The 144,179-nt window shown below is 43.0% G+C and overlaps 2 protein-coding genes, 1 long non-coding RNA gene and 2 other non-coding genes across 7 annotated transcripts; 3 read left to right on the top strand and 2 right to left on the bottom strand.

Annotated features, from left to right (window-relative positions):
* Positions 1-15,034: 15,034 nt before the first annotated feature.
* Positions 15,035-56,659, bottom strand: NUFIP1 (nuclear FMR1 interacting protein 1). 2 transcript variants are annotated; one of them, XM_078375373.1, is made up of 10 exons: positions 56,209-56,659; positions 49,985-50,064; positions 48,657-48,755; positions 47,808-47,870; positions 47,119-47,195; positions 37,929-38,021; positions 33,798-33,991; positions 24,267-24,383; positions 17,666-17,898; positions 15,035-15,337 (listed from the first exon to the last, which is right to left on the bottom strand). In XM_078375373.1, exons 1-10 carry the CDS (start codon positions 56,621-56,623, stop codon positions 15,194-15,196), a joined length of 1,515 nt encoding a protein of 504 aa, XP_078231499.1. In that variant the 5' UTR covers positions 56,624-56,659; the 3' UTR covers positions 15,035-15,193. The 2 variants fall into 2 exon arrangements, with proteins under 2 accessions (XP_078231499.1, XP_078231500.1); XM_078375374.1 differs by lacking the exon at positions 24,267-24,383.
* A 72-nt stretch (positions 56,660-56,731) lies between these two features.
* On the top strand, positions 56,732-98,504 carry GPALPP1 (GPALPP motifs containing 1). Of its 2 annotated transcripts, none has more exons than XM_008998219.5 (9): positions 56,732-56,930; positions 68,853-68,985; positions 71,045-71,146; positions 73,648-73,732; positions 79,110-79,241; positions 79,598-79,762; positions 84,945-85,043; positions 93,716-93,934; positions 94,848-98,504. In XM_008998219.5, the coding sequence occupies exons 1-8, from the start codon at positions 56,843-56,845 to the stop codon at positions 93,932-93,934; spliced, it is 1,023 nt and encodes a 340-aa protein (XP_008996467.1). In that variant the 5' UTR covers positions 56,732-56,842; the 3' UTR covers positions 94,848-98,504. The 2 variants fall into 2 exon arrangements, with proteins under 2 accessions (XP_008996467.1, XP_008996466.1); XM_008998218.5 differs by having other exon boundaries at positions 95,404-98,504.
* Positions 74,446-90,622, bottom strand: LOC118153957 (uncharacterized). Its single transcript, XR_004743819.3, has 3 exons — positions 90,447-90,622; positions 75,517-75,615; positions 74,446-74,581 (listed from the first exon to the last, which is right to left on the bottom strand). It is a non-coding gene; the product is annotated as an uncharacterized LOC118153957 (long non-coding RNA).
* LOC118154252 (U6 spliceosomal RNA) lies at positions 87,623-87,724 on the top strand. The gene has a single exon (XR_004744138.1). It is a non-coding gene; the product is annotated as a U6 spliceosomal RNA (small nuclear RNA).
* LOC118154282 (U6 spliceosomal RNA) lies at positions 97,397-97,501 on the top strand. Its single transcript, XR_004744161.1, has one exon. It is a non-coding gene; the product is annotated as a U6 spliceosomal RNA (small nuclear RNA).
* Positions 98,505-144,179: the final 45,675 nt, after the last annotated feature.

Consider the following 144,179-nt stretch of genomic DNA (forward strand, 5'->3'; position numbering starts at 1 on the left):
TCAGAGACAGCGGCGCTAACTGGCTGGCATCTCCTCCTAAGCATGAGGCATCGGGGCCAGCCAAGTGGGACCTTCCTAGCCCCGACGGCTGAGTCCCCACCCTGCAGGGCCTGCTCCAAGCCTCTAAGTTTCAAAAAATCTTTGCCTCTGACTTTTGTTCACCCAGCCCCAGAGGTGACTGCTGTTTCCTATGCTTCTTCTTTTTTGTTTTCTTGAGAGAGTCTCACACTGTCACTCTGGCTGGAGTGCTATGGGGTAATCTCAGCTCACTGTAACCTCTATCTCCTGGATTCCAGTGATTCTCCTGCCTCAGCATCCCAAGTAGCTAGGATTACAGGCACGCAGCACCTGGCCCAGCTAATTTTTGTATTTCTAGTAGAGAAGGGATTTCACCTTATTGGCCAGGCTGCTCTTGAACTCCTGGGCTCAAGTGATCTGCCCGCCTCCACCTCCCAGATTGCTGGGATTACAGGTGTGACCCACCTTGCCTGGCCTGTTTCCTAGTATTCTTACCGCTGTGATACCTGAGTTTCCCCTCTTGCGTTTCTCTTCCCTAATACCTGGCTAACAATCCTTTACATTAAGCTACCTGTTGGAATTTCCGTCACGGGCTCTGTCTCCTAACTGGACTCAGACTAACCTGCTGGAATTTCCGTCACGGGCTCTGTCTCCTAACTGGACTCAGACTAAGACAAGTCCCATACAGGAACTCTTCCCTTCTGCTTTCATAGGAACAATTACGAATGCAGCCGCTATTGCAATCTCCCAGGAGGTCTTCATCTTTATTCATTCCTGTTCCAGGGGCTGGGCCTCACTTGTTAGGCTCTGAAATTGGTTGTGTCAGAAAAAAAAACAAAAGAAAATCTGTCCCTCATGTCACTGTCATGAGGAAAGAGACATCTGAGCCAGCATGACCACAATTAGCCTGCCACGATTTCATGGAAGCTGGAAGGCACAAAACCTCTGAGTCAGAGACAGGGCTTTCTATTCATGGCCATAGCGGTCGCCAGAGTGTCAGTATTCTCCAACCCCCAACTGCCACGTGACTCCATGAAGAGGACTAGGTGATACCTGCATATGCAGTGGATTGAGTTACAGAGGGAACCCTGGTCTTAGGAAATGCATATATTTTATGTAAGTTTGCCTGCCCTGTGCTCCACAGAGAGCCACTATGTCTCTTCTCCAAGGCTGTTTGCTACACAAATATCCTTGAAAAGAAAGTCCAGCACAAAAGGAGCATGAGGGACTCTGGAAGAACTATCTCCCAACGCTCGCCTAGAGCTGGATGTAAACTGGACTTCCACTGAGAGTAATTAGTTACATAATTCAGCTGGTTTCCGTAGCAGAGATCTATCAACAGGAACTACAGGAGGTGAGCCTTTGGGCCAGGGTTCCCCCCGTCCTTTCTTGTTCTTTTGTTTTTTTGTTTTTTTAATGGAACAAACCTGTTTCACTCAATAGTTTTTTGTTTTTTGCTTTTTGAGGCAGAGTCTTGCTCTGTTGCCCAGGCTGGAGTACAGTGGCATGATCTCGGTCCACTATAACCTCTGCCTCCCGAGTTCAAGTGATTCTCCTGCCCCAGCCTCCCTAGTAGCTGAGATTACAAGTATGTGCTACCACACATGGCTAACTTTTGTATTTTTAGTAGAGTCAGGGTTTCACCATGTTGGCCAGGCTAGTCTCGAACTCCTGACCTCAGGTGATCCCGACTGCCTTGGCCTCCCAAAACGTTGTGATTACAGGTGTGAGCCACCACGCCCCAAATCCCTTTCTTATTGACATAGATATGGTTTGGATATTTAAGTGTTGTTAGTCAAGCCGTGTTCTGGCCAGTAACTAAGCTACCCTGTCTCTATAAAGTGAGTGCATTTTCTGGGCATTACCAATCATGAGATTTAGAGGGCAGTCCTGTTTGCAAGTGGTTGGAAATTACCTTACTGTCTATCCTTTGGCACCACCTATCCCCAATTCCATAAAAAGCCTTAGTTTAAAAATAAAATGGCTTTCTGCTGCTTTTCCTTAATATAAAACTTTAAAAACCTATTTCTATCTACAGATTATATCTTTACAACACACACTGTGGTTTTTAGAATGTTGGGGAAAAATTCTGCCTTAAACGTTCGTAGACTGAGACTCTTGACCTCCTCCATGTGTCAAATGTGAGATCACAGCAGATGCCTGGCCTGTGTAGTCAGCACTCAATCAATAGTACTTGTCTTGTCAGGACTCGGGCAAATAAGAGAAAGGAATCTGAGCAAAAAATAGGAAATTATAAGAATAGCAATATCTTCCAGAAACCCGCAGGCAGAAATGCAGCCAAGTTTGGAGCACATGCCCTGCCCTTGCCACTCTGTACAGTGTGACCCCATTCGCTGCTGCTCACTCAGCTGCTATGTGCCAGGCACAGTGCCTGGGGCCGGAACACAGTAGGAAACAGAGACGATACGGGTTTCTACACTGTGAAGCGCAGAGGTTACAGTCTAGTGGAGAGAGACAAATCAAATTATCACGCAAAAAAAGAAAAAAACCGCCACTGTGGCAACTGCTGAGACGGGCAAGGACATGGTGCCGAGTGTGTGTGACCCACGGAGGGAGGTCAGCAGGGGCTTTCCCGAGGACGCGATGACCAAGCAGTTTAAGCAATAAGACAACAGGGAGATGGGAAGAGCGTTCCAGGCTTAGAGAAGAGCAGGCACTCCTGGCAGGCGGAGGCACGCTGAGGAAGCTCGGCAGGAGCTCGGGGAGATGAGGGGACCTGCCAGATCACAGGAAAACCAAGGTCACGGACGAGAATTCTGCACACAGCTACACACAGTTTTACTGTGACATTCTGGGACACTCTCCTTACAGCACTAGACATCATTGTCTTTCCTCTCAAAACCGTCCCCTGGGACAGAGGTCCATTAGCCAACGCTCATTCCAGGGTAAAAAAGAGATCACAAAGTAGGACGTAAAAAGGAAGTGCAGAAACTTGAGCCACAGACAGCACGGAAGCGCTCGCTGCGGAAGCTCTCTCTGTGGAGTGTGCTCAGGAGGCTCGGGGACGGTCTGTGTCAGGGGTGTTCAAAGTGTGGTCCCCGGACCAGCCACATCAGCATCTCCTAAACGCTTATCAGAAATGCAAATTCTCAGGCCCCACTCAAAACCTATGAATTAGAAATATGGGAGGTAGGGCTCAGCAATCCGAATTTTAACACACAAAAAGCCCCACAGGGGCTTCTGATCCACAGACAATACTCTAAATCAGGGCTTCCCACACCTGTCTGGTCATCCGAAGCATCTAGGAGATTGCTAAAATATTCCTGGGCCACACCCCAATACCCACAAAAATTGAAATCTCAGGGTAAGGCTTGGGAATCTATATTGAGCAGTTTGAGAACCGCTGCTCTATAGCAAAGTGACACAGTGTCTGACAGAATGAGCAATTAATTTCAAGTGCCATTTGTCCCTGCCAAGTAATTAAAGGTAGTAAGTACCCCGGGCCAGTCAAATGCAGTACATTATTTCATTGACACCTTCCATCTCCTTAGCTCTTCAATTTTAAAACAATGTATCTTAGAGGTTTCCCATTTCGACATTTATTGAGAAACTTCTCCTTGTCTCTCAGTCTCATATCATCACAACCACCGCAAACTGTATGACATTTAATAAGCGCTCACCAAATTCGAGCATTATGCTTTTAGCTCCAGTCTAAACACCTCTTCTGGCAAATGTCAGTTTCAAAATATCAAAAAGAAAATCATCCAACCTTGTAATACAAACAGGCACCCAATTCAGAACGTTTCTTTCTTCTGCCTCTGAGAGGAAATGCATTTTCTATTATTGTGATTCAGCATTGTTTTATTTATTTATTTAGAGATGGAGTCTCACTCTGTTGCTCACGCTGGAGTGCAGGGGCATAATCTCAGCTCACTGCAACCTTCACCTCCCAGGTTCAAGCAATTCTCCTGCCTCAGCCGGACAAGTAGCTGGGATTACAGGCATTTGCCTCCGTGCCCGGCTAATTTTTATATTTTTAGTGAAGATGGGGTTTCACCATGTTGGCCATGGCTGGTTTCAAACTCCTGACCTCAAGGGATCACCTGCCTCGGCCTCCCAAAGTACTGGGATTACAGGCGTGAGCCATCACAACCAGCCTAAGCATTGTTTTAAATAAACACACAAATAAATGTGGGATGAATTTATTGTGTTTACAAACAAAAAACCTTCCAGAGCTGAAAGAAGAGTTATTATTCTAGATTCATTTTCAAGAACTTTTCCATATGCTGACATTTATGCGGCTGATCTACGAATACTATTGACTGGTCTCTCAGAGGTAACTTTGCATTTCTCAGAAGCTCTTAGGCAAGATAATGATATGTGACACACTTCCTTCAAGATTTAAGAAGGCTGCAGCCCCATAAGAAGAGGAAAGAAAATGAGTGGTCACTTTAATATGTAAAAAGTGTCCAATGATTGGTTAGGACAGTTTCCGTGCTTACAGCCAGCAACCTTTGAGGCCATAAAAATCGGAACGTATAAGGTAGCTGCTACGGCGACTCTAATAAAACAAGGAAGAAAATGGAGAAAAGCATCAGGAAGAAAAGGTTGGCTTGAGTAAATCACTCTGCCCCTGAAGATAGTGGAAAGAAATCACTAACTGTGAAACTGCATAATAATAGTGCACTGTCTGCAGGGGCATTACCACGTTCAGAGGAAAAAAGCCCTACAAAGCCCGGAAGGCGTTATCAGGAAGACAGCCCTTGTACCTATGAAAGTAAGGGAATACGGGGTCCAGAGTGGCTCCGGCCGGATGTCGTGGCGCTTGCGAAGGCGAGCTCATGAGTTCAAGGCTAAACTGAGCAAACTTACAAGCTCACATTGATTGGCAAAAAAAGTAAGGGGATTCGAGCAAAAACAAAAAAGTCGCAGGTCCTCTTTTCTACTTCTATAAAATAGAGAATTTAAAAGAAAAACATGACAGATCCCTATCTCACATCATATGGAAAACAGACTAAAGACTGATACGTAATATCACAAAATAGAAAAAAATAGGTATTTGGGGATGACACAAAGCCCCAGAGCCAAAGAAAAAGTAATAGATCCAACCTCTGCAAAAGTTAAAATACCAGGCGGGCGCGGTGGCTCACGCCTGTAATCCCCGCACTTTGGGAGGCCGAGGCGGGTGGATCACGAGGTCAAGAGATCAAGACCATCCTGGTCAACATGGTGAAACCCCATCTCTACTAAAAATACAAAAAAAATTAGCTGGGCACGGTGGCACGTGCCTGTAATCCCAGTTACTCAGGAGGCTGAGGCAGGAGAATTGCCTGAATCCAGGAGGCGGAGGTTGCGGTGAGCCGAGGTCACGCCATTGCACTCCAGCCTGAGCAACAAGAGCGAAACTGTTTCAAAAGAAAGGTAAGCAAAGCAACAGGATTAGAGAAAGGATTAAAGGATTAGAACAGATAATTCACAGAATACAAGGGCCAAAACTACACATATTTGAAAAAAAAAAATGCGTGGCTTCACTAATGTCAGGGGAATGCAAGGGAAAAAAGGCATTCTCACCTGACAGAGTAACGTTACCGTATTTGCTGTCGTGGGATGTTCTTGTCTCTTGTAAGATCATCTAAATGCAACTGTGTTTCGTTTGGAAAGTCCAGCGCTGAGATCCCTGCACTATTGCTTTGGACTGGGGGCTGCGGATGGACTGGATCAGTCCTCAGGGTGGAGCGTGCTCCGAAAGGAAAGGCACAACTCCCCGCCCAAAGTCACGTGGGGTATGAAAAAGGAGGCCGGGACGCTGCCTGGTCCTTCTTCCAGTCTCACATTCTCCCGAAGCACCTGAGTGCTGAAGCCCCACCTGAACTCTGAGGAAATATTTAATTTTTTCTAAATAAGGTACATCTTACACACTGGCACATTTCATGCATTGGCAAAACTAGTAAAAAAAAAGATTTATAATACACTGGTAAGAACATAGGTAAAAGGAAATTCTCACGTACTAGTCAAAGAATAATTTTCTGAGAGTATAAAACATAACAAAGTAAGAACAGGTCAAAAAACTTATTTAACTTATTACCAAAGGACCCCACAAGATGACAAAACAGAATGTCACACAAGAATGCCGGAATAAGATCTCAGTTAAATGCTAATGTAGTTCACGTTCTAGAAGGCTAAAAAACTAACTTCTTTTCCGTCACAGAAAGATCACATGCCACCCTACCAGATAATCGTTTGCAGCTGATCAATATTGTACACGTTAACATCCAGCTCTAGAGTCTGGGTCCTAATCAACAGTAAATCACAGTCACATTATGTCAACTGCCATCAGGTGAGTTTGTTTGACAGTTCTCTCATACACTGTTTCTCAAATGTTTTCATTGTTGTTAATTTTTTTTTTTTTTTTTTTTTTTTTTTGAGACAGTCTCACTCTGTCACCCAGGCCAGAGTAGCAGAGTGGCTTACTCTAATCCCAAAATTTTGGGATGCCAAGGTGGGCAGATCACCTGAGGTGAGGGGTTTAAGACTAGCCTGGCTAACATGGTGAAACCCCATCTCTACTCATGCCTGTAATTCCAGCACTTTAGGAGGCTGAGGCCAGAGGATGGCTTGAGCCCAGGAGTTCAAGACCAGCCTGGGCAATGCAGTGAGATGTCATCTCTAAAAAACAAAATAAAATAAAAATTAGCCAGGTGTGGTGGCACCTGTAGTCCCAGCTACTCAGGGGGCTGAGGTGGAAGGATCCCTTGAGTCCAGGAGGTCAAGGCTGCCATGGTCACACCACTGCACTCCAACCTGGGCGACAGAGAGAGACCCTGTCTCAAAAAAAAAAGAAAAAAAAAAAAAAAACTAAACTAAAAACAAGGTAACAAGACAGAAGGACAAAATGCAATGTGGTATCTCAGACAGAATCATCAAAAAGGACGTTCCAGAAAAACTGATGAACTCCAAATAAAGCCAGTAATTTCGGCCAGGCGCGGTGGTTCACGCCTGTAATCCCAGCACTCTGGGAGGCCAAGGCGGGTGGATCATGAGGTCAAGAGATCGAGACCATCCTGATCAACATGGTGAAACCCCGTCTCTACTAAAAATACAAAAAATTAGCTGGGCACGGTGGGCGTGCCTGTAATCCCATCTACTCGGGAGGCTGAGGCAGGAGAATTGCCTGAACCCAGGAGGCGGAGGTTGTGGTGAGCCGAGATCGTGTCATTGCACTCCAGCCTGGGCAACAAGAGTGAAACTCCGTCTCAAAAAAAAAAAAAAATAAATAAAGCCAGTAATTGCATATTTTTGTAAAGTCTAGAAATACACACCAAACCCTTGACAACAGTATGTAAGAATTAAAAGTTCAGCTTTAAGAATTAAAAGATTAAAATAATCAGAAAAACATCCAGATTTATGCTGCAAATATTTCGTGACCCAGGAAATGGTGGCATTACCCCCTAATGACCCAAGATGAGGACGGTCAGAAGCTGGGATGTGGAAACCTTCACACAAAACTATGAAAAGGAAGTAGAGGCATTTGTACCCCTGAGTGTGTACAAAAGCTGATTTAAGCCAACTGGGCACAGGTCTAGAGAAGACACTTGTCTCTCTTTCTGAGACCCAGAAAGTGTTCCAAACATCAGGCACGACTGGGGTTTCACCGGACACACGGCCTGCAGAGCACGGTCTACAGCAACAGCTTTTCAGCAGAATGTTTTTTCTTTTTTTGAGCTGGAGTCTCACTCCATCACCCAGGCTGGAGTGGAGCGGTGTGACCTCAGCTCACTGCAACCTCTGCCTCCTGGGTTCAAGCCATTCTCCTGCCTCAACCTCCTGAGTAAAAACAAGGCCAGACACAGCTACCTCCCGAGATGCTGGGACGACAGGTGCGCACAACCACACCTGGCTAGTTTTTGTATTTTTAGTAGAGACAGGGTTTCACCATGTTAGTCAGGCTGGTCTCAAACTCCCGACCTCAAGTGATCTGCTTGCCTTGGCCTCCCAAAGTGGCTGGGATTACAGGCGTGAGCCACTGCACCCGGTCAAAAGCAGAATTTCAACTTGGGGTCTTCCTCCAGGGGCTCTCTGTACATTCTCAACACTTGCCTTCTTTATTTCCATTTATTCACATTTACCAAACTTCTCTTCCCATAACTGAAAAAGCAGTGGTCATTTGTTCTCCGTTCTACCCCCACAAGCTATGCTAAAGGAGACTGTGTGGAACGAGTCTGCCCTCAGAAGCACCTGCTTCTCCCAGGTTTCAGTGGCTTCTCCTCTCCCAGAGGGACCATTCAGTCCATTCTGACCTCTTGTTTCAGGCTAATAGTTATTGGACAAAGGAAGTGAATAGAGCGACTTCCAAAGGTCGGTAGAAAGTACAGACTCTGTATGGCTTTTCCTCTCCCCTCCCACAAAGAACCTGCTGACCACCTAGCTGAAGTGGGCAACCCCACAGCACTTGGTACCACCATTCTCATATTTAAATAAAAGCTACTCAGCCCCACACTGTGTTTCAGAAATTAAAAGTCTTTTTTTTTTTTTTTTTTTTTTTGAGACAGAGTTTTGCTCTTGTTACCCAGGCTGGAGTGCAATGGCGCGATCTCGGCTCACCGCAACCTCCGCCTCCTGGGTTCAGGCAATTCTCCTGCCTCAGCCTCCTGAGTAGCTGGGATCACAGGCACACGCCACCGTGCCCAGCTAATTTTTTGTATTTTTAGTAGAGACGGGGTTTCACCATGTTGACCAGGATGGTCTCGATCTGTTGACCTCGTGATCCACCCGCCTCAGCCTCCCAAAGTGCTGGGATTACAGGCATGAGCCACCGCACCTGGCCAAAAGTCTATTTTTTTTTTGACGAAAAAGAGGAAGATGGCCAGGCATGGTGGCTTATGCCTGTAATCCCAGCACTTTGGGAGGCCAAGGCAGGCAGATCACTTGAGGTCAGGAGTTTGAGACCAACCTGGCTAACATGGTGAAACCCCATCTCTACTAAAAATACAAAAATTAGCCGGGTGTGCTGGTGCATGCCTGTAATCCCAGCTACTCTGGGAGGCTGAGGCGGGAGAATTGCTTGAACCTGAAAGGCAGAGATTGCAATGAGCCGAGATTGTGCCATTGCACTCCAACCTCGGAAACAGAGCAAGATTTTATCTAAAAAAAAAAAAAAAAAAAAGGAGGAAGGTTACAATACAGTAACTGGACTCTGGACTGTGCTTTTAAATATGTCCAAAATACAGTTTTCCAATATGGCACTTTTGATACACAAAACAAGGAATAGAATGATCTCAACCACATTATCTCAACAAGTGTTAGGAACTTACTGAATAGTTGATGGTATTAAAGTCCTTAAAATACATCAGGATAAAAATAATCTCAAGCAAGATGGGGTAGGTGGGAGAAATGGGTGAGGTGTAGATGACAAGAGAGGCCACAGATTGCTAAAGTGCGGGAGCTGTATGATGGTTGAGAGGGGTGTCATGACTGGGCATGGTAGTGCACGCCTGTAGTCCCAGCTGCTCAGGAGGCTCAGGCAGGAGGATTCCGTGATCGCAGGAGTTCGAGGTAACAGCGAGCTATGATCCACTGCACTCCAGTCGGGGCAACAGAGCAAGACCCTGTCTCTTGAAAACGAAAAAAAGAAAGAGTAGTGTCATTACATTACTCCATTATTTTTAGACATATTTAAACATTTTCAAAATAAAAGGCTGCTGTAAAAAGTCATGGAAAGGACACAAAAAATTAAAGATGCTTGCTCAAAAAACAGGAATAGGCTGGGAGCAGTGACTCACGCCTGTTATCCCAGCTCATTGGGAGGCCAAGGTAGGCGGCTCACCTGTCAGGCGTTCGAGACCAGCCTGACCAAGATGGCAAAACCCTGTCTCTACTAAAAATACAAAAATTAGCTGGGTGTGGTGGTGCGTGCCCGTAATCCCAGCTACTCAGGAGGCTGAGGCAGGAGAATTGCTTGAATCCAGGAGGCGGAGCCTCAAAGAAAAACCGAAACAACAACAACAAAAACAAACAAACAAACAAAAAACCTGAGGAATATTTAAAGAGATTCTGTTAAAAGTCTGGGTTAAGGGCCGGGCGCGGTGGCTCACGCCTGTAATCCCAGCACTTTGGGAGGTCGAGGCGGGTGGATCACCAGGTCAAGAGATCAAGACCATCCTGGCCAACATGGTGAAACCCCATCTCTACTAAAAATACCAAAAATTAGCTGGGCATGGTGGCGCGTGCCTGTAATCCCAGCTACTCGGGAGGCTGAGGCAGGAGAATTGCCTGAACCCAGGAGGTGGAGGTTGCGGTGAGCCGGGATAGCGCCATTGCACTCCAGCCTGGTGCCTGGTGACAAAGCAAGACTCTGTCTCAAAAAAAGTCTGTTAAAACAGTTGACCACTCTTTTCTTATGCTCCAAATCCCTTGAAATGACGTATTTTAAAAGAACTAGAGTCACAACAATGAAGGAACACAAGAAAGAACAGCATCAGAGTATCAGTGATTTTGAAAAATTTCTCATCAGTTACTCAGAGTGGTTCTCACAGTGTGGTCCCCAACACTAACCACATCAGGCTCACCTAGAAACCGGTTAGAAAGGCGGATTCCTGAGCCCCGTGCCGACCCTTCTGAACCACCGACTCTGGGAGTGGGACTCTGCAATCCAGGTTTTGGCAATCCCTCCAGGTGATTCTGATGCACACCAAAGTTTGTGAACCACCGTCAAGCTGATCCGACCAACAAGAGAGGAAAACCTCAGCCCAAACTAGCCCTGGAGCCAAGAATCAGAAAGGTCAGAACCAGCCCAGGGTGCTGTAAGTTCCGTCAGGAGTGACAGGAGGGCGAGGTCTGCAGCTGAGAGCCAAGCCTTTCCTTCCTCACCTCCAAACTGAGTGGCGGGTGGGACTGGGAGACTGTCTGCCAAGGAGAGAAGAGCTCCATCCTCAGAATAAAGCGCTCTGTGTTCTGGCAAAGACATGGGAATGAAGAAGGGACCACTTCCCATCCGGGTCCTCTAAACCAGGGGTCCCCAGGCCCAAGTCGGCAGACCAGGAACCAGGACACAGAGCTGGAGGTGAGCGACTGGCAAGCGTTACCTCCTGAGCTCCACCTCCTGCCAAATCAGCAGCAGCATTAGACTCTCCTAAGAGTACAAACCCTGTTGTGAACTGTGCATGCAAGGGTTCCAGGTTGTGCACTCCTTATGACAATCTAATGCCTGATGATCTGAGGTGAAAGGTTCATCCAGAAACTATCCCCCTACCCTGTCGGTGGAAAAACTGTCTTCCATGGAACTAGTCCACGCTGCCAAAGAGGTTGGGGACCACGGCTCTAAATCTTGCCAGTTACCAAGCTCCCTTCTCAGTCAAGATGAATGCCCAAAGACGGCTTATACAAATGCAGGGAAAACGTACACCAACCACCAATACATGAATCAAGGACTCCCTCTTTCCTAAGAGGGAGCATTTAAGGACAACAGACGGCACACACGACCACTGACAATCACAGGGAAAAACAACTCAAGGAAAAGAAAATGTGAGAATTCTGGTTGATCTCTTCTGAGATTAAGGGTACTATAGGTATGAAAAGAGAATTAGAGGCTGGGCGTGGTGGGCATTACTTGAGGTTGGGAGTTTGAGACCAGCCTGGCCAACACGGTGAAACCCCATCTCTACTAAAAATACAAAAATTAGCCAGTGTGGTGGCGGGTGCCTGTAATCCCGGCTACTCCAGAAGCTGAGGAAGAAGAATCTCTTGAACTCGGGAGGTGAAGTTGCAGTGAGCTGAGATAGTGTCACTGCACTCTAGCCTAGGTGACAGAGCAAGACCCTGTCTCAAAAAAGAAACAAGAAGAATTAGAGGTAGCAATCTTGAATATTTAAATACAAATTAGTAGCCAGGCAAGGTGGCTCACACCTGTAATCCCAGCACTTTGGGAGGCCAAGGCAGAACTGCTTGAGCCTGGGAGTTTGAGACTAGCCTGAGTAACATAGCGAGACTTCATCGCTACAAAAAATTATAATTACAATTAAAAAAATAGCCAGGCTAATAGTGGTGTGTGTGCCTGTGGTTCCAGCTCATCAGGAGGTTGACAGGTGAGAGGATCACTTGAGCACCAGAGTTTGAGGTTACAGTGGCTATGATTATGCCACTACACTCCAGCCTGAGCAACAGAGGGAGACCCTGTCTCTAAAAAATAAAGAATTACTAAACTTAAAATGGAACAGAGAAGCTGAATAAGGTAATGGATATGTCCAGAGTGAATCAGTGGTCTGGAAGGTGATATTTGAAGAACTCTTTCAGAATAAATAGATCAAGACAAAAATACAAAAGTACAGTCAAGAGGGTAAGTTAATAGGTCTGACATCCACCTAAGAAAAATAATTTTAAAAATCATATTTAAAATTGCCTTTAGTACAAGAATGGTACAATGACCCTGATGAGAGGACTGCGGCATATGCACCACGGATGACAAATGTTCCACAGATCTAGACACAAACTGGTGAAACTGTAGGACTCCAAACCCTAAAAGTTTTTCATGAGGAAAAAACAGGCTACTTACCAATAAACAGAGGTAATCACATTGGTGTCTTGACCTTCATCAGCAATCCTGGATAATAGCAAATGACTGATAGCTTCAAAACTCTGAAGGAAAATGATTTTGAGTCTAAAACCATAACTCAATCTTGAAAGTGTTAAATTGAAGATTCAACATTTAATTACTTGCAGGTACCCAGCAGCCAGCACACCAGGAAACTGATCCTGGGATGCCGGAGAAAGCAACAGAAGAAAACAGTGAAACTCACGGCTGCCTGATAACTATTTACACAGAGATGAAAACTGAAGTCTCACCTGATGACATCACAAGAGGCTGCTGTGAGAAGTGAAACAACGCTGAGGGTGCTGACTTCACTGGGAGATGGGTGCATGGGATGGCTACTATCAACTTTAAACATAAAGCAAAAGGTAAGCACTAAAGAAATCGCAGTGGTGTTAGTTGTTTCCAAAGCACTGGAGGAAAAACAAGGAGAAGAGTGACAAGCCATCGAGCCAACAAGATGACAAACTAACAAGAAGAACGCATGACATGTAGAAAGCACAAAGAAGACAGCCAGGGACAGTCCAAACGTTTTAATAATCTCAATGAATATGGAGGGATTCAATTTCCCAGAGCTGTTCTGACTATATTAAGGAAAACACACTCTATTAAGTCAATTACATATGAGAAAAAGTGAAGTATTTCATAGTTATAAAGGCACGACTCACCAACAGTCATGTAATGCTCTGACATGTCAGAAGCTGGTTAGATGAACAAGAAGATGGGAATGTAGAGGCAGTAAGTCAGAACAATTAACAAGCTGAATCCAAAACAACCCGTACCCAAAATAGGCAGAGCACCCCTCTATCCCCCAACCCTCACAGAAGATTTACAGATATTGACCATATAATTCCATAAAGGAGAAACCATACAGGCTGTCTTACATCTGCTTAGAAATTTTAACTACATTTTTAAGTACTTTCTGGGTTAAATATAAAGGCAATTGACTCTGAAATAACCATTACAAATAAGCAACAGTCACCACAGCTAAAGACTGTCAGACATCACCAAGGGAGTACTCAGAGGAGTACTTTCAGTCCTAAATACATTTATTATCAGGAACAAGAAAAACAGAGAAGAAAATGATTTATACAAACACCTTAAGGCAGTGTGGGGATCCACGTCTGGAGACACGGTCATCAGTGAAAGGCCAGGAGTCTAAATTCATCCACTAACCTCAAGCCTATGACATTTGTTTGCTAACCAGTAGTAAAAGTGCAGACTGTTACATTTGAGAATGTCAACTCCGTTGTAACAGTAGTTACATCATCCTGATAAGATGAGTTGGCTGGGAATCACATCTTTGAATATATCAAAAAAAAATTTTTTTTTAAGACAGGGTTTCACCATGTTGGTCAGGCTGTTCTTGAACTCCTGACCTCAGGTGATCTGCCCACCTTGGCCTCCAAAGTACTTGGATTACAGGCGTGAGCCGCCACACCCGGCCTGAATATATCAAAACTACACCGAGTTCCTTAAAGTCAGACACGGCCTTATTTATTTGTATACCTTGAATATAGGCACAACAGAGGCACACAGAGTAAGCACGCGACAGTGTTACAGGAACTGAATTAACTAATGTGAGGCAGATAATTTCCCAAAACATGGGGCTCACTGAAGGAGTGGGGTGAAATCGGATGAACAGATCTGTGTGGCGAGGACAAGCCTGGAAAACAGCGGCTCAACATGAATCTTCATCTCCGGTCTGGTATCACCAGGGTCACAAGCCAGGTGTTCCAGGATTCTGGAGAGGATTTTACCAACACAGAGGAGCTGCTATCAGCTTTCTTACCTTTCTTTCTTCACAGCAAAGATGCATGAACTTCCGTAATCACAAAGTTAGGTAAAATTAATCTTCAACTATAGCAGACTAATTTTTTGAAACAAATTGGTCCCTTTTAGCTGTATGTCAAAAGGGCAGACCAATAGCTACAGCTAGTAAAATTACTAGAAAGCAAAATCAAATTCCTTGGTATTATAGGAGACAAAAAGATCTCAGTAGCTTTCATTTACTTTGTAATTTTTAAAAATTAAGCACTTCAGTTAAGCACTTCAGTTGTATCTAAACATACAAAGAGGCCCCATCTGTATGAATATTTTAAACATTCAATATTTGAGCTATGTAAGTCGTGCTAGTAGGGGAATTTAAACATATCCTAAACAGGGAATATTTACATTTCAAAACCTTCTGATCGTACTAATTCGATCTGGTTTATTTTTAAAATATTCCCCCTTGCTACAGAACATCTTCCTTTTCTGCATTAAAAGCAAAATGGCCGTATTTCTCTGCCCATCTTTGCTTAGCTGAATCAATCCTTTTAAAAGCTTTTGTCTTTACTGCTAACCCACCATCTTCCATTCTTAACTGACACATCAGTCTTTCTTACATGAGAACAATACATTAAAATAAACACAAAGAAAAAAATTCTCCCAGCAAATATTAGATTCAATCCCAATAATACAGACACAGTCTTAAAAATCAGTTATGTATTTATTTGCATAGAACCAAAGGAAAGACTTAAAATTCCAACATAATCCTATGAGGCTTACATTTAATTACAAATCCAGTTTTAAGGGAAAAAAGGGTTTTGGTTTTCCTCTACTAACGAGGATGATACTATTTCACACGCTTCAGACACATGTGCTGACGTCAGACACCTGTACATCTTTACTTTTCGCAGAACTCATATCCAGGCCAAAAAAGTCCTTTTGGATGATGTACCGAACACACTGCAGAATCACGTTTCTTTCATGTCGGATATCTGGAGCTAGAAGCTACAAGAAAATTTTTAAAAAGTTAACTGGTAAATAAATTATATCTGGGAAATACAATCTGAAGTATTGCATGTACCCTCTCCATATAAAGGAGACAGAACAATAAGAAATATGTATTATATTTACTATTTGCTAAAAAATGATCCAAGAGCATGTCCTTTAAATTGACATCAAGACTATTAGCTTTTTACTTTATTTATTTTTTTTTTTGAGACGGAGTTTCGCTCGTTACCCAGGCTGGAGTGCAATGGTGCAATCTCGGCTCACCGCAACCTCCGCCTCCTGGGTTCAGGCAATTCTTCTGCCTCAGCCTCCTGAGTAGCTGGGATTACAGGCACGCGCCACCATGCCCAGCTAATTTTTTGTGTTTTTAGTAGAGACGGGGATTCACCATGTTGACCATGGCGCCCGGCCAACTATTAGCTTTTTAAACAGCACTAATGCTCATATTTGGAGTCCTCTCTGGGAGTACCTAGCATAAGACAGGAAAATAGGTTTAAAAGTCTGCAATCTTGGCCGGGCGTGGTGGCTCACGCCTGTAATCCCAGCACCTTGGGAGGCAGAGGCGGGTGGATCACCTGAGGTCAGGAGTTCAAGACCATCCTGGCCAACATGGTGAAACCCTGTCTTAAAAAAAAAAAAAAAGTTTGCAATCTTTTAATCTAAAAATTATGTGAAAGAGGATTGCCCAAACCCAAATTCATAAGCAGTCTAGAAATTGATAAGTACATCTACTTACATATAACAATGAAAACAGCAGTAAAAAGTTCCAATATTCTTGGACTTTTATAACTTTCCATTTTTGTGCTTATTGTAATTAAAAGAAAGCTAAAAATCCCTGGCATTTATAATAAGCACATAATCAAGGAATTATGTGTAATTTGCCAAAAAGGAATTTATTTTATTTTCTGATGTGATTAATATAGTTCAGAAACATCATACAGAAACTTTCAGTGGAAATATTAATTTACCAGTTATAAGGTAACATTTCAAAAAAAAGTAATAGTATATTTTGGATCCATTTTAATCGGAAGCAACTGTGTCTACATACAGCACCTCAGGAGGGCAGCCACTGAACACTGTAGCCACAAAACAAGCACTAACCTTTTAAGTCAAGACCAAACAAACGTTTCACAGAACGCCAGCAGTTTTACAACTCCACCTAAAAATGTGGACTACTTCCGCTGCTTAGACATGAAAATCTTTGATCTTTGAACAGCTGCATGTCCACTACTGAGCACTCAAAGACGCACTGCTTCTTCTTTACAATTAGAAGAAAGCTATCAGATTTTTGAGCACTAACACTGAGAATAAAGCCAAGAATGCACAAAATAAACACAAATAAATAAAGGTTTACAAAGAAAACAATGAGCATGGCAGTGCATGCCCATAGTCCCGGCTACTTGGGAGGCTGGGGCAGGAGGGTCACTTGAACCCAGGAATTCGAGGTGGCAGTGAGCTATGATCACGCCACTGCACTCCAGCCTGTGTGACAAAGCAAGACCCCCAACTCTTTAAAAAAAAAAAGGTGGGACAGGGAGGGAGGGAAGACGATCCCAGAAGAAAACAAATGAGAACGGTCAGAAAATCTTAGGCCTTTGCTTTCTGTTACTTTATGGTACTCTATAGACATTTGCATTAAAAATCTTGTTTTCCCTTCAGCTTGCCATTGTAGTTTTCGCTGTGCTTTCACTGGAAACTTAAAAGTCAATAAACCTCAATACATACTTCCTTACCAACTAGTCAAACCTAGATTCTTTTAAGTGGCTCCAAAAATGTTATTGTTCTACATTCACTGAACATACCAACTATATGCAAATGTAGCTGCAGAATTAAGATGCAAAGTCTCCAAGGAGAATGTGACTCTGGTAACCCTAAAACACACACACACACGCACACACACACACCACACACACACACACATAGACACACACACGCGCACACACACAACACAAACACACGCACACACAGACACACGCACACGGACACACAACACACACACCACACACAAACACACACGCACAGGCAGACACACACGCACACACACACACAGACACACGCAGACAACACACACAAACACACACACAGACACATACACACACGCACACACAACACACAAACACACGCAGACACACGCACACACAAACACACGCGCACACACGCACACAAGCACACACAAAATGCACACACACACAAAACACACACAATGCACACACGTACAACACACACACACAACACACACGCACACACAACACACACACGCACACACTGGCTCTATCTTTCTGACATGAGAATACAAAGATTAGAACCTAAAGAAAAATAATTTACCATTTCCAGGAGATATGGATGGTGTGTTCTTGGTTCGAATAGTGTTCGATAGTTTTGATAATCTTTTTTCCTCTTAGGCTTTGTCTTTTTACAACGTTTCTTTTGGTTCTCACTCTTGGCTTCTGAAAAATTTCTAACAGTTGCTTTAACATCTTGACTTGGACTCTTAGGACTGCTGCTATCAAGAACCTGCTTTTCTGCCAGAACGTCTGCTTCAGTCTTGATGGGAGTTTCTAAGTATGATAAAAAACAAACACAAAAAGAAAAAACAGGTAGACCTTTCAAAAGTAACCCAAAAAAATCCACAATAATCCTCCTAGCCATAATACTGGTCACTTAATAACTTTAAACTGTGAAAGATTTTTGCAAGGTATTTATAATGTATTCTGGTATTTTTCAAATTGGGAGCCCTAACTACCAAAAATTGAGGAGACTACCACGAAGAGCTAGAGAAAGTGACCTCTATGAAGGAAATAATGCCAGATGGAAATTTGGATCTAGACAAAGGAATGATAAGTGCTGGAAAAAATAAATATGTGAATAAATATAAAAGACTATTTTGGCCCGGCTCAGTGGCTCACGCCTGTAATCCCAGCACTTTGGAAGGCTAAGGTGGGCGGATGACCTGAGGTCAGAAGTTCGAGACCAGCCTGGCCAACATGGTGAAACCTGGTCTCTACAGAAAATACGAAAATTAGCTGGGCGTGGTGGTGGGCGCCTACAATCCCAGCTACTTGGGAGGCTGAGGCAGGAGAATCGCTTGAACCCAAAAGATGGAGGTTGCAGTGAGCAGAGATTGTACCACTGCACTCCAGCCTGGGCGACAAGAGTGAAACTCCATCTCAAACGATAGTAATAATAATAATAATAGACTTTTTTCCTCATCGAAAGAAAATTTTTTAAAACTGACTATTTAAAGCAAAAATATTAAGCATATGTGGAATTTATAACATCTAAAGAAATAAAATCTATGACAATAGTAAAAAGGAAGGGAGAAGGAATGTGTAAGCAGCACATTGCTGTAAAATTCCACATGTGAAGTAGAGTATCATTTTCAAAGTACACTATAAAAAGTTAAGTTGTATACCATACAAACTGTAGACACACTCATTAAAAAAAAACAAAGAAGTTAAAAGGATAAAAGAAATCAAGCATATACCAATGACAGGAAAGCTAGAAAGGCTGTATTAATATCAGACAAAAAAGACTGCAGAATAGTGAACATCACCAGGATAAAGAGAAACAGTTCATAATGCTAAAGGGGTCAATTCATCAACAAGACAAAACAATGAACACCTAAGAACAGACTTTCAATATACGTGCAGCCAAACTGGTGGAAGTGAGAAGAGAAACAGACAAATCCATCATTATGACTGGATACTCGAACACTCCAATCTCAGTAAAGAAAACTGGACAGAAAATGAGCAGGGATGCAGAATACCACTAACAATGAACTCAGATCGACAAAGCACCCGCCTAACATATATTCTTGTCAAGTTCATACCAACATTCACCATGTGTTGGGCCATAAAACAAGTATTCATAAACAGAAGAAACTGAAAGTATACGGGCATATTCTCTGTTTGTAACAGAATTACACTAAAATCATTAACAGAAAACCCCCAAATATTTAGAAGCTAAACAACGCACTTCTAAATAAACCATGAGTGAAAGAACAAATCGTAAGAGAGAGTAGGAAATATTTTGAAATAAATAAAAATGAAAACATAATGTATCACACTTGTGGACTAGAGCTAAAGCAGTTCATAAAGGTACATTTACGGCTTTCAATGCTTAAATCAGAAATGAGAAGAGTCTAAAATCAATTATCTGGGCTTCTACTGTGATGAGGTAGAGTCTGAGGAAAGAGAAAACACTGAAAAGGGAAAATCAGTGGATTAGAGTGAAAATCAATGACAACAGAGAAAAACCAACAAAGCCAGAAGTTGTTTATTTTAAAAGATTAACAAAATTAATAAATGCATAAAGACTTTTTGAGAAAAAGAGAAAAAAATCAATTAACAATTTGAGAAATAAAAGAGGAGGACGTCATTATATATCCTACAGATATCGCAGAAAATACTATGAACTATATACCAATACATTAACAAGTTAGGTGAAGCAAATGCTTTTGAAAAACACAAATTACCAAAACCCCCTCAAGAAGAAATAGGAAAATATGAATAGTTCTGTATCTATTAAGGAAATTTAATTCATAATTTAAAACTTTTCCCAAAAACAAAATGCCAGGTTCAGAAGCCTTCACTAATGAATTCTACAAACAAGAAACAAAAAGAAGAACTGGTAGAAATCCTACACAAACCTCTAAAGAGGAAGAAACAGATCCCTTCTCATATCAAATGTTACAGAAAGAAAACCAGAGACCAATATCCCTCATGAACATGTATGCAAAACTCCTTAATAAAATATTAGCGAATCAAATTCATCAATATATTAAAAGCGTAATAGATCATGACCAAGCAGATTTTATCCTAGGAATACAGGCTGGTTTGACAACTGAAAAACAACTGACATTTCACCATTATTTATAAATCAATGTGATATGACATAAAGAATTCTAATCTAGAAGTTGGGAGACAGGGTGCAATTGCCTAGACCAGAGTGGCAAAATCTGTAGTACTCAAACATTACATAGGACTGAATGTAGAAATTACATTTAAAAAGAAGTATAGGGACGCGGTGGCTCACACCTGTAATCCCAGCACTTTGGGAGGCTGAGGCGGGTAGATCACGAGGTCAAGAGATCGAGACCATCCTGGTCAACATGGTGAAACCCCGTCTCCACTAAAAATACAAAAAATTAGCTGGGCACGGTGGTGCGTGCCTGTAATCCCAGCTACTCGGGAGGCTGAGGCAGGAGAATTGCCTGAACCCAGGAGGCGGAGGTTGCGGTGAGCCGAGATCGCGCCCAGCCCGGGTAACAAGAGTGAAACTCCGTCTCAAAAAAAAAAAAAAAGAAGTATTGGGACAAGTGTTAAATGCAGACTCTGGTGCCAGACTGTGAGGTTCAAGTCCTAGTTCCATCACTTACTAGCCGTGTGACCTCTGGGCAAGCTACTTATCTTTCCCTAAACATCTTCATTATAAAATAGAGATGACAAATAAGAAAAATCAGAACACTACTTTCTATTATTTCCCTCCCCTCAAGTACTGATCACTCAATTCAGGAGCACAAAATCAAATGAGTCAGAGCTTATAATCGTCAATTTTCTACTAAGAAAGGAGGACGGGGACTAACGTTTGTATTCTTCTCTTTCTTGAGATTGACTACACTTTCCAGCTGAGTATCACATATTAATGTAATGTTCACCAATTACATTTTAAATATAGCCATTCAGTTCTATCAAACGTTTAACACTCTTTGGTTTGCAGCCTTCTGAAACAGTCTTTAATTTGGAAATCTTCCCATCATAGCCAAATCGATTTGAGGAAACATAATTTTGGGGAGTTGTAAAACTGTGCTTAAATTCTAATACGGTTTTAAAAATGCTAAAATGCTAACATGCAGAACAGATATTAAACCAATCCATTTGGAAGTATTTCTTATTAAATTTATATCTTAGTGATTCTTACAGCCCGAGATGTATTACCTCTTCCTTTGCTTCAGTCTTACTTGAAGGACCCTTTCCTTGTTTAAAAATCTTTCCAGAAAAACGCTATTCATGTTTAAGATTCCAAACACTTTCATGTTAATTCTTAAGACAGATCTTAATTATGAAGACACAATTGTTAAACTCTGGTAGAAAGAAACAGACTGTTCCTATACATTTAGAACCCATGTAAATAAGCAGTGTTCTAGATACTATATCATGGTTCAAAAGCCCACTTTGTTTCCTTGGTTTATTTATTTAAAACTCCCTATGTGTCAATATCCCATCCAACAGCCCAGAATTAATACTGAAATCTAGAAATCTGCTAGTGACCTGGATTGCTTTATAAAGCTGAATTCAAACTACATAAAATAATTCTTAAGACTTAGGAATGTGAAACAAGAGTTTTCTCCTTAAAGTAGGACACTTTAACAATTAGTCTAAATAAATTCATACAAAATCATATGTATCTTTTAACAGATAATATCTTCTGCTGTTATATATAGAAGTCTATGTATCACTGTGCAATATGACAATAAATGCCAAAGACAGAAAGACAATAATGGAAGGCAATGCAAGTTGGCTTCTTTGGACTTTTGAGTCTCCAAACCTGTATTTTATGTCAGGTCTGCTACATACTAACTTGCCAAGCTTATGCCCCCCACCCTTTTTTTTTTTAAAGACAGATTCTCACTCTGTTGCCCAGGCTGGAGTGCAGTGGTGCAATATCAGCTCACTGCAACCTCCACCTCCTGAGTTCAAGAGAATTCTCCTGCCTCAGCCTTCCGAGTAGCTGGGATTATAGGCATGCCCCACCATGCCCAGCTCATTTTTTATTTTTAGTGGAGAAGGGTTTTCGCCATGTTGACCAGGCTGGTCTCAAACTCCTGACCTCAGGAGATCCACCCGGCTTGGCCTCCCAAAGTGCTGGGATTACAGGTGTGAGCCACTGCACCCAGCCAAGCTTATCCTTTCTAAGCTTAAGAGTCTATAAAATAAAAAGGTGACCTCAAAGATCCCTTCTAGTTTTCTTTCTTCCTTCTAATTTAAAAGAACGGCAGTCTCAAAACAAAGACATGACTATAAAAATACTGTTCCATCTTAAGAGACAGAGAAGCAAGCATTAGTCCAGTCTGTTTCCATGGGATTCTAGAATTCTGGTAATAGTTTTGTTATCACCTGTTACGAATATAACTGATAAGTAGGAAATGTAATATGTGTTTAAAGAATCACTCCATCTTCATACCAGTGTATGAGAAACAAGAGTACAAAAATGCCGTTTTTCTTAAAATTAAAAAGAGGCAACCATGTGTTAAGGAATACTCTGATAAAGCCATAGCAGCTTCTATTTCAAAATTTAAGTAGCTATTAAGAAGCTACCACAGCAAGCCATGGCCCACTTAGAAAAGAAAAACCTTCCCATGTTACAGATACATATAAACATTATCTTTCATATTAAAGCCTAATGGCTCCTTATTCAACATCTTCCAAATACATAAACATTGATTATCTCTAGCTTAGTCAACATTAAAAGTGCTGCCATCTCCTATCTCCATCGAACTATATTTCTTTTTTCTTTTTTCTTTTTTGAGCTGGAGTCTCACTCTGTCGCCCAGTCTGGAGTGCAGTGGCACCATATCAGCTCACTGCAACCTCTGCTTCCTGGGTTCAAGCAATTCTCCTGCCTTAGCCTCCTGAGTAGTTGGGACTACAAGCGTGTGCTGCCATGCCCGGCTAACTTTCATATTTTTTGTAGAGATGGAGTTTCACCATGTTGGCCAGGCTGGTCTTGAACTCCTGACCTCAGATGATCCACTCTCTATGGCCTCTCAAAGTGTTGGGATTACAGGCATGAGCCACCGTGCCCAGCCCATCCAATTACATTTGAATCTTCTCTTCATTCTATACAAACACTTTAAGTCCTGTATTCTTTTTTTTTAATTTATTTATTTTACTTTAGGTGCATACTATTTCTCCCCACGTTATCCCTCCCCACCCTCCCCTCCCTCCTCACCCCCGACTGTCTCTCCCCTACCTCCCCAACTGCTCCCAGTGTGTGATGCTCCTCTCCCTGTGTCCACGTGTTCAAAGACCTGTATTCTTATCCTCAGTAAAGCTCCTAGTGGATTACACATCTTGTTCTGAAACATACACGTGAATTCTCTCACGGCTGGTAAAGTCTAAACAAAATTACCACACAGAGCCAGGTTTCCGTAATAGTAGAACACAGATTTATTCATTAAACACATGCTGGATTATTGATGAAAACCCTGGATTAAAACCTGCCACACTGCATCAGATCAAGAGCCTGCTCATGGCTCCTTCAGGTAGCCCTGAAAGAGATGCTGTAGGAAATTAAACTGGTTCATCACAATTAAATTTCACAGTGAAGCCTCACACATTATCATCTGTGACATTATCTTTAAAAGTAGACATCTATCTATCCTGAATATTCTGAATTCTCAGAAAGACTCTTGAAAATACTCCATTTCTTCCAGCCTTTCAAATGCACAAGCTAATGCAACCAAAAGTGTGGGTAAAGTTGTGTTTTCCAAATGAAGTAATGTATGTAAACATGCTCTGGGAAGAACCATGCCCTATATGCATTAAACAAGTGTATCATCCTCTTTGTCATAAAGGACCCCTCTCCATCTACCAATGATGTTACAGACATGTTATAACTAGCGTTCCTGTGAGCACAGAGAAGAAATGAGTTTTCTTTTTGCTGTTTTAGAATTTTCTTCAATTCCATTCCCTTTCCCTTCCTATTCTTTCATTATATTGTATTTTTTGCCTTTCTCTCCCAGAGTAGCAACACATTTCTTTATTACTCCAGAGTTCCTTTAACCCATGTTAACTTTACTTCTGATTCAAATGAAAAAGGAATTTGAAGACCAAATAAGGAATGCACATCCTGAATGTTATTAGTGCGCAGTATGCTCCTAAGGCAAAAAGCAACAAAACCCTGTAACACACACACCATGACTTACCTTCTGGCTCACTCTCTGACCCTGAAACATTGCCATAGCTACTCATTAATGAGCATAAGGCTGGTGTCACTTCCTTGGGTATGACAGAACGTTGTGGTTTCTCCTCCTTATCAGACTCTGAAATGAAAAGAACTAAGATTCAAAAGTGTACCTCAAAACATCTACCACCATAAAAAAGCTGACCATCTTCCACTCCTTCATTTGCTAGTGAAAACTGAGTAATTTCTGATCATTTCCTCAATCTTTCCAAAAACCTAATTCTAGGAGGCCAGAAACATTCTCCCTTGGTTTGCACATTGTCCTGGGCAGAGAAACCATTTGCCCCAGAGGAGACGGTGGGGCAAATGGAAGCTTTATAGAGCTCAGTTACTTAGCACGCTTCACAGGTCATACAATTTGGGTGTGCTCAAAGTTAATTACATAGTCTTTGCTGTTCCTTTACAGATAGTAGGAAGGCCAAGACTTTATTCAGCTTCACCGGATTTGGCATTGCTGACTCTGAAAACTAGGGTTAGAAATAAATAAAATATTAAAATACCTATACTTTTAATTGTTTTCAAGACTGTTTTTCAGGATCCAAACCATTTTGGTTTGAACATTCAAAGCATTCTAGAGGCTTAGTCAAACAGAAATGCTGAAATTAATCCACCCAAAGGTTTTGGAGACAGTCTTGCTCTGTCATACAGGCTGAAGTGCAGTAGTGTAATGTCGGCTCATGACAACCTCTGCGGCCAGGCTCAAGCAATTCTCTTACCTCAGCCTCCTGAGCAGCTGGGATTACAGGTGTGTGCCACTATGCCCACCTACTTTTTCTGTATTTTTAGTAGAGATGGGGTTTCACCATGTTGGCCACTCTGGCCTCAAACTCCTGGCCTCAAGTTGATCCATCCACCTTGGCTTTCCAAAGTGCTGGAATTATAGGTGCGAGCCCCTGCACCCAGCTCACCCAAAGTTTTTATTATTTAAAACTTCTAAGAACTTAAATAAACAAGGCAACCATGAGAATTCACCAAGTATAATAATGAAGTGCCTGCCAAAGGTAAACTGTTTGATCTGGGCTCAGCAAGCCTGCTTGTAGCCCCAGGACACCAACTATTACATTTCTTTTTGGCAGCTCTAACAAAGTATTCACTCTGTTCTAGACAACCAATAAAAACTAAGGCCTCACTGAAGTCAGTAAGTAATTTGTCTATTTAATTAACCAACTCAACCAAAAACCAACATAAAATGTTTCAAGACTGAGCATTTAATGTTCACCAAATCGGTCTAGGGGAAACCAAAGCATGCCAATGGGAAATGGGAATATCCATTTATGTGAATGTTCAACAGCCACCTTCTGCCGGATGAAGCTAAATCCTCTCTCCTCACTACCCACCATCATACCTACAAAAGTACTCCTTGTCAGTTTTAAGCTAAAATACCTTTTCTCCTGATTAATAAAGGGAAAGTTATGCAGTTTATATATGTGAATTACTAGTAGATTAAGCAATCTATCACAGTGTTACTATGGAGACTTTCCATTCATTGGTTAAATGATTAAAAACCAAACTGTAGCATTTATTTCCAAGACTCAAAGACAGGTAACAAAAAGTACAGTAAGAGTTGAATATTACGCTCTTCAAAAGCATGATCTGACCTAATCCTTGGTATGTGATGAGTGATGAAACAAAAATCCAGAGAATCTGAGTAACTTTTCCTTAACACAACTAGAAATTGGTGGATCAAATTTAAAGCCTGGCCATCTGACTCCAAATCCAAATTGCTATCAGTGAGCTAAAATGCTTCCCACAGACATATAAAGTCTTCTCAAAATGAAGCCATCCTATCAAAGTGTTTCTGTGGTCCACGATAATGCTAGTAATGTCTTCCAGCTATAGCTCCATTCCCTTTCGTAGGCAAACTCCGTAGAGTTATTTGATACACAGTCATACCTTGGAGACATCGTGGATTTGGTTCCAGACCACTGCAGTACAGTGAATATGGCAATAAAGCAAGTCACACAAATGTTCTGTTTTCTCCCTGCATATAACAGTTATGTTTACACTACACTGCAGCATATAAAGTGTACGATAGCATCATGTCTTAAAAAACAATGTTTGTACCTTAATTTAAAAATATTTCATTGCTAAAAAATGCTCAAAATCATCTGAGACTTCAGGAAGTTGTGACAGTTTGCTGATGATGCTGGCTGCTGACTGATCAGAGTTGTGGTCTCTAAACGTTGGGGTGACTGTGGCAGTCTCTCTGCCTTGACTGCTACTCCCTTAGGTTATCAGCTCCTCATTTCATTCAGATGCCTTAATGTTACCTTATCAGAGGTGCCTTATTGATCACTCCAAATAAAACAGCATATCCCCTTCTCTGACCACCATTCTCTTTCTTTTACTCAGCTTCATTCATCTTTATAATTTTTTTTTTTTTTTTTTTTTGAGACTGAGTTTCACTCTGCTGCCCTGGGTTCAAGTGATTCTCCCCTTAGCCTCCTGAGTAGCTGGAATTACAGGCACTTGTCACCATGCTGGACTAATTTTTGTATTGGCTAGGCTGGTCTTGAACTCCTTACTTAAGTGATCTGCCCACCTTGGCCTCCCAAAGTGCTGGGATTACAGGTGTGAGTCACTATGCCTGGCTCCCACATTTTCTGTATTACCTTTCTAATCAGAAAATAACAGAAAAAAAAACAAAGGGAAATTGACCCTGAAAAACTGTATTCTTCACAATCTAATTCATGAAGCAGAGGGCAATGGCCTACACAGTCCTTTCCCTCCTCCCTTCTTTTTTAAACTTTGTATTTTGAAACAATTTTGGATTTATACAAGTGTTGCAAAGATGGTACAGAGTTTTCATGTACACTTCATCCAGCCTCCCTAATGTTGCCGTCTTACGCGACCAAAGTACTTTACCACGGCTGAGAAGCTGACACTGCTATCACACCAGTACTGAAACTACTACAGCCCTGCACTGTGATTCCAGCAGCCTTTCCACTAACATCCCTTTCCTGTTCCAGGGTACACTCTGCCGTCCTGCATGGCATTCAGTTGCCATGGCTCCTTCATCTTCTCTAGATCTGTGACAGTTTCTCAGTCTTTCCTTGTTTTTCATAAACTTGACATTTGGAAGATTGTTGTCATGTGTATGTACAATGTCCCTCAGTTTGGGTCTGCCTGACATTTTTGAAGATTAGACTGAGGCTATGGATTTGGGGGAGGAATATCACAGAGATGTGCCCTTCTCATCACATCCCAGGGTCCATGATGTCAGTAGGACTAATTACTGGTAATGTTGACCATTAAGGTAAGAAAACTCTGCTTTCTCTACTACAGAGTCACTATTCTTCTCTTTCATTATTCTACTTCTCAAAATGAGTTACTAAGTTTAGCTGACACTCCAGGGGAGAAGAATCAAGATTCAACTCGAGTAAGGAGTATCAAAGAATTCTGGACATATGTTAAAACCACAGTCATTAATAACTACTGTAACTAACAAATATTTTGGGGGGAGATATTTTGAGGCTATAACAAATACTGTTTCATTTTAACATTTCACCACTAATTTCACCGTTCATCGGTGGATCCTGCCCAAAACAATTATTACTGTGGTGCTCTAATCCTGACTTGCTATTTCTCTCATTTCTTCTACATTTTTAGAATTCTTTTGTAACAAAGATCTGTCCTTCCTCCCTCATATTTGTTTAGGCACTTAGAACAGACCCATGGACATTTATTCAATGGAGGGCTATAATTTATTAATTTTGTGGCTCTAATTGTTCCAACTTTGGCCATTGGGAACTCTTTCTGGTATCTTTCTCACATGCCCACATCTTCACATTTTTTGAGCATTTTCTTACTTTCTGGCGCCTTATATTTTCCCTGTCCCAACCCCAGAGTCAGCCATTTCTCCAAGAGGCTCTGGTTCCTTTACCAAGAGAATAGTATTTGGAAACCACAATGAGAGTGCTGGGTGTACTTATTCCCAGGAGTGTCACAAAGCTCACTATACTTGATTCACCCAAAGGGCAAGTTACAAATTCACACAAATAACTCTTTCCCTATTTTTTCTTCTCCCCTCAGTTAAATGTTTAAGGGACACACCACATGTAGTAACACTTCGAAAAACACTGTCCTTTTGGCATTTTCAGAATATCTTCTACAATGACTTTTCATCTTAAAAAAAAAAACAAAATGTCCCTGGGAACTACCTACCAGTTCTAATGCAGGCATTTTTAGCACCTATCTGTAAGACCATGCTGAAGGCATTGTACTGGCTGACAAATAATACTCAGGAAACCTCATTTTATAAAAGCAGCTAAAACATCTTTCTAAACTGAAAATATCAGTATAAAGATAGCAGCAATTGATCCGATAAAACCGGATTTTAGCATTTTTATAAAATACTAGCTCAAACAATTCCTCTTACCATTAAAACATTAGTGACACGTTTCTTAGGGTAAATCTCACCCCTTTCTCTCATATCATGTTCCCACCATCCAAAAAAATAGTAATAATCTAATGCAATGATCTAAAAATTATCCTTAGACTATAAGTTCTTAGAAGGCAGGAGACTCCTTTGAAATCTGCGGCATGTTAGTGAATTACAGCGATGGGTGAACCAAACGCAGGACCTTTTAAATTCCCACCAAAAGGAAAGCAGCAACGTAACGCTGCCCTTTGAACGTTTTGCCTACTCTACACGGCAGCTGCGGAAGCTTCGTATCTGCTCTACACGGCGGCCGCGGAAGCTTAGTATCCGCGCTACATACACGGCGGCCGCGGAAGCTTCCTGTCTGCTCTACACGGCGGCCGCAGAAGCTTAGTATCCGCGCTACATACACGGCGGCCGCGGAAGCCTCCTGTCTGCTCTACACGGCGGCCGCGGAAGCTTAGTATCCGCGCTACATACACGGCGGCCGCGGAAGCTTAGTATCCGCGCTACATACACGGCGGCCGCGGAAGCTTCCTGTCTGCTCTACACGGCGGCCGCAGAAGCTTAGTATCCGCGCTACATACACGGCGGCCGCGGAAGCCTCCTGTCTGCTCTACACGGCGGCCGCGGAAGCTTAGTATCCGCGCTAAATACACGGCGGCCGCGGAAGCTTAGTATCCGCGCTACATACACGGCGGCCGCGGAAGCTTAGTATCCGCGCTACATACACGGCGGCCGCGGAAGCTTCCTGTCTGCTCTACACGGCGGCCGCAGAAGCTTAGTATCCGCGCTACATACACGGCGGCCGCGGAAGCCTCCTGTCTGCTCTACACGGCGGCCGCGGAAGCTTAGTATCCGCGCTACATACACGGCGGCCGCGGAAGCTTAGTATCCGCGCTACATACACGGCGGCCGCGGAAGCTTCCTGTCTGCGCTATATACACGGCGGCCGCGGAAGCCTCCTGTCTGCTCTACACGGCGGCCGCGGAAGCTTAGTATCCGCGCTACATACACGGCGGCCGCGGAAGCTTCCTGTCTGCTCTACACGGCGGCCGCGGAAGCTTAGTATCCGCGCTACATACACGGCGGCCGCGGAAGCCTCCTGTCTGCTCTACACGGCGGCCGCGGAAGCTTAGTATCCGCGCTAAATACACGGCGGCCGCGGAAGCTTAGTATCCGCGCTACATACACGGCGGCCGCGGAAGCTTCCTGTCTGCGCTATATACACGGCGGCCGCGGAAGCCTCCTGTCTGCTCTACACGGCGGCTGCGGAAGCTTCCTATCTGGCTTCCTTCTGTAACTTATTTCTCTATTGATCTCCCCACCCCCTCATCAACCCCCATCCCTATTGCCTTTATTGAGCAAAGCACAATTATATGTTCGACCCCAAGATTTGTCATTAAGAATTCTTTTAAAAATGTGATACAGTTTAAAAGTCACCTCAAAATAGGGACTTTGCTTTATAGTCTCCAACTCTCAAAGAAGAAAGTTAACAATGGGTATCCGTGACACCCAATGTGCTGGGCCAGCTTCTTTTCTTACTTCAATGTCTACCTTAAAACAACCTAGGTTATGCGAGCATATAGTTAGACTCATGTCCCAGGGTTCCACGACAATAGCTTTATTTTAACAAATGACTAATAAGTTGGGTTGCCTTTGTCTTGTGGATGCTGAGGCACTTCAGCCACAGATGCTCAATGCCACCTTACTGACCAGCTTTCTTTCTAGCTTAGACAACTGACTCAGTATTTAAAACTACAGGCTAGGAAAGTCATAAGCTTGTCGCATATTTATTTAAACAATGGCAACAAAATGAACTGGATGCTAACTAATGAGATACCAAAACAAAGAAAAAACAATCCCTAAGTTAGGCCATCCAGCAGAACACATAAGAAAATAAAAAATATGCTACTAAGGAAATCTATGACAGCCAGTAAGCCACACTCAAAACTGATAATTGGGAGACTCCAAATAAAAGCCTTTCCCATCAAAACAATGTTAATTCCCAATTCAAAGCAGCTGCACAATTACTGAGAGTACACAGACCACCAAATACAAAGAAAAGGTGAGCCCAGGCAGTGATTTTCTAAGCATGATCTGAAGTTTATAAAGATCCTCTAGAACTTCAGTCTTGTCTAAAATCTGGGTGCTCATGTCTGGATTCAGTTCTGAGCCGGAAAAAGGCAAAAAATGGAAGCAATTCGGAGTATTTTATTCTTAAAGTGAGCTTAGTGCTGAAAAATGTCAACTGCCATAATGAGAACAGTGGGTCGTGTTATCACAATGCTGGCCATTGGCCTGCCACTGACAACTTGAATAACCAGATTTTAAGGTTGGCTGACTCTGGCCCAAGGTAAGAGAAGCTGCCTCCACTCAAGTGGAAGACATATATTGGAGAGTGGAGAGTATTTTGGGCAGCGGTGTCTAATCTTTCCGCTTCCCTGGGCCACACTGGAAGAACTGTCTTGGACCACACATAAAATAACACTAATAACAGCTGATGAGCTTAACAAAAAAGAAATCACACAAAATCTCCTATTTTAGGAAAGTTTACAAATTTGTGTTGGGCTGCATTCAAAGCTACCCTCAGCTGCATGTGGCCCATGGGCCATGGGTTGGACAAGTCTGATTTAGGACATATGAAAACAGGGGGATACCTTGTCTGTAGCTACACCTGCAGTGAAAAGCTAAAGAACCGATGGCCTGAAACGGCGGTCCCCAACCTCTTTGGCACCAGGAACCAGTTTTGTGGAAGACAACTTTTTCCAAGGATGGGGGTAGGAGGTGGGGTGGGGATGGTTTCAGGATGATTCAGCACATTACATTTACTGTGTGCTCTATTTGTATTACATTGTAATATATAATGAAAAAATTATACAAGGCACCACAATGTATAGTCAGTGGGAGCCCTGAGCTTGTTTTCTTGCAACTAGATGGTCCCATCTTGGGGTGATGGGAGACAGTGACAGATCATCATGCATTAGAGTCTCATAAGGAGCTTATGAGACTCCCTCGCGTGCACAGTGCACAACAGGGTTCTCGCCCCTATGAGAATCCAATACTGCCGCTGATCTGATAGAAGGCAGGGCTCACTGGTAGTAAGGCAGCCAATGGAAAATGGCTTTAAGTACAGATGAAGCCTTGCTTGCTCACTGCTCCCTGCCTCCCCATCCCTGCTCCCCTTCCCAGGGTTCTTAACAGGTCAAGGACCTGTACCCCCAAAGTGCTGGGGTTACAGGCATCAGCCACCATGCCTGGCCTATGATCTCTCTTTCAACTGCTCCTCAGATCCAACTGAATTATTTCTATCAATGAGGATGAGAGGGACTTACCACTGTTTCTCAAGCTGAGGACTAAGACAAGATTCAATAGAAGCAAAATACAACCATCTTTTAGTTGTTTAACCAGATTAGTACATACTGAAATACTTTTTTTTAAAAAAGGGGGAAAAACAGAATTAACCATCTACCAAAGCTAACAAAATGAAGACAACAAAGACTATCCAATATCAGAGTCTTAGAGTCCTCAAGTGTTCATTTAGAAAACTGCACAGAGTAAAAGAATTACATAATTTTCAAATTAGTAACTTACTGATTATAATGGCAGTCTTCACATTTGTGCTTTAAGTGTTTTAATGACATAAAGTTTATATTTGAGTACAGATGGTCTTTTGTCATCAAGGCCACACATTACAAGTCTGAAGAAGCATGTGAGTGCCCTCTAAAATTTTGTGAAAGAAAACAAACAAAAACAAAAAAAATCAGTGCCCAAGAGTAAACTCAGCACTGGCTCAAAACATCATCTGCCTTTTTCTTGCTCTCTCCCACATCTCAACTATCCTAGACTCAAACAATTTTTTTTTACACAAATTCAGGCTTTATATTTAGAGGATGTGTAGTGTACTGGTGGAATCAAATTCATACGTTCAAATTCTCATTCTGCCACTAATGAGCAGAAAGACTAACATAAACTATTAGGTTGATGCAAAAGTAAGTGCGTTTTTACTATTACTTTCAACGGCATAAACATACTTAGTCTCTATGTTGCTCATTTCTAAAATAGAAACAGTAACGGTATATGTGTAGAAGGTTGTCATGAGAAGACTTCATCTATATGAAGCATATAGAGCTCAGTAAACACCTTATTCAATAAGCGTTGATACTAATTTATAATCATTAATATTCTTAAATTTTCTAATACTTAGCCCAATATTTCCTTATGACATGATCTTTTTCCATCCTAATTCAGTCAACAAATTAGTTATCCTCTCTTTTCTTGCCATCCATAAGTTCAAAAACTTGCCGTGGGATTATCACAGAAGCCAACACCATCCAAACTAAACAGGCTACAATCAAACCCTACAATGTCAGTAATGGTAGTTCACTCACTAATCATCTCTGGGTATTCCTTTGCAGTACAAAGTATTTGCAATTACATAAAGCCTCACAGTGTTACTGGAAGAAAAGGCAGTGTAAGTATTTACATACACATTTTAGTTTTTCAGAAAGAGAAATGGAGTCTCAAAGGCTGAACGATATCTACATGTAATAGCAGCACTTTGATACTTCCGTTTTTCAACTAATAAGCAAGTTAAATTGCCCTATGCATTTCAGAGGAAATTCAAGGACAAAGATGTATAAATAGAATCTATGCGCTGAAGAACAATGCTAATCAAACATAATTAATCAGTATTATTTGCACAGAGATCATGGTATACAGTAGCATAAAGTATACTGACTTCCATTAGAATTGCTGCTTCATAGGTGAAGGGAAAATCCACGTATTTGGGCAAATTTAAATGTACAGCATTAATACACTCAAAACAATCTTAAGAAATTTCTACGATTATATCATACTAATGAAAATTATCCAGCAAATACCGTCTTTCTCCCATAGCCTCCCTGCCCCATGTACCCACCCAAGACTCCGAAAAGATGTTCTGAAATGCGTTTTAAATAAGATACGCCTTTAAAAAACACACACACAAAAGCACTATTTTGCATTGTTACACATTTGACGTTAAACGTTCCACAAACAAGGCTGTGAATAATCAGTTTCAGCATCATTGTCTGTATGCTTACAAACATGTTATTTTCCTGTGTAGCTTACCAGAATCACTGTTTATCAAGACACCAAGGGGATCTGCATTTGCCTCAGGTGGACTGGCCGGCTTCAACTCACTCGAGTGACTGCCTGGTCCAGTGACTGCTCTCTGTCTAGCACTGCCGTTTTTCCATCTGTGATTCTTGCCGGGACTTCTGATCTTTGCCACTTGTGAATGTCTGGACATCCCCTTCATCTTGCTGGAGTAAGAAAATTGCAATTCTTAATATAAAAGGCACTGACCTTCCAAGAAAATTCTGAAAAAGACTACTGGATTCAAAAGAAATCTAGTTGTAAAATTGATCACTTGTAGCCTACCTAGTACATTAAAGACCAAAATAAAAGAATTCCAGTGACTTCCAAAGACAGAGAAGCTTATGGCAGAACTTGAGAAGGACAATACCCCACACAATATCCCACACGTTATTGATTCTAGGCTGCAAATTTCTACCTAAGTTGTTATCCTGAAATTGGGCCGTGTCGTATTAACATTAAAGGCCAATTTCACTGGCAGCATTCTTTCATTCTTCTATTGTAAACAAAAGCGTTTCTTAGAGTTTATAAAGTATGTTCACTCTTGTCTATTCTTTTTTTTTTTTTTTGAGATGGAGTCTTGTGCTGTTGCCTAAGCTGGAGTGCAATGGCTCACTTCAAATTCTGCCTCCTGGGTTCAGGCGATTCTCCTGCCTCAGCCTCCCAAGTAGCTGGGATTGCAAGCACCCACCATCAGCCTGGCTAATCTTTGTATTTTTGTAGAGACAAGGTTTCATGTTGGCAAGGCTGGTCTCGAACTAACCTCAGGTGATCTGCCCGCCCCAGCCTCCCAAAGTGCTGGGATTACAGGCGTGAGCCACTACACGCAGCCTTGCCTACTCATTTGAAGCTTCTGAAGCATTTACAAGTATGTCTTGACTTTCTGAAGCATTTATAAATATGTTGTTTGACCTTCATGAACCCTGTGAAATAGGTAAGACAGGTACTATTTTCTCTACTTTACAGGCCTATCACAATACACGGGCCTATCGCAATACACACAGGTCTATCACAATACACGGGCTGATCGCAATTTCACAGCCAGATCAAATCAAGTGCCCTCTCAACAGCTGCAACTACTTATAAACAAAAAGCAAGTATCGGCCAGGCGCAGTGGCTCACACCTGTAATTTCAGCACTTTAGAAGGCCAAGGTGGGTGGATCACTTGAGCTCAGGAGTTCTAGACCACCCTGGGAACATGGTGAAACCTCGTCTCTACAAAATACAAAAAGTAAGTCAGGCATGGTAGTAACAGGCACCTGTAGTGCCAGCTACTCGGGAGGCTGAGGCACGAGAACTGTTTAAGCTCAGGAGGTGGAGGTTGCAGTGAGCCAAGATTGTGCCATTGCACTCCAGCTTGAGCAACAGCAAGAGACTCCATCTCCAAAAAAATAAAAGGAAAAGAAAGCAAGTACTTTTGTGAGCATCTTTTAACTTAAACTGTGTGGGGCGGGAGGTGCAGGAGACAGTTAAAAAAAGGTTCCCTCGTGGTAGACAACAACACAAGGTATTCTTCATTCTTTGGTGGGACTGTGTTTTCACAAAGACAGGCTTTGCCAGTTTGCCATTTATCAGGCAAATTTTATTTTTCCTTAATAATGGAGGCTGCAGTAAATAGATTAATTAGAAATCCGCATCTAAATCTCAATTTTGTCACTTACAGGCTGTGTCTGTTATAAATATTTGTATGCCTAAACCTGTTTACTCTTTTAAACAGAATGGGAATCACAGGGGCGGGGCATGGAGAGAATTAAGATAATATAAATATAGTACTTCACAGAGCAAGGTAACACATGAAGACCTTAATAAAGTTTATTATCATAAAAGTTTTGAAATAATTTGTTAAACCAACATGATTAATTTATATCTCTGCAATTCCGAGATTTTTAATTCTTTTAGGGTCACAATAACCCTCAGAGAATCGCATTATAAAAATTAATATATATAGTCCAAATTGTGCAGAAAGCCATGGACCAATCTCCAGTATCCACCCACAGATGTCAGGCTAAGAACCCAACAGTGTCACTGCAAAGAAAAGAAGTATAGCTTCTGCCTCTGGCCCACTTGGCCCCATGAGGATAATGAAGAGGTGCCACTTTCCTTGGGCTCCCATTCACAGATGCCCCCCCGGTGTCTTTTCTCTTACAGCATGTGACCACAGCTAGCTTCTGAATGATCATTAAGGTATTCACTAATAAATACTAAGTTAGGAAGATCCCTCAGTAATGACATCTATGAGACTTAATTGAGAAAGTAGTATATCTGGAACTAGCACTCTATTTCACCTTCAAGGGAATAGTCCTGTTATATCATGACTTGACAATCATTTGAAAAGAAAAGTTTATTTAATCAACCACCTAAAAATAGTGTTAAAAGGCATAATGTAAATACAAATGTAGATGTACATAAAATGGAGAGATTAAGGAATAATTTTAGCTAAAAAGCTAATTGAGAGTAAAATAGAATACTAAAAAAAAAAACCATGCAAAAGAAGGCAAGAAAAGAACAAAGAACAAATTAAAAACCCAACCATATTAGGAATTACATTAAATGAAAATGAACTAAGCACTAGTTAAAAGGCATGGATTTCAGTTTAGATACCAAGGAAAAGACAAAATTATACAACATATAGGAGATACACTCTAAATATAAAAAGTTTAAAAGGAATAGGTTGTTGAAAACATGACCCTTTCTCCACCACATTATATTGCCAGGTTTATCGTAAGCCAGGTGACTGCTTCTCAGTGGACCTGTTTGTGGGCTCTATCCTGTTCTATTTGCCTATCTGTCTTTGGCCAACACCACGTTATCGTTATTACTCTAGCTTTCTTAGTGGCTGCTCTAGAGCCTCTGTATTTTCATATGCAATCAACCGCCACATAATGACATTCTGTTCAACAAGGGACACATACATGACATAGTCCTAGAAGATTATAGCGAAGCTAAATAATTCCTAGTAATGTCATAACATCATAAAAAATTACTTTCACAAAATAACTTAGTGTAGCCTATGGGTACAAAGTTTGTAATGTCTACAGAAATGTACAGTAGCATCCTAGGCCTCCACGTTCACTCACCTCACTCACTGCCTCACCCAGGGCAACTTCAGTCCTGCAGGTTCCATTCATGGTAAGTGTCCCACTCAGGTGTACCTTTTTACCTTTTTACCTTTAATGGGATAGTTTTACAGACACTTTTCTATATTTAGATACACAAATACTTAGCATTGTGTTACAACTGGATACAGTAACACATTGCACAGGGATGTAGCCTAAGAGCAATAGGCTTTACTGCACAGCCTAGGTATGTAGTCGGCTGTATTCTCTAAGTTTGTGGAAGTACGCTCTACGATGTTCATAATCACAAAATTGCCCAATACATTTCTCAGAAGGTATCCCTGTCATTACACTTAATGACAACTGTAATTGTAAAGCTTATCAATGTCCCCTATCCCTTCTCCACCAAAAAACAATGAAAAAAAAACCTTACTGGAATTTTGACTGTAACCAATTTGGGGAAGAATTAAGATAATGACACTGTTTTCCAGCCCATGAATATTACATACTGCTCCATTTATTCAGGCCTTGACTTTTTCTGAGCACTGTTTTGTAGTTTTGAGTGTAGAGTCTTGCAAATCTTTTGTTAGGTTTACTCCCAGGCATTTGATGCTATTTTAAATGGTATCTTTTAAATTTTCACTTTTTAATTGTTTGTTGCTACTTTATAGAAATAGAGTTCACTTCTTAAATATTGATCTTACATGTATTTGGCAACCTTGCTAAATTCATTTATAAAAGTGGTAACATTGGACATCCTTATCATGCTTCTAATCTCAGGGGAGCAGGTATCTCTGGAAGGATGCAATGGATCGCCTCTGGGAAGGAAACTAATTAGCTGGGGGACAAAGATTCAAAGGTCTCAATTATTTATTTTTTGAAAACCACGAATATAGGGTAATCCTTATTTTAAGATATAATTATCAGTGCTATCGGGTTGGTGTCAAAAAAGTAATTTTTTTAAAAGTAAGTTACAAAAGCAAAGATTTTAGAATTGAGTACATAAAGATTTTAAGATTCTGATTTGTCATAAGCATAGGAACTTACCCATACTGCGTTGTTGTCAATACTGCTCCTCTCTTTTCCTTTTCAAGTTTTAACTTTTTCTTCCTTTCAATATTGGCCAGAGTTGGATAGTTTCTAGAGAATAATAGAAGTTAATTATAATAGAGCGTTTAGAGTGCAACTTTAAATAAGCAATCAAGAAACTGCCAAATTTAGCAATTTTGTATAACAACCAATACAACAAATCATTATAAACCTTTAAGTGCGTCTACAATTTTTTAAGAGGTGAAAAAAGTACATTATAACAGTGTTACTGAAAGTGTGGACCAGCTGCTGATCCACTAATTTTGCTAGCACTCTGCAACTAGGTAAGGAGCGTGCCCCAGAATTTAAATCAAATATATCATACAATGTACTCAAACTGATCTAATTCATCTATTTGGCATGTACCTATAAATACTTTAAGAAAAAAATGTAAGTCTATTCAATTTCTTATGTAAATACATGCTAGGTCTATCAAAGTTACCAAGATGAGGAAAAGACAGTTCTGAAAATACAGTCTACCAGGACAACAAGAAAAGCACACAAACAGCTAAAACATGAGACAAAAGTACCCAAAAGGGTATAAAGATTTGGACAGTGGAAGGGTAAGATTATATTTAATTGGAAAAATCCATAAAGAAAAGAAATGAAAGAAATCGATCTCAAATGGTAACAGAAATCAGAGTGCGCTAAGTAGAGCAAACAATGCAAACCAAGACTTCAGAAAGTGAAAAAGGCCAGGCGTGGCGGCTCACACCTGTAATCCTAACACTTTGGGAGGCCGAGGTGGGTGGATCACTTGAAGTCAGGCGTTCGAGACCATCCTGGCCAACATGGTGAAACCCCACCCGTACTAAAAATACAAAAAATTAGCCAGGTATGGTGGCAGGTGACTGTAATCCTAGCTACTCAGGAGGCTGAGGCAAGGGAATAGCTTGAACCCAGGAGGTGAAGGTTGCAATGAGGTGAGATCGTGCCACTGTACTCCAGCCGGGGCAACAGAACAAGACTCTGTCTCACACACACACACAAAAGAAAGAGGTATCTGGAGAATGGTAGGTACTTAATATGGTATGAAACACAGTAACAGGCAATCAGACTGGAAAGGGAGACACAGGCCAAAATGTGCCTGGAATACCACACTAGAAAGTTTATATTTAATTCAGCAGGTGATGGAGAGCCATAGAAAGTTATGAACAGGGAGAGATATATACAAGGCAGTGATTAAGATGAAATCTGACGGAAGTATGCAAGATGAATTGCTTTATTTTTCTGCACAACTGTGTGGACACCAAACTGTCAGGGTGAGGGCAATAGATTCTAGTCATATAAAAAAACACAGGAGGGGAACACAGCTCTCTACTACTCAGTCTGGCTGCTGATCAAAGTAAATTTTGAGACACACCAACAAATGTGTTCTGCCATTGCTTCCAGGACACTTTTTCCTTTTCTTAACATTTGCATTACTGACTTGAATAGCACAGACAATATACAAAGCCTATGGGTGGGCCACACTGAAAGACAGCAATGGAAATGTCATTGGGCAAGAGGTTAAGTCATCAGAAAAAAACGCAATGAATTTCAATGAGGACAGTGTGAAGCAATATATATCCAGTCAAGAAAAATAGACTCCATAAATAAAACATGATGAATGTACAAACTATAAATAAACATAAGAGGAAAAGATCAAGGTCATAGGAGATAAAAATCTGACAGCCAGTCAGGAACACATGACTGCATTTTTGGAAAGCAAGTATCAGCTAAGGTTATATGAAGTAGACTCTGGCACTTGCACGAGTGTGAAATCTTCCCAGGATACTCAAAAGTAGTCAGATACTCTCAGGGACCGTGTCCAGTTTCGTGCTTCTAAACTAAAGGAATGTGGAGGGGAAAAAAAAAGACTTGGAAAGGATTCAGAAGAGACTCAAAGATGATTAATAGGATGAAAAATAAAACCTCCAAAGAAAGATGAAAGAAGCCATTTACAGCCTTTAAAAGAAGATGAGAAGCTATAAGAAAAACGGTTTCACAGAGAGGATTGGTCCAGTGGTTCTCAAGCTGAAGAGAATATGCACAAGTAGAAATGAGAATACAGTGACGACTTTGACAGCCCCACAGTGGCAGGACATGTGACTCACAGCTACTGAACATCCTCCACAACTCTCAAAACTTCCTATTGCTTACATTTCTTCAGCATTTTTGCAGACTAATGCAGACTCTTACCATGTTGGGCCATATGCTACATGAGGCGCCAGAGAGCCGATGCTAAGTAACTGCTTTTCAATGGGAAAGAATTTAAACTTGTTATAGCAATTGGACTTTAAATAAGATATAAGAAAGAATTCCCTAAATGAAACATCAAAGATGTGTAGAAACGCCTTCGGCGGAAACCGAAGGAGTTTCTACAGCTAATTTTAAAACAGCTAATTTTCTCTTTCTGGGAGACAGCAGTATCATGTTCCTGAAGGTGAGGAAATTCGTCTTCCTAAAACCAAGCATCATGTTCCTAAAGGTATTAAGATTGGAGTTAAAACAGAGGTAGAAGATTTCATTTTTCTTGGTGCTAAAATAAATAAAATCCTCTCCCAAAATTTATTCCATTCTTATTTACACAGAATCCATAGATTTAAAACTAGGGGGAAAGAAAAGTTGATAGAAAGCAAATTATCCCAAAAAAGAGAAATCAGAAACACAAGACCTAGTTACACACATAAACAACAGGAGGAAGCCCGACTCCACCAACGCAAGGCTGAGATAAATGAATACGGAAAAGGAAGGAGCTCTGATGAAGGAGTTCAGGTTTCTAAAGCACGAGAAGTAACAAATCCAAAAACTACTGAAAAAACACAAATTAGGTCTTGTATTGCAGTTACACGTATGTAAAACTTGGCCCACATCCCCTGCTAGAGAATGGGTAATATGAAGTTATATAACTTCATAGCTGTGACGAGAAAAATGTTCAGTTGGCTTCTCTGTACTTTTACCTACTAAAATTATTTTCTCCCTGTACTTCTGTCTTTCCCCAGTTCACTAAAAGGAAATGGTCTTGAAACCATGCTCTTTTCCTTCCTCTCTTCTCTCTCATTTTTACCTCATCTTGACCTTCTGCATTGCCTATACCCTGCGCCCGCAGTGACAGTCTTTAAGCACTAGAAAGCCAACGCATGGGCAAACCGTGCTAGCCACTATCTTAGCACAGACCATTCTGGTCACATTATGCTCTCCGATTTTTTCCTTATGCACAGATCATGACCATTTATTGGCTTTTCCCCTCTTCCCACTTTTACTGAACCACAACTGCTTCCACACGAGCTACAGTGTTGTACTTTTCTTTCTTTCTGAACATCAAAGAGATGCAGCATTCTTTAGGAGCAGCTCTCCTGGACCGGAATTCTGCATGAACCAGGGAAACAAAAGGACTTCCTCAGACCCACAGGAAGCGTTGAAATAAATTGTAAAACTGCTCCACCTAGTGGACTCCCAGTCTGCTGTGGAAAATGTTCCACCATTTCTGTAATAAAAGCAAGGTTTTGGAAACAAATCACCGCTCATTTTCCGTAAAGCCAAATCATACAGCACTGGTACCGCACAGTTCAGAAATTAAGAAAGAACCACTTTTTTTAGTGGCTTTTCGGTGGTTGGGGTGGTGGTGGTAGGGAAAGCAGATTATTAGTGGAAAGCCTTCAAAGTTATTAAATTAAATACAGTGGGTACCTCTGAGTTTGATTAACCTGAAAAATACGGAGATGAAGAAATAGACAAAGATGCACTTTTGTTAAAGATAAGGAAGCCACATGCGAAGCAGACCTTTACAATCTTCTTCAAGCTTTGAAATTCTTACTCTGTGAAATCTCTCACAAGCATTTTCTAACATAGCAGTTACATAAAGACTTTATTTTTCCTGCATGTCAAAGAATATAGTGGCTTCCTCAGAAAGAATGTAGCTCTCACAGAAAGATTGAATTCATAAAATAAGGACTATTCGGCCATACCAATGTGGCATTACTCTTTTTAGGAGTTCAAGTAATACTTTTAAAAATTGAGAATGACAGAAGTGTAGAAAGTAAGTATATTTTCATAACAAGGATATTGTTTGTTTTTTTGTTTTCTATTGAGACAGAGTCTCACTATGTTGCCCAGGCTGGAGTGCCGTGGCGCAATCTCGGCTCACCGCAACCTCTGCCTCCCGGGTTCAAGCAATTTTCCTGCCTTAGCCTCCCAAGTAGCTGGGACTACACACGCATGCCACAATGACCAGCTGATTTTTGTATTTTTACTAGAGACAGGGTTTCACCATGTTGGCCAGGCTGGTTTCAAACTCTTGACCTCAAGTGATCCGCCCACCTTGGCCTCTGAAACGGCTGGTAGGAACAGTATTTGTGTACTTTTGAGAAATCTATCAAATGTACCAAAAGAAGAGCAACGTTTCCCATATCTTCTATTAATAAAATATTCATATAGGAAAAAAATGAAGACTTCAGAATATATTAAAGAGCAAGAACCCGAGAAACAAAATATGGAAGAACCTCAGATGAACTGAGCCAGTGCCCAAAGAAATTCCCGAGCACTTACTAACAAGGCAACCTCACAGGTACAAATAAACCTCAGCCAGCATTGTCATTCTCACCCATTTCCTCATTCCCTTTAAACACCTCTAAATTTCACAAACCTGTAACTTCACCTATTCCCTCAACAGACTTTGCCCATTCCCCTTCCAAGGCACTGTGCCTGCTGTCACAGCATACCTCTGGGAACCAGAGTTAGACTCTATCCCCTCTGCCTCCACTACATTAAAACAATCACCAACAAGCCTATTAAACACTTGCTCAAGCCAGTCTTTTATTCAGAAGGACAGAGCTGCTTCCAAAATTCACTTACAGTTTTGGAATTCCGCTGTGCCACCAAGCACTAAAGCAGCCCTGCTAATTGTCTATTCTCCCCCATTTCTTAACAGTTTTGTTTCGGTCTCCCCGTCGACTCCACTGCCACTGGAGGTGGTCAAGCAACCCACCTCTAGCCAGTGAGATCCATATAAATATCCCCTGGTTGGAGCTAAAAACAAAGCTATTGTTTTCTCAATGAAAGGGGAGCAACTAGGCTACATGTACCTTTGCCTTTTTCTCTTCTTTCTGCCTACAATGTGGCGTAATATTTGCATATGAAAGAACCTTCTGGTGACAGGCAGGAGGACAGCCGCGTGCTAAGGAGCAACAGAGACGGCCTAGGTCATGGTACCATCATGCAGCAACAGCAGCCTTGGGTTTTGTTTTGTTTTTCTAAACCTTGGGAAAACGACACCTGTTTGCACTAAGCCATGGTTAAAGCTCCCATTCCATTTCCTAGAGCGTGACTAGTTGATGCAAGCACCACTGCACCCTACCGTCCCCTTTAATCTGAATACTTTCCGTGCTCAAAATGGCGTCTCTGGATTTAAAACATCCTCCTAAACTGTTCGGCAGTTTCGCATAAAGTTAAACATATGCTCACCATATGACCAACCAACCCCACTCCTGGATATTTACCCAAGCCAAATAGAACCCTATATTCAAAACAAAAACCTGCAGATGAACGTTTATGAAGACTTTATATAAAGGCTAAGACTGGAAACAACACCCAAGTGGGAATGGAAAAACAGACCGATACATCCACACGATGAAAAGAGCAACACTCAGCAATCAAAACAGCAACTGCTACACGTGACAACTCTCCAATGCAGACTAAAAACATGTGAGTCAGGCTAAAAGGTCCACACACTGTATGGTTCCATTACGTTTCTGCAAGGCATGAATATAAGAACAAAAAACAAATCAGTGGTTGCCAGTGGGTGAAGGGGAGGCTGTCATCAGAGCATAAGGCAATTTTTCCAGGTGAAGAAACACTGTTCTGTATCATGATTCTGGTGGTATTTATATGAGAGCATACATTTGTCAGGACTATCCACTTAAAAGGGTGAATTTCACTATACGTATAATACACGTTAAGACAAAGTGGGGGAGGGAGGCACATCACCTCTTATACGAAGCCTTGCAAACAAATTGACCACCCTGCCCTCCAAAAACTCAAATATCCCTTGACCAGTCAGGATTATCCCTACATGGCTAAAATGAATGCTTCGGCTACTTGTGGTCTTATGGCCACCTTATGTATATTTGCTCATTTCACACTACAGTGAGAATCCTAAAGGCAGGTTACTTGTGTCTGTTTTCCGGGAACTCAGCCACATACAGCAAAATCTTCGTTCTTTCAAATACCGAATGTTTACCTCTAATTTTCAAACTATTGTCAAGAGGTTATTCAAAGATAAGCATGTCTATTAACATATATTGAAAGGTTGCTGAGTTTTCTTGCTAACATTAGAAAACCAAACTACTCTTCTACCAGGAACTTTATATAAATACATGCTGCCTAAGCTAGTTTTCATCTTCAAATATTAATCTTCCTCAAGTTTCTCTCGCCAGTGGGAACGTTTGCCTTTAATCACCTGTTGCACGAAACTACAAGGGGGCGTAGTTCCCACTCGCATAGGGAAAAGCCACGAATACGTTAAAATACTGATCAATCTTCTTTGTCTCGGTGATGGTCTACCCTCTGTACTGAGAATTTCATGTTCAAGGCCATAGCAGTTTAGGTGCTTTTAGTTACACTATAATTTACAAGCATATTAATCATATCGACAAATTTCTGCCCAATTTCTCTAAAATCAACAAAGGTATAGTTCAAACATGACTTATAAATACACTATAACTATGTACATGACATAACTATATACGTGCACTATAACTGAATACATGAGATTGGATAATTTATAAAGAAAAGAAATTTATTTCTTACTATTTTGGTGTCTGGGAAGTCCCAGACTGAGGGGTTGTATCTGATAAGGGCCTTTTTGCTGGCGGGGACTCTCCGCAGAGCCCCAAGGCAGCGGAGGGCATCACAGGCAAGGGGGCTGGCTCACAGGAGACAGGCAAACTGACTTGATAAGTGACCTACTCTGATGCTAACAAGCCCACCGCCTCCGTAACTCACTAACCCTTCAATCTATGAATGATTAATCCATTGGTGAGGGTTCCGCCCTCATGACCCAATCACCGCCCAAAGATCCCACTCTCAGCACTGCCACCCTGGGGCCCGAGTTCCCAGCAAATGAACTTTGGGGCACACACTCAAGCCACAGCATGGGTCAAACTCCTTCAGCTTCTAAGTTTGACCTTGCAGTTGGCTAAGGCTCCCTTTTCACTGCCAAGGTCAAGTCTTCCCACACTACGCCACTTAACAGTACTTCAGCCAACAAATAGGTATTTCTGACATGCGAATTCTAGGCACTGTGCAAAGCACAGTGGAATCAAAGATTTATAAGACTAGGGCCAACTATACCGGAATGTGACAAATGTACTATGGTTATAAAGAAGCTACGAGTTTCCAAAAGAGATAGTAAATAATGCTTTAGGGTGTGTCAGGGACTGGCAACCGGCCAATCCACATACACCAGAGTGCAAATCAAGTATGTCACTGAGCATGATATTTAGTTCAGCTGACGTTTATTCACTTTTTTCTTATCAAGACTTTTTCAATAAAGGAAGTAATACACTGATTGACATTCTGGTACAAGCTCTTTATTTTGTTATAGACTGGCACTCTGGTAGCACTGACATAGAGAAGAGTAACTGAAGAGTAAGAAGAGTAGTAAGTCAGCCAACCTTTAAAACAGGCCTACAGGATAAAGAAGATTTTTTCCAAAGAGATCAAAGGATATGCTAATATACTCACATACTCTACTCCACGTTGCCTAGATTCCTTCATCTGTTAGCCACAGATGCTCCTGAAATGCTATTATGTCCACCAAGTCCCTGTTGACTGGCTGGACTCGACTTGTTTAAAAATTGAACTCCTTGGCTGGGCGTGGTAGCTCACGCCTGTAATCCCACCACTTTGAGAGGCCGAGGCAGATGGATCACTTGAGGTCAGAAGTTCGAGACCAGCCTGGCCAACATGATAAAACCCCATCTCTACTAAAAATACAAAAATTAGCTAGGTGTGGTGGGGCACGCCTGTAAGCCCAGCTACTTCAGAGGCTGAGGCAGGAGAATCACTTGAACCCAGGAGGTAGAGATTGCAGCCAGCTGAGATGGTGCCACTGCGCTCCAGGCTGGGCGACAGAGTGAGACTGTCTCTCATACACACACACAACTGAATTCCTATAATCGTCCCTTCACTGTCATCCAACTCTCTCCTTTGCACACAGTATTAATACCTGATATTTACACACTTCTACTGAATTACATTTATCGTCAGTCAGTTCTGAATCTTCATGCTTCTGCTGGTGCTGGTCTCCCCAGAGTTACCTCTAACAGCCTTAAAGGGCAGCGTCGAACTGTTTCACAGAACAGTACATCCGGCACATCACCACCCATGTCAGTGGATTTAAACTGAAACCTTAAACTAAGGTGAACTAAGTACAAATGTAACCTGCTGCTCACAGGAGCTGGAAGAACCTTTTTGATCTTTAAGGATAGTTCTTTTGTTTTCATCCCATGCTCTCTTTATTTTTTAATTCCAGGAAAAGAGCAGTTGACTTTAAAAGTGCAAGAGATCAACAGAGTAGTTCTGCACAGTCTTCTGCTTCAGGATGAAGTGGTCTAGTCTTTTCTGAGAAGGCAGTATAACAGATTACAGCTAGACATCAACTAAACTCTCTTCCCTAATACGTGTAAAACCACAAGTTACACAGTGATGATCAAATTTCTTTAATTACAGGAACGAATTCCCGATCTTCTCATTGTTAACAACAAGCAACTGTGTATCTTATCCACAGCTGTGTCCCCTTTGCCTGGTATATAGCAAGCAGTCACTCAACAATATTTTGTTGAAATAAATAAAGGACTAAATGCAGCAAAGTAGAATATACTTTGCAGTAAGAGTACCCACCCATATTGCCTGAACACCTAATAGGTGAAATGTAGTAGCCACCCTCAAAGAATAACATAATAGTCCCATTATGACATATCTGTTATTTAAATGAAGAGTTCTTATTAGGTCTGCCTAAAACTACATTCAGTGATAGTCTTAGATAATATGGCTTACAGTCCCATTCCCTAGCTCCACCTTTATAAGAGAATTCAATGAATTTAACGACATTAGTAAGCCTCGCCACAGCAAAATAGCTATTTCACCAGTTCTGAACTCTACTTACTTCCTTCTTTCTTCCCTCCACCGTGCAATTTCTTCTGGAGTGTCTAACTTGATTTTCTTCACGCCAGGAGCATGCATCTAGGGGAAAAAAGCGCAGTATCATACGCTTTTGACTAAATTGGAGACTTTATTTCTACAAGTAAACTTATGTTGGATACAATATTAAAACTAAGTAAGCAGGTTTTATCTAACTGTATTATAACTTTTCCTTTAAAGGAAAAAGAAGAATCTGTCATGGATTTAATTGGTGCTATTAATAGGGGGGAAGAGGGTAACATAATTTTGATTACAAAGTAGATATGTCACCCATTTTCTCAAATGACATTAAACACCCAAATGAATGACTTACCAACCAAAACCTAGGGAGGCCACTAAAGATATGAGCAGACGTGACAATCGGTAGCAGCATGGTATAGTAAAGCAGGACAGAATTTGGAGTCGAGAAACTGAAGTCCAAGAATCAGTTCTCAGGCCTTGGGCAAATCGTTTTTTAAAATATTTCAAATGGGGCCAATATAAACAACCACAGTTGTTTGTGAGGACAAAATTGAAGAAATGATGTCAAAATCCTTACAAAACACTCCATGAATGTTACTTATTAGGTATATAAATAACAGCTGTGAAGCTAACAGATCAATAAAATAAAAAGAGCATGTATTTAAAAATAGAACAAAAAGAAACAGAACATACATTTCTCCAATGAAACTGGACAATCTTCTCGTGTGCAGTAAAAGAGCAATCTACTTCAGGGCACTATAAGAGTTTAAAAAAAAAAGAAAACTGTGTAATAAATGTTTTCCATGTTAGATTTACCCCACTATACATACACAAACATACTCTGGCTATATTACATAGTTATCCCATCTATATGATATTATCTCTGCATACTTATGTCAGTGGCAAAACAAAGGTTACTCCAAAACAGGGCTGCTTTTAGGCAAAGGAATGACACCCTCAGAGTACATGGCACAATAATATATCTCATTTACTTCTCCACTCAAGTGAAAGCATACATCAGTAAAACAGCAAAATGTTCTTAATTCCTAAAGTTGAGGGGCAGTCCCAAAAACAGAAAGAGAACCTTTCCAAACCAAAGACTTCGTTTTTAACTCTTTAAACATTTTGGTTAAAATTTTCTAAAGTACTTAAGAAGGTGTGGACCAGCCATTGCGGGTGATAGGCACAGCCACATTACACAGCATGGTTTAATAGTTAAGGGCAGGCTTAAAGGGGAAAGAACTCATTAAGATGCACAAGGAAACTGGAGGGGAGGACAACTTCTTCCTGAGCAGTAGAGGTACGCACATACGAAAAGCTGCCAGAGCGCCCTTCTTTGCTGCCACCCTACCTCGTCCCTGAAGCAGTGGGATCCCCACTTTCAAACCCTAGGGTCACTGCCCTCAACTGTCAAGTCATCAAACTATATTTCTTTGGAAACCATAAACTTTAAAGGAAAACAAGCTTGGATTTGCTACCAAATATACAGACAGAAGAAGGCCACTTCGCTATATCAATTTCAGGACAACCAAGAAAACCTACTTTTGTATGTTCAGACATGTGTTTGTCATACTTTTCTTGATTTTTAAAACCACGATCACAGGTATCACAAAAAAAGTGAAAAACTGGTTCCTTTCTTTTCTGCAAACACAAACAGAGAGGAATTAGGCTTTTGGTGAAAAATCTCTAATCAATAAAAACACAAGTATCTTTCTAATAATACATATTTTGATTTTTCCAATAACCCTTTCATGTGGGAGAAACTTGTGAGTATATTTCCAATGAAGAGATTATTTTATGTCTTTCTTTCATTTTATTTTTAACAAATATATTAGTAAAACCCAGGCATAATTTTAATTTTTTTAATCCAAATAGTGCTAATATAAATTATGAGCAGATTGCAAATTGGTTAGCTAACTCAGTACAGAATATGTTGAAATGACCTGAAAATAGAGTAAAAACAGCAACTCATCCTTTAAAAAAAATAACTACAGATAACCATTGAACAACACAGGTTTGAACTGCAAGGGTCCACTTATAAAAGGATTTTTTCAACAAATACATTGGAAAATTTGTCTGGAGATCTGTGGCAATTTGGAAAAACAGAAACCACACAGCCTTAGAAATATCAAAACAATTGAGAAACAGGTAAGTATGTCATTAAAGTATAAAATACATGTAGACACCGTTCTATCCAACTATTTATGTTATTGGTAAGACTTCCAGTCAGCAGTAGGCCATTAGTAGTTAAGTTTTAGAGGAGTCAAAAGTTACACACAAACTTTTGACTGCACCCCTAACTACTGTTTTCTCAGGTATCGACTACATGGCCAGGTGTAGCGGCTCACGCCTATAATCCCAACACTTTGCGAGGCCGAGGCGGGCAGATCACTTAAGGTCAGGAGTTTGAGACCGGCCTGGCCAACATGGTGAAAGCCTGTCTCTACTAAAAATACAAAAATTAGCCAGGTATGGTGGTGGGCGCCTGCAGTCCCAGCTACTCAGGAGGCTGAGGCAGAAGAACTGCTTGAACCCAGGAGGCGGAGGTTGCAGTGAGCCAAGATCACACCACTGCACTCCAGCCTGGGCAACAGAGTGAGACTCCATCTCGAAAAATAAGTAAATAAAAGTATCAACTCTGTATCTATTTTTAAAAATGCAGAAAAGAAAAAAAAGCATTTAGGTAAATATTAGTAATTTTTGAATCCCAATTTGCTATTCATGCTTAACCATAAAATTCCTTTTTATAGCAAGGCTCCACTGTGTCAATGATGGAAGCAAAACACTGATGGCAGTTATGACGGAAATGCAAGACATGAAACAGTAACACAGGGACCAAGGGATCAAATTCAAAAACATCCTTCAAATACCTTTTTTTTCTGTTTTTTACTGGGAGGTAAGGTGAAGTCTGTGAATTTTGCATCATACTTTCGTGGATAAGAATGTTTAACTAAAAAAAAAAAGAGAGATCCATAAATGTTTGCAACAATATAATTACTTAAATAATTAAATATTATCTTCTATAGCATGTTACAGATTATTTCAGTAAAAACACTGGCAAACTACTCTTCTAGGAAGAACAGTAGTTCAAACAAAATAACAAAGATTAAAATTAGTCTACCAAATGAGTATTTTTCAAATGAAGAAACACCCGTGTGATTATATGTCCCTAGATGCTTTAGGCATCGCAGAAATGGACAGCCTAGCCTGATGAAATTCCTTTGGTTATTTCAAATATTAGAAATGTAACCAGTAAAGCCTCCAACACAGCTCCTTCAGCGTCACTTTCATACCAAGGAAACAGAACCCTGTGAAATACGTCTCTTCTCAAATCCCACTGTACTTTTCCATTCTTATTACCATGCCTAAGTCGGAAATTCTGATCTTCCACCAGATTACTCCTAGATAAGCCCCCTTTTCCAACAAACCTTGCATACTGACACTACAAAAATAATTCTCCAATCCTGTCATAACTTGGCTCAAAATGTGCATATGGGCCAGGCATGGTGGCTCATGCCTGTAATTTTAGCACTTTGGGAGGCTGAGGCAAGAGGACGGCTCAAGGCCAGGAGTTCAATACCAGCCTGGTAACCTCGCATAACCCCATCTCTACAAAAAAATTTTAAAAATTAGCTTAGCATCATGGCATGCACCTGTAGTCCCAGCTACTGTGGAGGCTGAGGCGGGAGAATCACTTGAGCTCAGGAGTTTGAGGCTGTGATAAGCTATGATCATGCCACTGCACTCCAGCCTAGGCAACAGAACAAGACTATCTCTCTCCGTCTCTTTTTAAAAAATTATTCTTTTTATAGAGATGGGGTCTCACTACGTTGCCCAGGCTGACTGAACTCTTGGGCTCAAGTGATCTGTCTGCCTTGGCCTCCCAAAGTGCTGGGACTACAGGCGTGAGCCACCATGCCCAGCTGACCCTGTCTCTTGATTGATTGATTGATTGATTGAGATGGAATTTCAGTCTTGTTGCCCAGGCTAGAGTACAATGGTTCAATCTTGGCTCATTGCAACCTCCGCTTCCCAAGTTCAAGTGATTCTCCTGCCTCAGCCTCCCCAGTTGCTAGGATTACAGGCATGCGCCACCATGCCCAGTTAAATACTTTTGTATTTTTAGCAGGGATGGGGTTTCACCATGTTGTTCAGGCTGATCTCAAACTCCTGACCTCAAGTGATCCACCCTCCTCAGCCTCCTAAAGTGCTGGGATTACAGGCGTGAGCCACAGCCCCTGGCCCCGTCTCTTAAAAAAAAAAAGGGCCTGGCATGATGGCTCATAGCTTTAATTCCAGCATTTTGGGAGGCCAAGGTGGACAAATCATTTGAACCCAGAAGTTTGAGATCAGCCTGAGCAACATGGCAAGACTCTGTCTCTACAAAAAATACAAAAATTAGCCAGGCTTGATGGTGTCTGCCTGTAGTCCCAACTACTCGAGAGGCTGAGGTGGGAGAATCGCTTGAGCCCAGCAGGTCAAGGCTGCAGTGAGCCATATATGTGCCACTGCATTTCAGCCTGAGCGACAGAGCAAGACCCTGTCTCAAAAGTAACAATAATAAAAGATGAGTTTGACCTTCTCTCTCCCCTCACCATGTGATGCCTTCCTTGACGTTACAATGCAGCAAGAAGGTCCTCAACAGCCTCCTGATCTTGGACTCAACCTCCAGAACAGTGAGCCAAATACATTTCTGTACATTATATAATTCCCTACGGCAGCACAACAGGGACTAAGACAGCTTCTTAGAGACCTTCTGGGAGATTCCAATTTATTTTCGTACCCTTCTCCCATACCTTTCACACACTCTGCTTCAGTCTCACAGAACCCTGCAATCTCCAGAACTTGCCTTTTACTGACGCCTCTTTCTCCACCTAGGAAACATCTCTTCCCAAATTCTATATATTTCCTAAGATACTTCTTCCAAAACCTTTTCCCAATTTCCTCAATATTCTAAAATCAGCTATTATATGCCTCTATCATCAGTCAGACTGTATTTTGATTCATACTTATGAACGTAACTCATCTGACTTAGCCAAACCCATATTTCCAGCATCTAGCATGCAATAAACACTAACTGTTTGGGCCAGGTGTCATGGCTCATCCCTGTATTCCTAGTGGTCTGGGAGGCTGAAGCAAGCAGATTACTTGAGGTCAGAAGCTCGGGACCAGCCTGACCAACATGGTGAAACCCTGTCTCTACTAGGAATACAAAAATTAGCTAGGCATGGCGGTGCGTGCCTGTAGTCCCAGCTACTTGAGAGGCTGAGAAAAGAGAATCACTTGAATCCAAGAGGTGGAGTTTACAGTGAGCCAAGATGGTGCCACTGCACTCCAGCCTGGGTGACAGGAGGAGACTCTATCTCAAAAAATAAATAAATAAATAAATAAAACACTAATTGGATTCAGAACTGAACTTTATGCAGAGTTGGAGAATGGTTTTAGGTGAACAATCTTGTAGCTTGAAATGTGATCTACCTGGTGACAGCACCCAAATTTACAGCTCCGGCCACAGATTTCCCCTGAAAGTACAGACTAAAAGCCTACTCAGTATCTCCATCTGACACAAATATATTCCAACTTCACATCCTGGACTTTCTTCCAAGGCTGCTCCATTCACATTCTTACGTATCTCAGTTAATAGCAACTCCATCCTTCCAGTTGTTCGGCAAAAGACTTAAAGTCATCCTTCTCTCCGATTTATCTTGCATCCCATATATCCTAACTTCAGTAAATCATGTTGTCCCCAACTTTAAGCTATAAAAGCATACTTCGTTTCTCTCCACTTTGTTTTACTGAGCTTTTCGCAAGCTAAAGATTTGTGGCCACCCCGCATTGAGCAGGTCTATCGGCACCATTCTCCAACAACAAGGTGCTGTCTCCGTGTCACATTTTGGTGATTCTCGAAATATTTCAAACTCTTTCACTCGTATTACATCTGTTATACTCATCTGTGATCAGCGCTCTTTGACACTACGACTGTAATTGTTCTGAGACACAGTGACCATACAAGATGGTGAATTTTATAAATGCTATGTAAGTTCTAACGGCTCCACCAACCGGTGGTCCTCCTCTCCCTCTCCTCAGGCCTCCCTATTCTTAATGACCTATCATGGCCTCTAAGTGTTCAAGCAAAAGGAAGAGTCGCATGTCTCTCATTTTAAGTCAAGTCAGATTAAGCTTAGTGAGGAGAACATGTTGAAAGATGATACAAGCCAAAAGCTAGGCCTCTTGTGCCAAATGGCTAGCCAAGTTGTGAATGCAACTATTGAGAAAGGGTCTCACTCTGTCACCCAGGTTGGAACATAAAGGTGTAGCCTCAAACCCCTGGGCTCAAGGTATCCTCCTGCTCTGGCCACCTGAAGTGCTAGGATTAGAGTTGTGAGCCACCATGCCTGACTGAAAAAGTTTGTGAAAGAAATTCATAGTGATTCATAGATAGTGATTGTTCCAATGGATCTGAGCAAAGTAGATTAAAAGCCTCCTAGAAAGGAGGTTTTGATTCACTATTCAAGATACCTTTAGGAACATTCACGATTTATGGAAGGAAGTCAAAAGATCAACATTAACAAGAGTTTGAAAGAAGAAATTCCAACCCTCACAGATGAATTTGAGGGGTTCAAGACTTCAGTGGAGGAAGTCACTTCAGATGTAGTGGAAACAGCAAGAAAACTAGAGTTAAAGTAGAGCCACAAGATGTGACTGAATTGCTGCAACCTCATGATGAAACTCTAATGGATGAGGAGTGGCTTCTTATGGATGAGGAAAGGAAGTGCTTTTTTGAGAAGGAATCTATTCCTGGTGAAGATGCTGTAAACACTGTTGAAATGAGGACAGAGGATTTATAGTATACATAAACTTAGTTGATAAAGCTGTCTCGACTTCTGGGCTCAAGGAATCCTCCTGCCTCAGCCTTCCATGTAGCTGGGCCCACAGGCATGCCACCATGTCTGGCTAATTTTATTTTTTGTAGAGATGGGGGTCTTACTTTCTTGCCCAGACAGGTCTCAGATTCCTAGGCTGAAGCAATCCTCTTGCCTCAGCCTCCCAAAGTGCTGAGATGAGGGTGGATACAGTGGCTCACACTTGTAATCCCAGCACCTTCACAGGGAGGGTGAATTACTTGAGGACTGCAGTTCAAGATCAGCCTGGTCAACATGGTGAAACCTCATCTCTACTAAAAATACAAAAATTTGCCAGGCGTGGTGGCAGGCACCTGTAATCCCAGCTACTTGGATGGCTGAGGCAGGAGAATCACTTGAACCTGGGAGGCAGAGGTTGCAGTGAGTCAAGATCGCGCCACTGCACTCCAGCCTAGGCAACAGAGACCCTGCCTCAAAAAATAAATAAAGTGCTGAGATTATAGGCGTGAGCCATCCTGCCCAGCCTAAAGTATTTTTTAATCAAGGTACATAAGTTTTTTTTGGACATAATAATATGCACGCTTAACAGACTATGATAAAATGTAAAAATAACTTTTTTGCCCCATATGACCTGCAGGAAAATTTTTATATGCACTGGGAAAAACAAAGTGTCTGACTTGCTTTACTGCAGTGGTCTGTGACTGAACCCCCAAGAGCTCCAAGGTATCCCTGGATCCAGAATCTGACTACTTCTCACCATCCCTTGAGCTTCGCCCCGGTCCAAGTCTCCAATATCTCTCATTCAGACAAGTAACTACAATAGCTCCTAACCAGTTTTCCTTTCAGTCAATTCCCATCAACAGACACATTAAACCTCTTAGAGCATAAATCGGATCATGTCACTCCCCTCTACTATCCACCTCACGACAGTAAAAGTCAACGTCCCACAATCTACGAAGACCTACCAGGTCTTATCCTCTTCCCCCATCTTCCACACTCCAGGCTCAGTCCTCTGTAGCCAGACTGCTTCCCATTCTGATGTATAGCTTCTAAGCCTTAAGGCCTTTGCACTTGCAGTTCCTTGAGCCTGTACCCCTATTCTCCCAGATGTATGTATGGTTGTGAACCCTCGCCTCCTTGAAGTCTTTGCTAATATGTCACCTTCCTTGTGACTAAAATGACATTTAAAACTGCACTACCAGGCCGGGCGCGATGGCTCACGCCTATAATCCCAGCACTTTGGGAGGCCGAGGTGGGTGGATCACGAGGTCAAGAGATCGAGACCATCCTGGTCAACATGGTGAAACCCCGTCTCTACTAAAAATACAAAACTTAGCTGGGCATGGTGGCGCGCGCCTCTAGTCCCACCTATGGGGAGGCTGAGGCAGGAGAATTGCTTGAACCCAGGAGGCGGAGGTTGCGGTGAGCCGAGATCGCGCCATTGCACTCCAGCCTGGGTAACAAGAGCAAAACTCCGTCTCAGGAAAAAAAAAAAAAAAAAACTGCACTACCTGGCCAGGCGAGGTGACTCACGCCTGTAATCCCAACACTTTGGGAGGCGAGGAGGGCGGATTGCCGGAACTCAGGAGATCCAGGAAGGCCTGGCCAACACCGTGCAACCCCATCTCTACTAAAAATATAAAAAATAAGCCGGGCCTGGTAGCGTGGGCCCATAATCCCAGCTCGGGAGTTTGAGGCATGAGAATTGCTTGAACTCGGGAGGCAGTGGTTGCAGTGAGCCTCTCTGCAGAGGTTGCATAAGCTGGAGTGAAGTAGCTCGCGCTACTCTTCACTCCAGCCGGAGAGACGTAGGGACACTCTACCCCCCACAACAAACAAACAAAAAAAACAAACCCATACTACCTATCATTCTTCTTTATCTCACTCCACTGCACTCATAACCTTCTAATGCACAATATTTTATTTTGCTTATTGTCTGTCTTCCCACACGAGAGATATTAATATTAAGCTCCACAAAGACAAGAATTTTTTTTGTATGTTCTGCTCACTGCTATATACCCAGATTCTGATACATAGTTGAATTCAGTAAGTAACTGCTAAATGGAATTAACAGGCAACAGGGAAACATTCTAGTCAGACATATTTTGAGACATTAATGACCAGACTCCAAGAGTGCAGAGGCAAGGCAGAGTGGAGAGAGGAAACGGAAAGTGCAGAGGAAAGAACGGAAAAAAGGTAAAGGGGTCGACCCACCTGGAGGAATAGCCTACCTGGAGGATTGAAGGACTTCTGATGACGAGAAAATCTATCAGAAGACTGTCTCCAATACCATGATGTGGAAGCGTGGAAATTCCAGGAAGGCTGGCCATTGGGTTGAGGCTGAGAATCAAGGGGGAACTGGGCATCGAAGGGGGGTTGCGCCCCGGGAAGAATCTGGGCGTCGAAGGGGGGCGGCGCCCCGGGGAGAGACTGGGCCTCCGCGGGGGGCTGCGACTCAGAGGAAGCCTTTGACCCGGCTGAGGGAGACGAAGACGTAAGCGGTGGCGGTGGCGGCGGCAGCATTGTCCAGAGCATCCAGCTGTCCCGCCGCAGGGCAGTGTCGCTCTGAGGCCCTAACGTGGGAGTCAGCTCGGGAGACTCACGCCACCCGGCAGGACTTACGAAATCACCAGCCGGCTCAGCCATACCTTCTGCCGGGTCCTGAGTCTAGCACGCGACTGCGGAGCAAGCATTAGACGTCACTTCCGTTGCCGTAAACCACGCGGCCCAGCCAACCACAGACTTTACGTCATCAGTCGGCGCCGGGAAACCTTCCATTCTTCTCTGCGGATCGCGGGATTACTTTGGGATAGGTTTGACGTACCTGGATAGACTCGTATCTGTGACCAGTGTCCGCCACTGCGGATGGCAAGGGACCTGATCGGACCGGCCCTGCCGCCCGGCTTCAAGGCCCGCGGAACAGCGGAGGACGAAGAGCGGGATCCGAGCCCCGGTAAGCGGCCGCGTCTCCGCAGCCCACCAGGCCTATCTACCCCCTCCCTGGCCGGGCCCTGCACGCTGAAGAAAGGTCGGAAGCCTAGGAGGACGGAGGAGTGGGGAGTGGGCACGGCCCGACCCGAGAGGACTTTTCTTCCCAAACGGTAGCAGTAGGGAAGAGGCTGGGGTACCCTCCTAGAAACCGAGTTTTGGCGTGGTAATCTTCGTAATGACAGTACATTCTCATTTAGCGCTTAATGTGAGCTGCAAGCTGCCCTAACTGACTGATACCCATTCAGTCATTTAATCCGTAGGAGGAAAAGACTATTTTCCCAAGTTGCAGATGGGTACGCCCATTGCCAGGGTCTGCAGCATACTGCTAGCAAGTGCTGGAGCGCGACTTAGAAGGAAGCGGTTCTCCTAACCTCTGTGCCATATTTGCCTTCTGATGTACAAGAAGCTTGCAGATCCTGTTCTCTCCAGCCCCGACCTGCCTTCCTAGCCTCTCATTCTATTATTGCATCTGACACACACAGCCCAATACTCAAACCACCAGCCTGTGTTTCTGCGCAGTTTCTTAACGCTCCAGGCTTATGGGCTTCCTCTGGTTGCATTTCTAAACATAACTAACAAACTTCTACCTATCCTTCAAGGGCCAACTAACATGTCACACAATAAAACCATTCCAAATTCCCCGAAGCATTGTCACGCCTTTCTTTTTGCCCTCGGGTTTTTTCCTAATTACATTGCGTATTTAGTACATTTGTATCTGAATAATTTGTCGACACATCTCTCTCCACCAATGCGCTATGGTCTTGTACCAGAAAACACAACAGGCACTTCGTGTATACCAAACAGATGCTTCTCACATTCCGCCATGCATACCTATGTGCTTTAATGTTTGTTCATAAACCTGAAAGAGTAACCCTGCCATTTCTGAACCTAATTTGTCTTCCTTGTCTACCCAGAGGCCATTTTTCTACTACAGGCCTCCTAATCTAATTTCTGTTATAACCTTTTAAAAAATCATGCTTTCCAGCTGGGTGTGGTGGCACAAGCCTGTAATCCCAGCACTTTGGGAGGCCAAGGCAGGCAGATCACTAGAGGTCCGGAGTTCGAGACCAGCCTGGCCAACATGGTGAAACCACCTTTCTACTAAAAATACAAAAAAATTAGTCAATTGTGGTGGCAGGCTCCTGTAGTCCCAGGTACTCAGGAAGCTGAGGCAGGAGAATCACTTGAACCCAGGAGGCAGAGGTTGCAGTGAGCCAAGATCCCAGCACTGCACTCCAGCCTGGATGACAGAACAAGAGTTGGTCTCGAATTAAAATAAAAATAAAAAATTAGGCTTTTCTTCCCGTAGAAGATAGCTTAAAAAAAATAAGAGGCTGGGCGCGATGGCTCACACCTGTAATCCCAGCACTTTGGGAGGCCAAGACAGGTGGATCATGAGGTCAGGAGTTAGAGACCAGCCTGGCCAGCACGGTGAAACCCCATCTCTACTAAAAAAAAATATATATATATATATATATATATATATATATATATATATATATATACACACACAAAACTAGCTGGACGTGGTGGCATGCTCCTGTCCACCTGGGAGGCGGAGGTTGCAATGAGCCGATATGGTGCCACTGCACTCCAGCTCGGGAGACAGAGTGAGACTCCGTCTCGAAAAAATAAAATAAGGCTAGGCACGGTGGCTCACACATGTGATCCCAGCACTTTGGGAGGCTGAGGTGGGCAGATCACAGGGTTAGGAGTTCAAGACCAGTCTGGCCAATATGGTGAAACCCCATCTCTACTAAAAATACAAAAATCAGCCAGGCCTGGTGGTGTGCACCTATAATCCTAGCTACTCAGGAGGCTGAGGCAGAATAATCACTTGAACCCTGGGAGGTAAAGGTTGCAGTGAGCCAAGATCATGCCATTGTACTCCAGCCTGGGCGACAGAGTTGAGACTCCGTCTCAAAAATAAATAAATAAAATTAAAAATAATGATTTTATTTTAGCAAGAAAGGTTCCATTCAACCAAGGTTGAAGAAAATTATGCTTAACTAAGTTATCTAGTTGGGTTCCTATGTGTATATTGTTTCTAGTTCACCATATTTCCTGATTTTTTTTTTCCTTGAGACAGAGTCTCGCTCTGTCATCCAGGCTGGAGTACAATGGCATGATCTCGGCTCACTGCAACCTTTACCTCCTGGGGTTCAAGCGATTCTTCTGCCTCAGCCTCCTGAGTAGCTAGGATTACAGGCATGCACCACCACACCCAGTTAATTTTGTATTTTTAGTAGAGAGGGGGTTTCACCATGTTGGCCAGGCTGGTCTGGAACTCCCAACCTCAGGCAATCCACCCGCCTCAGCCTCCCAAAGTGCTGGGATTACAGGCTTGAGCCACAGCACCTGGCCCATATTATTCCCTGCTTTTAAACCAAGGCAGGATTTGCAGATAAGCAAACAGCATCGCCTGCATAGATAATTTTGTTATGGGTTTGCTTCCATCATTCTACCAGCTTTTATGTCGAGTACGTCTGTCTTTCTCTACTCTCTCCTTTTTGTTTCTTTTGTGTGTTTGTTCTCCGCTCCTTCCAGCACTTAACACTGTGCGTGTGTGATGTGTGTATTGACCTCTACTTGAAGGAGTTGTATGACAACCTGCTTGGCACATAAAAGATTCTTGGTATATGTTTGTTGAATGACTTCACCCCTTTGTCAAGCACAATATCTTACGCATAGTGTGTCATTTTTAACACATAATCCCCCTGCTATCATTCCATTCCCTTCATAACCTCCTAGATGGCTAAACCTAAAACAGTTGCCAAAAAACCTTCATATATCATTTTTATTTCATCTATCTGGCTTTTTAAGAAGTTGCCAGTACCAATGGCCTTCAGATTCACTGCATCACATCGGAAAAGCTGCACCTGCATCCCCACCCCTCCTACAACCAAGGGCTAATTGCTGTCCTGGTTGATAACGTCACCGATTCGTTTTGCGTGTTTTCTTTTCGTAGCTGGCTTCCTATCTTGGTGCTGCATTACTTTGTGAGATTCATTCACTTAAATTAGCGTATTATAGATTGTTGAAGTTCATAATCTGGTCTGTAAAGGAATGGAATTATCATAGATTGTTTCTTTCCATCGCTATATAGTCATCCATTGGATGAATGTTCTGCAGTTTATTTATCCGTTTTATCGTGGATGGACATTTGAGGAATTTCCATTTGGAGGCTGATATAAAAAGCGCTGCCCTGCATTGTAGTGTACGTCTTATGGTAGATACTCCCAGCTTCCAAAGTTACCAGAGTTCTCAGCAGGTGCAAGAATTCTAGTTGTTCCACATTCTAATACTTAGTTTTTTCTTTTAAACCTGGTGGTTTGTAGCAATATCTCACAGTAGTTTTAATTTGTATTTTCCTGGTGACAAATGAAATTAACCATCTTTTCACGTGTTATTTGACCATATGGATATGCGCTGTGTTCGTTTTTTGCTTATTTTTCCATTGAGTTGTCTGTCTTCATATTGATTTATAGAATTCTTTATATAGTCTGGATATGAGCCATTTTCCAGATATGTGTATCAGAAATACCTTCTCTAATTCTGAGGTTGCTTTTTCACTCATGTTGGTATGTTTTGATTAACATAAGTTTTTAATATATTCGGACTTTTAATCTTTTTCTCTTATGATAGAATTTTTTGCATCCTATTTAAGATAGCTTTGCCAACCCCAAGGTTATAATAAGAGCATTATTGTTTCAGCTTTCACATTTATGTTTGTAATTCATCTGGAGTTGATGTTTCTATGTGGTGTGAGTTAGGGATGAAAATGTTTTGCCTGGTAAGGGCATCCTGGCACCATTTATTGAACAGAGCATCCTTTCTCCACTGTCACCTTCTTTATAAATCAGGCAACCACATATAGGCAGCTAGTTTCTTTCTTGTTTACTCCAGTAAGATATACATAAGATCTGTCATATTAACCACGTGTGAGCATATAGTTCAGTGGCACTAGGTACAGTCATTGTGCAGTCATCACCACCATCCATTTCTAGAACTGTTTTCGTCTTGCAAAACTGAAACCTGTACCCATTAAACGATAAGTCCCCATTCTCCCCTCTCTCCCAGTCCCTGGTAACGGCCATTCTACTTTCTGTTAATTGAACTATTCTATGTACTTCATTTCGTGGAATTGTACAATACTTGTCCTTTGGTTACTGGCTTATTTCACTTAGCATGATGCCTTCAACCTTCACTTATGTTGTCACATGTCAGAATTTCCTTTCTTTCTAAGGCTGAACAATATTCCACGTATGTGTATATGGTACAGACTGCATTTTGTTTATTCGTCTGTTCTTGGACCCTTGGGGTGCTACGTATGCTATTGTGAATAATGCCGCTATGAACATGGGGTACAAACCACCTGCTCAAGTCCCTGCTTTCATTTCTATTGGTCTTACACCCAGAAATGCAATTGCTGGACTATGGGGTAATTCTACAACGTTTTGAGAAGCCAGGCACGGTGGCTGACACCTGTAATTCCAGCACTTTGGGAGGCAGAAGGAAGTGGATCACCTGAGGTCAGGAGTTCAAGACCAGCCTGGCCAACATAGTGAAACCCTGTCTCTATTAGAAATACAAATATTAGCCAGGCATGATGGTGCACACCTGTAGTTCCAGCTACTCGGAAGGCTTAGGCACAAGAATTGCTTGTGCGACCAAGGAGCTAGGTTGCACTGAGCTGAGATCATGCCACTGCGCTCCAGCCTGGGCGACAGAGCGAGATTCTGTCTCGAAAAAAATACTTTTTTTTTTGACAAACTAGCATACTGTTGTCTACAGCAGCTGCACCATTTTACATTCCCACTAGCAATGTATGAGGGTCTCAGTCTCCACATCCTCTCAGTGCTTGTTAATTTCTGTTTGTCTTTCTTTTTATTATAGTCATCCTCATGGGTATGAAGTGGTATCTCATTGCTTTGAATTGCATTTCCTTAACTATTAGTGATGTTGAGCACCTTTCCATATGCTTATCGCTTGTGCATCCAGTTTTAAGAAACTTGGGCCAGGAGGGGTTATTCTCGCTTGTAATCCCAGCACTTTGGGAGGCTGAGGCAGGCAGATTCTTGAGCCCACGAGTTCGAGACCAGACTGGGCAATGTGGCAAAACCCCATCTCTACAAAAAATACATAGTCCATGCCTGTAGTCCCAGCTACCTGGGAGGCTGCGGTGGGAAGATTGCTTGCACCTGGGAGTTGGAGGTTGCAGTAAGCTACATGATGCCACTGCACTCCAGCTTGGGTGGCAGGAAGGAAGGAGGGAGGGAGGGGAGGAGGGAAGGAAGGACAAGAAATTTGAATTCAGAGTCTAATTTCTGAAGTAAAATGTCGGAAAACAGTGTTCTCTCCTCAATGCCTCACATTTCTAATTGTCTAAAGATATGTACGATGTGATATTTCTGAACAGTGACCCTAAATCAACAGCAACAACAAAGAATAAATAATTTTAAGAATACTTACATTAAGAAGAAAACCATGTATTTTGGAAAACTGTGTGACTTTATATTAATCACATGAAGAGGTCCATAACACCTGAATCCCAAGATTAAGTTTTGTACTGAGCTCTGAAAACTAGCAAAATGAATGAAACTGAGGGATGGGAGGGAGTACTCAAACTGAGGGAGCAGCATGTATGAAGACTTTAAGGTAGGATGGGACATGGTGGACAGCAGCAGCAAGAAGAGAAGACCGGGTAACAGAAGCAGCGAAAGTGAGGGGTAGACGAGATCGCTGCTGCTGCCCGGATGGCCACATTCTGGCCGGAACGCAAATGAGGACTGGAGAGACCACGTGAAGGACCTTGGTCTCTATTCCAAGAGCAACAGATGTCACTGAAGGTTTATTTTTGTTTTTGCTTTTTGCATTTGTATTCAAAGGTAATATGTATATAGATCCTTCCATGCTGCTAAATCAAGTGGAACTTTTTCAGTCTTTCTCTTACTTGACGCTTAACAGTATTTTAATGTTACCTGCTCCTTTTAAAGCTCTCATGCGGCTGGGCATGGTAGCTCACACCTATATATCCTAGCACTTCGGGAGGATGATGTGGGAGGATCGCTCAAGCCCAGAAGTTTGAGACCAGCCTGGGCAACATAGCAATATCACATCTCTAATAAAAAATTAAAAAATTAGCCAGGCGTGGTAGTGTGCACCTGTAGTCCCAGCTACTGGGGAGGTTGAAGTGGGAGGATCAATTAAGCACAGGAGGGCAAGGCTACAGTGATATAGGATCATGCCACTGCTCTTCAGCCTGGGCCACAGAGCAAGACCCTATCTTTAAACACATACACACACACACACACACCTTTCTGTTTCTGTGATTCCATACTCCTCGTTTCTGTCTTGTCTTTAGGCAGCTCCTCTGCATCTCCTCCAATATTCTATCTTCTATTAAACCTTCAGGTGTTAAAGATTCTCGAAGCTGTGTCCCAAGCCCTCTTTTTTTATACTCTATTCTCTTCTTTAAGTGATGATATTCCCACCCACAGGGTGAAAGTTTTTATATAAAAACTTAGATGCTTATCTAACATCTTTGTTTAATGATTCCCAATGAAAGTTCCTATCAGAATCTTTAAAACAGGATATGAACTTCTAAAAAAAAATATTTCAGTGTCCTACCCAGTCTCTTTCTCTTCTTTCCTCCCCTTTCAGGATTTTAATGTATTCCAAGTTCAGAAACAAAGACTAAGTTAACCCCTCAGTCCCTGGGACTGTCCCAGTTTTAACACTAAAAATCCCATATCCCAAGAAGCCCTTCAATCCCAGGCAAACCAGCACAGCTGGTCACCCTATTTCTGTCTTCTGTAGCAGTGCATCTTAAACTTGAACATGTGCGTGGATTACCCAGAGATCTTGTTAAGATGCCAACTCTTATTCAGGTGATCTGGGTGAGACCTGCGATTCTGCGTTTCTGACAAGCTCCCAGCTGCTGCTGCTGGTCCTGCTGGTGCCAGGACCACAGTGTTTGTGGTGAAGGATGGGAGTACACGTGGTTTTCTGTATCTGCAGTTATTGTGCTGGATTGCTTGCTGGTTTGCCCCAGTAAACCATAAGGAAAGGAACCACCTCCTAAGCCTCTGTAATTACCAATACTAGCAGGGTACCCAGCACAAAGTGTGTACCCAGTAGATTCCTTTTGGCCAAGTAGAGGACAGAGTGAAAATTCCTGGCCAGGCGCAGTAGCTCACGCCTATAATCCCAGCACTTTGGGAGGCTAAGGTGGGAGGATCACTTGAGCCCAGGACTTCAAGAACAGCCTAGGCAACATAGTAAGACCCCATCTCTACTAAAAACTTAAAAATTAGCTGGGTGTGGTAGCATGCACATGCAGTCTTAACCACTCGGGAAGCTGAGGCAAGAGGATTGCTTTAGCCCAGGAATTTGACGTTGCAGTGAGCTGTGATCATGCCACTGCATTCCAGCCTGAGTGTTAGAACAAGACCTGTCTCAAAAACAAAATTCTGTAAGAGGGGCCCAGGATTTATGGGGGTTGGGGAAGCCAGGACCTGCATGAATGTAGTTAACCATAGTCCTTTGTATGGAGTCTGGAAGAAACCTAATGGCTGGCTGGGAAGGGGATTTTGTTTTGTTTTGTTTTGTTTTTAAATAGAGCCTCACTGTTACCCAGGCTGAAGTGCAGTGGCATGATCTCAGCTCACTGCAACCTCTGCCTCCCGGTTCAAGTGATTCTCCTGCCTCAGCCTCCCAAGTAGCTGAGATTACAGGTATACACCACCACACCTGGCTAATTTTTGTATCTTTAGTAGAGACAGGGTTTCACTATGTTGGCCAGGTTAGTCTCAAAGTCCTGGGCTCAAGCGATCTACCTACCTCAGCCTCCCAAAGTGCTGGAGTGTGAGCCACTGTGCCCAGACTCTTTTTTTTTTTCTTTCAGTTTTGAAAAATTGTAATTAAATACACATAACATGAAATTTGCCATCTTAACCGTCTTTAAATGTACAATTCAGTGGCATTAAATCCATTCACATGGTTGGACGACTATCTTCACCATATCCACATTGATCTCAGCTCACAGCAGTCTCCACTGCCGAGGTTCAAGCAGTTCTATCCCAGCCTCCCAAGGTTGTGATTACAGGCACACACCACTATGCCCAGCTAATTTTGTATTTTTGGTAGAGACAGGGTTTCACCGTGTTGCCCAGGCTGATCTTGAACTCCTGACCTTGGGTGATCTGCCCGCCTCAGCCTCCCAAAGTGCTGGGATTATGGGAGTGAGCCACTGCACCTGGCCCAAACCATTTTTTATCCGCTTTCTAATGCATATCCCCTGTTGCTGATCTCTCTTTACTGTCCACAAGCAGACTGTTTTCTTCGTTTGTTTGTTTAGGTTTGTTTTAGATAATTTATATCATGTCTCTCCTGACACACAACCTCCCAGTGACTGCCTGCTGTGATTAAAAATCCAAACTCCTGCTGGATGTGGTGGTGCATGCATGAAGCTGAGGCTGGAGGGTCACTTGAGGCCAGGAGTTCTGGGCTATAGTGCGCTACGCAATCTGGTGTCCACACTAAGTTCAGCATCAATATGGTGACCTCCTGGGAGCGGAGGACCACCAGATTGCCAAGGAGGTGTGATCCAGCCCAGGTCAGAAAGTATGTGAAAACTGTTGTGCTGATCAGCAGTGGTATCACACCTGTGAATAGCCACTGCCCTCCAGCCTGGACAACACAGTGAGACCTTGCCTGTTAGGGAAAGGGAACAGAAAATGGAAGGGGAAAGGGAAGCCCATACTCCTTATTACAGCCTCTACTAGCATCTATTGAGCGCTTACTATATGCCAAAGACTTCGTTAGGTGCTTTGTAATCTTCACAACTGTCCTGTGAGGTTGAACGTATTACTAACCTCATTTTACAAAGCAAGAGTATAACAGAGAGAGGTTACGTAACTCATCCAAACCACACAGCTAGTAAGTGGCCAACCTGGAGTTCAAAGCGTAGCGTCTGGCCCCTTATGCCATCCAGCTTCACCTTGTCATTTTGTCATTTTGCTTCTCTTTAGCCACACTGGCCTTTTTGTCCCTCGAGCATATCAGGCTTGCTCCCTGCATAGGAGTTTTGCACTGGCTGCTCCTCTGTCCGTGGCCTCTGTCATGTCATCATTTAAATCTCCATTCAAGTGTCTTTTTCTCAGAGATGTTTGCGTTACCACTGTCTTTAAAGTTACCTTCCCACATACACAGTGTCACCTTTTTCCTATTATTTTCATAGCAGCACTTACACTGTCTGAATTGATCTTAATGCTTTTTATGTTTGTTTCTCTAGAAGTACTTACTTTTTTTTTTTTTTTTTTGAGACGGAGTTTCGCTCTTGTTACCCAGGCTGGAGTGCAATGGCGCGATCTCGGCTCACCACAACCTCCGCCTCCTGGGTTCAGGCAATTCTCCTGCCTCATCCTCCTGAGTAGCTGGGATTACAGGCACGCGCCACCGTGCCCAGCTAATTTTTTTGATTTTTTAGTAGAGATGGGGTTTCACCATGTTGACCATGATGGTCTCGATCTCTTGACCTCGTGATCCACCCGCCTCGGCCTCCCAAAGTGCTGGGATTACAGGCTTGAGCCACCGCGCCCGGCCAGAAGTATTACTTAATAACTGTTGTTGGATGAATGGTTGCTGACTGTTGAATATTGGCTAGTATAATGGTTAGGGATCTAGGCTTTGAAATCAGACTCCTGGGTTCATATCCCAGCCCTACTATTTAGTTGTGTGAAGTTAGGCAAGTCACTTAATTCTCTGCCTCAGTTTCTTTATCTGTAAAATAGAAATAATTATACTACCTCCCTCATAGGATTATTATCAGAATTAAATAGGTTGATGCATATATCTCTTAAAACAATTTATAAATCCTAAGAACTCAAACCATGTTATTTGTTTTTTATTTATTACATTTAAGTTTTTGTTACTATTATTATAATATTGAATAAATGGCATACCCAGAATGCTCTATGGAAAATCGTATTTCCAGGCCCTCCTCCAGGCCATCTGAGTCAGAATATCAGAGAAAAGGGCCCATGAATCTTTTTAAAAAATACATTTTAGGGAGTCTGTTAAGTATCCAGACTTGGGAACTATGACGCAGTCTTTTAGCATCATTACTTAGGGTCAGCCTGGACAATTGTGTCTGTATGGAACCATCACCAACATCACAACATTGCAGTGACACCGTGCAGTAATTTGTAATTTTGCTGAGATGTAAAGTGAGAGCAAGTCGTTCTGACAGGTGGGCCTAGAAGACCCTTTCCACCCTCCCTAACATCACTCTGACAGGTGGGCCTAGAAGACCCTTTCCACCCTCCCTAACATCGCTCTGACAGGTGGGCCTAGAAGACCCTTTCCACCCTCCCTAACATCACTCTGACAGGTGGGCCTAGAAGACCCTTTCCACCCTCCCTAACATCACTCTGACAGGTGGGCCTAGAAGACCCTTTCCACCCTCCCTAACATCACTCTGACAGGTGGGCCTAGAAGACCCTTTCCACCCTCCCTAACATCACTCTGACAGGTGGGCCTAGAAGACCCTTTCCACCCTCCCTAACATCACTCTGACAGGTGGGCCTAGAAGACCCTTTCCACCCTCCCTAACATCACTCTGACAGGTGGGCCTAGAAGACCCTTTCCACCCTCCCTAACATCACTCTGACAGGTGGGCCTAGAAGACCCTTTCCACCCTCCCTAACATCACTCTGACAGGTGGGCCTAGAAGACCCTTTCCACCCTCCCTAACATCACTCTGTCAGGTGGGCCTAGAAGACCCTTCCCACCCTCCCTAACATCACTCTGACAGGTGGGCCTAGAAGACCCTTTCCACCCTCCCTAACATCATTCTGACAGGTGGGCCTAGAAGACCCTTCCCACCCTCCCTAACATCACTCTGACAGGTGGGCCTAGAAGACCCTTTCCACCCTCCCTAACATCACTCTGTCAGGTGGGCCTAGAAGACCCTTCCCACCCTCCCTAACATCACTCTGACAGGTGGGCCTAGAAGACCCTTTCCACCCTCCCTAACATCACTCTGACAGGTGGGCCTAGAAGACCCTTTCCACCCTCCCTAACATCACTCTGACAGGTGGGCCTAGAAGACCCTTTCCACCCTCCCTAACATCACTCTGACAGGTGGGCCTAGAAGACCCTTTCCACCCTCCCTAACATCACTCTGACAGGTGGGCCTAGAAGACCCTTTCCACCCTCCCTAACATCAGTCTGACAGGTGGGCCTAGAAGACCCTTTCCACCCTCCCTAACATCACTCTGTCAGGTGGGCCTAGAAGACCCTTTCCACCTTCCCTAACATCCACTTTACAATGCCCCTTCATTCTCTTCCCTGTAACTATTAGCAAGCAGTAAAACTGAGAGTGACTCTAATTTTGTTTCTGCTTGAAAAATCATCTCAAAAAGAAAATGAACCAAGAAATGTGGGGATGCCAGGAAAGATTTTTTTTTAAGTAGTGGTCCTACCATAAACCGTAACAACAACAACAAAAAAATCATGAAGCCTGGTGTTTTTTTTTTGTTGTTGTTGTTGTTTTTTGGCAGGTGCCCCAACCAATGCAAAAACTGCATGTTATCAAAGAAATGACACGCTGTTGTTGTATCTGTAAGTTCAGGTTTCTAAGTTCAGATATTAACAAAGTTTTTGTGAATCTCGTAAAAAGAGATTGTGTAAGACACGATGTCTGCCTTCCTAGAGTTGGAAAGACAAAATCACTACACAGACAACAGCAAGTGAGATTAAAGTGAGTCATAAATGACAGCCAGCCAGTGCTGTTTATTTCAGAAAAGGAAGTGAAGTGTCAGCTAGAAGGGGTCATTGAAACAGAAGTGGCTAGTTATGACACACGGCAACTCTGCTTTAGTTGCAGGACCGGCTCTGCCCCCTAATTACAAAAGCAGTAGTTCCGACTCATCAGACAGCGACGAAGACAGTAGTTCTTTGTACGAAGAAGGAAATCAAGAATCTGAAGATGATGACACTGGTCCAACTGCAAGGTCAGTCATTTAATTAAATTAAATGATAGACCAAACTTCAGAGTTCGTACAAGTTGGCTGGAAGAGATAGCTAGTAAGGAGATACATTTCTGTTTACACAGCACAGGAAGAAATCATTTTTTATGGCATTTCATCCTGAACTATACCTTTTGCAAGGAAGTTTATTCTAGTAGTGCGCAGCTATAGAGATATCTAGAATTTCAATTTTTTTTTTTTCCTGAGACAGGGTCTCACTCTGTCACACACACTGGAGTGAAGTGGCACCATCTTTGCTCACTGCAGCCTCCACCTCCCAAGCTCAAGCGATCCCCCCACCTCAGCCTCCTGAGTAGCTGGGACCTCAGGTGTGCACTACCTTGCCCAGCAATTTTTTGTATTTTTGGCAGATTTTTTGTAGAGGTAGGGTTTCGCCGTGTTGCCCAGGCTGGTCTCAAACTCCTGGACTCAAGTGACCCGCTCACCTCAGCCTCACAAAGTGCTGGGATAACAAGCATAAGCTACCACACCGGCCAATAAAATTCTTATGTAAAGGAGTTTTCTTTTCTTTTTTTTTTTTTTTTTTTTTTGAGTTGGAATCTCGCTCTGTCGCCCAGGCTGGAGTGCAGTGGCACGATCTTGGCTCACTGCAAGCTCTGCCTCCCGGGTTCAAGTGATTCTCCTGCCTCAGCCTCCCAAGTAGCTGGCGGGGGTGGGTACAGGTGCATGTCACCACACCGAGCTAATTTTTTGTATTTTTAGTAGAGAAGGGGTATCACTGTGCTAGCCAGGATAGTCTCGATCTCCTGACCTCATGATTCGCCTGCCTTGGCCTCCCAAAGTGCTGGGATTACAGGCATGAGCCACTGCACCCGGCAGGATTTTCTTAAGATGTCATTGAATTGATGAAATAGGCTACATAAACCATAGCATTTCTTCTTAAAATCATATATGCAGTGTATATTTCCTTTAAATAAACTAATATTTTCTTCTTCTTTTTTTTTTTTTTTTTTTGAGACAAAGTCTCACTTTGTCACCCAGGCTAGAGTGCAGTGATGTGATTTCGGCTCACTGTAGTCTCTGCCTTCTGAGTTCAAGTGATTCTCCTGTCTCAGCCTCCCGAGTAGCTGGTATACAGTCGCACGCCACCACACCTGGCTAATTTTTGTGTTTTTTAGTAGAGACAGGGTTTCACCATGTTGGTCAGGCTGGTCTCAAACTCCTGACCTCCAGTGATCCAGCCACCTCAGCCTCCCGAAGTGCTGGGATTACAGGTGTGATCCACCTCACTCAGCTTTCTTTTAATCTAGCCTTACCCACCATGGGTCTAGTAAGAAGTCAAATCTTTGTTTATTATTGGGTAACAAGCTTTTTTGATTCATTTTAAATATTATCAGGTAGAAGTAGCAACTTAAAACCCTTTCTTAAATGAGAATAAAAGTCAGTCATAAACTTTTCACTGAGAAACATCTGACTAGTAGACTTGGAAACATCATTGAGGGGAATCTTTAATACCACAGAAAATGTAGAATAGTGATATATTGCCACTGTAAAGAAATAACCGAATCTGTAGTTTAGGCCAAAAGTAAACTCCAGGAAAAGATTAGTTAAGAACGACTGTTACTGTAGTGGGCCTGGTGTGGTGGCTCACGCCTGTAATCCCAGCACTTTGGGAGGCCAGGGTGGACAGACCACTTGACGTCAGGAGTTCAAGACCAGCCTGGCCAACATGGCGAAACCCCATCTCTACTCAAAATCCAAAAATTAGCCAGGCGTGGTGGTGCGTGCCTGTAATCCCAGCTACTTGGAAGACTGAGGCAGGACAATCGCTTGAACCCAGGAGGCAGAGGTTGCAGTGAGCCAAGATCATGCCACTGCACTCCAACCTGGGCAACAGAGCAACACTTTCTCTCAAAAAATAAAGACACAAAGAACTATTGTAGCATCCAGTTTTTATTTGGCAAGATTAATTTATTGTTGTAGTATTTATACAACTAGATTTAATGCTTTTTTTTAATTAAAATGTGTTTTTGTGAAAACAATGTTGACATATATGCATAAAGTTATACTACTGTGTTTTCAGAAAACAGAGGAAAAATCAGGATGATGACGAAGATGATGATGATGGGTTTTTTGGACCAGCCCTTCCTCCTGGATTTAAAAAGCAGGATGATTCTCCTCCAAGGTGATAAAGTGTAATATTTTAGGCTAGTCTTTCTTTAACATTTTAACTAATAAATTCTTAATTAATTAAAGAATTGTCTGAAATTATGTTTTAACTGAAATATTTATATAACATTTTGAAATGGGTCATTCATAGGTAAATGAAGTTGTTTCCTATAATAAAATTAATTATTTACATGTTTATGACACTTACATAGTTTACATAAAACTTCCACATCTCTTATTTGATATTAAGAAAAATGTTTTGTGGTAAACGGGGTGGATTATCCCTCTCCCCACTTTAATAACGGAGAAGGTCACTCACATAGTAAGTAGCAGACCCGGGGCTAGAATCTTGATGTTCTAACTTTTAATTCATTTGTTTTCTTAATTATTTATCAATAGAAGAAACAGATCCCCATGTGCCATGTTAGGCAATTGGACTAACTTCTCTGCATCTCAAATTTGTTATCTGTAAACTAGGATAACAGCATGTATTTTACAGAACTGTTGTGATGTTTGAGGTTTCATAGTTATCTACCTAGTCGTGTGTGTGCGTGTGTATGTGCGTGTGTGTATGTGTGTGTGCGTGTGTGCGTGCGTGTGTGTGCGTGTGTGTGTGCGTGTGTGTGTGTGTAATTTATATGGAGCCTGGCACAGAGTAAGTATATAGTAAATATTTATTCCTGTCTTTTTCCCAGAATTGTAAAATTTTTAAATGCCAAATATAAGATTACATGTTAAATTGTTGATAATTCATAATACTGTACACCAGTTTGCAAGAACAAGCAGAAAAGGTTATTTTATATTCAAAGTTTACAATCACATTTGGCAGCTCCTAATTTCATTCACTTTGATCCTTTTTGATATACAGAGATAGGCAAAGTAAGAATGATTTTTGCATTTTTGAGTGTAGCTAAAAAAACAAAGACAGATATGCCAGAGATCCACGTGTGGCTCTCAAAGCCTAAAAGTTACTATCTAGCCCTTTATAGAAAGTTTGCTGACCCCTAGGATGTAACATTCCTTTTCAGAAAACACGTTACTTAAATGTATAGTAGGTTTTTTTCTTGAGAATTATATTTTGACAGTAATAAAATATATGTGTAAAATAAACAGCTGGCATCATATATTGGAGTTAGAAACCTTTTATAGTACCATCGCATGCCATGGTTACATTCTTTACTATATTTTTAAGATTTTTACATATCAGTAATTTTATCACGACCAATCCCCCAAGGCCAGAAAGTTAAGCTATACTTGCATTTGTAGATTGTTAAAAATTTTACTCAGAAAAAAACCTATTCTGTACTCTTAGCTTGTAAGTGATACCTAAGTTTATCTTTTTAGCAGTGCCAAACTTCTCTCTTTTATATGCAAATTGTTCTGCTTAAAGAAGTTTCGTGAACCAAGATAAGAGATTATTAAATGGTCAGGATGGGAATCCAGACTTTCTGACTGCCAGTACTGTCTCTTCCCCCTGCCAGGATGCCTGTCTGTGGGGTTCTAATAGAACATGGTGCAACCTGGACATTTCAGCTTAGGACTTCAGTGCCCTCTGGGTTGGTAACTGGCACAGTGACAACTATGGGAAAAACATTGGTGCAAAAGCCAGGATGAAGAAACTTAAAAGTATGAAAGAGAGTACTTTTTAATTTTTAATCTTTTTAATTTTTTTCTACATAAAGTAAGCCTGTCTCTTTTTAAGATCCAGTATTCAGGCAAGTCTCTCTTTTGAAGTGATGGCAGTTGCCTCATTATGTTGCAGTAGGACAGCTCGAAAGAAAATGAACTTTGACATGAAGAAGACCAGGGTTTCAACTCTAGCTCAGCCACTTAGTAATTGCGTTAATCTTGGACATTATTTTGCTCATCTTAAAAGCAGAGTGACTACTGACCAGGACTGTCTTAAGGAAACGGAATGTGGTTAGCATAGTAACTGTTTTCCCTTTCTCTGAGTCTGAATGAACTAGCTGCATTCTTCTACAGTTCCATGTCATTGCTGTATTATTAGTGAGAACAATGTATAGATTTTTAATACTGCAATGGCATATAGACATATGGCCTTAGAAGAACTCCATTTCTACTTTGGCAGTTCTGACCATAATTATAATGCCCCTAAGGTACTTTTTTCACTGGATGATGAATATCAAACTGAAGGAAAGCCAAGGCACAAAATAAAAAAAGACCGTCACATATTTTGGTACATCAATTTTTTTAAAATATTACCATTTATATTTAATACAGTTATTTTTAGGAATTGGACATATGTCAGTGTCACAAAGATTGAGAATTATTGGCTTAGTCTCTAATTATTGACTAACAAGTAGAAAATTGAATTTTGAAAGTTAGGTTTTTAAAAGACATCTAGCAGAAAGATACTAGGTAATACTAGTAAAAATGTGTTAAATGAATTTCTTATTTTCAACATTTGTTACTATCTGACTTTATTATTTTTGTGAACTTTTATTCTGAAAACTGCCTTTTAAAGTGTAAATGATAAGAGTACATTTTATTTTTCAGGCCCATGATAGGTCCTGCATTGCCACCTGGTTTCATTAAAGCTACACGGAAAAGTGACAAAGGCAGAGATGATCCAGAACAACAGGTATCATCCCATTTCAACTCTAAGGTTGAAAAGAATAAGATGTATTGTAACTGGACTCAAGTGTAATGTAAGACTCGGTTATATTCAGATGGATTTAATTTAAGATTGTAACATAAGCAGATGAAATCAAAAGCTGTTCATAAACCTGAGATTCTGTTAGGCAAATAACAAGGTTGACAGCGTGTTACCTATTCATGCTTCTTATCTTTGAAGGAGACTTTAAAGAGTTAGAAGGATGCAACATGAAGAGTTTAAGGAATGATTGTGATTTGGCCTGGAGGAGACAAAGTTGAAGAGCTTCTTAATAATGGTTGTTACGTTGAAATTTACTTTCTCCTACCCAGCTCTGGGACCTGTGTATAAAAAAATGCACTGGTGGATAAGTAATTTTAGGAAAAGATAGACCAAATGACTTTGGAGTACAGTATAAAGGCCGTTTTTCTCCTTAACAAGAGTTGAGGTTTGTAGAGTACTTTATAGTTTGTAACGCGTTTCCCCTACATGTGGCCTGATTTTATCTCCACCACAGCTTCACGAAATAGATGCTGTCTGCACCTTACAAATGCTAAAGACCAGAGAAATGGGGCACCTTACCCGAGATGACGCCATCTTTACTGACCAAAGCCATGGCACAAACCCCGTTCTTATGACTTCAAATCACTTGTTCAGTCTGTTATACTGCAGTGCCTTCCTGTATGTGAATTCATGTATTCCAGAGACTCCTGTTTATCTCCACTAAGCATTCAACAGTTACACTGAGGTTGTTCCTCCAAGGACATGTAATGCAGTGGTTGTTAAAATCATGATTTCAGAGTCATTTACTTATTCTGTCAAATGCTTGCCGAACACCTGCAGTGCAGAAATGAACCTGTCAACAATTTATTTCATAAGACATTCAGGATCCAGCCACTTCTGCTCCCACCGTGGTCCAAGTGACCATCAAATTTTAGCCCTCTTATTGGCCTTCATGCTTTATGTAGCCCTTTCTCCTCCACTACCCCTTCTCAACACAACAGCTAAGGGGGTCCAAATGAAACAAAGGCAGATCATGTCACTGACACTCAAAACCACCAACTGCTCCTCCTTTCCCTAAGTCAAAGCCAGAGTCCTTTTAGGGTCCTGTACAGCTGATTATTTTTGCTTTGATGTGACTTCACGGGGCTCCTTGCTTTTCCTCCTCAAACACAGCAGGCCAGCTCCCACTCCTGAGCCTTGGTACCTGCTGTGCACGCCTATGCAAGATGCTCTTCCCCTGGGTATCTGCACGGCTGACCTCCTAGACATTCCATTTTTTGCTGGAATACTGTCTTTCCAGCACAGTCATCTCTGGCCCCCAAATTAAAATATGCTAACCTGTTCTTCCCTCCTTTCATTTTCTCCATAGTATTTATTACCACTGAAGATACCGTTAATTTTACTTCTGCTTCCTTATACATAGTGGATATTCAGAAGTATTTGTGGAATGAATGAATAAGTAAAACACAGTCCCTGCCCTGATCACACTTACAAGGTAGTGGGGGATACATACATCAATTTCCAACATTATGAATTATTTAAAGGTGAGACAAAATGTAACTGGAACCATGATGGGGGAATCTAATCTGAAAATGAGAAAAGGTCTTTTTCAGTAGGCACAGTGGTTCACGCCTATAATTTCAAGGTGGGTGGATTGCTTGAGCTCAGGAGTTGAAGACCACCCTGGTCAACATAGCAAAATTGCATCTCTACCAAAAATGCAAAAAATTTAGCCAGGCACGGTGACATATGCCTGTGTTGCCGCCTACCTGGGAGCTGAGGTTGGAGGATAGCTTGAGCCCAGGAGGCAGAGGTTGCAGTGAGTTGAGATCGTGCCATTGCACTCCAGCCGGGGTGACAGCAAGACCCTGTCGAAAAAGAAAAAGAAAAGGTCTTTTTATCTGAGCGAATGTCTACTAATCTGAAGTTTGATGAATTGGAGCTAGCTCAGCAAAGCAGGCAGGGAACATTGTTCCAGAGAGCAGGTGGCTTATCTGAAGGCAAAAGAGAGTGTGAAGAGGATGAAAGTTAGGGTTAAAGACCTTCAGTGTGGTGAGAAAGGAGAGCACAGGGAGAATGCCGAGGGAGAAGGTGCGGAAAGTAGGTAAGAGCTGCTCAGAGCCTTGTGTCAGGCTTAGCTTCACAATCAGTAACACGCCCTTGCCTCCTAGGGTTAAAAGGATTAAATCAGAATAGTAGGTGTATTAGTCTGTTTTCACACTGCTAATAAAGACATATCCGAGACTGGGTAATTTATAAGGAGAGAGGTCTCATTGACTCACAGTTTGGCATGGCTGAGGAGGCCTCAGGAAACCTACAGTCATCGCAGAAGGGGAAGCACTTTTATCTTCACATGGTGGCAACAAGAAGAAGAATGAGTGTCCAGTGAAGGGGGAAGCCCCTGATGAAACGGTCAGATCTTGTGAGAACAAACTCACTGTCACAAGAACAGGATGGGGGATGACCCCATGATTCAGTTACCTCCACCTTAGGAAGGTGGCAAGGAAATTTGCTTCTGCCTAGAGCCTTGTCGTACTATCTGTAACCTACTTTCAACTGGTTCTCAAAAAAAGTGTGTGTCTGTCTGTCAATCTCAAGGGGAAGGGAACAGAAAACAAACAAACCAAAAAAATGGATGGGGTAAACTGTAACGTACCACTCAGTAAATCTGAGTGAGGACATATCGGTGTTTATTGCACCCATCTTAGCACTTTCATATAGGTTCAAAAATTTTCAACATAAAAATTCGGGAAAAAAGTTTTCAAAGGCGTAGAGTAATTTAGCATTATTCACACTAGGAATTTTGTCCTAACCTACCTAGTCAGCAAAGGGATTGCTTACATCATCTCCCAGGTGGTACACATTCTACATTCCCTAACCTCTTTTGGTGAAATGTGAGGGATGATGCTGCAGGTCCTCATGTGAGGTCTTCTTGCTCTGATTGTTTATAATTTCCCTTTAATTGAAACTTTTTCAAAAGACCCATTTCAGATTTTCATTTCTCAAAGATGGGCTTCTCTTAGCCTCATTCCCAGCATATCTCCCCAAATTAAAACATACGCAATAGGCCGGGCGCGGTGGCTCACGCCTGTAATCCCAGCACTTTGGGAGGCGGAGGCAGGTGGATCACGAGGTCAAGAGATCGAGACCATCCTGGCCAACATGGTGAAACCCCGTCTCTACTAAAAAATACAAAAATTAGCTGGGCCTGGTGGCGTGTACCTGTAATCCCAGCTACTCAGGAGGCTGAGGCAGGAGAATTACCTGAACCCGGGGAGCAGAGCTTACAGTGAGCAGAGATCGCACCACTGCACTCCAGCCTGGCGCCTAGTGATGGGACAAGACTCTGTCTCAAAAAAAAAAAAAAAAAAACATACTAATGGTTGACATTTCTTGTGCACATACCACAAGCCAGACACTGCAAGAGCAGCATAAACTTAATCCAAACAACAATGCAGGGAGGTAGTGTGTCAGCTGAATGCCTGCAGCTGCAAATAACAGAAAATCCAACTCAAAATGGAACTTTACCTTCACTTAGTTAGCAAATGGGTTATTTCCTTGGTGATACTTGTTCTGTATTTTCAAAATAAGGACAATATGTTTCATATATAATAAGAGGTCTAGAGGTAAGATCATTCCAGGCTTGATTAATTCATTCCTCTCATGAGATCATCAAGGGCTCCAGGTTTTTCTGCCTTCCTGCTCTATAAGAGAATTAACACGTTGTTAATTCTCTTAGGCTGGCTGTCTTCATCATACCAAGAAGCCTGCCAAAGTTGTAAGACTTACACACAGCTAGCAGTGTCCAGACACAGAGGAGGAATGGTCCTTTCCCTGTGCCTCTTTTGTTGAAGAATGAAAACCCTACCAGTTTCCTGTAGACCTTCTGTGTTTATTTCACAAAAATTGTGTCATATGTCCATGCCTAAACCAATCAGTTGAGCAGGAAGAATAAGACCAAAGTAACTACTTTATAAACATGTCCATGCAACAGTTACTACTTTTTTTTTAGTGACTGGCCTAGAATTATCAATATTTTTCCCCAGGTATTAGAGAAGGTCCCAGTTCCCTCAGAATGGTGTGGCTCCAAAGAGGGTGAACAAAATGCTGGGTTCTCTTGGCAATGGAATAGTTATTGGTAGAAGCTGTTATAATTCCCATGTCAAAGACAAGAAAGCCAGCACTTAGAAAGGTTAGATAACATACCTGAAGTCACAGGGCTAGTACACTGGCAAATGAGGCCTTCAGCAAAGTCAGGCCAAAGTATAAACCAGTAGGGTACCTAATTTCTATTGTAATTCTGGATAAAATATACACCTTTTTTTTTAACTAAAAGAAATAACTCATCAGGACACCAAAATGATTTAATACCTAGTAGGATTTGGACATATTCTTCTGTTTCTGATTTTCAATTTAGTGTGTTTGGCCTGATTTCCTCTTTGCTTCTCCATCCCCTTTTTGTTTAGTGATACTTGTTTCTAAAAATTGCAGGCATCATCTTACCAATACATGCTAAGATTCTACCTTTATGAAACCATCTTTTATTCAGTTGGAAGTAAGACTGTCATTAGCTTATTCCAGTAATCCTGTATTGGTGCACCTGATTGGTGCTTCTATAGTTTTGTTTTCATGTCTCATAGTTTTAAAAAGTTCATTATATCTTTTACTTCTGAACATTTTGTGTCACCAAATATTTATATTTGTAGGGGCTATAAATATGTTTAACATAATGTCTATGACATTAGAAAGCTTACTATTGTAGATATAAGCTAGAAACACTAAATCACTAACAGTTGAGATAAAATAATAGAGGGACCCCTGTCATATACACAGAAAAAATACTGGCCATGATCTTGGAATATTTGATTCTTAGATAATAGTTTTATAAAACTTATAGTTGTTTACCTATTCTAATTACACTCTCTAAGCCTAGGTTTCCTAAAGAAAAAGAAAAAACAGAAATAGTGCCATTTTATAGTTTTTTTTACAAGGATCAAGTGAGATGTATGCCGAAATCCATCGTTATTAAGAATGTGTTTGTGTGCGTGTGTGTGTGTTTGTGTGTATGTCTGTGCGTGTTAGAGTAAGCCACAAGACAGCATATAATTGTCTAATTATTGTACTATTTTGAGAAGACTTTTAAGGAGGTGGGAGAGGTCTGCATGCCGTGGTTTGCCATCTCTGTGCTAGGCACTTGAGGAAGGTGAGGAAAAGTCCTCATGTTCAGTGATGAGCCAGCAATACGTTGGTTACTTTTTATTTTTTATGGAAAATCAGTTTCAGTGAAATTAGGTAATTTAGAATTACTTTTTATAACCTGTAGCTCTGCTCTTGGTTTAAAGGTAATGTCTTGTTTTAAAAGGAAACAGACAGCAGTGAAGATGAGGACATTGTGGGACCAATGCCTGCAAAGGGACCAGTCAACTATAATGTGACGACAGAGTTTGAAAAAAGGGCCCAGAGAATGAAAGAAAAACTGACCAAAGGAGATGATGTGAGTTTTAAAGACATTTCAGGAAATAAACCAAATGGATTCAAAATGTAAATTTTAGAAATAAACACTAAACTACATAACTTTGAATATATTTTATTTTTATGTATAACACAGATATTTTTTTAACTTAGGAGTGAGAACCCAGAAACTATAAAAGAAAAATAACAAATTGGATTACAGCCTTTGTAATGTTTGTGGCAAACATGTGACAAAACATCAGTCCTTTCTTTTAGAGTCTTAAGTAACTAAAACTTCAGCTGCATGACATAGTTGCTTATGCGTATGTATGTGCTCATCTTACACACTATATGTACTTTCCATGCTATTTTTTTCCTTTTATTTTTTTTCTCTGAAAGGATTCATCTAAACCCATTGTAAGAGAGTCATGGATGACTGAACTTCCTCCGGAAATGAAAGACTTTGGTCTTGGGCCAAGGACTTTTAAGAGAAGAGCTGATGACAAATCTGGAGATCGATCAATCTGGACAGATACTCCAGCTGATAGGGAAAGGAAAGCTAAGGTGAGAGGTGGTGTTTGTTCACGTATTTCTGTTCGTGTTGGCTGGATTTTGAAAAGACGTAATGCGAAATTTTTAAGGGTACTATTTTTTTTAATTATGATTCCAAAAGGATAATACAGATTTTCCTCTGGAGAAAGGTTATGAGGAACGAAAGTGACACCAATTGCTTGCTGTTTGCTTACTATTTACCAATAAACAGTCTCATTTAAACCTCAGGAAAACTCTGAGACATAGGTATAATGACCTGATTTTACAGATGGAGAAACTAACCTGCATGAGGTCAACTTCTAGGGTCACAGAGCTAGTAAGTGAAGAAAAACAACTTCATTTTAGACCTTTCTAACTCCAGATTCCCTGGTCTTTTTATACCATACTATCTTAATGAACATTTGTCTTTTAAAATATTTTGGGGGGAAAAAACAAAGCTGCAGATTAACCTAGCAAATTAGTGACACCCAGAGAAATCTCTCTCAAAATGATCATGTCTCAGCTGCACTAAGCTCTATGTTACTGTCAAGACAGACAAGAAGCACTATCACTTTTTTTTTTTTTTTTTTTGGAGACGGAGTTTTGCTCTTGTTACCCAGGCTGGAGTGCAATGGCGTGATCTCAGCTCACCGCAACCTCCGCCTCCTGGGTTCAGGCAATTCTCCTGCCTCAGCCTCCTGAGTAGCTGGGATTACAGGCACGCGCCACCATGCCCAGCTAATTTTTTTTTTTATTTTTAGTAGAGACGGGGTTTCACCATGTTGACCAGGATGATCTCGATCTCTTGACCTCGTGATCCACCCGCCTCAGCCTCCCAAAGTGCTGGGATTACAGGCATGAGCCACCGCGCCGGGCCAAGAAGCACTATTATTAATAAATTATCCAAAAAATTCCAGCTGGGCACAGTGGCTCACACCTGTAATCCCAGCACTTTCAGAGGCTGAGGCAGATGGATCACCTGAGGTCAGGAGTTCAAGACCAGCCTGGCCAACATGGTGAAACCCTGCCTCTACTAAAAATAGAAAAATCAGGCCGGGCGTGGTGGCTCAAGCCTGTAATCCCAGCACTTTGGGAGGCCGAGGCGGGTGGATCATGAGGTCAACAGATTGAGACCATCCTGGTCAACATGGTGAAACCCCATCTCTACTAAAAATACAAAAAATTAGCTGGGCACGGTGGCACGTGCCTGTAATCCCAGCTACTCAGGAGGCTGAGGCAGGAGAATTGCCTGAACCCAGGAGGCGGAGGTTGCGGTGAGCCGAGACCGCGCCATTGCACTCCAGCCTGGGTAACAAGAGCGAAACTCTGTCTCAAAAAAGAAAAATTAGCCAGGCATGGTGGCATGATATTATAATCCCAGCTACTTGGGAGGCTGAGGCAGGAGAATCACTTGAACCCAGGAGGTGGAGGCTGCAGTGAGCCAAGATCACGCCACTGCACTCCAGCCTATGTGACAGAGCAAGACTACATCTCAAAAAAAAAAAAATCTGTATGCATAGAATACATTATTTTTAAGTTTCTCTTCTTGAATCTTTTTCTGTTTGTTAACAAAACATTTCATTGTCTATTAGGAATTACACCAGTATCCCCAGCACCACTCCTTAAATTTACTCCATCTGTGGGTTTTGTTTTTCTTTTTGTTTGTTTGTTTGTTTTTTAAGAGACAAGGTCTCTCTGTCACCCAGGTTGGACTACAGTGGCACAATCCTAGCTCACTGCAGCCTCAAACTCGTGGGCTCAGCCTCTTGAGGAGCTGGGACTACAGGCACACAGCTAATTCTTTTACCTTTTATTGTTGTAGAGACAAGGTCTTGCTGTGTTGTCCAGGCTAGTCTCAAGCTCCTGGGCTCAAGCGATCCTCCCAAAGTGCTGGGATGACAGGCATGAGCCACTGCCCAACATGTCTCCCAAGGTTTTAACTGCTGTAAGACATCCTGTTCAGTTCTCAAATGCTTGACTAACTGTCACCGTTATAAATGTACCAGTTCTGACTAGAGCAGTTCCACACTTGGTTCATGCCACTAACTCTGTTATCTCATTCGTCAGTACCTGGAAGTATCAGATTTCTGTTTCGGTCCGTAATGATCATTCTCTTGCTCTGTCAGGAATTGTATTTGGTTGCAAGTGATAGAAAGATGCAAGTGCTCCTTAAGGGGTTTTCATTTTAGTGGGGAACCGCCTGTGAAATAAACCGCGGTACCCTTAGAGTGCGGGGGGCATGTAGCAAGCAGGCTCCACACTCGCGCACCCTGCCTGCATGTTGGGCAGCATCGTACAGAATCGCTCTTTTGTCCTAAGACTGAAGAGACTCTGAGAGCTGTAATAGGAAGGAGAGGTGAACCATCACACGTGGGGCAGGAGAGGCAGCAAAGGATGTGGGTCCAGGAGGGCCGCGAAAACCTTGAAAGGCTGCTGTTGGAATGCCATTCTTTCTTAGCTGGTTTGGAAATCAATAAAAATTATTTGTTGGAGTTTTTATAATTTAGCCCCTAAATTATCTCCAAAAAGACACTTAATTCCCTTGCTCCCGTGGTTTTTTTGTGACTATGTATTTGTTCTTTTTTATGTCCTTCTGTTTCTCATTGTAGATGAATGTCTAGCTTACAGCCAGATATACAGGGAGTCTTCCTTGGAGGAAAATACCATGGAATAATAGAACACATGGAAACCTGTATTGTTTGAACTTAAGACATTTTAATCCCTATGACTGAGTTCTTTAACCCTGGCCATTCTTTTCTTGTTTAGTATTTGCAGAGGACTCATAAAGGGATGATTAATGCCTCTTAAATTTTATATAATACTATATTTCAGAGTATAGTACCGCAGACTTATATTTATGTCACAAACAACACAGTATCACAGAGCTATTCATTTTCTGTCTTTGATCCTGTGTAAAGTTCACGACTAATTTTTATAACAGATGTTAGCCATATTTCCTTATTGACAGGTTCTCTCCACTCCATCCTACTTCTTATAGTTGTTTTTCCAGCATACCTTTACTGTTCTCACATTAATTCAGCCAATGTGGCCTCAAAGAAATAAGATTGCTCTTTAGAAAGTAATGAAAATGTTTTACATACATTAATTGAATGAGATCAGTTACCTCCTCGCTTCCCACTCTTTATTTATTTATTTATTTATTTTTTTAATAAAGACAGGGTTTCACCATGTTGCTCAGGCTGGTCTTGAACTCCCGACCTCAGGTGATCCACCCGCCTTGGCCTCCAAAGTGCTTGGATTACAGGTGTGAGCCACCACGCCCAGCCTTTTATTTTTATTTATTTATTCCCCCCCACCACTCTTGACAATATCTACTACCTCTTAGTAGTAAATGGTTGGGTTTTTATCTCCATTACACCATAACATCACTGTTCTTTTAATATTTATAGGCAAAACCGTCTATTTTCCGGGAAAATGTAGAAATGAGCTCTTTCTATGTTTTTAACTTGCTTTATTAAATACAGTGTTGTTTTAGTCCGTGAGGCCTCCTTAGTTTTCCTAAGCAAATAAAAACAATATAAGAATATGCTCACCCCTGTAATCCCAGCACTTTGGGAGTCTGAGGCAGGGTGATTATGAGGTCAAGAGATTAAGACCATCCTGGCCAACCTGGTGAAACCCCATCTCTACTAAAAATACAAAAATGAGCTGGGCGTGGTGGTGGCCGCCTGTAATCTCAGCTTCTCTGGAGGCTGAGGCAGGAGAATCACTTGAACCTGGGGAAGCAGAGGTTGCAGTGAGCTGGGATTGTGCCACTGCACTCCAGTCTGGTGACAGAGGAGACTCCATCTCAAAAAAAAAAAAAAAATTATATATGTGTGTGTGTGTGTGCGCGCACGTTTAGAGACCAGTGGTTTTCAGTAGTTTTTATATGACCCGTCCCCATTCCTGGTTGGGAGCATGTTTTCTAGAATATCACTGTAACATTTTTTCTAATTAAAATATGTTAGACTAGGCACTTCATGTGTGCTAATAGAAATGATAGTTTTGTTTTAAATTCCAGTTTCTTATATATTTTTTTTTTTGAGACAGTCTTGCTCTGTCACCCAGGCTGGAGTACAGTGGCGCCATCTCGGCTCACTGCAACCTTCGGCTCTCAGATTCAAGCAGTTCTTGTGCCTCAGCCTCCCAAGTAGCTGGGACCACAGGCACCTGCCACCACACTCAACTAAATTTGTGTATTTTAGTAGAGACAGGCTTTCACCATGTTGCCCAGGGTGGTCTCAAACTCCTGGGGTCAGGCAGGCCACCTGCCTCTGCCTCCCAAAGTGCTAGGATTACAGGTGTGAGCCCCACGCCGGCCTCTTGCTGCTGTGTTTGTATATTGACCTTGTATCCTGCAGCTTTGCGATACTTACTTAGTAGTTCCAGGAGTTTTTCTGGTAAATTCTTTGGAGTTTGCTACATAGTCTGTAATTGCTACATAGTGCTAGGATCTGTGAATAAATGCTTTTTTTTTTTCAAAATATACACCTTTTATTTCTTTTTCTCTGTTTTTTTTTCCCTCCGTGCTGATTTTATTATTTTTGAAAGCAGTAATGTAGGATATTTTATAATTGTATGATTCAGTAGTGTGTTATCCGTGTTCATTTTTAAGCCTATTTTCACTTCTGTATCTCACCATTGTTAGTGAGATATAGAAGTTCAATACATAGGGTGACTGATTGGGGTTTTTTTTTTTCTTGTTTTCAAGAAAATCATAGACTAGAGCAGTTACTGATCCCTTATCAAGTATGTTAATATTTCAGGGTTGTTTGTTTGTTTGTTTGTTTGTGACTGAGTCTCCCTCCATCTCCCAGGCTAGTGCAATGCTGCAGTCTCGGCTCACAGCAGTCTCTGCCTCCCAGATTCAAGCAATCCTACCTCAGCTTCCCGAGTCACTGGGATTATAGGCACCCACCACCATGCCTGGCTAACAGTTGTATTTTCAGTAGAGACAAGGTTTCACCATGTTGCCCAGGCTGGTCTTGAACTCCTGACCTCAGGTGATCTACCTACCTTGGCCTCCCAGAGTGCTAGGATTACAGGCATGAACCACTATGCCTGACCAAGTATGTTAATATTTCTAATCAGAAGGGATTTCACAAGCCTGGCTTGGTTGTGTCTCTTGTTACTTAATCTAAGCAACAATAATATTTTTTATTTTATCTTAACTTTATGATTCAGTAGTGTGTTATCTGTGTTCACTCCTCAGGAAACACAAGAAGCAGGGAAGTCATCCAATAAGAAGGAAGAAGAACATATATTATCAGGAAGAGATAAGAGACTGGCTGAGCAGGTATCTTCATATAACGTAAGTAAGAAAATAAGATGTAAAGAGCCAGGTGTGATGGCTCTTGCCTAGAACCCCAGCTACTTGGGAGGCTGAGGCAGGAGATCACTTGAGGCCAAGAGTTCAAGACCAGCTTGGGCAGCATATCAAGATCTCGTTTCTAAAAAAAGTTTTTTTAATTCGCCAACTGATGTGGGAAGATCACTTGAAGGCCTTCCCTGCCTTCTGTCTCAAAAAAAAAAAAAAGCCAGAAACAAAATATATAGCCTTTTTCCGCTTTTAGTTTTCTTTGTATTTTTTCTCTTTCTTTGATATGTCTGCCTCTTTACCATGCACTTTTTTTTTTGAGACGGAGTTTTGCTCTCGTTACCCAGGCTGGAGTGCAATGGCGCGATCTCGGCTCACCGCAACCTCCGCCTCCTGGGTTCAGGCAATTCTCCTGCCTCAGCCTCCGGGTAGCTGGGATTACAGGCACGCGCCACTGTGCCCAGCTAATTTTTTGTATTTTTAGTAGAGACGGGGTTTCACCATGTTGACCAGGATGGTCTCGATCTCTTGATCTCGTGATCCACCCACCTCGGCCTCCCAAAACCATGCACTTTTTATACATCCATCCTGAAAAAAACTTTTCAGGATGGATGTATAAAAATATATATGCGACATATATATGTGTTTTTATAAAGTTCTTCTGTGTCTTCCAATTCAAATTTTACTTGTTAAGTTAGCAGAAATCTAATTACTAGAGATGATGGGTAGCACTTGATGAGAGAAAGCAAGAACCCTACTCACTCACGGAGCGCCTCCATTTATAAATGTTTAAATTATAAGCAGATTTGGAAAGTTGTATATAAATAAATATGGGAGAAAAAATGTTTTTTGAATGTAGTTCAATCTAAATTTACAAACTTAATGGTCAGTATTCATTTGGCATATTATTTTGTTATATTCTGTCTTTTTAAAAAATGGTAACTGTTGGATGGTGCCTGCACAAAAGGGCAATGATAAATGTCCCAGCTCAAAGAATAAATGTAAATTCCTGAACCCACTGGTCCCTGAAAGATATTTAGGAAAATTATTTTCTGTTCCCAGTATATTAACTAAAGAAAATTCCATGCTCTAAAATATAGTTAGCGTGATTTATTGTATATATGTTGACCAGTACCACAGTGAAGCATGCTTAAAACATTTTTGGAAATTGACCAAAAACTCAGCCCACTTGGAGTATTTATGAAAACTTACTACCTCAAAAGTCAAGTCTCAACAAAATTGAAGGAATTACTATCATTCAAACCAAATTCTCTGACCACAAAGAATTGAATTTGGGTTCAGAATAACTTAAAAACTGGAAATCAGAAAAACTCAAAAATTTAAATTTTGCATCAAAGAAAAAATGATAATGGAAGTTAGAAAACATAGACCTGAATGACAAAAAATACAACATATCAAAATGGGTGCGATGCCATTTGAAGTGGTATTTAGAGGGAAAATTTAGAGCCATAACGAGTTATGTAAGAAAAGACCAATGGCTGAAAATAAGTGAGCTAGCCTTTTCTGAACTGGCATTTCTTACCAAACTAAACAGACATGTACCCTGCTATTTTCCTTTTGGGTATTTACTTAAGAAAAATGAGGCCGGGCGCGGTGGCTCAAGCCTGTAATCCCAGCACTTTGGGAGGCCGAGGTGGGTGGATCACGAGGTCAAGAGATCGAGACCATCCTGGTCAACATGGTGAAACCCCGTCTCTACTAAAAATACAAAAAATTAGCTGGGCACGGTGGCGCGTGCCTGTAATCCCAGCTACTCGGGAGGCTGAGGCAGGAGAATTGCCTGAACCCAGGAGGCGGAGGTTGCGGTGAGCCGAGATCGCGCCATTGCACTCCAGCCTGGGTAACAAGAGCAAAACTCCGTCTCAAAGAAAAAATAAATAAATAAATAAAATAAAAAAGAAAAATTAAAACATATCCACACAAAGAGTTGAATATGTTGTTCTTAATAGCAACAAAAATCTTATCCAAGAATTTCACAGATGCTTCATTTGTAATAGTTAAATACAGTAAGCAGCTCAAGTGTTTATCAGTAAGAGAAAACTGAACTCAGGTATAAATGAAACTACTCGCCAATAAAATGGAACACATTACAAATAAATAAAACATGGATGAAGCTCGGAGTGAAAGAAGTCTCAACACAGGCGGGTACTTACTTCTTACTGTGTTTATGTGGAGCTCTAGAATAAGCAAAATCAACATAAGGTGGAAAAACTTAGAATGCTGGTAGTTGCAGGAGGGTATGGAGTCTGACCGGGAAGGAGCATACTTTCCTACGCCTGAGGCAATGGAAAGGTTCCAGATCTTGATTGAAGTTTGAGCTATAAAACTCACCGACTATACACTTAATATTTATGCATTTCATCATATGTACATTTATCTGAAAAATGTATAAACAAATATTGAACTCAAACGCATGCTTCGGTATTTAGGAGGACAGGTAGTGATGTTTACAATTTACTTTAAAATACATCCAAAAAATTCGGGTTCTACTCAAGATGAAATTCCAGAGACTTTCTATTCAAAGTATTAATAGCCTTAGGACTAAAGCACTGGTGCTCGCGTCAGCAGCACATACGCTGAAATCGAAACGGGGCAGAGAAGATTAGCGTGGCCCCTGCGCAAGGATGACACGAGAAAAAAAATAAAAAATTTTTTAAAAAAGACTAAACCACTCCAGAAACCTTAGCTTTTGATAAATCGGGCAGTTTTTAAAATACTTCAATGAAGACAAAATAAAAATCCATCAAGAAGTTTGGCATTCGTTTTCAAAAGCCATCACAGACCCATCTTATTCTAAAATGAATTGCTCTTGGCTAGCCATAGTGGCTCACACCTGTAATCCCAGCACTTTGGGGGAGACTCAGAAGGGAGGATCTCCTGAGGCCAAGAGTTAGAGACCAGCCTGGGCAATATAGTGAGACCCCATCTCTACCAAAATAAAAAGGTAAAAAATAAACTCACAGTCCCAGCTACTTGGGAGGCTGAGATTGGAGGATCACTTGAGCCTAGGAGTGAGGTTACAGTAAGCTATGACCGCAGCACTGCACTCCACGGCAGTGTCTACACGGAGCAAGACCCCGTCTCTAAAAAAATTTTTTTAATAAATAAAAAATGCTCTAAATATTGTAAATTGTTAGAAAATGCAAGCATTTGTGTTAAATGATTAACTATGGTGAATCAGCAAATTAGTAATTTAGCAGATTAATCTTTTTTTTTTTTTTTTCCGAGACGGAGTTTCGCTCTTGTTACCCAGGCTGGAGTGCAATGGCGCGATCTCGGCTCACCGCAACCTCCGCCTCCTGGGTTCAGGCAGTTCTCCTGCCTCAGCCTCCCGAGTAGCTGGGACTACAGGCACGCGCCACCGTGCCCAGCTAATTTTTTGTATTTTTAGTAGAGACGGGGTTTCACCATGTTGACCAGGATGGTCTCGATCTCTCGACCTCGTGATCCACCCGCCTCGGCCTCCCAAAGTGCTGGGATTACAAGCGTGAGCCACCGCGCCCGGCCCAGCACATTGATCTCTTACATCAGTTTCAGCTTTTGATCTTCAGTGAATTGACTGCCTCTAGGTGTTTCTACCTTATTATAATTTAGCACTAGTTTGGTTCTGTGTGTCACAGTGTGCAAATTATCCCAAATCAGACCAACAGGAGTACACCTGAAACGACTGATAGTAAAGTTTTATTTCTTTTATCATCATGAATTTGAGCACTTGAATTGTTTTCATTGCTTGTATAGTAATCGTCCAGTGATTTAATGTATTCCTCTGTCTCTCTTGATGTTTAACTTACTAATATAAGGGATTGATACACTGAAACCTGCCATCTTTAGTTCTCCATTTTCGTTTGCTTTTTGTTACCTTATACACAATTTTGCTCATCATTATTAATCATTTTCCTCAGTAATGCCTTTAGGTAAAGTACTAAGGTCCATACAACTCCATTCTTATATCTCCACGCTCTGCTCAAACTTTCTTCTCTATTTTCTTCAGCTTTTTGTTATATATTTAGGCCTTCCCCTAACAACTCTTGTTAGCCTGTCAAGCTTCATCATTACTACCTCACTAAGGAGTTATTATCTCATTAGCAAGGAAAGATGGGAAAGCCAGGGAAGGGAGGAGAAATGTGGAGAAATGGTGCTAAGAGAGTTAGCTTTTTTACATTTATACATAAATAGAATGCTGCAAACATGGTTTTCCATCCGAAAATTAACCTTACTGCACTCCTTTGTGTTGGCATCCTATCTACTATTAATACGAAACTGCTAGAAAGAATGAGCTACAAGTGGATTCCACATCCAGTGGATCACCTCTATCAGAACTTGAGTAGTAAAAGCAAGGTTTCTGAGACCCACAGTTGGCAGTTTTGATTCACTATATCTATGATGGGACTGAAGAATCTATATTTCTTTTCAGCCAGTTAGTGTTGGAGACCAGCAATCTTCAAATTTTTTTACTTGGTATCCCCTAAAACTCTGTGCGTGTGTGTGAGACCTTCAAATATTTTTACTTGGTATCCCCTAAAACTGTGAGAGTATGTGTGTTTGTGTGTGTGTGTGTCCTTCGAATGTTTTTACTTGGTATCCCCTAAAACTCTGTGTGTGTGTGTGTGTGTGTGTGTGTGTGTCCTTCGAATGTTTTTACTTGGTATCCCCTAAAACTCTGTGTGTGTGTGTGTGTGTGTGTGTGTGTGTGTGTGTGTGTGAGTTTTGAGACCAAGTCTCACTCTTTTCCATCACCCAGCTGGAGTACAGTGGCACAATCTCAGCTTACTACGCTCTCTACCTGGATGCAAGCGATCCTCCTGCCTCAGCCTCCCAAATAGCTGGGACTACAGGCACACACCACCATACTGGCTAGTTTTTAGATTTTTAGTAGAGATGGGGTTTCACTTTGTTGGCCAGGCTAGTCTTGAACTTATCACCTCAGGTGATCTGCCAGCCTCGGCCTCCCAAAGCGCTGGACTTACAGGCGTGAGCCACTGTGCCTGGCCCTAAAACTGTGTATTTTTTAACTTGACATCTAAAAATTTTCATCATAAGGGCCTCATGTGGTGGCTCATGCCTGTAATCACAGCATTTTGGGAGGCTGAGGCGGGTAGATTACAAGGTCAGGAGTTTGAGACCAGCCTGGCCAACAAGGTGAAACTGGGTCTCTACTAAAAATACAAAAATTAGCCAGGTGCGGAGGTGCATGCCTATAATACCAGCTACTCAGGAGGCTGAGGCAGGAGAATTGTTTGAACCCAGGAGATGGAGATTGCAATGAGTGGAGATCACGCCACTGCACTCCAGCCTGGCGACAGAGCAAGACTCTGACTTGGGGAAAAAAATGGTAAATAATTATTAACTACAAAATAAAATGCAAGTTTTACTTACTCTTTTAATGAAATACTTTTTTCTTGTTAGTTCCTGGTCTTGGGTGAATGTTACTCACTGCCGGAGTAAGACAGGTTTCCTACAATGTGCACTACTTGGTTGATGGGCACTGAAGCTTCAGACTTCAGCACTGTACAGTTTCATCCATATTACCAAAGTCCACTTATACCTCAAAGCTATTGGAATAAAAATAAAAGAAAAAAATATAAGACAAGTTTTAGCATCAGTTGTGTTCTCTTATACTTCTAAGAGGTGAGAAACCAAGTTTGGATAAAGAAGTAAATGCGGTGAGCTGAGATTGCGCCGTTGCACTCCAGCCTGGGTAACGAGCGAAACTCCGTCTCACAAAAAAAAAGAAGTAAATGAGAATGAACCCATTTTGTTATAGCGATATCATTCTGTTCTTTGAACTGTTTGAGTTATTCTCTTTAACCTCATATTGATCTATTTACAAAAACTGTTAATAGTTTCTTAACCGTCAGTTCTTTAGAATCTCCTTTGACTTTTTTCACATTGATTCTATGAATGAGTTTTCTCATTCTTTCCAAGCCTATGTGATGGAAGTAGTAACATTTACAGAGATGGTATGAGGCCGTAGTAAATGCTCGGTAAATAACATGTAGCATTTGTTGTTTCTTATGTAGCCAGCACTGCACTAAGTCCTGTGTGCTCAGTAGCTCATTGAGCTTCTCCCTAATGTACTTAGAGATTATAATGACCGCTACCATTACGCAGCTGGGGAAGTGAGACTGCAGACTTGCCCGTTGTTACCAGTGCTGAAAGCATCAGGGCCAGCACTGCACTAAGTCCTGTGTGTTCAGTAGCTCATTGAGCTTCTCCCTAATGTACTTAGAGATTATAATGACCGCTACCATTATACAGCTGGGGAAGTGAGACTGCAGACTTACCCGTTGTTACCAGTGTTGAAAGCATCAGGACCGGCACTGCACTAAGTCCTCTGTGCTCAGTAGCTCATTGAGCTTCTCCCTAATGTACTTAGAGATTATAATGACCGCTAACATTACGCAGCTGGGGAAGTGAGACTGCAGACTTGCCCGTTGTTACCAGTGTTGAAAGCATCAGGACCGGCACTGCACTAAGTCCTGTGTGTTCAGTAGCTCATTGAGCTTCTCCCTAATGTACTTAGAGATTATAATGACCGCTACCATTATACAGCTGGGGAAGTGAGACTGCAGACTTGCCCATTGTTACCAGTGCTGAAAGCATCAGGACCATCATTGCAACGCAGATTTTTTGAATTTGGAGCTTGTTTTTATTTCTCCATGCTCCATGTATTGATTACCTATTTTTTCTTTTTTCTTTTTCTTTTTTTTTTTTTTTTGAGACGGAAGTTCACTCTTGTTGCCATTCTGGAGTGCAATGGCGCAATCTCGGCTCACTGCAACCTCTACTTCCCAGGTTCAAGTGATTCTCCTGCCTCCCAAGTAGCTTGGATTATAGGTATGCCTGTAATCCCACCACGCCCGGCTAATTTTGTATTTTTAGTAGACACGGGATTTCTCCCTGTTGGTCAGGCTGGTCTCGAACTCCCGACCTCAGGTGATCCACCCACCTCCACCTCCCAAAGTGCTGGGATTACAGGCATGAGCCACTGCGCCCAGCCTTGATTACCTATTTTTTCTTAGCAATATATATATATATATATATTTTTTTTTTTTTTTTTTTTTTTTGCCTCCTTCAGTTTTGTGGAACATAAAGAATCGGAAAGCACTTGATTTGCTAATCAGTTCGTTTCTCAAGACTTTATCAATGTTTATAAAATAACCAAGGGGTGCTTTGTTTAACCCAGTATACTGAGCAGGGATAGGAAAATGCGAATAGTGCTCATTTAAATACATATTCACTAATGTATCTTTGTACATTCTGCGAAAGGCTTGTGGCTCCAGATTGAGTTCAGTTAATTTACGAGACATGTCTGTCGCATAACCTAATTGACAAAGTCATTCTGGTTGTCAGGTCAGCTAGACCAGACTTACTTTCTGATTCATTTTTTCCATTCGAATAAATGTATTAATGATCATTCATATAACACTCTGAATTTGATGTAGGTGCTGTGTCACCTTCGGGATAGAATAAGATACTGTCACTTTCAGCATGTTTTACTGGTGCCTTGTTATTTTGCTTTTACGGAGCTTTCTTCACTCCCTCCCCCACAAATACTTTCTTTGGCAGCAGGAAGGGCCTGGAAGAGGTATGGTTGCTAAGCAAACATGTCTTTTCTTCCATTACCCACTCTCCAATATATCTGAATTCAGAACATTTCAATAAATTCCCGTTTACAAAAGACACTACACTCTTAGGAGAAATGTGTTTCAGACATAGGACACAGAGCCGTCCTGTGTTTACAGTTTCTTGATTAGTATTTCAGATTTTTTTGTCTCATACCCTGAAGACTGTTGCTTTCCTAAACAATACTTTGTAGTCTCCTTTGTTAAATGAGAAAGGGCTATAGTGAAAGGGAAGGCACCTTCACTAGATGCAGTCTAGGCCAAATCACTTGACATGAAGAAGTAGAGAATCATGGAAAAATAGCCTTTAAATTACCCATGCCTTCATCCTCCACAAACTCAGTTCCCCAGTTTGAAGGCTGCTGATCTGTGCTCCCTGTAGCTCCTTTTCCATCCCCCTCCCTGCTCCTTCCATCCAAGACCGTTCTGTCCTTTACCTTAGTCAATACTCAGAGGTCTGTAATCCTTAGTTTATTAAATCAATTGTTTTTGCTCAGACCTTATCTTACTAAATACATCTGAAAATGGGAACACCTACCCTAGCTAAGAAGAAAAGAAAAATGAGGGAGTTAAGGGAGAAGGAGACAGAGCAGAACACTGAAAGGATATGCTGGCATGTTCCATGGCTAATTTTTGTTCCTTTCAGTTTTCTGTTCTTGAATTTTGCCACATCTGTGCTCTTGTCTTTTACCTCTGTTTTTGCTTCATCCTGGCAGTGCCTTCCCTTCCTATCCATCCATATAGCCTTCAGAGAGCAGCACGTCTAAGAAGTGACGATATAATTGCTCTTTCTTTCACACCCCGTTCTTGGTTTGTACTCTGATGTCTAATATTTAAATAACCATAATGCTTTTCATGACGTATTTTCTTTATAAATGCTGTCTGGAATTTGGGGGAAAAAAACCATTGGGGTTTATAAATAGCCCTCCTCAATGTATACCATTACTATCTAATTATCCCGTTTCAGGATCATATTCTATCAGTAATCTACGGTTATTTTTGCTCTCCTGTTCTCTGCAGGAATCAAAAAGATCAGAATCTCTTATGGACATACATCATAAAAAGCTAAAGAGTAAGGCTGCTGAAGACAAAAACAACCCTCAAGAGAGGATACCATTTGACCGTGATAAGGACCTCAAGGTTAATCGGTTTGATGAAGCTCAAAAAAAAGCCCTAATAAAAAAATCTAGAGAACTAAACAGCAGGTTTTCACACGGCAAAGGCAATATGTTTTTATGAGTAAGTATATTTCAGTGAGGTATATTTTAATACTGATCCATGTGAACTTTTCTAAATACTGTTGTCTTTAATAAATTGTGCTGAAATCTATTTCTTTTTAGAATAGATTAAAAATTATATATTTTTTATAAGTAAACTGTGATTTTTGAAGAGTCAGCCTTGTGGGTTGAAAAATACGGCTTGCTAGAAAAGTAGCCTTTCCCTCATAATGACCTGAAAGGATATTGCTATTTAAAATGCTAAAATAAAAACTCAGCTTGTGAGAACCGGCAAAGGAAGGTGTGGATTGATGCTTGAGTGAGTATGCATGCTCTATTAAAGATGAAGAAGGGAGGCTTGCTGGTAGTATGTATGTTAAACAGAATCCCAACTAGAAAATGTTTATTGCTTAGAAAGGTCCCCTGTAAGTTAAGGTTCAAAACTATTGCAATATTCATCCATAGCCCAATCTGACAAGGGTTCAGAATAGTGATTAATACATTACATAAAGCTGGGCGCAGTGGCTCACGCCTGTAATCCCAACACTTTGGGAGACCAATGTGGTGGGATCACTTGAGCCTAGTAGTTTGAGATCAGCCTGCTTAAGATGGTGAGATCCCATATCTACAAAAAAAAAACTAGCCAGGTGCAATGGAGCACACCTGTAGTCCCAGCTACTCAGCAGGCTAAGGAAGGAGGATCCCTGAGCCCAGGAATTCGAGGCAGCAGTGGGCTGTGATTGTGCCATTGTACTCCAGCCTGGGCAACACAATGAGACCTCATCTCTTTCAGAGAAAAAGAAAAAGGCTGGGCACAGTGTCTCACGCCTGGAGTCCTAGCACTTTGGGAGGCCATGGCAGGTGGGTCACCTGAGGTTGAGAGACCAGCCTGACCAACATGGTGAAACTCTGTCTCTACTAAAAATAAAAATTAGCTTGGCATGGTGGCACATCCCTGCAATCCCAGATACTCAGGAGGCTGAGGCAGGAGAATTGCTTGAACCCGGGAGGCGGAGGTTACAGTGAGCCAAGATCTGCACTCCAGCCTGGGCAACAAGAGCAAGAGACTCCATCTCAAAAAAGAAAGAAAAGGAAAAGAAGAAAAGAAATGACACAAAAGCTGAGGTTGCTTCTTAAAACCTTTATGGTTTTTAATTGTATGAAACCTATATCAGTATTCAAATCTGATTTTAATTGTATGAAACCTATACCAGTATTTAAATCTGATTTTAATTGTATGAAACCTATATCAGTATTCAAATCTGATTTTAATTGTATGAAACCTATATCAGTATTCAAATCTGATTTTAATTGTATGAAACCTATATCAGTATTTAAATCTGATTTTAATTGTATGAAACCTATATCAGTATTCAAATCTGATTTTAATTGTATGAAACCTATATCAGTATTCAAATCTGATTTTTGAGGAAAATATAGTTAAATTTAGGAGTATTTCCAACTTACTGAGTTTTCTTATTTTTACCTCAGGGGGATTTCCCTGTGCAATGAAGAAAAGTTGAAGAATTTTCTTTGTCCGTCTTTGTTTTTGGTTTAAGGTTAGAGATTACTTTAGTCTTAAAAGCCACACAAATTTGCCTTGTTCTGTGTGTCCTTTTAAGGTCATGTGGAAACATAAAACTCTTTCTTATGTGGAACAGAATATTCTCTGTGCCTTTAGCTTCCGTGGAAGTGTGGGCTTTTCTTCAATAATGATTTTAAGAGGCTTCCATTCCCCCTGATTTTCGTGGTGTCTCACAAGTACCTGCTAAGGTCTGATCAGGACTGACCGCCGATTCTCTACCACAGCCTGGGTCTCCTCATCAAATACACCCACCGTGTTCTGGAGTGAGGGTGTCAAGTGCTTCCTGTAAACACGTGACTTTGAAAGTGCTTGTTTTTCCCCTTTAACCTGCAGCCAGTGAATACAAACGTACTGGAAAACAGGGTACGGAGTGTTGTCTGTTTTATAATCCGTTTGCTTGTTCTAGCACTCAGGGCTTTTTACTTGTTTCATTTCTTGAATTGTTTTTAAGTCAGAAAGATCTCTGGTTATCTCACGTGCTAAGGAAAAACGGTTTTGGTTTTTCCACCTTCAGTAGTTAGTATTTCTAGGGGAGAAGTTAGCAGTCGGGACAAGCGTGCCATTAACTGTTAACAGTGCGAAATCTGCAAGACTCAGTCTCTACGATCTCAACCAAAGCTTTCTGAGCCCTGGAACTGTGCTCCGGGATGATCTCACTCTACCCCTTTATATACTGTACTTAACCGTTTGTAGCTAATTTATGGGGATCATATCTTCTATGTCGACTATGAATAGAAAAATATTAATCCCTGAATACAAAAATGGAAATGGGAAATTTATCATTATAACCCCCCTGAGTTTGTAATGCTTTAAGCACCACCTCTAAAACTAATGACTGTATAAGATGAGAAATTCTCCTTAAACTGTGAAACCATCGTTAAATCCAAGCCAATTCTGTGAGTCACATGTTCTTGAAGATTAGTCCCAGTCGTCCCACTGGTGTTCTAGTTTCGATGAGACACAAATTTTTAATGGAAAAAGATTCTGATTCCCAGTTCATGGCTTTATGAAAACGGAGTAAACTGTTTATATGATGGCACAAATTATTCTTCCTCTGATAATAACAGTACAATATATTTTTTCCATAGCATCAGTGTAAATCATAGCGAACTAAAGGAGCATTGCTGTTAAAAAGATGAGTCATTCTCCTAAGCAAATTTAAAAAGTTTCTTGTCTACTCAAAATTGAACAGAGCTACCTTTTGACTGAAAATGTCATTTTTAATGAGCAATATTTTCTGAACACAAAATTTTGTACAAGAGTATCTTCATTGCATTCATTTAATTTTGTTATAGTTTTTCCCAATGAAAAGAAAAAGTATTTTCTAGCTCTTCTTCCTTATGTAAATTCTTAACATATATTTTTGAGACATTTGTATTTTTCAAAGTAAAAATGTTATCTTTGGAGACTGACTTCGGTTTGTTTTCCTACTTTAAAGAGAATAGGGATATTTCTGTGTTACCTGGTTACTGTTTCATGCCTCACCTTTGGAGTGACCATGACCTTGGCATAAAGAGAAACCTCTGCTTTCCGCCTAATGCTTCCAGGAGTTAGCTCCTTACTGGCCTTGGAGCTAGTGCTCTTTTGTGCCAACCTGAGGACAGTTTTCACAAAATGTAAGCCCAGTTTCAGAGATTGTTCTGCCCCATGGAGAGACTAATTCCAATTCAAAAATACGGACAGCAAAAGGCCAAAGTCGTTACTGCGCGGAAAGGTGTTCTTTATTTCATCCCCCACTTCCGAAGCTGCAGGAGGCCTCACCGAACCCCAGTCTCCTGTCCATCTGGCAGGACACATTTCAATAAGAACTTTTTAATCTCCTACATTTCTTGGCCAAGTGTCACGGGAATGTGGCCTCTTTTGAAATTTAGAAATGAAGGAGAAAAAAAAGTGACACCGGTGCCCACTTTGGCAGTACATATACCAAAAATTGGAACGATGCAGAGATTGGCACGGCCCCTGCGCAGGGATGACACGAAAATTGGTGAAGCGACCCATATTTAAAAAAAGAAAAAAGAGTAACACCACATTCATAGAATGGAGTAGATACTTTTAATGTTCTTACCAGGTGCCATTTAAGTTTGTAATACTTGAAATTATATGATTTTGTCCCGCTCTCTAAATTGTCATCCTCAATAGATTTACATGTTTCAAATAGTAACCACATTACCTGTAAGTAAATGGTGGGGTTATTGGGTTTAGCAGGTGTGGAAGTAAAGAGCGTTGAACAAAAAAAGAGAGATGGTGGCTGCACCCCTAATAAGACGTCTTCGCAGATAAATGAAATCCTCTTTGTGTCGGGCACAGCATAGTGAATTGTCTTGCTCTTAAAAAGGAAAAAAAAAAGCTCTGATCGAAGAATGTTTAATCTGGTTTAGATGTAGCAGTCACTTGCCATTTAATTTATCATTTTAAGACTGAATGATTCTTTGAATTAACGATTTATTTAGAAGTGAGGTTGAGATTTGCGTGGTACCAAGGCTTACCTGCTTCAGAATATATCTGTAGTTATTGTATAAATCATTTGATCCCAAAACATCATGACATTTTTTGTCTTTATTGAGGGTAGATAATGTCAATGTTAAACTTATAGGAGGCCCTCATCACTTCTCTTTTCACTTTCCATGCAGCGATAGGTATTATTAGAAAAAAGTTATGTGTTGAATTACACCTGAGAGGAAGAATTCCCATGAGAGAAAGCGGTTAGAGATAGTCCCCAGTCAACATCGACAGCCAAGTCTTCTATTTCAGAGTATTGTTTTATTTTTCTTTGGCTTTTGATGCCATTGTGAGATTTGAGTCTGCAGCTTCAAAAGCTCATGCTACTTAGAAGAGGTGTTTTCTGCAGCTTAAAAAATTGCTTGTGACTGCAGTAGGGCACAGTTAAAAAGCTGCTCACTGCCCCTTTCAACCTTTTCATTTTCAGCTTTCCTGAGACTTTATAGAAACAGAATTCCTGAAGTGTAATTTTTTATGTGTAAATAAAGTTTTATCTATATCTGAGAAATTGTAGTTTTTATTTTGGTTTTGTTTTAACAGTATTAGCTTTTCTGAAGCAGGCAGTATTGAGAGAATATTCTGTAAAGGTTTATTGTGGCCAACCAGGTCATTGAAGGCTATTGTAAAAAACAACAACAACTCTTAACTCCAACGCGCTTGCCAGATTTTCATTATCCTAATGTAACTATACAGATACTTGTTTATTTAGAAACACACGGCAGACAAACTGGAAATGCTATGAGAGCACGATGGCACTGTGTTACAACCAGATTCCATTGTTCCTCATATCACAGGACATGTAACAGTGGGTAGGATTTTTTCTGGATTGTTTAATTATGAGTTTTTTTGGTTTGGTTTGGTCTGTCTACCTCCCAAACTGAAAGTGACCAAAAGCGATGCTTTGCAACATTAAAAGCTAAGCGTTGAATGATAGGAACCTGAGCACGTGGGGTCAGAAAGAGAGCCTTTGCTTTCTCAGATCATTTCCCTCTAAGAAGTAATTTTTGAGGAACTTACATGTTTGTTAATGTATTCAGTGCCTCAGTATGTGGTAGGTGCTAAGAACACAGTGGTGAGCCAGGCAGGCGTAGTCCTCCTACCTGCGAGAAGATACTGTGCTGGTCACTTACATGGTATTCACAGGTAAGTAAAGCAGATTCCTTAATTTGTGATTTTTATATGCTAGGGGGAGAGCAGAAAAAGATCTGCGTAAAAACGATGAAGTAATTGCACCTTGTTGATAGGTGTTAGGAAGAAAACAGGGTAGTGAGAGACGAGAACAAGTAGTGGAGAACGGCAGTTCTCTTTAGTTAGGGTCACAAGAAGTCTCTGATGTGTCATTTAAGCTGAAACTTAAAAAGAAGCTAACAGTGTCAAAAGTGACTGATCACATATGCAAATGCCCTGAAGCAATAGTTCCTTGGTGTTTGAAGAACTACACCGGTGTGGCTGGTATATTGTGAGAAATAAGATGGCTCAGGGTTGGGTCTTGCCACTGATGCTATGAAGCCTATATAAGGGCATCTAACCCAGTCCTGGGACGTGAAAGGAAGCTTCCCAGCGGAGAATACTTCTTTTTTGAGACAGAGTCTTGCTCTGTTGCCCAGACTGGAGTGTAATGGCGCAATCTCGGCTCACTGAAGCCTCTGCCTTCCAGGTTCAAGAGATTCTCCTGCCTCAGCCTCCTGATGGCTGGGATTACAGGTGCCTGCCACTATACCTGACTATTTTCTGTATTTTTTGTGGAGACGGGGTTTCACCATGTTGGCCAGGCCATTCTTGAACTCCTGACCTCAAGTGATCCAACTGCCCTGGCCCCCCAAAGTGCTGGGATTACAGGCTTGAGCCACTGCACCAGCCTCCAATGGAGAATACTACTCACCCGAGTTATAAACATCACGTTGGAGTTGGCCAGACGGTTCTCACACCAAAGGTCTCCCTGCTGGCCTTTCAGAATTCCCCAGGTGTGTGTGAATTCACTCTTAGGCCCTTGCTCTGCAAACACCCTGTATGTGGGAACATTGATACACTGAGCTGAACATCGAGCCTGTACTGCAGCATCAAAACCATAAATGTTAAAGAATGGCTGTCTTTCTCAGAAGTTGTAAATTACTTGTTTCCTCCTGGGCCTAATTATTGAGGGTTATTTACATTCTTTTTAAGAACCGAATAGCACCAGCTGAATTCCAACAATTATTAGTCAAGTCTTTAGAATTCTTGACGTCGTAGCATGTTTTTACTGAGGGACTAAAAAACACAGTAGATCAGTCTGTCTCTTAATTTGTAACCGTTTAACCACTTCTCCCAGAGTCACCTAGGAGTTCACTTAAATGCAGATCTCCAGGCCCACACCTCCTGAATAGGAATCTTTGGGGTTAGAATCGGAGAATCTTCATTTTTAACACCTATCCCAGGCCATTCTTTGTAAACTCAAGAACCACTGCACTTATGGGCAGACAAGGTAGCTCACACCTGTAATCTCAGCACTTTGGGAGGCCAAGGTGGGAGGATTGTTTGAAGCCAGGAGTGTGAGGCTACCTTGGCCAATATGGTGAAACCCTGTCTCTAAATAGAAACTAAATTTTTAAAAAGGAACCACTGCACTTACATGTGTTCCTATAAATAATCCCCTCCCCTTGTTGTATCTTCTGTTTTTCCATTATATATTCCTAAATATATAATCACTTCATGTAGCATAGCAACAAACACCAGTACCAGCAATACTTGCTTTATGAAGAATGGACTGTCCCTTTTGTTGAGTGAATGCCTGAAAGCATTCATCCTTCACCCAAGCAGCTGCTGCAGTGCTCGAGATTCCACTACCAGTGATAATTCAGTGTCACTGCACTTTGCCCTCTCTTCAGCACCTTTTAAAGCAGATAAGTCCCAAGAGGAATAGTCAGATTATAAGGTCCTTGTCCCTGGCTGACTTGGGGCCATATAAGATGACTGAATGCCCCAGAAATGCAGAACATTGAAAAGGGAAGGAGCACAAGACGGGAGTACTAGCGGGCTGTAGATAATCTACAAAGGGTGGTCTCTACCTTATGATTATTTTCCTTGCGGGAATTAACCAGTTAATGTTACTTTGAAGTCGTAGATAACTGTGCTTTGGCAGCTAAGGTAATTTCAAAAGGAACTAAGTTGACTTTTAGATACCAGTTTCTGTATTTGCTGACAAAGAAAAGACAACAGTAGGTAAAAGAATGTTAAAAAGAAACAAAAGGCCAGGCACAGTGGCTCACATCTGTAATCCCAGCACTCCGACAGGCCAAGACAGGAGGATCACTTGAGGGCCAGGAGTTCAAGACCAACCTGGGCAACATGGCAAGACCCTGTCTCTACAAAAAAAAAAAAAAAAGATTAAAAAATTAGCTGGGCATGGTGGCATGCATCTGTAGTCCCAGCTACTCAGGAAGCTGAGGCAGGAGGATCACTTGAGCCCAAGAATTCGAGGCTGCAGTGAGGTATGAACGCACCACTGCACTCTAACCAGGGAGATACAGAGAGACCCTGTCTCTAAAAAATAAAAATAAAAAAGCCACAAAGTCATGCAGATCTAGAAACGAAAGACAAACAAGAAAAGCTACAAATAAAAGCTGCATCACTGTTTTGAGATCTGGACAAATTTCAAGAATATTGAAAAGAAGCATTTCAAAGTTCATATTCATACCTCCGATTACTTCCCACTGTCCTGTCCTCTGTGGAGCTTCCATTTGTTTTCTTTACGATGGGGTAATGTTGCCAAACAGGCTGTGTGACAAGGGATTTACTACCAGTTTTATCGTCATACAGTCAGAGCTCTGAGATAAAAATCCACGTGTTCCTTTCTAATCACGGGGTGCAAGAGAACAAATGAAGTTGCTTCTGTTTATAACATGATGACTTTGTCGTTCTAGGTGATGGCTGAAAGCAACACATTTTGCTCAGCTAAGGATAAACAATACTATAACACCCGACTCACACTACACACTTAACAAAAGCAATTAATCATCAGCCTAAGATTGCCGCTTTTTATAACAGGTACAGATACAGTTTTTAATATCGACCAGCAAATAAATCTAGAAATTGTGATCATTCTTCAGTCTTCATTTTAACTGAATTTAAATTTGTGTTTTTCCCCAACAGCTTTGTATATTGGTTAATAAAACTGTCATATTGGAAAACAGATTCTTAAATTTTAAAATGTTTGCCGTCAAATGACAGTTTATCAATAAAGATTCAAAACTATCTCTTAACCCGTCCGTTTGTAAGATGTTCATCAATCCATTAAACTGTGTTGCCTGTAAGAAAATGATGTGAAAAGATGGCTTCAGAGTATTTCCTTCTACCAGCAAATCATAAAGAGCTTTTTAAAATCACATTTATAATCTTTCCAGTGAGCATATATGAACACGCAGTGGGGCTGCATCTTTACTGAGTATTTACCAGAACTGTGTAATGCCTAGGCTTAGGCAAATGGAAGGTCATGATTGAACAAAAATGATGACCAGTTTTGTCAGCAGAATCAATGTCTTTCAAACTTCGATGTTCATCAGAATCCCCTGGGAGCTTATTACAAACATAGATGCCCTAACCTTATCGGAGATATTTTTCGGAGACTGAGTGAGTCTCACTCTGTTACCCAGACTGGAGTGCAGTGGTGTGATCTTGGCCCACAGCAACCTCCAGCTCCCAGGCTCAAGCGAATCTCATGCCTCAGCCTCCTGAGTAGCTAGGATTACAGGCATGCACCACACACCAGGCTACCGTTTGTATTTTTGGTAACAACAGGGGTTTCACCATGTTGGCCAGGCTGGTCTCGAACTCCTGGTCTTAAGTGATCCACCCACCTCAGCCTCCCAAAGGGCTGGGATTACAGGTGTGAGCCACCATGCCCAACCAATCAGGTTTTGATTTCATCTGTAGGTTGGGGGTTGGGCCATCTATTTTGGGCAAGCTGCCCAGGTGATTCTGTGTACTCTGAAGTATGAGAATCAAACTTGGTTTGGCCCAAACATGACATTTCTAGAGATTCTTAAAATTTAAAATGTTTACAGTCAAACCACAGTTTAGAATCTGACATTAAGAATAACAGAATCGAGATTAAGGTTTCTTTTCCAGCGGTGACAACCTACGCGTGAGAACATGCCCCTCGCAAAGGATCTCCTTCATCCCTCTCCAGAAGAGAAGAGGAAACAGGAAGAAGCGCCTGGTGCAGAGCCCCAGTTCCTACTCCATGGATGTGAAGTGCCCAGGATGCTGTAAAATCACCCCGGTCTTCAGCCAGGCACAAACGGTAGTTCTGTGTGTTGGCTGCTCCACTGTCCTCTGCCAGCTCCAGGAGGAAAAGCAAGGCTTACAGGAGGATGTCCTTTCAGGAGGAAGCAGCGCTAAAAGCACTCCGAATCAAGATGAGTGGGAAACCATCTCAATAAACACATTTTGGATTAAAAAAAAAAAAGGGTTTCTGGAATCAAAGATGTTGTTTTGTCAGATTGTGACCACTGAGCCTCTTGATTCAAAAGATAGAAGGCAAAACTCATTTTCCCAGGCTCCCTTGCTGCTAGAGCACAAGTCTGTGGCCTGGTCTCTGCCAGTCAGCTGCACCCACGTGCAATCGGTATTCCAAGGGAGAAAAAGGAAGAAGTTTGCATTCCCAGAAGCATCTTGTGATAGCCTGTTAGTGGACCTGGCCAGATCTTCAGCAGCAGCAGGGTTGGTATGCCTGGCACCCAGTTCCAAGCATCAGTGGTGCCAACTGCTGTGACTGAGACAGGCTTCCCTAGAGGAGGACTGCAGTGTGGGTGGACACTCCTGCCTATGTAACTTCTGGGTCTGCTTAAACTAATCAGAGTATATTACTTTGTTTGCAACTAAGCCCTGACTAACATGGAAGTTATACCATGCCAGTTAAGCATGGTGTAAGCTTTGGAGACCGCAGCCTGCAATCAATTCCAGTGTAAACACTAGCGATGTTCACTTGAGAAAGTTTCTTAATCAATTTCAACTGTCTTTGTCTCCTGAATGGGGCAGTAACAACTCACAAGGCGTTAACAGGATGACATGAGATGAATATTTAAACAATTAGCACCAAATCCAGCAATACATGATGGCCGTTATTGTAGCCACCTGGCTAATAGATGTACTCAGACAACTTTGGCAGACAGGCTTACTTATGACCTCAGAAGATTCGTATATTGGAACTCCTGGCAGCAAGTAATAGCAACCCAACTCAAATTGGCTTAATAGTTGATTCACTCATGTGGCCAAGCATAGTGGCTCACACATGTAATCCCAGCACTTTGGGAGGCCAAGCCAGGAGGACTGTTTGAGGCCAGGAGTTCGAGACCAGCCTGAGCAACACAGGAGACCATGTCTGTACAAAAAATTTTTTAAATTAGCTGGGCATGATGGTGTGTACCTGTAGTCTCAGCTACTTGGAAGACTGAGATGGGAGGTTGAGGCTGCAATGAGCCATGTTCACGGCACTGCACTCCAACCTGGGTGACAGAGTGAGATTCCTTCTCAAAAAAATAATTAAAAGATTTTTAAGCTGGGCGCAGTGGCTCACGCCTGTAATCCCAGCACTTTGGGAGGCCGAGGCAGGTGGATCATGAGGTCAAGAGATCAAGACCACCCTGGTCAATGAGGTGAAACCCCGTCTCTACTAAAAATACAAAAATTAGCTGGGCATGGTGGCGCGTGCCTGTAATCCCAGCTACTCGGGAGGCTGAGGCAGGAGAATTGCCTGAACCCAGAAGGCGGAGGTTGCGGTGAGCCGAGATCATGCCATTGCACTCCAGCCTGGGTAACAAGAGCGAAACTCCGTCTCAAAAAAAAAAAGATATTTAAAAACATAATTTAAAAGAAAAAACAAAAGAAGCAACCAAAGAAAAGAAGAAGAAATAAAGATTTATTCGCTCATGTAATTATAAGTCCAGGCAGTAGCCCTGGCTTTAGGTACAACGGGATCTGGGTGCCCAAAATGTGTCACAGGATTCTGTCTCTGCTCCTTGGCCTGCCTTCCCTTGTGTGGACCTCACCTCAGGTGGGCTTCCTAGACAGGGACAAACTGGATAGCAGCACATCTAAAGTGACATTCTGCCAGTTTAACAAACCAGGGAAAAGCGAGCTGCTCTTTTCCAGTAGTTCCTGCTGCATTCCAAGAACCGCTGCCGACTGGCTCAGCTTCGGTCACTCGTTCACCCTAAATCAACCACACGGTCACGGTAAAACACCCAATAGGCCGGGCGCGGTGGCTCAAGCCTGTAATCCCAGCACTTTGGGAGGCCGAGGCGGGTGGATCACGAGAGATCGAGACCATCCCGGTCAACATGGTGAAACCCTGTCTCTACTAAAAATACAAAAGATCAACTGGGCACGGTGGCGCGTGCCTGTAATCCCAGCTACTCGGGAGGCTGAGGCAGGAGAATTGCCTGAACCCAGGAGGCGGAGGTTGCGGTGAGCCGAGATCGCGCCATTGCACTCCAGCCTGGGTAACAAGAGCGAAACTCCGTCTCAAAAAAAAAAAAAAAAAAACACCCACTAACCCAGGCTGGTTCCTATCTCCACCCATGAGGCCAAAGGGTGGGTTAAACTCTACCTAAACCACCTAGACCAAGAACTTGGCAGAAGAGTTCCCCAAAAGAAAGTAGAAATGTTTTTGGAAACAAAGATAACATATACCAGAAAGGCAAAAACATCTGATGCTTGCTATGGCCCCCTCTCACCTTTGATTCCCACCAGTTTTCTAATGAGAGTACAGACACTGTGTTTTACCAAATTGGGGTCTCGCCCACCTACCTGTCTGTTCATCACAGGTTTACCAATGTTAGCATCTGGCCATGTGAACCCCCTTTCATTAGATAGCAGCTAGTCCTGTCTCATGGTTATGAATTTTCATGTGCAGAGGGGATGGGGGCACATGCTAACATCGACATGCTTCAGAGATGACTCAGCCAGGGTAGGTGCTGCCCAGTATGATGGCACTGTTTCTAAAATGCCTGCCCCTCCCCTCCTGCCCCCCTCCTGCCCCCTCCTGCCCCTCTCCTCCTGCCCCTCCCCTCCTGCCCCCTCCGGCCCCTCCCCTCCTGCCCTCCCTCCTGCCCTCCCTCCTGCCCCTCCCCTCCTGCCCTCCCTCCTGCCCCCCTCCTGCCCCTCTCCTCCTGCCCTTCCCCTCCTGCCCCCTCCGGCCCCTCCCCTCCTGCCCTCCCCTCCTGCCTCTCCCCTCCTGCCCTCCCCTCCTGCCCCTCCCCTCCTGCCCTCCCTCCTGCCCCCTCCTGCCCTCCCTCCTGCCCCTCCCCTCCTGCCCCTCCCCTCCTGCCCTCCATCCTGCCCCCTCCTGCCCCTCTCCTCCTGCCCCTCCCCTCCTGCCCCCTCTGGCCCCTCCCTTCCTGCCCTCCCCTCCTGCCCCTCCCCTCCTGCCCCTGCCCTCCTGATTTGCTTCCATCACATCCTCTGACATCAAGAAGTACATTTAGCACAAACAAGGTAGATGAGAAATGAGCTGTCACAGTTTATTCACCACATTCTGCTGCAACTTATAAATCAGAGTACAATTCAAAGTGATTTCTTTAGCCTTTCCATCTTAAAAATATATATAAGAAGAAAGGGAAATGAAAAAAATATGAAGGATAATCAGCTCCAGCCCAATCAATAGCAAGGAAGCCTGCCTGACTCTGCCAATTAATTGTGTTTCTTGGCTATGAGATGTCCAGTGACAGGAGGCTTGGAAAGAGGTTAGCCAAAGTGGAAACCAGATTCACCGTAACTTCAGGCCCAAGGGCCCTAGAGTTAGCAACTCCTGGCTGACGATTATCGTTGGTTGAGGATGTTGGTGGGCCACTGGATTCCTCAGCTGCTCTGCAGTTCTCAGCCTCAGTGCACCATGTTTCCCTAAAGGAAATGGGAGGTATGGTTACCAAAAGAAGATAACATATTCTAGGTAGGCAAAAACAAGAAAAAAGAAACTGCAATCAGTTAAAAGCCTGACGTGGAGTAGTTGGAAAAGGTTTTCTTAAAGCATTATGAGGTCGTTATTTAATAAATGGTTGTTTATAATTAGTAATCACATATGATGCTGTAATCCTGCGGGCCTCCCACGCATGGCCATTACATAACTTGTAAATATATTATTCTAAAGAGAATAGAAGGTCAGCATGGTGGCTCCCACCTGTAACCCCAGCACTTTGGGAGATAGTCAGGAGGATCACTTGTTTTCAGGAGTTCAAGACCAGCCTGGCGTCTCTATCAAAAATATAAAATTTAAGGCCGGGCGCGGTGGCTCACGCCTGTAATCCCAGCACTTTGGGAGGCCGAGGCGGGTGGATCACGAGGTCAAGAGATCGAGACCATCCTGGTCAACATGGTGAAACCCCGTCTCTACTAAAAATACAAAAAATTAGCTGGGCATGGTGGTGTGTGCCTATAATCCCAGCTACTCAGGAGGCTGAGGCAGGAGAATTGCCTGAACCCAGGAGGCGGAGTTTGCAGTGAGCTGAGATCGCGCCATTGCACTCCAGCCTGGGTAACAAGAGCGAAACTCCATCTCAAAAAAAAAAAAAAAAAATACAAAATTTAGTCAGGCATGGTGGCACGTGCCTGTAGTTTCAGCTACTCGGGAGGCTGAGGCAGGAGAGTCACTTGAACCCACGAGGCAGAGGTTGCAGTGAGCCAAGATCGTGCCACTGCATTCCAGCCTGGGTGACAGAGCAAGATTCTGTCTTAAAAAAAAAAAAAAAAAAAACAGAGAAAGTATTTTTCTCCTTACACAGGTAAATATTCCTAAATGAATTTGTTTATACTGCCTAGTGAGCAGCTGAACTTCAGTGTGAGCAGTAATGACATTAATTCAGGCATTTAATATTACAAGTTATTCCTATTAGAGTGTGAGCTTTGAGTTCTCATTACAATGCAAAGACAAGATGTAGTTATAGCCACAAAAAAAAAAAAACAGCCAGTAGAATTGGATGGAAGAGAAAGAACAAATACAAAAGAAGAAAGTTGTGCTACACTCGGACAAACCTATGGCGGGTTTATCTAGAAAACTGTTTATTGGCCGGGTACAGTGGCTCATGCCTATCATCCCAGCACCTTAGGAAGCCAACGCGGGTGGATCGCCTGAGGTCAGGAGTTCGAGACCAGCCTTGGCCAACATGGTGAAACGTTCATCTCTTCTAAAAACCCTCATCTCTATTTTTATGAGGGTTTTACCTCAAAAAATATATAAAATTCGCTGGGCGTGGTGGCTTATGCCTGTAGTCCCAGCTACTCAGGAGGCTGAGGCATGAGAATCACTTGAACCCAGGAGGCAGAGGTTGCAGTGAGCTCAGATCACGCCACTGCACTCCAGCCTGAGTGACAGAGGGAGACTCCATCTCAAAAAAGCAAAAGCAGAACCTGTTTCTTATTCTAGTTTTGATATCTCAAGAAAAAACATGGTAAGAAAAGAAGATCTAGAGAACAACTAAATTGATTAGTAGTTCTTGTCTGCAAATATGTATCAAGCTTCCACAATGTGTGAAACTGGCCTGGAGATACCAAAGCAACAGAGGCATGGTCCTCAGCTTCGCAGTGTAGTGGGAGAGACAGAGACCCGGAAATCGCTCTAATTACGCAATACGGTGAGCAGAGAACAGAGGGATGTGCAGGACACCGACTGAGGTCACAGAGGGGAAGCACTAGCAATGCCTAGGGACGAGCTGACAGAATGAGAGAGGAACACAGAGGGGCCTGAGGTGTCATTGCTGCTGCTGTTGTGTGTACATTTAGGGGTGAGAAAGGCCAGCTTGAAAGGAAGCAGCAGTGGAAGGCGAGAGCTGGAGTAACTAAGAGAAAACAGATCCAGTGGGAAGGCTCTACGGGATGACGGATAAGTGGCTGGCTCAGAATAAACAGGGAGAGGGGCCCGACTCCCTCCAAACCCAGAGAAGAGCAGGTAAAGATGGTTTTGTGTGGTCACAAGCTTGGAGGTAACGGGCCAGAAGGTTAAGGGGGAGTAGAACAGGTATATTAGATTTATTGGAGTAGAGGTTTTTAACCTTTCAGGATGTTGAGAATCTGATGAAAACTATGGATGTTTTTCTCTCAAAAAGGCACATTAGGCCAGGAGCCAGGGCTCACGCCTGTAATCCCAGCACTTTGGGAGGCCAAGGCAGGAGGATCACTCGAGCCTGGGAGTTCAAGACCAGCCTGGGCAATATAGTGAGACCTTGTCTGTACAAAAAAAAAAAAAAAAAATTAAAACTAGCTGAGGTGGTGGTGCATGCCTGTGGTTCCAGCTACTTGGGAAGCTGAGGTGAAAGGAGCACTTGAGCTCAGAAGCAGAGGCTGCAGTGAGCCAAGATCACACCACTGCACTCCAGTCTGGACAACAGAGCAAGACCAGGTCTCAAAAAAAGGCACATTACCCAAATTTTAACATATAATTTCAGTTTCTTAATCTGTGAATCCCACCCACAGACACCAGGTGGAGAACCTGCCTTCTACCCGGGGAAGACAGATCATTTGCTGAGAGTAAGAACTGCAGGGATCGGGCGCTTCAAGCTTTGGAATAAACACTGCAGGCCACGTGAGAGGGACTGAGGCAAAGACAAGCAGACTGCAAAGCTGAAGTTCCTGCCCGGGTTAGAAGCAGTGACATGTCTGTCAGCACAGCTGTGCCGAGGTGAAATGCAGCAATGATTAGGGAACACGGAAGTGATGAACATGAATTCCAGACCAGTTACGGAAGAAGAGAGCCCAGGAGGGGACTGACAAACTGGGACAGAGGGCCTCATGAGCAGGAAGGGATGCTACCTCACGTTATACCAGAAACTCCTTGAATTGCATTGATCCTCCTCCCTTGCTGGGTAGGCACCCCCATTAGCTCTTTGGATCTGTCACTCATTTTCTTTCTTTCTTTTTTTTGTTTTTAATAGAGACGGGGTTTCACCATGTTGGTGAGGATGGTCTCGATCTCTTGACCTCGTGATCCGCCCTCCTCGGCTTCCCAAAGTGCTGGGATTACAGGCGTGAGCCACCCCGCCCAGCCTTTTTTTTTTTTTTTTTTCTTTTTGTCATTAATTTTCAAAACCCATCTTCCCATCTTCCCCTCATGGTCCCATCTGGGTCTCCTCTGTACCTCTCCCTGACTACTTGCTCTTTTCCCTCCACATACAAACATGCTCGAGGCAAACAAAACAGCAGAAACGATGAGCCTTCAAGGACAAGGTTAGATGGAATTAAAGCTCATCTGCTACGGAAAGTTCTGAAACAGATGCATTTGTAAAGATAGCATTTCAGATCTGTGGGAGGAAAAGCAGATTACTCATAAATGATGTTGAAACTACTGGGTGCACATGTCAGGGGGAAATACCTTAGATCTCTGTAAATCAAAATAAGCTCCAGATATTAAACCTTTTTTTCCCCCTGGGACAGAGTCTCACTCCGTCACCCAGGCTGGAGTGCAGTGGTGCCATCTTGACTCACTGCAACCTCCACCTCCTGGGTTCAAGCAATTTTCCTGCCTCAGCCTCCCGAGTAGCTAGAATTACAGGCGCACACCAGAACGCCTGGCTACTGTTTGTATTTTTAGTAGAGACAGAGTTTCAACATGTTGCCCAGGCTGGTCTCAAACTCCTGACCTCAGGTGATCCACTGCCTCAGCCTCCCAAAGTGCTGGGTTTCTAGGTGTGAGCCACCGCAACTGGCCAGATTAAACATTTATAAATGTAGGAAGTGAAACCATAAAAGTTCTGATGGAAAACATAGGAAAATTAATTTTGTATTATATATATATATATATGATGCAAAATAAAACTTTTTTTTTTTATCATGTTGGAATTGGCAAGGACTTTCTAAGGACAAAATAACAGCCAGAAGCCCTAACATAAAACATCAAGAAATCGGTCTATATTAAAGAAAAATTCTGCATAGAAAGCGTAATCAAAAGACGAATATTTGCAACTCACATCACAGACAAAAGCCTGAGTTCTTAGCATTTGAACAGCCGATGAAAATAAGAAAAAAGAAAAAAAAGAACCAGCAAGCCAATAGAATCGACAAAGAATCTGAACACGATTCACAGAAGAAAAAGAGTTCTTAAAGAAAAGAAAGTCAACCAGACTCGTAAAAAGGACATGCGAACCAAAGCTGCAATGAGAAATCCCTTTTTACCGGATTAGCAAAGCGAAAACTACGTGGAAACACCCTGTGTGGGAAAAGCTGGTGGGAAACTGGCTCCCTCGTGCACTGCTGGTCAATATAAATCGATGTGGCCTCTGAAAGCTCACCAAAAGGGGCGTAAATGCACTGCTACCTCCACTCTACCTCTGTTCTACACTGCGTTAAAAGAATGAGTCAGTTCTAGATATCCATCTCCAAGATACAGTCAGAATACTGAAGTGTGGAGAAATGTGTTACCAAAAAGAAAGTACGGAGGGCCTACTTGCTGGTGCTGTCTCCACCTGGATAATCCGTGGGCTCCTCAAACACACACAGCAGGACCGAAAGAGAATTCAATATCTGCTTTAAATCAAAAGCTGCCTATGGAAGCAAAGAATCTCTCTGAGAGAAAGCACAAGAAACCAGTAAGTGTAGCGGCCATGTTCCAGCCTCTCCCCCAATAGTCCCTCTTTCTAAGAATCAGAAGCCCCGGGTGCGGTGGCTCACGCCTGTAATCCCAGCGCTTTGGGAGGCCGAGGCGGGTGGATCACGAGGTCAAGAGATCGAGACCATCCTGGTAAACATGGTGAAACCCGTCTCTACTAAAAATACAAAAATTAGCTGGGCACGGTGGCGCGTGCCTGTAGTCCCAGCTACTCAGGAGGCTGAGGCAGGAGAATTGCCTGAACCCAGGAGGCGGAGGTTGCGGTGAGCCGAGATTACACCATTGCACTCCAGCCTGGGTGACAAGAGCAAAACTCTGTCTCAACAACAACAAAAAAAGAATCAGAAGCACAGACGATGAAGTCGCCCAATCCAGGGCCAGAGAGTCATTCTGGAACTTGGTTATCAACGTGATGCCATAAAAACAAACGTGTAAGATTCAAGTTTGATGACTTTATTTCCCTACTTAAAGTCATTCATTTCTGCCACCCTTTTCACACTCCCTCCCTCCCCCTGCCCAGTGAACAGCCTGTTCCTGCGAGGAGATGCCTGCCTCCTCTGCTCTGGCTGCTTGCACCTGTCCCAAAGACGCTGCCGTACCTGGTCTAACACCGACACCTGCTGCAGGCGTTCCCACCAGCACCGTCGAGGTACCTGCTTCTGCCTGCAGAGCTGTTTGGAACGTGGCAAGCATACGAACCCACATAAAGACAGGCGTCACCGCATGTTGTCCCTTAGTTTATTTTGATGACAAAGTCCGCCTACCGATGAAACACTGTCATTGTTTTGTTTTTCAACCTTGAGGGACAGAATCCGTGAACAGTAGCTCAAAAATACCCTCTAGCTCGGTAGCTTGCACTGGGTTCCCAGCCAGTAGGTCACCACTCATCCTTCCATCAGCTCTGGGACTGCTATGACCTGTTGACTTGTTTTGCAATGGATTAGGAACTGTGCGAAGGCAATATCCTATCTTTTTTATTGGTTATTTCTAACTGGCTATAATAGATACTCAGTGAAGTTTGTGGGAGGGGAGGGAGGGAGAGTTGGATACATCAAAAGAAATGGAGAAAGACTTCTTAAATCCTAAGAGTACAAACTTGCGTTCTGTTCTTGGTGAGGTAGACCTGGAAATGTCAGAGATTCCACAAGGAGGCACTAGAGTTCCACCTGTCTTCCTCCGCCAAGCCAAGCTGGAGCCAACCGAGTCTTGATCCCGGCTGGTACCTTGTTAACAGACGCCTGGTTTAGCCGAGCAAGCCAAGAAAGATGATTTGAAATGAGGGCTGCAGAGGAATGAATGCAGGGAGGTCACAACACTGTTACGGTAATGAAATGAATGAGCATCTTAAAGGGACTTCAATAGAGAGTCCCCGCCCCCACCTCCGGACAGCATCCTACTCCTAGCCCTGGGAGCCGAGCATCCAAACAATCGGATATTGTTTTCTCACTCCAGTTTTTCACCTTCTCTAATGAAGCAAAACACTAAGGCTTGTCATGAGGTTCTCATTCTAGCTCCACAGTATTTCCCAGTTGAGTGCTCTCTTCCTCAGGCCATGACGGATCACAGCTGTCACAAACATTATCCGTATTTCTCCTTGGTAACCTCCCAAGAGGTCACTGAAACTTTCATCCTGGACCTTTGAACCCTAGATTTCTGTGTAGGCAGATAAGAAAGAAAAAAAAATCCTTTTAAATTTCAAATATATATCTAAGTCCTATGAGAGACTGGGAAATGTAACCATGGAAACCAGAGCATGAGTGTAACCATGGAGACCCATTTAAACCGGCTGGGCCATTACCACCTAGAAGCTGGTGGGGCTGTGGCAATTAGAAGGACTGTTAGCCCCAGTTAATACGGTCAAGTGATGACAATTGTTTAGGTGAGTGTTTGACAGACATTTAAGTAATTTCTGGGTACTGCCAATGCTTTAAAATGTTCAAGAGAACGGCTTTTCACAGAGCTTCCTATGCTAGACTAATTTCTGAAGGATCCTCCACATCTTTCTTTCTTTCTTTCTTTTTGAGACGGAGTTTCGCTCTTGTTACCCAGGCTGGAGTGCAATGGCGCGATCTCGGCTCACTGCAACCTCCGCCTCCTGGGTTCAGGCAATTCTCCTGCCTCAGCCTCCTGAGTAGCTGGGATTACAGGCAGGCGCCACCATGCCCAGCTAAATTTTTGTATTTTTAGTAGAGACAGCGTTTCACCATGTTGACCAGGATGGTCTCGATCTCTTGACCTCGTGATCCAACCGCCTCGGCCTCCCAAAGTGCTGGGATTACAGGCGTGAGCCACCGCGCCCGGCCTCTTTTCTTCTTTTCCTGTGCGCATTACAACCCAGCACTCCTCCAGCAGCCACAGCCCTTGACGACAGTTTGGGGAGCCGCTTTGTTGCGTGTTTTGTGCACAAGTGTGGTGAAAAGGTAGAGTGCAGCGTCAAATCTGTGCCTGCCACTTACCCGTGTGTCACCCTAGACAAGCTATCAGACCGTCCTAAACCTTAAGGTTCCTCATCTGTAAAGGGGAAATAAAACCAATCTCTGTAGGTTATTCCGTGGCAACTTCCCACCACTGTGGAACTTTAGGCTGCTACAGGTTTTATCTCCTGATCTCCCAACACCACTCAGCAGCCTTTCAGGTTCTTAGCCCTTTCTCTTTTACTCAATATGCGGTCTAAATGTGTACAGCTTCCGACAAATGCATTCAAAACCAGCCGAGTATGGTGGCTCGTGCCTGTAATCCCAGCTACTGGGGAGGCTGAGGGAGGAGGATCACTTGAGCCTGGAAAGTGGAGGCTGCAGTGAGCCAAGACTGCACCTCTGCACTCCAGCCTGAGTGACAAAGCCAGATCCTGTCTCAAAACAACAACAAGACAAACGACCCTCTGTCTCAGCAGAGAATGATGGAGACTGATGGCCGCTGCAGCTGTGACATGAGGCTTATTTCACACCAGACACGGTTCTGAGCACTTCACATATTGTAACTCATTTGATTCTTACCACAATTCATGGAGGATTATTGTCATCTCCACTCTACAGATGAGAAAACGGAGGCACGTGGTGTTTAGGGACATTTCCCAAGGTCATAAGCTACAGAATGGCAGAAAAAGCGCTTGAACTCTAGTAGTGTCTCCAAAGTCTGCCCTTTCAGCCTTTGTTCAATAGTCAGGCTTTCTCCAACGATAATGTTCACTGTGACTACAGAGTCCAACGGGTATGAGCTCCCTCAGTGTCTCCTGTTCAGCACCAATACCTGCCTCCACTAACCAACGTCTTCATCAGCCCCTCGCCCAGGTTTCAGAGGAAGAACCAGCCTTCCTCGAATCCTCCCGCCCCAACTTCCAGTTCCCTGTTCCCTCAGTTACTGCTTTGTTTCTGATCCCCAGTCCTTCCTCTTACTTGGCACCTTCCTCTCAGTATGTCAGCAGCTCCAAGCCCATCCTACCTTAGAGATGTTTTTCCCCAACCTTGAACTTGGCTGAAATGTCCTACCTTATTTTTTTATTGATTTTATTTTATTTTTTGAGACAGTCTCACTCTGTCACCCAGGCTGGAGTTCAGTGGCACAATCTCAGTTCACTGCAACTTCCACTTCCCGGGTTCGAGAGATTCGATTCTTGTGCCTCAGCCTCCACCGAGTAGCCGGGATTACAGGCACACGCCACCGCGACTAGCTCATTTTTGTATTTTTAGCAGAGAGAGGGTTTCACATGGTGGCCAGGCTGGTCTCGAACTCTTGACCTCAGGTGATCTGCCCGTATCGGCCTCTCAAACTGCTGGGATTACAGGCATGAGCCACAGCGCCTGGCTAGCACTAGACGACTTCTAAGGTCTCTTCAAAGTCACATCCTGTGATGGAGGTATCAAATCAACACATCCAATTAGATCACCCCCATGTGCACGCTTATGACACACAAGCTATGCCACTAACTGCTGTAATACATGGGTGGGAATGAACACTTACCCGTATTTAGATCAAAGACAAATAGAATCAAAGGCCACTTCGAGATGAGACTAGGGTAGGTAAATAGGAGGGGACAAAGGAGTGTCTCATTTAATTAGTTGAGCTGACATTTGTCAGGGCCCAGCTCTTCGCTGGCTCAATGTCGGAAGCTGGGTGGAACAATGAGAACCACGGCGTCTGTGCCCTCCGCATGCTCCTGGCCCAGCACGGCAGGCAGCCACGCAGCCTTCAGATGCAAAGGTCAGGGAAAGAGGGCTGCGGTTAATTCTGTCTGGAAAGGGAACGCAGAATGGAGCACAGGTCTCAAGAAGTTTCTCCGTCGTGACATTCGGTCTGGCTCTTGAGGGGCTAATGGGTTTTTTCAAGTGTAGAAGAGAGAGTTCCACACCGAGGGAACAGAATGAAAAGGAGGACATAGGCTTCGACGCTGAGGCACCTTGGAAACCATTGATTTTCCCAGGTCACAAGCAGGAGCAGCTGAGCCACTACCCAGAACTCCACATGAGAACATCGGCTTCATGAGCCCACAGGCGACATAGGCACCATCTGGAGGATGACGGCTGGGGCACAAGATGTGGGTTGGGAAGGAGAGAAAGAGAGCAGGGTCACCAAGGTTAATACGTGTCATTATTCAGGTGTTCAGAAGGAAATTTTGTTTGTTTGTTTGTTTTGAGACGGAGTTTCGCTCTTGTTACCCAGGCTGGAGTGCAATGGCGCGATCTCGGCTCACCGCAACCTCCGCCTCCTGGGTTCAGGCAATTCTCCTGACTCAGCCTCCCGAGTAGCTGGGATTACAGGCACGCGCCACCGTGCCCAGCTAATTTTTTGTATTTTTAGTAGAGACGGGGTTTCACCATGTTGACCAGGATGGTCTCGATCTCTTGACCTCATGATCCACCCGCCTCGGGCTCCCAAAGTGCTGGGATTACAGGCGTGAGCCACCGCGCCCGGCCAGAAGGAAATTTTTTTTCTTTTCTTTTGCTCTTTCTTTCTTTCCTTCTTCTTTTTTTTTTTTTTTTTTTTTTTTTTTTTTTTTTTTGAGACAGGGTCTTGCTCTGTCACCTAGGCTGGAGTGCAGTGTTGTGTTCATAGCTCACTGCAGCCTCAAACTCCTAGACTTAAGCAACGAGCACCTGGGAGAGCTGCAGAAGCCCGGAGCTATGGGCCAGGCCATGGGGGCAGAGCAGGGCCGGTGGCAGCGCACGGCTTCAGCCTCCGAAATATCTGGATCATAGGCATGTGCCACCACACCCAGCTAATTAGTTTTACATTCTGAGGGGACACAGGGGTCTCATTATGTGACCTAGGCTGGTCTTGAACTCCTGACCTCAAGAGATTTCCCACTTCAACCTCCCAAAGTATTGAGATTATAGGCATGGGCCACAAAAGTGACTAGATATATAATCCAATAATTTGGCCATCCATGAAGGTCACTTATGTCCACTGTGTCACTTATGCCCACCTTGCCCTCTGCTTTTCTCCCTAAGGAAGCCTGGAAGATTATGGTTTTTATAACCTCATGATGACCAAAAAGAGTTGGGGACTTCAAGAACACAGGCAGCATCTCTTCCTCCAGGGTGCTGCTGGCCGTGCTGGCATTTGAGGCAGGAAATTCGTGGCTATCCTAGACTTACTTAGCTAGACCTGGCCCAGGGGCATTGCCTGGACTATGAGCCTTTCCTGGGCCCTCAGACAGTGTCTGTGTTTTCCAGTCAGCCCTGGCTTGAGTGCTGTTCAGGGCACGGTCCTTTGCTGTGGAGCTACCTCTCCCCCACCATGTCAGACTCCTCCGCTGAACGCGAGATTTTATCTGGAACATACTGGCATCAAGGGAGGCTTTGGACAACTAACTCTCGGAGACTCTCTCTGCCCAACCAATATGGAATGGGTGCACCCAGGAGTCATTCAAAATGCTTAAAAGCCACCAAAGTACAAGCACCACACAATCAGCATGGAAACTGGTCCTTATGAACCAACACCGGCTGCAGCCTCCCCAGTGGCTCTGTGAGTGCGGAATGAGTGCAGAAAGGCCCGGAGGCATCCTGCAGGAGGGTGGTGCCAGTGAGGGCCATCTTCCCTAACCCTGATGAGAAAGCAGGGGTTTGGAAGAAGCAGCAGCAGGGCAGAGCCCACACTGGCCACAGATGATGGCAGTGACTGTAGATGCATCGTTTGTCCTGTGTTGTCAGTGGTGGAACCTGTCAGGTCCAGTGCCCACAGCAGCAGAAGCGGTTCTAAGGTCTTCTCCTGGGCAATTGTTCTCCATGAACAATGGAGAACCCGTCCTCCCCTGATTTACTCTATGCCACTCGCTCTCCAGGCACGCTCTGTTCTCCCATTTCATTCCTCTTGTTCCTCTCTCCAAAGTTCCTCACACCTCGAAAGGCTTTTATTTCATTTATCACTCAGTTTTTAGGTGTAAGAAACAGAACCAACACTGCTGGACTTAAGGACAAAGGAATTTATCAGAAGGATACTGGATGGCCTGCCCAGAACCTGAGAGGCCCACATCCAGGCACCGAGGCTCCGCAGCCAGGAACAATTCCCCAGGAGAAGACCTTAGAACCGCTTCTGCTGCTGTGGGCACTGGACCTGACAGGTTCCACCACTGACAACACAGGACAAATGATGCAGCTACAGACCCTGCCATCATCTGTGGCCAGTGTGGGCTCTGCCCTGCAGCTGCTTCTTCCAAACCCCTGCTTTCTCATCAGGGTTAGGGAAGATGGCCCTCACTGGCATGTGCCTTCACATGTGCTCAACGAGCTGGAAAAGCAAGATCTGCTATTTTCTGATTCTCTAATGGGGATGGGTTCTACTCAGATAGAGAAAGGGGCTTTCAAGGCTGGCCTGTCAGTGTGACTAGCATGCTCCACTCTTCCCTCCTTGTTTATTTTCCCGCTATAGGTAGGGTGGTACTTACCTAGCTGTCCTAGGGGTGGGATTGCCAGGTTTACAAATAAAAATATAGGCCGGGCACGATGGCTCACGTCTGTAATCCCAGCACTTTAACTTTGGGAGGCCAAGGCAAGCGGGTTGCTTGAGCTCAGGAGTTCGAGACCAACCTGGCCAATGTGGTGAAATCCCAACTCTACTAAAAATACAAAAAAATCAACCAGGCATGGTGGCGTGCACCTGCGGTCTCAGCTACTTGGGAGGCTAAAGCACGAGAATTGCTTGAACCCAGGAGGCAGAGGTTGCAGCAAGCCGAGATTGCACCACTGTACTCCAGCCCAGCGGCAGAGTAAGACTCTCTATCAAAAAAAAAAAAAAAAAAAAAAAAAAAGATGCGCAGTTATATTTAAATAAACAGCAATTTTTTAGTGTAATTATGTTCCATGCAATATTTGGAACATATTTATTCCAACAAATTATTCATTGTTTACCTAAAATTCACATTTCACTGGGCATTCTGTATCCTCTCTGGCAGCTCGCCTTAGGAGTCTTCTCCACGCTGCACTGCACTTTCCTACACTGAGCCAAGCCCTGGTTTCTGGGTGTGATAAAGATGCTGAAATGCCAAATCCACCTTCAAGATGAAAGCCAGCTTCCCCATGCTGGTTTAGAGTGCCAAAAATTTGAAATCACCATCTTTTCTCTCGGCTCGCCTCCCATAACAGATGTTCCTCTTCTCCAATCAGACAGATGCCCGGAGCCAGCTAAAGCAGAGGTTGTGTCCTTGGGAAAGCAAAGGAGAAGCACATTAAAATTTAAAAAAACAATTACCCAGTTGCAATCAGAAAAAGTGGAGTAAGTGGTGCAGAGAGATTTCATGAATTTTTTATACTAGGCTCTCTCAAATTCTAGTACCTCAGGTTTCTGTGACTCACACTTCACAGGTCTTTAATAGGCGGTGAAGCTACAAAGAAATGAAACTGATTTTCATGTGTTACATACATGGAGATGAGTCAGCAACTACTTTCGCTCTCACCTCCCACATCCCAGGGTGGGTCCATTACTCAATTGCCAATATGTTCCTTTAATTCAAAAAAGGCAAATGATTTTCAAAGCCACTGCATTTCAAGATATTATAGACAAAATAATAAGACTGTTTCCTAAGCTTTCTTAAAATTATAAATAACACAAACGAGGCATACAACTTGGCAAATTCTCTAAAGGAACCCACACAGAGACTTTACTCGTTTACCCGAGCCTTAGACGAGAATAATTAGACCTTCTCAAACCAGTGTCAGCTTTCCCTGGGCTGCCAGACAAACCACCGTGGGATGCTTCCAAGCCACAGAAAACAAACGGGTCTGTGAGAGCTGGTGCTCGTGTTGGGATATGTTTCACCAGCCAGGCTCCATTCCTTGGGAAGCAACCCCATCTATGCGTCTCCTTGAATCAAACATCCCTCGTCCTTCCCGTTTGGGGGCCTTTGTGCGCTGTTCCTCCTGCTGGAACCCTCGTCTTTGTTTCATCCGGTGACCTCCGTCAGATCTCTGCTCAAAATCATTTCCTCTGGAAAAAGTCAGTGACCTGAAGCTCCTCACCCCAGCCCCTATGACTGGATCAGGGTTCCCTGTCATGTGCTGTCGGGGTTCATGGCACCGTGTCTTCTTTGGCTTACAAGGCTACTGTTGTATGACTTTGAGGTCAAGGCCGATCTCCTGTGTTCCTCAGCAAGCGGCTTGTCAGAAACCCCATTTTCCAGCTTTCCTTGCAGGTAGGTGTAGCCTCGTGACTGGAATCTGGCCAGTGACATGCATTCAACTTCTGTGTAGCACTTAGAAGGGAAGGAGGGAGCCTCCTCTTTTCTCTTTCTCTCCCCAACAGCCTGAAGGCAAATATAATGGTGAACTGATAAGGGACAGGAGAGCAGGGGGACAAAGGGAGCCTGGGTGTCCACACATTAAGCTGCCAGACGAGCCTCACTCATTATCTGGGTTGTGAGCATGAGAACTGCACAACTTCCGTGCTTTGTTGTTTGTCGTGATATGGAGACAGAGTCTCACTCTGTCACCCAGGCTGGAGTGCAGTGGCGGGATCTTGGCTCACTGCAACCTCCACCTGCTGGGTTCAAGCGATTCTCCTGCCGCACCCTCCCACGTAGCTGGGACTATAAGCACGTGCCACCATGCCGGACTAAGTGTGTTTTTCTTTTTCTTTTCTTTTTTTTTTTTCTGTTGTTGTTGTTTTTTTTTTTCAGAGATGGAGTCTCATTCTGTCGCCCAGGCTGGAGTGCAGTGGCGCAATCTTGGCTCACCGCAACCTCTGCCTCCCAGGTTCTAGCAATTTCCTGCGTGTAGCTGGGACTACAGGCATGCACCACCACACCCAGCTAATGTTTGTATTTTCAGTGAAGATGGGGTTTCACCATGCTGGCCAGGCTGATATCAAACTCTTGACCTCAAGTGATCCACCCACCTTGGCTCCCAAAGTGTTGGCATTACAAGCGTGAGCCACTGTGCCTGGCCACTTATATCTTTACATATGTGCACATCGTTGGCTGTTTGGGCGCAATGCTTTCTCTCTTTTTTTTTTCTGCTTGATTTCCCCCTTCTCCTCCTCTTCTCCTTTCTCCCTTCCGACACCAGCTGTTGCTCCACTAACACCCACAACCAAGTGTGCGCACTCCTGTATTTTTCTCCACGCTTACAGAATCTTGTCTAGAAATTGGCAGTCTGGACATTTTCTTCTTTATAAAAGTGAGAATGTGGCTGGGTACGTGGCTCACACCTGTAATACCAGCACTTTGGACGGCTGAGGTGGGCGGTCATTTGAGGTTAAAAGTTCAAGACCAGCCTGGCCAACAAGGTGAAACCCCGTCTCTACTAAAAATACAAAAAGTTAGCCGGGCATGGTGGCGCGTGCCTGTAATCCCAGCTACTTGGGAGGCTGAGGCAGGAAAATTGCATGAACCCAGAAGGCAGAGGTTGCAGTGAGCTGAGATTGTGCCACTGCACTCCAGCCTGGGCATCAGAGCAAGACTCAGTCAAAAAAATTAAAAAGTGAGAACATACTATATACACTTTTCTACGTCTTCCTTTTCTCACTCAACTATACCTCGTGAACATCTGTTTAAATCCATCGGTTCAGATTTATTTCCTTCTTTTTAATGGCTGAATAATAATTTATTATATTGATATACCATAAATTATTCATCCATGGGCTCTGTTTTGTGCTTGTTCTCACAATGAAGAATGCTGCAATAGATCCATGTCCATATTACGTCTTTATGAACTGGGGTTTTCTCTCTGAGGGATAGATTCCCAGGCAGGGGCTTGCTGGGAACTCATAAACATGAATGCTTAATTTTCACCACCACTCTCTTCAGTTGCAGTGGCTGGAGTCCCTCACATCACCTTTTTTTCTCCCTAGCTCTCTACAACTCTCCATTTTCCCCTCTTCCCTGCTACATCCTTTCTTGCTTCTATTTTCTATAATTACATTAAAAGGCTGTAAATGTTTGTTTTAGGTCAATCTTTCGGGCTAAAATGTAAAACACTTGTGCTACTATATAGAAATACAATAAACATTGCATAGTAAAGAAATCCCCATTCTTTCAAAAGGCTTGAAGAAAAAAGCCCTGTTCTGCGTGGGACCAAGTAAGTAACAATGTGACTACAGGTTTGCAATATGATACCTATTTTTCCTCTCTTTCTAAAGTTAACCGAAATATATGTTCACAGATTCTCAGACTCTATGGTAACTGAATTTTATCAGTAGCAGATAATGCAACCCCTGCCAGTGTTTCCTAGGTAATTAATCGTATGAGATACTGCTTCTCTGGAGCACCCTCTGCCCCCAGATCCCACTCCCAGTACAATTTACTCATTTGGCAAATACCTATAGAGCTACTGCTATGTGCTGAGCCGTGTACTAGATGTGGGGCGCGCAGCAGGAATAGATGGACAAGACCCCATCCTCACAGAACGTCTAGTGGAAGGAAAAAATAGTGAACACTGAATTATGTATGTTTTGCATATTATTTTATTTAGGGTAAAATATACATAAAATTCACTATCTTTTTTGTTTTTTTTAAGATAGAGTCTCTCTCTGTCACCCAGGCTGGAGTGCAGTGGCGAGTCTCGGCTCACTGCAGCCTTGACCTCCCAAGGCTCAGGCAATCCTCCCACTTCAGCCTCTCAGGTAGCTGGGATCACAGGTGCACACAATCACACCTACGTTTTTTTATTTTATTTTATTTTATTTTATTTATTTATTTTTGAGACAGAGTTTCACTCTTGTTACCCAGGCTGGAGTGCAATGGCGCGATCTCGGCTCACTGCAACCTCCGCCTTCTGGGTTCAGGCAATTCTCCTGCCTCAGCCTCCCGAGTAGCTGGGACTACAGGCATGCACCACCATGCCCAGCTAATTTTTGTATTTTTAGTAGAGACGGGATTTCACCATGTTGACCAGGATGGTCTCGATCTCTTGACCTCGTGATCCACCCGCCTCGGCCTCCCAAAGTGCTGGGATTATAGGTGTGAACCACCGCGCCCGGCCAAATGTTTCTTTTTAAAATATATATTTATATGTATTGTGTAGTCTCTACCTAAGCCTTCTGTAAGCATCATTCTTTTTATCTTTCACAATATTCCTAGATGCCTCTAGTCCCAGCTCCTTGGGAAGCTGAGGCAGGAGAATCACTTGAACCCGGGAGGCAGAGGTTGCAGTGAGCCGAGATCATGCCACTGCACTTCAGCCTGGGTGACAGAGTGAGATTCCGTCTCAAAAAAAAAAAATCTTCCAAGCTCTTTTAGGTAGTTGGCTGGATGCCGTTCTTTGCGGTTGAAGAACTGAGGTCCCCCTTTCCTCTCTAGCTGTTAGCCAGGGGCCACTCTCATCTTCTAGAGGCCACCCACATTCTTGGCCACATGGTCCCTCCATCTTCAATGAAGAGTCTTCGTCACATTAAATCCCGCTCACATTTTCTTTTTGTTTTCTTTTCTTTCTTTCTTTTTTTGAGGTGGAATCTTGCTCTCTTGCCCAGGCTGGACTAGAGTGGTGTTGTCTCAGCACCTTGCAACCTCCGCCTCCCAGGTTCAAGCGATTCTCCTTCCTCAGCCACCTGAGTAGCTGGGATTACAGATGCACGCCACCACACCCAGCTAATTTTTGTGATTTTAGTAGAGACAGAGTTTTACCATGTTGGCCAGGCTGGTCTTGAACTCCTGACCTCAAGTGATCCACCCACCTTGGCCTCCCAAAGTGCTGGGATTACAGGCATGAGCCACCACACCTGGCCCTCTCTCACATTTTCAGGTTTTGATTTCCCCTGTCTCGAACCTCTAGACCTACACACAGATCAAAAGAGCTCATGTGATGAGGTTAGACTGGATAAAATCTTTTTATCTTAAAGTCAACTGACTTGGGACCGTAAGTACATCTTCAATGCCTGGATTATTGTTTGATTTACTAACTGGGAGAAGGCGTGTACACACTCGGTGCCAGGTGTATTGAGAGCTGTCTTAGACAGCTAACTTCTGCTTCCCGCAAGCGTGTGTGCTCTTTTCTCACCGGATCCTAAGCCATCCACAGACAGGAACCACGCTTTGTTCTTGCGCCCTTCCTGTCAGTGCCTGGGCCGCAGGCACTCACTGGCTCCGTGTTTCCAGATGGCTGGTGATCACCACCCTCCCACCACCGTGCACAGGATCCTCACTGTAATCTCGTTGTCGTCAAGCTTTCATTTGTTTTTTTCCTGTGATGTTTTTCAAAAGAAGGACCAGAAAAGTTAAATCATTAAATCCAAATTCAACTTTTCCCAGTAATTACTGGGAATTTTGGTGTCACTGCTCTAGAAAATTGGGAAGAAAGTTTCAAAATCCAATAACTTTTACAGAGAGGAGCTGGCTGAGGACCGAGATCTAGAAAAGTCCGTCATTTTTCCCTTGGCTATTTTGAAGTGAAAGTGGGAGAGAAGGGGGTCTGCTTGGAATCTCGGGAACATTCATTACAAAATTCCCTTGGTGGGTGGACGAAATACGCCAGCTAAAGACTGTTGTCGATGAATACTTGCCGAGTACAATAAAAAGTGCACTATGTACTGCCATGATGACTTCCTGCCCATGAACCTGGTACCTACAGCAGGATCCAGTCGGCAGGCACTCTGCTGTTATGACCAGCTGGCTCATATCCCTGAAACCGCCCTCGTCTCAGGAGTGCTTTTCATGACAAGAGGCAGTGTCATTTGCAGCATCTTTATTTGATGTATACTGACCATCAGCACGTGACAGTGACTCTCCACGTAAGTTTGGGAACAAGAGACAATCTATAATCAATATAATTATTATATATATATTTAATTTGCAAGTTCACCAGTATTCACAATAGCAAAAGTATGGAATCAGCCTAACAGTCCATCAGTGGATGGCTGGATAAAGAAGATGTGGTATATGCATGACAGAATGCTTAGAACAAACACTGAAACTACCACCCTTGACTCAAGAAGGGATGGAAGTGAGCTCCCCTCTTTGTGCATTTCATGTAAGTTCTCTTCTTTGAAGAAGATTGGCTGTAAAGAGAAAGGGTGACCTGTGGTTGCTAAAGGAAGGAAGTGGTCCCTGGAGTCAGGGTTCCTGTTTTTAGGATGCAGGAGACTTGAACACGGTTGAACAATAAAGGGCCAATGCAGGGCCGGGCGCGGTGGCTCAAGCCTGTAATCCCAGCACTTTGGGAGGCCGAGGTGGGTGGATCACGAGGTCAAGAGATCGAGACCATCCTGGTCAACATGGTGAAACCCCGTCTCTACTAAAAATACAAAAAATTAGCTGGGCACAGTGGCACGTGCCTGTAATCCCAGCTACTCGGGAGGCTGAGGCAGGAGAACTGCCTGAACCCAGGAGGCAGAGGTTGCGGTGAGCCGAGATCGCGCCATTGCACTCCAGCCTGGGTAACGAGAGCGAAACTCCATCTCAAAAAAAAAGAAGGGCCAATGCAGTGAAGAGGTTGAGACATGAGACGAGAAGGAGAAGCAGGGTGCTGAGGAGGCAGGAGACAGGTGGCATCTGGTAGGACAAAGCCAATCCCCTGCCTGCCCACAGCCGCAAGTAGTCAGGTGTGGGAGCATGGACAGCCTCTGGGGGTGCCCACCGGGAGGCGGCATCTCTGGAGAGAGGCAGGTCTCAAGGCAAGGAGATGCGGAAGGTACAGACTAAGAGACTGTGTTTTCCAGTGGACAGTCATCTTGGAGGACATAAAGAGAACGACTGAAACAGAGGCTGGTACACTTGGGTCTCAGTCACCGTGGAAGCCAAACGGATTGTGTTTTATTTCAGGCTGGGCAGCCGTCCTCCAAAGCCTCTCCTTCTCCGATACTCCAGGCTGGGCTGAGTGACCCTCATCCACGCACATTCTGCCTGCGATGCTTCTGTTACAGAAGTTAACTGCATTTGCATCACAAGTTGACTCGCCTTTCTCTGCTGCTAAACCATGACAGCAATTGGTATAATCTTTACATAAACGGTTTTTGCAATTTTCTTTTCTCACTTATTTTTTTTAGATCTCCAAGTCAATAATTATAAAGAAGAACTTTGAAAGAAAAACTTACTATGGAAAATTTTAAACATGTACAAAAGCAGACCAAATAGTATAATGGATTTCCACGTACTTACTTGTCATCCAGATTCAGCGATTACTAATTCATGGCCATTCTTCCTCCATCTATACTCCCACCGACTCCCCAACCCCAGTTCCTTTGAAGTGTATCACAGGCCCCATATAATATCAGCTGAAATGTTTCAAAAAGATAATTCTGACCAGGCACAGAGGCTCATGCCTGTAATCTAAGTGCTTTGGGAGACCAAGGCAGGAGAGGATCGCTTGAGCCCAGGAATTCAAGACCAGCCTGGGCAACATAGGGAGATCCCATCTCTACAAATAATTTAAAAATTAGCCAGTCAGTCAGGTGCCGTGGCTCACGCCTGTAATCCCAGCACTTTGGGAAGCCGAGGCTAGCGGATCACGAGGTCAAGAGATCGAGACCATCCTGGTCAACATGGTGAAACCCCGTCTCTACTAAAAATACAAAAATTAGCTGGGCATGGTGGCGTGTGCCTGTAATCCCAGCTACTCGGGAGGCTGAGGCAGGAAAATTGCTTGAACCTAGGGGGTGGAGGTGGAGGTGAGCCGAGATCGTGCCATTGCACTCCAGTCTGGGTAACAACAGCGAAACTCCATCTCAAAAAATATATATAAATATTAGCCAGGCATACTGGCATGTACCAGTGGTCTCAGCTACTCAGAAGGCTGAGGTGGGAGGATCACTTGAGCCCAGGAGTTTGAGGGTGCAGTCAGGCATGATCACCCCACCGCACTCTAGCCTGGGAAACAGAGTGAGACTCTGAAATTTTTTTTTTTTTTGAGACAGAGTCTCACTCTGTTGCCTAGACTAGAGTGCAGTGGCATGATTTTGGTTCACTGCAACCTCCACCTCCGAGGTTCCAGCAATTCTCCTGCCTCAACCTCCTGAGTAGTTGGGATTACAGGCATGCGCCACCGTGCCTGGCTAATTTTTATATTTCTAGTAGAGACGGGGTTTCACCATGTTGGCCAGGCTGGTCTCAAACTCCTGACCTCAAGTGATCTGCCTGTCTTGACCTCCCAAAGTGCTGGAATTACAGGTGTGAGCCACGGCACCCAGCCCGAAATTTTTTTTTTAGAAAAAGAAGATAATTATATTTTTAAAAACATAACTACAATATCATTATAAAACACTTCTTAAATTAACAATTGTTGATATTTGATATTAACCATTAAATATCCAGTCAATATTCAAATTTCCTGAACTGACTCATAAACATTTTTTTTTTTTTGAGACGGAGTTTCGCTCTTGTTACCCAGGCTGGAGTGCAATGGCTCGATCTCGGCTCAATGCAAACTCTGCCTCCTGGATTCAAGCAATTCTCCTGCCTCAGCCTCCTGAGTACCTGGGACTACAGGCGCGCACCACCATGCCCAGCTAATTTTTGTATTTTTAGTAGAGACGGGGTTTCACCTTGTTGACCAGGATGGTCTCGATCTCTTGACCTCGTGATCCACCTGCCTCGGCCTCCCAAAGTGCTGGGATTATAGGTGTGAGCCACTGCGCCAGGCCTAAAAATATTTTTTAAATAGCTGGGCGTGGTGGCAGGCACCTGTAATCCCAGCTACTTAGGAGGCTGAGGCAGGAGAATCCCTTGAGCCTCGGAGGCGGAGGTCACAGTGAGTAGAGATATCACCACTGCACTCCAGCCAGGGCAACAGTGTGAGACTCCATTTCAAAAAAAAAGAGAGAGAAAGAAAAGAAAAAACCGGAGCATTTGTCCTACAGAGTTTCCCACACTGTGGATTTTGATGATCGCATCCCCGCTGTGGTATTTTATGTATTTCTAAAGAGGGCCCTTTTTAAACAGTATATAGTTTCCCCTGTTAAGATGTCAATGTAATTCTCATACTACAATGATTGACATATTTTCTTAGGACCCTGTGCCTAAAAATAGCAAGAACAGGCAGGGTGTGGTGGCTCACACCTATAATCCCAGCACTTTGGGAGACTGAGGCGGGTGGATCACTTGAGGTCAGGAGTTCGAGACCAGCCTGGCCAACATGGTAAAACCCCATCTCTACTAAAAATACAAACATTAGCTGAGCATGGTGAAGAGCACCTTTAATCCCAGATACTTGGGAGGCTGAGGCAGGAGAATCACTTGAACCCAGGAGGCAGAGGTTGCAGTGAGCCGAGATCACACCACTGCACTCCAGCCTGGGCAACAGAGAGAGGCTCAGTCTTAAAAAATAAATAAATAAAATAAAATTAGCAAGAACCAACTCAAGCTAGCTATCTCAGTTCAGGCTGCTATAACAAAAACACCACAGGCTGAATGGCTTAAGCAACACTTAATTCTCAGAAATCTGAAGGCCGAGAAGCCCAAGATGAAGGCTGCGGCAGGTCCAGTATTTGGTGAGGGCTTGCTTCCTGATCTGTAGACGGCTGTCCTCTTGCTGTGTGCTTACACAGTGGAGAGCAGAGAAAGATGGCAAGCTCTTTTGCGTCTCTCTTTTTTTTTTTCTTGTTTCTGAGATGGAGTTTTGCTCTTGTTGCCCAGGCTTGAGTGCAATGACGCGATCTCGGCTCACCGCAACCTCCACCTCCCAGGTTCCAGTGATTCTCCTGCCTCAGCCTCTTTTGTAGCTGTGATTACAGGTGTCTGCTAATTTTTTGTGGTTTTAGTCGAGACAGGCTTTTGCCATGTTGGCCAGGCTGGTCTCCAACTCCTGACCTCAGGTGATCCACCTGCCTTGGCCCTCCCAAAGAACTGGGATTACAGGCATGAGCTACCATGCCCGGCCTTTTCTTTATTATTATGTTTGTTTGTTTGTTTTGTTTTTATATTCCTAGATGTGAGCATAGCATCTAATTTGTTTTTTTTTGAGACAGAGTCCCGTCTGTCACCCAGGCTGGAGTGCAGTGGTGAGATCGTGGCTCCCTGCAGCCTCAACTTCTACTCCCAGGGAACTGGGACCATAGGCATGTGCACCAGACCTGGTTAATTTTTTTTTTTTTTCCAGTCAAGATGAGGTCTTGCTACATTGCCTAGGCTGGTCTCAAACTCCTGGGTTCAAGCAATCCTCTTGCTTTGGCCTCTCAAAGTGCTGGGATTACAGGGGAACACAGGAGTGAGCCACCATGCTCAGTCTCTTACCTCTCTTAACGGCACGGATCCCATCACAAGGCTCCACCCTCATGACCTAATCACCTCCCGCAGGCTCCATCTCCAAATACCATTACCTTGGGGATTAGGGTTTCAAAGTATGAATCTGGGAGCAAGGTAAACACACAGACCACAGCAATAGCCCTGGCAGAAAGATGGAGCTTCCGAAGCTGGCACACTAGCAAAGACTGCTGGCTCCCCTCTCCCAGCCCAGCTCTGCCCCAGGAAAACTGGATCATGACTGAACAATCCTATAAATTTTTAACACCTATGTTCTAGTAGAAAAATACAGATAATAAATAAGTAAAATATGTACTATGGTTGATGGTAATAAATGCTACAGAGAAAAAGTGTGTGGACCTGGGAAACTACAAAGGCTGCAAGAATTCTTCTCCCTTCCTCCAAGGGAGAAAGAGAGAGTGGTTGGGATCTGCTGGGGCGGACGGGCGGGGGGCTGGGGGGGGTGCTGCTCTGTCTCCAGATGATCACAATTCAGAACTAAATCTAGACGATACCAGCATGTTGGGGGAGGGAAGCACAGTTTGTTGGAGACAGAGGAGATGCTATTAGACTTGTCTTATACACAGAGAAGATAAATAATCCATTTAAGAAAGTGATAGGGAAAAATAAACATCATTAAAGGTCTAATTCAATCTATCCAGTGGAAAGCTGGAAAGAAGAGATAAATCCAAAAAAATAGAATATAAAAAATATAAAATAAGGCTGGGCCAGGTGGCTCACACCTGTAATCCCAGCACTTTGGGAAGCCGAGGAGTGTGGATCACCTGAGGTCAGGAATTCATGAGCAGCCTAGCCAGCACGTCTCTACTAAAATTACAAAAACTAGCCGGGCATGGTAGAGTGCACCTGTAGTCCCAGCTACTCAGGAGGCTGAGGCAGAAGCACTTGAACCAGAAAGGTAGAGGTTGAAGTGAGCCAAGATTGGGTGCCACTGCACTCCAGCCTGGACAACAGAGCCAGACTTTGTCTCAAAATATATATATATATAATATATATATATACACGCACACATACACACACATACATACACACACACACACATATACATATACACACACATACATATATATACACACACATACACACACATACATATATACTCACACACATACACACACACATACACACACATATACATATATACACACACATACATATATATACACACACATACACACATACATATATATACATACACACACATACATATATATACACACACATACATACACACACACATACACACATACACACACATATACATATACACACACATACATATATATACACACACATACATACACACATACATACACACACACATACACACACATATACATATATACACACACATATATATACACACACATACATATATATACACGCACACATACACATACATACACACACACACATACACACACATATACATATATACACACACATACATATATATACACACACATACATATATACTCACACACATACACACACACACACACACACACACACACACACATATATAAAATAAGTGGTAAAAATGAATGGCCAAAAAGCAGAGAGAAATAAAAGTTGAATTCAGCAATCTGAAGATAAAGACTTTCAGAGGTTTTTTTAAATTGATAAGATTTAGTAATGTGTAAACTATATAACAACAGACACACTTAAAACAAAAAGGATATAGACAGGCAAAAAATAAAAGTGTAGAGAAAGATGAAGGCATAGAAACAGCAAGATAACGCAGACCACAACGTCAATATTGGAAAAAATAGGGTTCAAAGTTAAAGCGTCGTAAAGAGGACATTAAATATGGAAAACGGGAACAACAGATCAAGAAGATTTAATGATTATGAATGTATTACATACAGCAACTGTATTAGTTCTTACACTGCTATAGAGAAATACCTAAGACTGGGTAATTTTTAGAGAAAAGAGGTTTGATTGGCTCTTTCCACAGGCTGCACAGGAAGCACGGCTGGGGCGGCCTCAGGAAACTTACAGTCATGATGCAAGGGGAAGCAGGCAAGCCTTTTTTTTTTTTTTTTGTACCATAACCTTTATCATGTGACTAATCGTTGAAATTCTTTTTTGTTTGTTTGTTTTTTGTTTTTTTGTTTTTTTTTTTTGAGACGGAGTTTCGCTCTTGTTACCCAGGCTGGAGTGCAATGGTGCGATCTCGGCTCACCGCAACCTCCGCCTCCTGGGTTCAGGCAATTCTCCTGCCTCAGCCTCCTGAGAAGCTGGGATTACAGGCACGTGCCACCGTGCCCAGCTAATTTTTGTATTTTTAGAAGAGACAGGGTTTCACCATGTTGTTGACCAGGATGGTCTCGATCTCTTGACCTCATGATCCACCCGCCTCGGCCTCCCAAAGTGCTGGGATTACAGGCGTGAGCCACCGCGCCCGGCCTTAACACATCTTTAGAAACTGATAGATCACACAGGCAAAAAAAAAAAAAAAAAAAAAAAAAGATTATCTGAAATAGTCACTTAACAAATATTAATGGATCACATATTATGTGCCAGATGCATTCTAGATATTGGACATGCAGAAGTGAACAAAACAGTCAAAATTCCTGTCTCCCAAATGTATAGAGACAGTCGCGGAGCCGTGGTTGCCTCGGACAGGAGTAGAACAGAAATTAGCGGTAGGGGGCACAGGAAAGTGTTCGGTGTGATGAAAATGTTCCAGACAACTCCATGAATTTACCAAAATTAAAAGAACTCACATTGTAATGGGAGGAAATAGACAATAAATAGTTAAGTAAAATGCCCACTTGGTTTGATGGTAACAAATGCTGTAGAGAAAACAACACAGGGAAGGGGGATGGAGAGGGAGGAGGAGGGGCAAGATTAAACAGAGCAGGCAGAGAAGGCAGGGCTGACAGTGTCATTCAAATGACATCTGGAAAGAGGAAAGGAACGTTTGTGAAGCTGTCTGGGGGAATAATGATTCCAAGCAGAAAAATAAGAAAACAAAGAAACAAGCAAAAATCGAATCCTGAAAACAAATGAACATAAGAAATCAGAAAACAAGGCCATGGGCAGTGGCTTAAGCCTGTAATCCCAGCACTTTGGGAGGCCGAGGCAGGCAGATCACGAGGCCAGGAGTTTGAGACCAGCCTGGCCAACATGGCGAGACCTCGTCTCTACCAAAAATACAAAAATTAGCCGGGCATGGTGGTGCGAGCCTGTAATCCCAGGTACTCAGGAGGCTGAGGCAGGAGAATCACTTGAACCTGGGAAGCAGAGGTTGCAGTGAGCCGAGGTTGCACTCCAGCTTGAGCAATAGAGTGAGACTCCATCTCAAAAAAAAAAAAAAAAAAATCAGAAAACAAGTAACAGGTCATATCCAAATAAACAGAAGAAAGAAATCCATAAAAATACAAGCAGAAATTAGAGAGAACACCCACAACAATAGCACAATAGAAACATGTACAGAACTAAAGCTGTTTTATAAAAAAGAATTGTCAAAGCTAATGAAGAAAACAGCAGACACAAAGCCACTAAATCACTAAATGGAAAAAAAACTATACAAACACAACAGAGTTTAATATAACAATAAAATGAGTAACTATCTGACAATATAATGTACCTATATAAAAGAGGTACATTTCTGAAAAAAGAAAAAAATCATAAAATCGCAAAATTAATTCAAGAAAGAAAAGACATTTGAAGAGACTAATAACCTTTAAAGTAATTGACATGACATTGTCAAGGGCACCAGCAACCTCACTCCAAACATAAAAGGCCCTGCTCCAGTGGTTTTAATATTGAGTTGGCAATTTCCGAGGAACAGAAAATAACCATTTATGTGCAAATCATTCCAGAAAATAGAAAATGAAGAATAGCTTCCTTTCTTGAGGCTAGGATAACTTTTTTTTTTTTCTTTGAGACGGAGTTTCGCGCTTGTTACCCAGGCTGGAGTGCAATGGCGTGATCTTGGCTCACCGCAACCTCCGCCTCCTGGGTTCAGCCAATTCTCCTGCCTCAGCCTCCTGAGTAGCTGGGATTACAGGCACGCACCACCACACCCAGCTAATTTTCGTATTTTTAGTAGAGACGGGGTTTCACCATGTTGACCAGGATGGTCTCGATCTCTTGACCTCGTGATCCACCCGCCTCGGCCTCCCAAAGTGCTGGGATTACAGGGGTGAGCCACCGCGCCCGGCTGAGTCTAGGATAACTTTCATTTCTAACCCAGTCAGTGTCAGAACAAGAAAAGAAAATTATAAGTCCTTTGCACTTGTGAGCATGGATGCACAAATCAAAATAAACTGTTAACCATCTTTTTTTTTTTTGAAAGAGAGTCTCACTCTATCGCCCAGGCTGGAGTTCAGTGGCACAGTCTCAGCCCACTGCAGCCTCTGCCTCCCGGGTTCAAGTAATTCTCCTGCCTCAGCCTCCCAAGTAGCTGGGATTACAGGCGTGTGCCACCACACCTGGCTAAATGTTAACCATCGGAATCCAAGAGAATATTACATATATTTCACAGTTACAGAAAAACAGAGGTGGGTGTGGTGGCTCATGCCTGTAATCCTAGCACTTTGGGAGGCCGAGCCAGGTGAATCACTTGGGGTCAGGAGTTTGAGACCAGCCTTGGTTTGCCATGGCCAACGTGGCAAAACCCCGTCTCTACTAAAAATACAAAAATTAGGCTAGGCATGGTGACTCATGCCTGTAATCCTAGCACTTTGGGAGGCTAAGGTGGGTAGATCACAAGGTCAAGAGATCGAGACCATCCTGGCCAACATGGTGAAATCCTGTCTCTACTAAAAATACAAAAATTAGCTGGACATGGTGGTGCACACCTGGAGTCCCATCTACTCAGGAGGCTGAGGCAGGAGAATCACTTGAACCCAGGAAGCGGAGGTTGCAGTGGTCAAGATCGCACCACTGCACTCCAGCCTGGTAACAGAGCAAGACTTCATCCAAAAAAAAAAAAAAATTAGCTGGGTGTGTTGGCGGATGCCTGTAGTCCAGCTACTCAGGAGGCTGAGGCAGGAGAATCACCTGGTGGGGGGCAGGGGTTGCAGTGAGCCAAGATCGCCCCAGTTCACTCCAGCCTGGGCAAAAGGCAAAAAGGACATCATGCTCAAATATGCTATTTGAGCACATGGCTCACCTCAGCACTTTGGGAGGCCGAGGTGGGCAGATCACCTGAGGTTGGGAGGTCGAGACCAGTCTGGACAACATGGAGAAACCTCATCTTCACTAATAATACAAAATTAGCTGGGCATGGTGGTATATGCCTGTAATCCCAGCTACTCAGAAGGCTGAGGCAGGAGAATCACTTGAACCCAGGAAGCAGAGGTTGCAGTGAGCCAAGATTGTATAGTTTGTTGTACTGGAGCGAGCATAGAAAGTCAACACTGGCAGGGCGCGGTGGCTCACGCCTGTAATCCCAGCACTTTGGGAGGCCGAGGCGGGTGGATCACGAGGTCAAGAGATCGAGACCATCCTGGTCAACATGGTGAAGCCCTAAAAATACAAAAAATTAGCTGGGCACGGTGGCGCGTGCCTGTAATCCCAGCTACTCAGGAGGCTGAGGCAGGAGAATTGCCTGAACCTGGGAGGCGGAGGTTGCGGTGAGCCGAGGTCGCGCCATTGCACTCCAGCCTGGGTAACAAGAGTGAAACTCCATCTCAAACAAAAACAAAAACAAAAAGCACCCCCCCTACACACACACACAGACACACACAAATAGCGTCTGTCTTAGGAAAGCAAGTGTAGGGCAGCATTAAAACTGCACATGGGGCTGGGCACCATGGCTCACACCCATAGTCCCACACGTTGGGAGGCCGAGACAGGCAGATCCTGGGCACCGTGGCTCACACCTGTAGTCCCACACGTTGGGAGGCCGAGACAGGCAGATCCTGGGCACCGTGGCTCACACCCGTAGTCCCACACGTTGGGAGGCCGAGACAGGCACATCCACTGAACCCAGGGATTTGAGATCAGTCTGGGCAGCATGGTGAGGCCCTGTCCCTGCACAGTAGTCACATGTGGTAGCATCTTCCTGTAATCCCAGCTACTCGGGAGACTGAGGTGGCAGGATTGCTTGAGGCTGCAATGAGCTGTGATCGTGCAGCCTGGGTGACACCCAGCCTGGGTGACAGAACCAGACCCTGTCTCACAACAGCAAAGCCCGACGTGCAATAAATGCTCAGTGTTAGTTATTATTATTGTCCATTCGTGATGGCAGAAAAATGTAAATCATTACAACTTCAGAAGAGAATTTGACGTTATCTTGTAAACTTGAACATTTACATAACCTCCAACTCAGCAATTCCACTTCAAGCAATATGCCCTAAAATTAGCAAAATGTACTTGAGTGCAATTGTAGATATATAGAAGACTGTCCTTGGCAGCGGTCTTTAAAATAGCTAAGGGGAAAAAAAGGATGTCCACCCCCAGGAACATGAATACATAACTTGTATTATAACCAGTCACACAATGGAATGCTGTTCAGCAGTGGGGCTGCAGGAAAGAAAGTAAGAGTCAAAGATCAGCGGGGTCTGGTGGCTCACACCTGTAATCTCAGCACTTTGCATAACCTGAGGTCAAGAGTTCGAGAGCAGTCTGCCCAAGATGGTAAAACGTTGTCTCTACTAAAAATACAAAAATTAGCTGGGCTGAGGCCAACAATCATATGAAAAAATGCTCATCGTCACTGGTCATCAGAGAGATGCAAGTCAAAACCACATTGAGATACCATCTCACGCCAGTTAGAATGGCGATCATTAAAAAATCTGGAGACAACAGATGCTGGAGAGGATGTGGAGAAAAAGGAACACTTTTACACTGTTGGTGGGAATGTAAATTAGTTCAACCATTGTGGAAGACAGTGTGGCGATTCCTCAAGGCCTTAGAAATAGAAATTCTATTTGACCCAGCAATCCCATTACTGGGTATATATCCAAAGGACTATAAATCGTTCTACTATAAGGACACATGTACACGAATGTTCATTGCAGCACTGTTTACAATAGCAAAGACCTGGAATCAACCCAAATGCCCATTGATAATAGACTGGATTGGGAAAATGTGGCACATATACACCATGGAATATTATGCAGCAATCAGAAATGATGAGTTTGTGTCGTTTGTAGGGACATGGATGAATCTGGAGAACATCATCCTCAGCAAATTGACACAAGAACAGAAAATGAAACACCGCATATTCTCACTCATAGGCGGGTGATGAAAAATGAGAACACATGGACACAGAAAGGGGAGTACTAAACACTGGGGTCTATCGGGGGGAAAAGGGGAGGGCCAGTGGGGGGGGGTGGGGAGGGATAGCCTGGGGAGAAATGCCAAATGTGGGTGAAGGGGAGAAGAAAAGCAAAGCACACTGCCATGTGTGTACCTATGCAACTGTCTTGCATGCTCTGCTCATGTACCCCAAAACCTAAAATCCAATAAAAAATTAAAAAAAAAAAAAATTAGCTGGGTGTGGTGGTGGGCACCTGTAATCTCAGCTACTTGAGAGGCTGAGGCAGGAGAAGCGCTTAAACCCAGGAGGTGGAGGTTGCAGTGAGCTGAGATCACGCCATTGCACTCCAGCTTGGGCAACAGAGCAAAAACTCCGTCTCAAAAAAGAGAAAGTAAGGGTCAGAGATGAAAGAGAAAAATTCATTAAAACCAAGAGAAGTGATTTTCATGTCAAATGAGCATCGTGTACTAGAACCTGCAAATGAGAAGAAAAGAAATTAAAAGGCAAGAATTTATTATGAGGATACATTGTTATTCCATAGACTCCAAGGACAAGAATGTAGCAAAGGAACTAAAGTTAACACCTAGGAACCTTCTAGGTCTCTTTCTCCATCTCTCACCACTTCTCCATAGGATTTGTTAGACTTTTCTCTCTCCATAAACTTATTTCCTCTGCATCTTCTGCAGGTTCACAGTTAGGATGACTGCTTCCCACTTGTTAAATGTGTAAGCTGTTTCTAACCATGTAATAATGCATATGACCTAATTCTTCTAGGTCCCAGTTTAAAATTTCCAGAAACGAGAATTCTACAGAGTGTCAAGCAGTTTCCCCCAAAACCATGGATCATATGGAACATATTCAGCTGCCAGTGGTGGTCTACCCCTGTAACCCATGGACCCAGGCAGCAATTCTCAACAGAGGGACTCCTGATAGTGGTCTACCCCTGTAACCCATGGATCCAGGCAGCAATTCTCAACAGAGGGACTCCTGATAGTGGTCTACTCCTGTAACCCATGGATCCAGGCAGCAATTCTCAACAGAGGGACTCCTGATAGTGGTCTACCCCTGTAACTCATGGATCCAGGTGGCCATTCTCAAAAGAGGGACTCCTATAGCTGGGCAGGTGTCTATTTGCAAATGACCTATGCAAGTATCAAACTGACATTCATGCACAGATCAAAGGACAAGGATCTTGACTCACTCCCTAAATCTGGGTTTCCAAGTGCAGTCATTTTGTCTACACCCCCAACTTACTTGTCATTTGGAGTGATTCTTAAAAGACTCAGGGGAGTTATCCAGGTGAAGTGGCAGGGCAGTCTAGACAGAGGAACCACCACAATTAGAAACAAGGAAGAATAAACATATGCCTCAAAACAGGAGTGGCTGGACCGAGTGCAGTGGCTCACACCTGTAATCTCCAGCACTTTGGGAGGCTGAGGCGGGCCTCCGACTTGAGATCAGGAGTTCAAGTCCAGTTTGGCCAACATGGTGAAACCCTGTCTCTATTAAAAATACAAAAAAATGTGTATTTTTAGTACACCTGTAGTCCCAGCTACTCAGGAGGCCAACGCAAGAGAATTGCTTGAACCCAGGAGGTGGAGGTTGCAGTGAGCCGACCACTGCACTCCAACCTGGGCAACACAGTGAGACCCTGTCTCAAAAACAAAAAACAAACAAACAAACAAAAAAGCAAGAATGGCTGGACCCCTGTTGTGACTTGTGACTACTGCAGATTCCATATTGGGATCCCAAATGGAGCAAAGAAGGTAAATCTGATAGAGTCAGATTGTGAAAGGGTTTGTATGCCAGCCATTTTGAACTTTGGTTTGAAAACCGAAGGTTCTGGAGCATAGAAGTGTCATGATATCATGCACAGTTTAGAAAAACAAATCCAACGGCAGCGTGGAGGACCAAGCATTAGTGTAGTCACCAATGTTAACTAAAACCTGTAATGTCCGGTGATGAAAATCATTTCTTGGATTTAATCTAGTCTTCAACTCAGTTTGTATTTATTGGCAAGTATCTCCCAGATAAATCAGAGAAGTTGTTAAGCAGCCGTTGCCCTTGGCCAGTAAATACACAGTTTATTCCCAGAATCCTCCTCCTCACCACCTGCAGAACAGAAGGAGAACCCTGCACGTTCACCCCAGCACAGTTGAGGACGCTATAAACAAAGAGTCCAGGAAGAAGCTTCCTCAGGCCTCGCGGGAAAAGTCAGCACATTGCAAATGCCACGCAGCTTGTTTGTAGATCATGAGCAGGAGATGTGAGCAAGTCACATGTTAAGTGAGATGCTCTCAGGCCGGGCGCGGTGGCTCACACCTGTAATCCCAGCACTTTGGGAGGTCGAGGCAGGCAGATCATGAAGTCAGAAGATTGAGACCATTCTGGCCAACGTGGTGAAACTCCATCTCTACTAAAATAGAAAGAAATAGCTGGATGTGGTGGCGCGTGCCTGAAGTCCCAGTTCCTTGGAGGCTGAGGCAGGGGAATTGCTTGAACCCGGGAGGCAGAGGTTGCAGTGAGCCAAGATCACACCACTGCACTCCAGCCTGGTGACAGACTGAAACTCCATCTCAAGAAAAATATATATACTCTCAATGTGCTGTACTTCTTCTATATGAATAACAGCATTTCATTCTAATCCATTTATTAAGGTAACATGTTCTCTGTATGTGCTTATTTTTCCAAACGTATGTAATTTACCTACATCTTGTTTTAATTAATTTTCAACAGCCCATTGACTTTTGACTAGCCAATAATATCTTTATGGTGACAATACTACCTGTGCATTTGTGAACCTGTGTTATATCCATCTTTGTTTAAACTAATACCACAACAGCTCGTGTGCAGACACTTGCTGGAGCAGAATTGGATTTGCTTATGCAGTTCTAAGTAGCTGAGGCATAGTCAAGGTTCATAAAAGGGAAAATAACAGAGCAAGAACAACACATTGGTGGTAGGCAGGAACATAAGCCAGTTACGATCCTTCATGCACAGTTTTGTCCCTTCTGCAGTAGAGGAAGGCCAGAAGGCATCTCCTCATTTCTTTTTCCACTGGGATTTCCTCCTGTCATAGGCAGAAGGGCAGTTTATGTCCCCTTACATAATAGGAAAAGTCAAGAAATACAAAACATATTTTTATTTGATTGATTTATTTATTTGTATTTAATTATTTTTGTGTGACAGAGTCTTGCTCTTGTTGCCCAGACTGGAGTGCAATGTCAGGATCTCGGCTCACTGCAACCTCCGCCTCCTGGGTTCAAATGATTCTCCTGCCTCAGCCTCCTGAGTAGCTGGGATTACAGGTGCACACCACCACACCCAGCTATTTTTTTGTATTTTTAGAAGAGACGGGGTTTCACCATGTTGGCCAGGCTGGTCTTGAACTCCTGACCTCGGTGATCCACCCGCCTTGGCCTCCCAAAGTACCGGGACTACAGGCGTGAGACAATGCACTCCATTGAGAATGTATTTTTACAGTAGAAATAATAACAGCCTCCCTTCCTTCCTCACTGAGTATTATGAAGCTCTGATGAAAGCATTTGAGATTCCTCTGCAAGCTGTAAAGGGAAAACCTGCTGGTGTCACAGCCTTGCCTAAAGCCCTCTGAAGTCGCCCTTAGGACCTGGGAATGAAGTTCAGAGTTTGTGCCTTAAAGATTCTTCCTACCTGGGCTTGCCTCTGCAGACATCTTTCTCTCAGCCACATCCCACCCTGGGCTGCACCCATCTAGTGTCCTTCGCAGGCACTGGGACGCCCATGGGCTAAGGCCCATCCCTCTGTCCACACTCTTTCTTCCTTGGTCCTCCCGTTCACCCACATCTAGCTGGACCTTCCCCTAGATGCCCCCTTGGTAGCTTGCTTTCTCCCTAAGGCAGAATCTCTCAACGGCAGCACCACTGACATGCTGGGCATGATAGCATGGTAGATTTTTGTTTTGGGAGGAGGGTCATCCTGAGCACTGCAGGGTGTTCGGCGGTTCAGTGGCTTCTACCCTGTAATCCCAGCACTTTGGGAGGCCGAGGCGGGTGGATCATGAGGTCAAGAGATCAAGACCATCCTGGTCAACATGGTGAAACCCCGTCTCTACTAAAAATACAAAAAATTAGCTGGGCATGGTGGCGTGTGCCTGTAATCCCAGCTACTCAGGAGGCTGAGGCAGGAGAATTGCCTGAACCCAGGAGGCGGAGGTTGCGGTGAGCCGAGATCACGCCATTGCACTCCAGCCTGGGTAACAAGAGGGAAACTCCATCTCAAATAAATAAATAAAAATAAAAATAAAAATGCATGGCTAGGTACGGTGGCTCACACCTGTAATCCCAGCACTTGGGAGGCTGAGGCAGGCGGATCACCGGAGATCCGGAGTTCGAGACCAGCCTGGCCAACATGGCAAAACCCCATCGCTATTAAAAATACAAAAAATTAGCCAGGGGTGATGGCAGACACCTGTAATTCCAGCTACTCAGGAGGCTGAGGCAGGAGAATCACTTGAACCTGGGAGGCAGAGGTTGCAGTGAGCCGAGACTGGGCCACTACACTCCGGCTCCAACAACAGAGTGAGACCCCGTGTCCAAAAAAACAAAACAAATTTTAAATGCAGTGTTCTTATTTGTTTGTAGTGGTCGTCTGATCTTGCTTTCGGGCCCCCAAGCTGTCATCAAACTGCTGAAAGAAAACACTTTATCTTGCTAATTAAAGGTACCACGTTTTTTTCTGGTTTAAATTTGGTGTGTGTGTGAAATGTGTAAAGTTCCTCTCTGAAATTTGATTTTATGTTTACTCATGAATAGCAGCTGCTCTCAAAACTGATTCATTTTGGAATAAGTAATAAGCACATACATATCATAAAGGTTACTTGTGTTTTGTGTCTCTGAAGTGGGTCAGAATGAGCTGGATGTGTGTAGGGTTGTAGATTAAAAGGTTTAGCAGTTAGGGTGGGGCAGCAAGGGGGCGTTCTCTGTGTCTGGGTCCATTTGCAGCTTAGTGCCCAAGTCGGGGCGTGTTGGATTCAGCTCCTCTCTAAAGATACTAGGGTTTTCCCAGGATTTACCCAAGGAAGAGAAGAATAACATCCCCCATTCTGAGATCTCCCCAAAACTTTTCTGGCCATTTGAAACCTTCTCCACACTCCCCAAAATTTCAGGAGGAAGAAGGTAAGAGAGGACAAGCCCAAGTGAGTCACCTCCTCTGCCCTCTTCCTCCTCTGCCCTCTTCCTCCTCTGCCCTCTTCCTCCTCTGCCCTCTTCCTCCTCTGCTAAGGGACTTTCCTTAACGCCACATCCTCCTCCTTTTCTAGAAGTGGCGTTCTCTGCTCCCATTCTGTACAATCATTACGGCAGAAGGACTTCAGATAAAGCTTCATTGAAAAAATAGTTAATTCAAAAGTACTGCTTCTTGATACATTGATCAGACAATATTTAGTAATCTACTTCCTTGTCTGTGGTCCTAGTAGGGCAGGATTATGCTTGCCATGAGAACCATTGTACCCCCAGCTCTTAGCATAATGCTATGCAACAAATTACCAGGAAGGCAGTGGCTGGGCATAACATGTTTATTACCTCACAGTTTCCAAGGATCAGGAGCCTAGGCATGGTATAACAGTCTCATAAAGCCGCCGTCAGATGTCAGCCACTATCAGATAGGGTCTCATCTGAGACTGAAGGGTCTCTTCTAACCGTTTGAGGTTATTGGCCAGCTTCACCCCCTTGCAGTGACAGAACTCCCGGTGGCTTGTTGGGAGGCCAGCAGGAGAATCTTTCTGATATTTCTAAGGATAATTTCCCTTTTTATAAACTCAAAATTGACCAATTTGCAAAATCCATTAAACTGGGAGCAGTGGCTCACGCCTGTAATCCCAGCACTTTGGGAGGCCGAGCGGGTGGATCACTTGAGGTCAGGAGTTCAAGATCAGCCTGGCCAACATGGTGAAACCCTGTCTCTACTAAAAATACAAAAATGGGGATCGATCCAAGATGGCCGACCACTAACAGCTCAGGATTGTAGCTCCCAGTGAAAGCCCAGAGAACGAGACGACGCCACACTTTTAGACGAATTTTCGTCACTCACCGATCAGCCGATTCCCAGTGGAGGAGCCCCACGGGTCGCCAGCACGACTCTTGTGGCCGCCGCAGTGGTTTTGCCGGCGTCTCGGCGCAGCAGCTCTTCACGCAGAGCCAACGGGACTGCTTCCCCTACTGACCGGAGTTTGGAGCTCCGGGAAGTCAGAGCCGCTTGTTGCGGACTCAAGAAGGAAGCCAGACCAGAGATTCCCGGGCAGAAGAGCACCATCAGTCTTACCGCTGCTATTTAGGCTGCCACAGTGGGTTGCTCGGATCCCAACACTGGGAATCAATAAGTCGGACGTCGACTCAGAAAACTAATTAGAAAGGCGGTTCATCTACAATGAAGGGAAAAAAACAGCCTAAGAAGGCCGAGTATACTCAAAATCAGAACCCATCAGCAACAGAACAAGCCCTGATGGAAAAGGACTCATCAGCAGCAGAACAAGCCCTGATGGAAAAGGACTCATCAGTAACGGAACAAGCCCTGATGGAAAAGGACTGTGTTCCATTATCTGAAGTAGGCTTTAAAAGGTGGATGATAAGAAACTTCTGGGAGTTAAAGGAACTTGTTCTAACCCAATGTAAAGAAACTAAGAACTTGGAAAAAAGATTAGATGAAATGTTGAAAAGAATAGACAATATAGAGAGGAATACAAATGAACTTATGGAGTTGAAAAATACAACACGAGAACTTAGTGAAACATGTACAAGCTTAAACAGCCGAATGGATCAAGCAGAAGAAAGGGTATCAGAGGTCGAAGATCAACTTAATGAAACAACACAACAAGACAAGAATAGAGAAAAAAGGATAAAAAGGAATGAGCAAAGTCTCCAAGCAATATGGGACTATGTGAAAAGACCTAATATACGCTTGATTGGTGTACCTGAATGTGACGGAGAGAATGAATTCAAGCTGGAAAATACTCTCCAGGACATTATCCAGGAAAATTTTCCTAATTTAGCAAAGCAGGACACTATTCAACCCCAGGCAATACAGAGAACACCACAAAGATATTCCTCAAGAAGACCAACCCCAAGGCACATAATCGTCAGATTCACCAAGATCGAAACGAAGGAGAAAATATTAAGGGCAGCCAGAGAGAAAGATCAAGTTACCCATAAAGGTAAGCCTATTAGGCTTACAGCAGATCTCTCAATGGAAACCCTACAAGCTAGAAGAGAGTGGGGGCCAATATTCAATATACTTAATCAACAGAACTTTCAGCCCAGAATTTCATATCCTGCCAATTTAAGCTTTACATTTGAAGGAAAAATAAAATTTTTTAGGAACAAGCAAGTACTCAGAGATTTTATTACCACCAGGCCTGCTTTACAAGAACTTCTAAAAGAAGCACTATACACAGAAAGGAACAACCAGTATGACCCTTTCTAAAAATACACCAAAAAGTAAAGAGCATTAACATAAAGAAGAATTTTTATCAATGAAAGGACAAAATAGCCAGTTAATATCAAACGGCAGCAACCCTAAATTTAAATCGACCAAACCTCCCAATCAAAAGATACAGACAAAATCTAACGGTATATCCAAAGATATACATAGACTCAAAATAAAGGGTTGGAAAAAAAAAAAACGTACCAACCAAATGGAGAGCAAAAATAAATAAATAAGCAGGAGTTGCAATTTTCACATTTGACAAAATAGATTTCAAAGCTACAAGGATACAAGGATAAAAGGATTAATGTAATAA

This window comes from Callithrix jacchus, chromosome 5 (assembly GCF_049354715.1).
Source record: "Callithrix jacchus isolate 240 chromosome 5, calJac240_pri, whole genome shotgun sequence".
Taxonomy (NCBI): Eukaryota; Metazoa; Chordata; class Mammalia; order Primates; family Cebidae; genus Callithrix; species Callithrix jacchus.

Coding starts and splice junctions, on each gene's coding strand:
- NUFIP1 (XM_078375373.1), bottom strand. CDS start 56,623: ATGGCTGAGCCGGCTGGTGATTTCGTAAGTCCTGCCGGGTGGCGTGAG. Junction 48,756..49,984: donor GTAAAAAACAGAAAAAAAAG/GTATTTGAAGGA, acceptor TTGTGTTTGCAG/AAAAGAAAGGAACCAGTTTT. Junction 17,899..24,266: donor GTCAGAGAGTGAGCCAGAAG/GTAAGTCATGGT, acceptor TATCATACTTAG/AAACTCCCATCAAGACTGAA.
- GPALPP1 (XM_008998219.5), top strand. CDS start 56,843: ATGGCAAGGGACCTGATCGGACCGGCCCTGCCGCCCGGCTTCAAGGCC. Junction 56,931..68,852: donor AGAGCGGGATCCGAGCCCCG/GTAAGCGGCCGC, acceptor ACTCTGCTTTAG/TTGCAGGACCGGCTCTGCCC. Junction 85,044..93,715: donor AGCAGGTATCTTCATATAAC/GTAAGTAAGAAA, acceptor TGTTCTCTGCAG/GAATCAAAAAGATCAGAATC.